Source organism: Pristis pectinata, chromosome 2 (assembly GCF_009764475.1).
Source record: "Pristis pectinata isolate sPriPec2 chromosome 2, sPriPec2.1.pri, whole genome shotgun sequence".
In the NCBI taxonomy this organism is placed as follows: domain Eukaryota; kingdom Metazoa; phylum Chordata; class Chondrichthyes; order Rhinopristiformes; family Pristidae; genus Pristis; species Pristis pectinata.
Genome location: NC_067406.1, coordinates 115260990 through 115405168, shown reverse-complemented (window position 1 = coordinate 115405168; position 144179 = coordinate 115260990). Strand labels below are relative to the sequence as shown.

The 144179-nt window shown below is 40.2% G+C and overlaps 3 protein-coding genes across 6 annotated transcripts in view; all 3 read right to left on the bottom strand.

Moving 5' to 3' along the window:
• Positions 1 to 30398, bottom strand: part of gtf2e2 (general transcription factor IIE, polypeptide 2, beta) — a 32163-nt gene extending 1765 nt beyond the window's left edge. Inside the window, exons 1-7 of one of the 2 annotated variants that reach the window (XM_052042291.1) lie at positions 30237 to 30398; positions 20613 to 20774; positions 18184 to 18269; positions 15447 to 15554; positions 12151 to 12333; positions 6823 to 6916; positions 1725 to 1840 (exon numbers count right to left, since the gene is read on the bottom strand). In XM_052042291.1, the coding sequence (XP_051898251.1) occupies positions 1725 to 1840; positions 6823 to 6916; positions 12151 to 12333; positions 15447 to 15554; positions 18184 to 18269; positions 20613 to 20772 (747 nt within the window). In that variant the 5' untranslated portion in view covers positions 20773 to 20774; positions 30237 to 30398. The remainder of the gene's footprint in view (positions 1 to 1724; positions 1841 to 6822; positions 6917 to 12150; positions 12334 to 15446; positions 15555 to 18183; positions 18270 to 20612; positions 20775 to 30236) is intronic. The other variant, XM_052042300.1, reaches the window with a different exon arrangement.
• Positions 30399 to 33137: 2739 nt separating this feature from the next.
• On the bottom strand, positions 33138 to 50969 carry dctn6 (dynactin subunit 6). The gene is made up of 7 exons (XM_052043681.1): positions 50883 to 50969; positions 47764 to 47828; positions 43542 to 43647; positions 39725 to 39813; positions 38071 to 38118; positions 35235 to 35377; positions 33138 to 33852 (listed from the first exon to the last, which is right to left on the bottom strand). The coding sequence occupies exons 1-7, from the start codon at positions 50915 to 50917 to the stop codon at positions 33754 to 33756; spliced, it is 585 nt and encodes a 194-aa protein (XP_051899641.1). The 5' UTR covers positions 50918 to 50969; the 3' UTR covers positions 33138 to 33753.
• A 3446-nt stretch (positions 50970 to 54415) lies between these two features.
• Positions 54416 to 135459, bottom strand: fhdc1 (FH2 domain containing 1). Of its 3 annotated transcripts, none has more exons than XM_052040013.1 (12): positions 135329 to 135459; positions 111046 to 111665; positions 103301 to 103362; positions 75760 to 75862; positions 68716 to 68801; positions 68522 to 68622; positions 67028 to 67098; positions 66820 to 66927; positions 66365 to 66435; positions 61439 to 61556; positions 59847 to 60011; positions 54416 to 58869 (listed from the first exon to the last, which is right to left on the bottom strand). In XM_052040013.1, exons 2-12 carry the CDS (start codon positions 111457 to 111459, stop codon positions 56476 to 56478), a joined length of 3693 nt encoding a protein of 1230 aa, XP_051895973.1. In that variant the 5' UTR covers positions 111460 to 111665; positions 135329 to 135459; the 3' UTR covers positions 54416 to 56475. The 3 variants fall into 3 exon arrangements, with proteins under 3 accessions (XP_051895973.1, XP_051895965.1, XP_051895980.1); XM_052040005.1 differs by lacking the exon at positions 135329 to 135459 and adding an exon at positions 135209 to 135298; XM_052040020.1 differs by lacking the exon at positions 135329 to 135459 and adding an exon at positions 134564 to 134692.
• Between the last annotated feature and the right edge of the window lie 8720 nt (positions 135460 to 144179).

Genomic DNA, 144179 nt, shown 5'->3' with positions numbered 1-144179 from the left:
ATGTCAGACTCTCCAAGAAAAAGTCCTTTCAAACTTCTGAGCTTACTTACAAAATCAGCAACATAAGCAACTAAACCACAGGAAGTCCTTATTCAAAACTTGAGCAGTCAAGAGATATCAATTTGTTATCAATTTTAATCCAGAACTGATACCCTTAAAGTTTCACCTCAAATGTTTCTTGGGTTTTGAATTTCCAATATGAAAGCAAATGTTGTTTGGTTTATTTAAATTAGTTTAGGGTATCTTTCCTTTCTCTGATTGGTAGTTTCCTTTTTGTTATCTTCGTCTCTTATTCCTTCATCTCTCAGTGTGTTAGGAAAATTAAAATACCAAAGAGATACTAATAGTTTTACAAATCAGTTTATGTTGGACCTGTTGATTGCTGACCTTGTTCTTCATTACTCTGCATTAGCTTTATACTAGTGCAAATATGTATTTTTATTCACAAGGATAGTCCAGTTTGTTTAAAGTAGCTTTAAAGAATTGAACAATTTTCTAATGTCAAGATGCAGAAACTAGATTGCAGAGTGCTGATGTTTTTGTTTATTCACAGTGCAAAATGGTATAGGTGGACGCCAATACAAAATGCAAAGGAAGTTCTACTAAAGTTTAGTTAAAGGAAGAGATAAACCAATTGAGCATTTCTGCCTAACATTAATGTTAAAATAATTAGAGGCCAAAGAACTAATTAGGCTTCAAATGCAAGCACAGTGCCAAGGGTCACTGATAAACATTTTGGGACCCCAAGGAATGAAGTTGCCAAAACTCTATCAATTATTTTGCACTGCTCTATTGAATCTTGATACCCTGGAGATTAGTCAATATTGTACACGTTTTAACAAAAATCTACAGTTTCTCCAGTTAGCCACAGGTCAGTAGAATTAACTTTGATGGGAGAACAATTTATATAATTCAGGATTAAATTATCAATATATAGATAAAAAGAAAAATGGTTAGAACTCGCAAGCACAGGAATGATGGTGCTTGACTTATTTCACGGAATTCCTTAAAAAGGAAACCTAAATGATAGATGGGGAAAATAAAGTGGATTTGATGCCTTAAAGGAAATTACTAGAAAAGATTAGGGGAACTGGAATTAAGGCAAACATAATAAAGTGCAACAGTTCAGGGGTGAAGGGCAGTCTTTCCAAGGTGAAAGGAAACAAACTGTGCTGTCCCAAAGAAAACATTTTGGGACATATCCTTTTGTAATGATTTTTTATATCCATGCAAAAACAATGGTGTAGAAATGTGCAGATGATACATATAGTCCAAGGCCCTTGCCATTATATTGATACAAGATGCGAGGCAATGGTGCAAAAATTTATAAGAGAAACTCTTTCAAAAAAACTGAGTTCCAAAACAACGGAATTCCCATTTGGAGTTAATGAATCAGGTAGATATTACATCAATGATGGAAAAGAAATGGAAAATAGGTTTGGCAACTGATTGGGCAAATGACACTATGGTGGGGGCTGGGTCAGGGAAGAAGTGATGATGCAGTATACAGCACTTAAGCCTGGTTGAATTGAATGCATTATTTAGGAGTCGCATAATATGAATTTTAGAGCCATATTACTAAAAGAAATCATTACATCCATGCTTTTTTTTTACTCTTCATCTCTAGATATGGAGGATCAGATGACAGCACACATGACGTTAAAAGTTGTGTGGGGTTATTTGTGCTGTCTCAAGCGAGATACCCAAAATGGAAAGGAACATACCACCTTCTTTGGTCCTGTCTCCTGCATTGAAGAAATGCCCTGTCTTTTCAAATACTCTTCAATCTTCTCTTCATCCATAGAATCCACTGGAATGCTTCTCCACAACTTCTGAAATTCTACATCAAAATAAAGGCTTGATTGTTATTATCATCATTGAGTTTTTATTCCTAGTTGTTAATGAAAAGAATGGATTGAATGGTCAGAATCAACCAACTGACGTTGCTGCTGACTTCAGTTAAAAATAAGCTTTTGTTCAAAATTCTCCCAGCAGGCGTTTGTGGAAACCTTGGAAGGATTCTGCATTATGCAGCCCTGCACACATAAGAGTATGACAGCATAAAAGGGACAAAACATAAAAAGAAATTATAAGTAACTCAAAAATAAAACTGAAACAATTTTAAAATAGTTAACAAGCCAATAGAGATTCAAAATAAATTCTTGGAAAGATTTAAAAATTTGGTAAAACTAATAACCCACCTAGAAGTACCTTTAGATTAACAAACTCTACGACAGTCCCTTGTAGCCATCCCTTTCTTTTAAAATCAGCAGAAGAATATCCCTTGTGCCTCCTTAAGACCCAATGCAAATTTTAAATGACAAGTTCATAAGGAAAGTGTTAGGCAATTAGCCGAAGCTCCTGCTCCCTCATGGAACTCCATGAGTTGTTCAGCATTCAAGCACAGCTAAATGGTTTGTGGGAACTCACTGACAACACTTGCACAAGGTTGCCTGAAAATTCTGATATTGCTGGCAGGTTCACACTGTTTAATGGCAATGAAACCATCCAGATACATTACATGCAAAGCACAATAAAGTACCAACATTTCTGCAGCTGGGAGGGTACATGCACTCTGCTGCTCTGTTCTATAGGCCTCAACAAAGCAGCAAGTTGGGTGTGACAGTAAATGAATGCCAGAATGCAAGTAAGTTCAACCATTGTAATTGGTAGCTTTAGGACTGGATGATATTTATCAAATAAATACTCAGAATCAGTATCAAAGATTCACAAACAGCATAAAAGAAAGAACTCACAGAGTGTGTCTTATCCTATAACACCACTCCATTCTTCTTTATGACTGAATAGCAACTGCATTTTGATAATCAAGTTAGTTTTTATACCTCTGTCACAGAGTTCAGAAAAATGGTACTGGTGACCTAGTAATAGAACATAGAACAGTACAGCACTGAACAGGCCACGTGGCCCACTATGTTGTGCTGATCTTGATGCCAATTTAAACTAAATGTCCTCCTTCTGTGTATCATGCACATCCCTCCATTACCTTTATATTCATGTGTCTATCCAAAAGCCTCTTAAACTCCACCAAACTGCCTGCTTCCACTACTACCCCTGGTAACCCATTCCAGGCACTTACCACTCTCTGCGTAAAAAACTTGCCCCTCACGTCGCATTAACCATAAAAGCATGTCCTCAGGTGTTTGACATTTCTACCCTGGGGAAAAGATTCTGACTGTCTACCCTATCTATGCCTCTCATAACTTTAAAAACCTCTACCAGATCTCCCCTCAGCTTCTGTTGCTCTCAGGAGAACAACCCAAGTTTGTCCAACCTTTCCTTATAACTCATACCCTCTAATCCTGCAGCATCCTGGTAAACCCCTTCTGCACCCTCTCCACATCCTTCTTATAATGGGGTGACCCATTATAATGGTGCAATTTAGTCTTCTTAGATCCTCAAGGAAATGGAAGCCAAAATCAAATGTATTATACTTGGAAGATCATCATTTTAAATCTGTGATAGCAACTTTCCTGCAAATATGTCACCTGTCTCAAATCAAAAAAGACAAGTCTTTACTCATTTATTTATTCGACTCAACTAATTTTAAGTCACTGCATGCATTTAGCAGGACATCAGCATTTAATACAGAGCTTAACTGTAGATAAGAATTTGTGAATTTTAACTTATGTTCACTAAACTATTCCATCGAACGTGATGGCGACTGTGCCCATAACTTTGATCCTTAGATTGTCCGAGTGGCTAATTTGCTAATATACTCGTTGTGGTGTATTTGAATTTGAAATCCAGAAAAATTTGGAGTTTTAGCAATGGTATAGCCACCTTCCTAACAAAGAGATACATTGCCAATCTCACTGTTGCAGTAAAATATGGTCCAAAATACTTCCTGTCAGTAACTCTGCTTTGCTCACTAACAACTTTTAGCATTAATAAAAGGAAATACTACCAGGTACAGCAGTGCAACATCTTGAATTTCTAAATCCGCCACCTTCATTATCTCACTGGTAAACTGGGATGCAAGGAAGCCTCCGTCCTTCAGAGTTGTCAGTTGTCTTCAGCTGTTTAAATCCATTTCCTCCAGTACAATGGCTAAAATCTCTATAAGGTCAGTCCTTGATCTCTTCACAACTCTGTTTAGTTTCCACCAATGATAGCTAAACATATGAGAATGTTGGTGAAGAAAGTCTTGTTACAATTGTATTGGGTTTTAGTAATTCCCCTTCTGGAGTGTTGTGCAAAGTTTTAGTCTCATCAGCAGATTACCACAATCTTTAAAAAGCACACAGCGCCAGCACACATCTCAAAAGACGATTAGGAAAATAAGAGGTAAGTATTACTTTCCACCTCATTTGGCTACCTGCTATCACCATTCATCCTTAACCTCATTGATCTTGAGAATTACCTTCCCACTCCAAACTCCCTGATTATGAGGTCACATGAGAAGTCCATGCCCATTGGTTCCTCAACTTAACATATGCATCTCTTCAGGTTTAGCTTATAGTGATGTTCCTGGGTGTGAACATCACCAACAGCCTGTCCTGGTCAAATCACATAGATGCCACGGCCAAGAAAGCTCACCAGCGCCTCTACTTCCTCAGGAGGCTAAAGAAATTTGGTTTGTCCCCTTTGATTCTCACCAACTTTTACCGATGCACCACAGAAAGCATCCTATCTGTTTGTACCACGGCTTGGTACAGCAACTGCTCTGCCCAGGACCGCAAGAAGCTGCAGAGGGTTGTGGACACAGCCCAGCGCATCACGGACACCAGCCTCCCCTCCTTGGACTCTGTCTTTACCTCTTGTTGTCTTGGTGTAGCAGCCAGCATAATCAAAGACCCCACCCGGGACATTCTCTCTTCTCTCCTCTTCCATCGGATAGAAGATACAGGAGCCTGAGGGCACGTACCACCAGACTTAAGGACAGCTTCTACCCCACTGTGATAAGACTATTGAACAGTTCTCTTGTACAATGAGATGGACTATGACCTCACGATCTACCTTGTTGTGACCTTGCACCTTATTGAACTGCACTTTCTCTGTAGCTGTGACACTTTACTCTGTACTATTACTGTTTTTACCCGTACTACATCAATGCACTTTGTACTAACTCAATGTAACTGCACTGTGTAATGAATTGACCTGTACGATCGGTTTGTAAGACAATCTTTTCACTGTACCTCGGTACAAGTGACAATAATAAACCAATACTGTGAAATAGCCTTGAAAAGGTCTTTATCCAAGCCACGTCACCACTGTGATAACTATGATCAACCATGCGTCCCCAGTCTTCTCAATTTTTCTGCAGCCCATTACACAATTGACCACTTAATTTCCTTCCAGATCTCTAGTCTAATACCCTACTGAATTGTACCCTTTAGCACATTTCCATTCTTATTTCATTAAAACACAGCCAGAGTCCACTGCAGTGGTTCCCCTTTCCAATCCTGCACTATTACCTCTCCCATTTTCAAAGATCCCTCACTGACTCTTCTATTTCTACCTCTCAGCAACGTTATTTGACTGTATTACAGCTTGTGCTCAAATACCTCCTTAGACCACTCCACTGCCTCAAATTTGTCACACCATTTAGCTGACACCTGACATAAGCTAAGCAGATATTTTGTGCAATTAAACATAGAGAAGACTGAAGCCATTGTCATAGAGAGATACAGCACAGAAACAGACCCTTCAGCCCACCAAGTCTGTGCTGACCATCAACCACCTATTTACAAAATCCTACATTAATCCCATTTTTTATTCTCCCCACATTCTCGTCAAATCCCCCCAGATTCTACCACTTACCTACACACTAGGGGCAATTTACAGTGGCCAATTACCTACCAATCTGCACACCTTTGGGATGTAAGAAAAACAAAGGTATACCAGAGGAAATCCACTCAGTCACAGGGACAATGTGCGAAATCCACACAAACAGCACCCAAGGTCAGGATCGAACCCAGGTCTCTGGTCCTGTGAGACGGAGGATCTACTAGCCATACCACTGTACCACACATTGTTTTTGATCTGGGCCACAAATTCAACCACCTGGCCAATATCCCACTATTTTGTCCAAAACTGAGCCAGAGTATTCACAACCTTCGTGCTGGAGTTTGATGCAAAACTAAATTTTTGTTCACATTTTTGTTCTATTACTAAAATTACCTAATTCTATAACAATTCCCTCTCCATGTTTGTGTCAGCTTATCAGCTGCTGACAGCCTCAACCATACCCTTGTTCTCTCTAGACTTGCCTATTCTGATTACTGGCCAGCCATCTATCTTCTACTTGTGCTCAGCTAAAACCATGCTTCTCCGCTCTTACCTTGGTTCAATTACTCCTGCTTGCCGATTTACATTTGTTGCCAACCCTACAATTCAATTTAATTTTTTTTTATTCATGTTGAATCAATAGTCTCACCCCAACTCGCCCCTTATCTCTAGAAACTTTCCCAGTTTTACAAGCTTTCTATATCACTGTACCCCTCAATTCAGGCCCCTTGCAAACTCCTGAATTTAACTATGCCACCACTGCCAATCACTCGTCCCAAACTCTGAAAAACCCTCCCTAAGCTCTACACTTCTTTAATGTCTTGTCCTCTAATTCTTCCACACATTCCCTTCTGTGATTTGGTATCAATTTTTTGTTTAATCGTACTCCTATTAAATAACTTGGTACTTTAGGTTAGAGATTCTATATTTGCAAACTGTTGTAAAATTTTAATCTTCACTCAACCAAATTAAAGGTAGCTTTATATTGCAATGCACTAGTAGGTTCTGTATGAATAGGTACTGAAATAAAGCTGACCGAATGACTGAAAAGTACATTAGTTAAAAACATCTTACCTTCATCCATCGTGAACTGGCAACTTTTGTCATTATAGAAGAGAATCTTCTTTTTATCAGGACGTGTTACAAAAACAATTTGGTCTCCCAATACCTATAAGAGGTACAAATATACACGTTTTCAAAATTCATTAATTTAAATAAAACAAGTAAAAACATATGCTAATTGAGTTGTTTGTTTTGATTGTTCATAAAGCACCTGTTCTTAAAAGACATTCAATTGTCTAGATATGCTGAAAGGAATATGAAGAAACAAGCAGTATATTACCATGCTGAACTACTGTTAAATTTGCTGTGCACTATGGGTTCAGGAAAGGTTCCATTTGATTGGAAAATAGCAAATCTAACTCCTATTTTCAAAAAGGGAGGGAGACTGAAAGTAAATAAACTACAGGCCAGTTAATTTAAGATCTGTGAGAGGGAATTGCTAAAAATGTATTAAAGACATAGCACAGCACATAGACGAATTTAAAAGAATTAGGCAACACAGTTTTGAAAGTATTTAATACGTTGGCATATCAATGATTTCTGCTGAAAATAAAAAGTTCATGGAGAGGAGATTGGCTGGCTAACAGAAAGCTGAGTATAAATGGGTATTTTTCTGGTTGGCCATAGAGATTGACAGGGGGACCACAAGTTTTTACTTAATATAAATGATAGATAAATGCACTAAAGATATGGTTGTTACATTTGCTGATGACACAAAGGTAAGTAAACAGGGTAAATTGTGACAAGGATGCAAGGAGGCTACAGAGAGATACAGATAGGTTAAGTGAGTGGGCAAAGACCTAACAAATGGAGTACAATGTGGGAAAATGTGAAATTGTCCATCTTGATAGAAAGAAAGAAAGCATATTATCTAAATGATGAGAGACTGCAAAAGCCTTAAGACACAGAGGAATATGCATGCCCTAGTTTGTGATTCACAAAAGGCTGGTGTGCAGCTAAGTAATTAGAAAAGCTAACAGAATGTTACTGTTTATTGCTACGGAAATTGAATTAAAAAAAAGAATGAGGTTAAGCTAAAGTTAAGTGGGGTATTGGTAAGACCATAAGTGGAATACTGCATTGGTCTCTTTACTTAAGCAAGAATATTAATGCATTGGAAGCAGTTCAGAGACAGTTTACTGTACCAATAGGTGGAATGGGATGAGTTGTGTTATGAGGAAAGGTTAGACAGGCTAGGCTTGTATCCACTGGAGTTCTAAACTTCTAAAAAGAGGGGACTTGATTGAAATATACAAGATCCTAAAGGGTCTCGACCTGTTGGACCTGGAGAGGATGTTTCCTTTTGTGCGCGAATCTAAAACCAAGGATCACCGCATAAAAGCGAGTCACCCATTTAAGGCACAGATGAGGAAAAATATTTCCTTTCAGTGTCATGAGCTTTTGGAACCCACTTCCTCAAAGAGCAGTGAAAGCAGAGTTGCTTAATATTCTTAAGAAAGAATAAACAGATACTTGATTAGCAAGGGAGATGAAATGTTACTATGGGAAGACAGGAATGCAAAATTGAGATTACAATCAGATCTTATTACACAGCAATCAACAAGTAACAGAGAGTAGGCAGAAATGGGATATTTTCTAGTTGGCAAGATACAACTAGCAGTGAATCATGCCACACTTTACCAGATATGAAAAAGAATAGACAAGTTAAACAACAATGAAGGTTAAGAGTACCAAATACAAACTGAGAAAAGTCAGGACTACTGTTAAAACAAGTATTTAGAAAGAATGGTTTATCTGGGAACTTTCATGGAAGTTAAAACTCTACAACCTTTCCAGAGGGAATAAGACCCTATAATTATTTGGTTATAACAGTATTCATTACTTGTCACTTTTGTAATCAGTCTTATTTTTTCCTTAAGGTGTACTTGCAGTTGATAATTATCTTATATCTTCCGATGTCCTTTGGAGAGGTAAATGTATGTTTACAATCCTTTCTGCACCCAGCAGAAGCTTGGTATGAAGTTTGCACACCAAATCTATCCTTACTCCTGTTTATTTTCCTTAAGTATGTGTGGTTGGTTTCTACAGACGGTATCACTGAATATTAATAGCCTTGATTAACCTTTTGAAAAACTGGAACATTAACCCTCTTTGTGGAATATAAGGCAGAAATTGGCTTCCTTTATGAAAGATAGTCTTCTCCTGACATTGAGCAGGTCTCTTTTTGTCTACTCCGTGCAGACCAACATTGACTACCAATTATGTCGCCAACAGCTTGATCAGGTTTGCAGATGACACGAAATTAGGAAGTGTTGTTGATGGTGAAGACCATAGATTACAGGGGGATCTTGATCAGTTAGAGAAGTGGGCCGAGGAGTGGCAAATCGATTTCAATACAGATAAGTGTGAAGTGATGCATTTTGGAAAGTCAAACCAGTGTAGGACTTGTACCATGAATGGTAGGGCTCCAGGGACTGTAATGGAACAGTGGGACCTAGGAGTACAAGTGCATAGCTCATTGAAAGCGGCATCACAGGTAGACAGGGTGGTGAAAAAGGCGTTTAGCACGCTGGCCTTCTTCAGTCAGGGCATTGAGTATGGAGTTGGGACATTATGTTGCAGTTGTACAAGTCATTGTGAAGCCGCACTTGGAGTACTGTGTACAGTTTTGGTCACCCTGTTATAGGAAAGATGTGGTTAAACTGGAAAGAATGCAGAAAAGATTTATGAGGATGTTGCCAAGACTAGAGGGCCTGGGTTATAGGGAGAAGTTGGCCAGGATAGGTCTTTATTCCTGAGAACATAGGAGAATGAGGGGGAACCTTATAGAATTTTTTAAATTATGAGAGGCATAGATAAGTGGATGGTAACAGTCTTTTACTCAGGGTAGGGGAGTCCAAAACTAGGGGGCACAGATTTAGGATGAGGGGGAAGATTTAAAAGGGTCCTGAGGGGCACTTTTTCACGCAGAGGGTGGTGAGTATATGGAATGAGCTGCCAGAGAAAGTGGTTGAGGCAGGTACAATAGCATCACTTAAAAAGCACTTAAATAGGTACATGCAGAGCAGGGCTTAGAGGGATGTGGGCCGAAGGCAGGAATTTGGGTCTAGCTGGGTGGGCACCGTGGTTGGCATGGACTGGTTGGGCCGAAGGGCCTGTATCCATGATGTATTGCTCTATGAATTGCAACATTTTAGTTTATTTACACAGCAATGATGTTTCATCTGAGATGTAGAGCATTCCTATAACTATCAATAATATACAACATGAATGTGGGGTTTATCCCCCTCACTTTTACAAGCCTAAACAATATTATAAGTGAGATATTTCAATGGGCCAGATTAGGGTGATAGCTAGGTGCTGATTCCATAGAGAACCACCAACTAGCTGCATATGCACATCAGCACATTCTGGGACTTCCATGCTTGTGTACTGCAGATGAGAATGTGCTGTAGGGGTGAGAATTGACTCCACGGGTGGTCCATAATATCCTGAGCCAAGGTGCCTGATCCACTTCCGAGCTGACCCACCGGCTTTACACTAGTAATTGCTCATCCATCCAGCACAGCCCCAATCACTCCTGTGAACTTACCAGGTTTGTTTTACTTCAAGCAAATAAAAAAAAATAGGTAATTAAAAACAATGATATTAATTTAATTTTAAATTATAAATGTGATTTCCATTGCTTCTAATTATCTTTGATCATAAGAATTATTTAGAAACAGTGGGAAGGATTTTAGTTTCTGTTGCTAGTGATCCATGGCCTGCTCCACTTTGCAGAACAATCGAAGCCACAATGTAAGGAGAATGATAGGAGTCACCATGCTTCAAAAGGCAAGCACAAAATGGGGCTCGTGCAGTGGAATGAATGGAAAGCACCAGCTGGGTTCATCGAGACCTAGCCCAATACGTTCTCAAATTAAAGATGAACATGATTTCTAGTACTAAATCCTTTAATTCATAAATGATCATTACTCAAATATAACTATCTTGTGTATAAAGGGCCACAAATTCTATAATATAGTACAACAATTTTGTGTGCTATTGGATTGATTTCCCATTTTATCATGTACAACGTGCCAACACCTCCAAGCTGCATGTTTTGGCAATCTATATCCAATTCTCCTTATCAACCTTCCCACTGAAATTGTATCACATTTGGCCAATTAGGAAACAGTGCTGGCAAACCTTGAGCTATATGCTTTTAATGGATAATCAACCACCTTACTATTGTTAAGGGATCAGATGTAATTGACTTGAGGCTGCAAGGCCCACAGGACTGGTTTACATGGCTAGAAAATCAAGAGGCAGAGAGTACTAAAACATTTCTCCAGTGACTATCTATTTGCCATGGATCCTTCAATGGAAGTCTCCATGGGTCTGCAACGCAAGTAGGGGCTACACAAGAGGGGTTAAAAGCAAGGTAAATTTTACACAGGACTTCAAGTGAGTAGTGGAAGATGGGCTCACTTCAACCGACAACACCCCACCTTCACACAGAGCCAACCCAAAAGTATTCAGGTAGCAACACTCCTACTTCAATATATCTGTATGTTAAGGTTATTAAAAAGAGTGGTGACAGGGATCTGTCACCTTCTCTAGGCAGAGCTTCAGGTGGACACCATGTCCAGAGTGCTCTGCATGAAGAGCTATTATACATCCATATCAATCCAGGAAGCAGTGACTGGTTCACGTAATACTTAATGGTTTGCAGTTCAGTGCGACTTTACCCACATCACTGATTCTCTCTGCTCAAGGATAGGAGACTTCATCTCCTCAGCAGAGACTGGTAGGCATCATGGGCACACTGATTGCTAGGGACTGCTTGCTTTCCAAAGGTTTAGTGAGTGATAGACAGCACTCACAATGTGCTCCAAGCACCTTTTAGAAACCAATCACATGGTTCACAAGAGCTATTGTTGCCTAAATATGCAAGCAGGAATTTCAATTTCTCATGGTCAATGCCATTTCTACAGAGCGTATACATTTCTCTTTCATTCTCAGGCAGTCCATGGTGGGCAGATAATAGCTGCCATATTGCATAGAATACTAGTTTTTTTGGAGGGGTGGGGGCAAAAATTCCTTCCTTACTTCCCCAATCCTCTCCAGGCTCCTGGTTGTACAGCAGAGCAGGAATAAGGAGGAGTAACATGTTTCTTGGGCATACAAGATGCTAATAGATGGGCTTCAACAAAAGCAGTTGTCAAGAGAAAGCAATTCTTTACCAAAGCAGCAGCCAGTAGATCAGTGGCTCAATCCCCCTCTCCAGAGGCTTGAATACAAAAATAAAGTCTGACTTAACCCCTGCTCAGGACAGAGGGTAAGGTAATGATTTAGGAAATGTAGCAGCTCATTAGTCTGAGTAAAGTGTTCAGATACCTTTATAGCTTTCTGTGCATTTGGTAGTCCTTCCTCTATGTCTTCTAAGAGGATCCCTCCCAAACCCCGCTGATCATGCTTGTCCAAAAGCCTTAAAAGAGCTTTTTTATCTCTCAAGTTGTACTTGGGTTTAAAGGCATATTTTCCATCTGCGGCATCAATTTTTGGATTGCTTAGTAGTGCCTGTGAAGAAGCAAAGAGATGTTACAGAAAAAACTTCAGGAAATACATCTATTATACCAACATAGCTATTTCCATGGAAGATAGCACAAAGTAAATGTTTCTCAGGGCATTAGTAATACTACTTATGATAATTATGGAGATTTGGAGCTCTGAGCTCTACCAGGTAGGAAAAGAGTTTGCATCAGACTAATGACACTCAAATTAGTAATATATGAAATTAATAGCTTTATATATTGATGCAATAGTAGATACTCTGTGACAATGCTGGCCCAGCACCAAGCTTAGATGTATGGGATGGTTTTCCTCTGTTGGATCTTCATTCTCCATCACAGCTACTCATGTATATAAAACTATCCCAGCTACAAAATTGCAAATTATCACAGAAACCCATCAGATTCACTAGTTTCTTTGAGAAAAGGAACTAGCCAAATAGCCAGTTGTTGTACCAAACTCTTAGTATAAAAACCAGAGTAAGAATAAAATTAGATGGACATCTAGCATATACTAGGCACTAGATTAGGACATAACAAATGTATATCGAACACAGTTAACCCTGTACTCCACCTCATTAAAAGTCTGGCAGGCATGTCCTCCAGGATTCATCCAGCTCAGTCACTGTTGGGGTACCAGTGGTGATGGACATTGAAGTAACAAGGGATGTTTAATACTGATTCATCAACAGATGGACACAAGTGGGTGGTAATCTACAGGTGGTATTCTTATTCTTGCTTAATGTGATGCTACAAGGCTTCATGCAGGTTGAGGACCCAATGCTACTCACTCCTAACTGTGTAAACTGTACCATCACCTCTGTGAGTCCTCCCCATCATGCAGACAGGACATATCTAGGTATTATGATGGATGGATGTGGAACTAGGGTTAAAATGTACAATCCTGTGAGTAAATTGCTGGCTAATTTAGGAGGACATCTTACAATTTTAAGCATACCTCTGCCGTTCAGATTCTGCTTCTGGCTCACTTGTAGTGCAACCCCAAAAACTGAATAGCAAGCTGTTCTATTGACCAAATCAAAAGACACCATCATCAATAGCAATAAGTTTTATGCTCGCAGTGCCATTGAATTACCAGCACATTCTAATGTGCCTCTTGGGTGCCTTATCACAACAGTTACAAGAAGCAATGACAAATTGCTTGGTCAAACAGGCAAGTTTCAAGGAGGAAAGAGATGATGAATTCAGACTAAATCTTATTGCCTTGACAGCTGAATGCCAGAATTGAAGCAACTGAGATATCTTGGAGAGTTGCATGAATAGAAGTGATTACATGGATTGACCATGGGGAATTTAAAAAACTTTAAAAAATTCTCCTACATCAAAAACATGTTCCACCCTACCATTTAAACCTTTTCTCTATCACAATCAAAGAATCACCACTGCAAAGTCCATTCTCATCTATTCTTTCTTAATCTGCCCTTCACAAAATGTGTCAACCCACATTCACGATCAAAATCTTGCCATTGAACATTGTCCATACTCCCACTGTGCCAAGCACAGGTCAGGCCAATACCCTTGAATATCTCAGTTTCCAATCCACATTTTTTTTCTGCCACTGGGGACAAAAAACTTCCCACAAATTACTTCAACATTTTAAAATTCTTATCTCCCTGGACTCTGGACTCCATTCTCATGCCATTTCTGCAGCTTCCAATCTGCCCAATCACAAATTGGCCTTCGCTTCTGATACTCTAATCCCCATTAAAACCAGAGTTTCCCATTATCACCCTCATAATTCTTGCTTAAATGCTGCCATTCCATGACATTTTCCAAAACTTCATCATTTTAGTATGCATGCTTCATGACACCCTAACTCACCATCACCTAAATCAACACTTGCTGTTGCTTATCTAACAAATAGTAATTGCTGAGCAAACATTTCCTCTAATGGTATGGATTCTAAAGCCTTTATGGTCCCAGTCTAACCTCTCCATCTGTTTGAGGAGTTAAGAAGGTCCTTAAAATCTACTTTTTTGAACTCCCTATATTGCTCAATGCCAAACTTTATTCAGTAATGCCAATGTCAAAGCCCTCATGATTTCTCAGTACAGAAATCATGAAAAGAAAATTAAAAGGAAACAAAAATTGAAAAGGCCCTTATCTCAAGAGGTTTGGAAAAAATAGAGTGAGAGTTATGTTGCAGCAATGTTAAACTCCATTTGTTAGATTCCACTCAGAGTAAAGTGTTCAGTTCTGTGTACTACAACTCAGGAAGAATACACTACTTTGGATGGTTGCAGTTCAGATTTAATAAAAGGATAACAAAGCTAAATAAGTTTATTTCTGAGGATGGTTTGCAGAGACTAATTTTATATTTCCTGAGTCTAGAAGATTGGGGGGTAATTTAACTGAGATGCTCAAGACATTTAAAAGACTTGATAGCTTAGACTATTTTCACTTCACTCTTCACCAGTAGGTGATCCCAGAAAAAAGTGGTGCAAGCTTAAAATTATGAGTTGAGTCATTCAAATATGATATTATGAAAAACATCATTCAAAAAATAGCTGCTTTGGAAACTATAATTAACACATCTGTTAGGGTGTGGAAGATTGCTAAGAAACAGAACAGCCACAAGCTAATTAAATGGCAAACTAGGTGTGAAAAATTGAAGTTTCTATACCTGCCTGTTCCTGAGTTTATCCCTTCCTCACAGACTTGAGGCAAGATGTCTTTTGGAATAAACAAACTCCATCTGCTCTCTCAAGTGGATGAAAAAGATTTCAAAACACCAAAGCAAGATTGTTCTGTTTATCATCTGGCCAATGTTTATCTTTCAAACAAAATAAGGTTATCTGGTTGTTTCTCATTACTCATGGTCCCCTCTGAGAGCAAATTGGCTGCTGTTTCACTCCAATATTGACTACATTTTAATTAGCACAATTAATTATAAACTGCTTTTATATATCTAAATGTTATGAAAAGTACTTTATAAATTTAGGCAATTTTGTCTTCTATTTCATTTGCAATGTTCAATGATACAGTTAGGTAGATTGGTAAAAATTGCAATCCCCTGCTACAAACCTTTCTTCTTTCTATTCTGAAGAATACTAAAGTTACTTGTTGGATGCCTGTCAAGTAACAGTTGTACAAATGCCTCACCTCAGTCATTAACCATTGTTTCTGCCTCATGCCGATATCCAAGAGTTTAGTCTCATCCAGAATTTCATCCAAAGTCAATGGATGGGTATCTCCGCGTTGGTGGCGAGTCTGCATATAAAAGAGTAAATTTAATTAACAAAAAATGCATTTATCTAATACCCTTTTCACACCAAAATATCATCAGTCCCATCTCAGGAGCGCCGCCAAAAGAATACATAAGGAGATATTAGTGCAGACGATAGAAGACTTGGCTATAAGGTGGAATTTAAAGAACAACTTAATGGAGGAAAAAGACAGAAAGACGAAGGTGTAGGGAGGAAATTTCAGAATCTATGGCCTCTACGGCTGAATCATGGTTGCCAATGATGGAGTGTTTAAATTTGGGAATGGACAAGTGATTAAACTTGGAGTGCTGGTACCCCAGAGGGCTGTAGGACTGGAATATATTCATTAACAGGGAGGGCAAGACGACAGGGGGATTTGAAAATCAGGATAAGAATTTTAAAATGGAGCCATTGTATAAATGCAGTGCTACTAAGTGTTTAGTTTATCCAGAAACAGCTCAGCTGGCCCACAACGCAGTTGTCAGTGTTTAGACTTCAAGTGAAAAAAGTAATCCAAAACAAAATCTGTCCCATATCAACTGTCTGTGATGAATTCAGAAATAACTTCTTAATGATAAAAACCTGTAATTCACTGGAGTATTTGTGACAATTAACATAACTGTATTTAAGAAAAGCTAGATAAATACATGAAGGCAGTGAAAAGAGTATGTTGAAATTAATGTGTAAAGACAAAAATATGTAAAAGTGATAAACTTTTGTGGCATACCAGAGGCAGCAAAATTACATTCAATGGTATAATGAATGTATCTTGTCCACCCAGACGCTACTTCATTATGACTGTATTAATGCACAGACATTAAATGTTCTTTCTTCTCCCTTCACCATCAGGGGTTTAGATAATGACATACATTTTTAAACTTAATTCAGGTTTTTTTCTTAAAAAGTTAATTCTTCTGAAAAAAACATCTAATCAAGCTAATGATAACTTACATATTACATAATGCCATTCTCATTGAAAAACAAAGTTCCAAGATGCCAAACAGATTCAGGAACACAAATGGATGTAGAGATAAAAAAGGATATTAAGAAATATGGCCAAAGATTTTGTCCAAGAATATTAAGGAGACAATAGGGAGGCAGAGAGACACAGTCACTTAAGTAGTGGAACTCTAACCTACGAGCAAGGATAACTTAAGACAATGTCACGAATGGTAGACTGCAGTGAAGGGGGCATGCACAAGTAAACAGACCCAAAACTCAAAGGATGGGTTGTAGAGGCTGCAAAGATTGGGAGAAATAATGGTAAGTGGAGGTGGCGTGGTAGTGCTGGGGAATATCTGATGAAAGGACATTGACTGGAAAAATCAACTGTTTCTCTCTCAACAACTGCTGTTTGAACTATTATGCCCGAAGTTTTTCCATTTTTGGTTTAGATCTTAGGCATTCACAGTACTTTACTTTTGTTTATCTGTAGAAAAAGACACGAGAAAAATAAAAAGCAGTGGACAAAATAGAAAAGGCACTGGAGTAGATAAAGGTCGTCCTCGGATTACAAACGCCCGGCTTATGGGCACCCCATACAAATGTTTCCATAAATATCATTAAATTCAAAGGAGAATCAGTCTTGAAAAAAATAACTGTATACTTGTAATCTCCCCACAGTAATCAAATGCCATTGTCTCTTAAGAAAGTTGCTTTGGAAACTGACAATCACCTCAATTGATACTTATGCAACGATACTCTATTAAACAATGTAACATGCACTGATACTTCAAGCTCATCAAAACTAGCCACTGAGCAAAGGTCATCCCGAATCTGTAATATTGTAACTAGATAGAGGAAGACAATCAATAAATGTTCATGTTAATTGGCCTTCATCAACACTATTCATTACAATACTGTGGAGGTATGGTTGTATCGAGTGATTTTGTTTATTTTCCGACTTATGAACAAATCAACTTATGGACGCCTGCAAAAACAAAAACTATTTGTAACTGGTGGACAGCCTGTAGTGTAATCATATCAAGTGAAAAAAAGCACAAGGAGGGAGAATACATCACAGTGAGAGCCACACAAAATATTTTCTAACATTGTTTCAGTCCCATGGCATGATCTGAAATCGGAATTGATTTGTCTGAAAGATTGCCAGAAATTTGGGAGGCAACAACATTCAAAAAGGTTGAAGTAGTAAAGGAGGTTTGAGATAAGAATATTACTTGTAAGAAGAGACAATCAAGACTTAATTTTTAAGAAATGGGTCAATGGTGTGCTGTTTAAAAGAAAAAAATCAATATCTAATGAAAAAAAACTAATATATAATTAATATACAGCATGGAACATTAGATAGGAGAAAATAAGCTGAAATACTTGATAATATTTTTGCAATCTTAGATAAGTCCAAGAATATTTATCATCCACTGAGAGTAAGAGTGGAGGGAGAGAATGTAGAGTGGAGGGAGAGAATGTAGATACAAGTAGCATGGAGAAGTATTTCACCATACACCACTGCCCCACACCGTGGGATATACACAGAAACTTGACTACTGCAGGCTGGATTTGCTGACATTGCTTCTATAAAAATGTGGAACCTTATAGATATTCATTGTCTATTTTAATCTAAAATTAAGAATGCTAACTATTAACCCCAAGAGTAATATATGAAAGTAAATTACCTTCATGTAGTTAACTATTTTAGCAAGAACTCCAAATTTGTACCCAGTGCTCCCTGGAAGTGCCCTGTATGAGAAAGATCCATTTTCTGTAAAAAAAAATATAATACCTTTATATAAAAAGGAAGCATACAAAATAAGCAATCTCATATTGCTACTTTATAAACCTATGTACAAAATTACTTTTGAGCTGCCACTTTTTGTTGTTTGGGAGTTCTATTTACTTAGGATAGCTTCAATAAATCTGTAAACACTGCAATCAGTATTGAAGCGATCAAGAAGGAAATCTCAGCTTATATTAACAAAAGAACAGATTTTCAAAGCACTTCTTGCATTTAAGAGCCTTCCATTTCAAAAACAAATTTACTTGGAATCAAAGGGTCTTACAGCACAGAAATAGGCTCTTTGGTCCACCACATCCATGCCAACCATCAAGTATCCATCTACACTAATTTCATTTACCAGCACTTGGTCTATGGCTTTCTATGCCTTGGCAATTCACGTGCTCATACAGATAATGTTTAAATGTTGTAAGGGTATCTTCCTCCACCATCTTCACAGGCAGTGCCTTCCGGTGCTCTGAGAGAAAATATTTTTCCTTAGACTCCCTCTAACTCTTATCCCTCACCTTAAGTCTATACCCTCTGGTTTTGGGCATAACCATTAGGAGAAGAAGTTTCTCACTATCCACATTATCTATGCCCCCCATAATCCTATATACCCTTATATGGTTTCACCCACCTCCTAGTAAATATCCTCTGCATACTCTCCAGTACTTTCATGTCCTTCCTAGAGTGTAGCGCCCAGAATTGCATCCAATACTCCAGCTGTGGTCTAACCAAGGTTTTATAAAGTTGTACCATAACTGCAATGCTTTTACATCCTATAACACAGCATCCCATATACTTCTTCACCACCTTATCTACTTGTGCAGCCACCTTTAAGAATCTCTGGACTGGTACACCAAGGTCCCTCTGTTTCTCAATACTCCCGGGGCCTTACCGTTCATGGTGCATGTCCTACCCTTATTAGATCTTCCAAAACAAAAATGCATGTAAATGTATTACTTATAAAGTCAACACTTATTGAACAGCAAGTTCCAACACTGCTGAATGAAATAATTGAAGCAAATTTACAAAATTATTGCCAGTGATAGTAGCAAATAAGGGCACCTATGCTCCAAGCATAATCTTGCTATTTTCTTTCCACAAGGAAGATAAAAATATTGAGTCTGGACAGGATTTTTTTTTAAGTGTGGACAGTCCCTCCATGTTAAGAATACTGTGTCCATCCTGGAAAGAATTTCACCATTCTTCCTCCATAATTATCCAAAAAACACATTTCAAAATTCATCCAAAGGCCTAGAATGTACAACTATGCAATCCAGATATAAAGGGTCTATGCCTTAAACTTGTTTGACTATATTTCAGAACTGATAAAATATGCTGGTAAATGTTTAACACCAATATCATCTTCCTCCAATTCACCTTTAAAGGAGGACTTTGGATGAGGTATCACTCCAAAGTAGTTCATCTTGCAGATGCTTTTATTAGAACCAGCTCAAATGACCTTCTCAATTTCTTCTTAGAACCCATATTAAGCAAATATTAGCACATGGTGAAAAATTACACACATTGCACACATTCAAATTGTTTCTTTTCAGTTCATAGATCTGAGGATCACAGTACAACCTAGGACTTCTGAGAGATACTTAATTTTCAAATGAATATACACAAGGGATATCACCCTGAATCCTGCAGAGTGATGTCAGTACAATCACCAGTGTTTGCTTCACTTCCCAGCCATGTTGATAGCAGCTCTGAGATTTCAGCATGTGTTCCAACTTGGAAATTCAAAAGTTGCTGTCAGCGATCTAACACTAACCTGAAGGCTGCCCTCAACACAGAGTTCTAAAAAGGAATAATAATTTTTTGCTAAATGCGTAGCATAGAAAACCTGTGAGAGGTCATTAGAGGGACAGAGAACTTACTTAAAACTATATTTAATCGAAGGGAATCACTGTGGGAGAGTCAGTAAAATGTTAATTTAAAGACTTCCAGAAGTGATATCAGTTTAACAATATACTCTTTAATCTTCTCAAGCAATTGTTAACATTTCTTATGGATTGTTAACTTAGATTTTGCTGAAAAGTGTTTCAAGGTTTACTTTTTGTTAAAACACTAAGGATATTTATTTTTAAATAAAGATTTTAGAAGGTTTTTGAATGTTTGGGCCAAGACTGGAGGCACGACTTAGCCGACTGTCAGAATTATTTTATTTCATGCACAGCACTCTGTGTGGTGACTCCTTTGCAACTTCAGACCCACAAAATTCTTAAGGCCTTGCCAAAAGGAATCCTCCCAGCATTTTCCCCAAGCTGCAGGTTGGAACATCACTTGAGGAAGGATCATTTAGTACATGCAGCAGATTACCTGAATTTGGTTTTGAGGCACCTCCCTGATCTGGCTTTGGTTTCTTCTTTTTGGAACTAGAGGAACCTGAAGAGCTGGGCACTTTACGTTTCTCAACGGCAGGAGTGGAAAGGGCACGCTTCTTGAACAGCTCCCTTTCTTTCAATAATGCTGGATCCATTTCTACAACAGCAAGAATTAAATGTGATTTTTAATAGCCTTTTACAAAAATGTGAAATCAAAACATTGCAATTCAAAGAAAACATGCAAAGATTGCTGATGCAAGACTATATTGTAGCAGCAAATGGGTCCAAATAGGTCAGGTTCCCACTTTGTTCAATTAAGGGATCTCAATGGTCACCGCAAACACACTTGACCTTTAGCCAAACTTCTGCTGAAAATCTCAAAAAATGCCCCACACAGTTTCAGCAGCTTTCTCGGAACCAAGGTTATCACATGAATAATGGTGTCTTAGGCAAGGCACCAGATGACCAGAATGCTTGTAACACAACGAAAGAAACTGGCAAAAGAAAAAGACAAAGAAGGAAAATACTCACATTCCATAACTACAAGATTTTACTTTAGTTTGTTCCGAGTTAAGGACTAGCAGCATTGTTGTTACTTTACAAGTACTGAATTTAAAGTACCCCTTCATGTCTCAACGAACAAATATATTCCCAGAAATAAACTCTCAACAAAAAACAGATATACAACAATATTTACAAGAAACAGTTATTCAAGTCCAGATGAATGGAAAAGCAATAAAACCTTAACTAATTTGAAACCATGGATATTTATAAAAATCTGCCGAAACAGAACAAGATAAGATTTCTGTATTAGTCACATGTACATCAAATCACACAGTGAAATACATCTTTTTGCGCAGAGTGTTCTGGGGGCAGCCCACAAGTGTCGCCATGCTTCCGGCTCAAACACACCTATCAATCCCCTGTCCCACCCTGATAAACTCTAACCCCCAGCCCCTCCAAATCCCACTACAGTACATCATCCAAAGCTTTCTGTGGAAGAGATTTTACAGCATGTCATGTCAATGGTATGGCTTATCTTATTCAAAACCTCCCCATTAGCAGAAAATGCTTCTCTCTTTCTATGCTATCAATTTCTTTAAGCATTCAAAAATCTAACAACCTTCTGTAAAGGAAATCTACCGTCCTTCTCCATTCTGATTTATGTGACTCCTGACCCAATGTGGTTGACTTTTAACACCTCCTCAGATGAGGGGAAATCAGGGATAGACAAGTGCTAACATTGCCAGCGAAGTCCAAATCCAGTGAATGAACAAACTGAAAGAAAAACAATCAACTCACATATTCCAGGCCAGGAATAGAAGCACTGAAATATGGAAGATCTGACTGTGTGCATGTAATCTCTTGCACTGGAACTTCCTGGTGAATCTAAGGCACAACTTGGAAGGATCACTAAATTATAGCAGAATAAAGTAATTAAAAAATGAATAATTTGTTGGCCTTTCCTAAGTGTGCCTGACTGCCGAGTATCTAATTATTCTAAATGGGTAAAAAATTTGTCTTCAATTTTAATTTTAGTAAACAGCTACTTACGTGGCTATTGTATCTAGAGGACTGGAATAACATTCAAAAACCTTCTCAAACCTTTACTTAAAAATAAATATCTTTAATGTTTTTAAAAAAGTAAACCTTGAAACACTTTTCGACAAAATCTAAATTAACAATCCATAAGAAATGTTAAAAATTGCTTGAAAAGATTAAAAAATATACTGTTGAACCGATATCACTTCCAGAAGTCTCTAAATTAACAAACTATGGTGCAGAACCCAGTTATTCTAGTCTTCTAGTGGGTTCATGAACTATTCTCTTTCAACACAGAACAAGTGAACTTACACTAATGCATTGATATCTGTCTGCCACAATTTTGCCTATTCAATAAATCAATCATACTCACTCTATAGCTTTTTTCCCCCTCTAAATCCCCAAATGCATCTCCCTCTAATTGCACTCCCCCAGGCAGATCAGCAAGTTGGATAGAGAAGCCCCTTAAATGTTGAAATGGTGTATCAGTCTCAGGGGGCTACATAAGTGGCATGGTGCTATGGTTTTAAAAAATGACTTAACACTACTGAATGTATTGACCACGAATATAAAAGTTTTACACTGTTTCTTCTTTTGTGTATTTTTCTGTTATGAATAAAGTTTAATTTTGAAATATAAAAAGATGGCAATAAAAGCAAATGTGTCACCTAGACAATCTACCCAGTCACAGACATTCTCTTTATTCTCTCCATACATCCTCCTGTCTGCAACTTAAAACACTCTTGTCACTTTGCTGATTCAGATTATAGGCTATTGATCTGAAATATTAACTCTACTTCTCTCCTCACAGATGCTGCCTATAACGCTGAGTAATTATTCTCTCAAAAAGGCCAATGATTCACCTTCATTTTAATATTAGCTAACAGTTTCACACAAAATATTATTGACTGCCTTCTAGGAGTTCAAACAAACCAAGTTCAAATCACTACCGTCTCCTACTTTGATAATTTTCTCAAACCGTTCAATTGTATTGTTGGGTGTGACTTATTCTTCATGAGTTCCCATTTGCACTCTCTAATCTGCTCAAACTTTTCTTATTTCATCCACTATTTTGCCATTAATTACATACCCATCAAGTCCTATAATTATTTCTAACATTTTGTTTTTATTCATTGGAAGCTCATGGCCATAAAATGAAAATTTTAAAGAGATCGTGCCAGTCAGTGTCTTAGTTCAAGGCGCTTAGAAGGGGCGGAATTTGTTAAGTGCATCCAAAAAAGTTTTTTTGAGACAATATATAGACAGCCTGCTACAGACAGGGCAGGACTCGAACCGATCTTAGAAAATGAAACTGGGCAGGTGGAGAAGTGTCAGTGCGAGAACACTTTGGGAACAGTGACCATATTTCTGAAAGTTTCAAGGTCATTATGGAAAGGGATAAAATTAATCCTCAAGTTAAGAGCTTGACTTGGGGTGGGGGGGGGGGGCACGGGGGTGGAGGGGAAGGTGAGGGAGGCTGATTTGAGTAGAGGGAGAAAGGACCTGGTGGTAGTAGATTGGGAGCAGATGCTTGTAGGTCAAGTGACAACTGACAAAGTGGAAGTCTTTCAAAAGAGAGTTAGTGATAGTCCAGGGCCAGCATGTTCCAAAGATGCCAAGATTAGGGAACATTGAAAGTCAGAGGATACTGAAGGATTGATCAGGAAAAAAAATGGCAGATATCAGCAACTGGGATGGAAGGAGTCTCTTGAGGAATATAGTGTGGAGAGAAATTAAAGAAAGAAATTAGGAAGGCAAAAAGGGGCCTTGAAATATCTTCAGCAAGTAAGATTAAGGAATACCCCAACACATCCTATGTGTATCAGGAGCAAGAGGACAGTCAGGGAAAGGAGTAGGTCCCCTTAGGGACAAAATGGGTAATACAGTAGCATGCAAAAGTTTGGGCACCCCTGGTCAAAATTTCTGTTACTGTGAATAGCTAAGCGAGTAAAAGGTGACCTGATTTCCAAAAAGGCATAAAGTTAAAGATGACACATTTCTTTAATATTTTAAGCAAGATTACCTTTTTATTTCCATCTTTTACAGTTTCAAAACAACAAAAAAGGAAGAGGGCCCGAAGCAAAAGTTTGGGCACCCTGCATGGTCGGTACTTAGTAACACCCCCTTTGGCAAGCATCACAGCTTGTAAACGCTTTCTGTAGCCAGCTAAGAGTCTTTCAATTCTTGTTTGGGCAATTTTCACCCATTCTTCCTTGCAAGAGGCTTCTAGTTCTGTGAGATTCTTGGGCTGTCTTGCATGCACTGCTCTTTTGAAGTCTATCCACAGATTTTCGATGATGTTTAGGTCGGGGGACTGTGAGGGCCTTGGCAAAACCTTCAGCTTGTGCCTCTGTAATCCATTGTGGATTTCGAGGTGTGTTTAGGATCGTTATCCTGTTGTAGAAACCATCCTCTTTTCACCTTCAGCTTTTTTAACAGATGGTGTGATGTTTGCTTCCAGAATTTGCTGGTATTTAATAGAATTCATTCTTTCCTCTACCACTGAAATGTTCCCTGTGCCACTGGCTGCAATACAAGCCCAAAGCATGATCCATCCACCCCCCTGCTATTGGAGCAGTTGGAGAGGTGTTCTTTTCATGAAATTCTGCACCCTTTTTTCTCCAAACATACCTTTGCTCATTGCAGCCAAAAAGTTCTATTTTAACTTCATCAGTCCACAGGACTTGTTTCCAAAATGCATCAGGCTTGTTTGGGTGTTGCTTTGCAGAATTCTGACGCTGAATTTTGTGGTGAGGACGCAGGAAAGGTTTTCTTCTGATGACTCTTCCATGAAGGTCATATTTGTGCAGGTGTCGCTGCACAGTAGAACAGTGCACCACCACTCCAGAGTCTGCTAAATCTTCCTGAAGGTCTTTTGCAGTCAAACGGGGGTTTTGATTTGCCTCTCTAGCAATCCTATGAGCAGTTCTCTCGGCAAATTTTCTTGGTCTTCCAGACCTCAACTTGACCTCCACCGTTCCTGTTAACTGCGATTTCTTAATTACATTACGAACTGAGGAAACAGCTACCCGAAAACGCCTTGCTATCTTCTTATAGCCTTCTCCTGCTTTGTGGGCATCATTTATTTTAATTTTCAGAGTGCTAGGCAGCTGCTTAGAGGAGCCCATGGCTGCTGATTGTTGGGACAAGGTTTGAGGAGTCAGGGTATTCATAAAGCTTTGAAATTTGCATCACCTGGCCTTTCCTAATGATGACTGTGAACAAGCCATCGTTCTGGCAAGCTAATGAAGGTCTGAGACCTTGGCAAAAGTTATCTGAGAGCTCAAATCTCCTGGGGTGCCCAAACTTTTGCATGGTGCTCCTTTCCTTTTTTCACTCTAAAATTGTACAAAACAAAAATATTACACTAATCTTGCTTAAAATGTTGAAAAGAATGTTTCATCTTTAACTTTATGACTTTTGGAGATCAGTTCATCTTCTACTCACTTAACTATTCACAGTAACAGAAAGTTTGACCAGGGGTGCCCAAACTTTTGTATGCCACTGTGTGTGTGTGGAAACAGGTGATGTGGGTGAGGTCATATATGAAGATAAGATATTTATTTATTAGTCACATGTACATCGAAACACGCAGTGAAATGCATCTTTTTGCATTACTGAGAATGTACCAGAGGCAGCCCGCAAGTGTCGCCACTCTTCCAGCACCAACATAGCATGCCCACAGCTCCTAACCTGCACGTCTTTGGAATGTGGGAGAAAACCAGAGGACCTGGAGGAAACCCATGAAGACACGGGGAGAACATACGAACTCCTTACAGACAGCGGAGGGAATTGAACCCAGGTTGCTGGCGCTGTAATAGCTTTACGCTAACCGCTACACTACTGTGCCGCCTCCTTATCTCGATTTACCAAGAAGGAAGACATGGAAGATGGTACGTTCAGGGAGGTTTACTTGGATAATCTGGAGCAGGTCAGTATTAAGGAGGAGGTGGTGTTAGATGTTAAGGGATGCATAGGGCTTAATGAGATCTATCCCATGTTCTGTGCAAACCAAGGGAAGAGATAGCTAGGCCACGACAGAGATTTTTGCATCTTCATTAGCCACAGGTGAGGTGCCAGAAGACTGGAGGATAGGTAATGTTGTTTCTTTATTTAAGAAGGGCAGCAGAGAAAAGCCAGGTAACTAAGGTCAGTGAGCTTTACATCAATGGTTGGGAAATTACTGGAGAAAAATTCCAAGGGATAGGATTTATGTACATTTGGAAAGGCAGGAGCTGATCAGGGATAGTTAGCATGGCTTTTTGCAGGGGCAAGCCTGCCTCACTAATTTGATTTGGGTTTTTGAGGAGGGAACCAAGAAGATTGATGAAGGCAGGACAGTAGACAAGGTCTATATGCACTTTAGTAAGGCATTTGGCAAAGTCCCACATGCAAGGCTGGTCCAGAAGGTTAAAGCACATGGGCTTGGTGATTGGAGGCAAAGGGAAGTGGGGAAGACTGTGACCTTTAGTGTACCGAAGGGATCAGTGCTGGGGCCCTTGTTGTTTGTGATATATATTAATGACTTGCATGTGAATGTAGGAGATATGATTAGTAAGTCTGCAGATGACACCATCGTTGGTGACGTTGTGGATAGAGAGGAAGGTTGTCTATTGCTATAGCAGTATACATATGAGATGGGAAGTTGGGCAGAGCATTGGCAGATGGAATTTAATTGTGACAAGTAAACTAAGAAACATTGACACACAGAGGGACCTTGAGGCTCAAGACTGTAGCTCCCTGAAAGTGGTAACACAGGTGGATAGGGTGATGAAGAAGGCATTTGGCATGCTTGCCTTCATTGATCAGGGTATAGAATATAAAAGTTGGGAAATTATGTTGCAACTTTATAAACCACTGGTTCTGGAGTATTGTGTGCAGTTCTGGTTGCCACACTATAGGAGGGATGTGGTTGTGCTGGAGAGAGTGCAGTGGAGGTTCACCAGGATGTTGCCTGGATTGAAGGACTTTAATTACGTGGAGAGATTGAATAGACTGGGTTGCTTCCCTGGGGTGAAAGAGGATGAGGGGTGGCCTGATAGAGATATATAAAACTAAGAGGCAGAGATAGGGTATATTGTCAGAATATTTCTCCCATGGTAAGGGTATTAAAAACAAAAGGGCATAGGTTTAAGGTGAGAGAAAGGAGTTTTAAAGGGGATCTCAGGGGATTTTTCTTTAAAAGACAGAGAGTGTTTGATAACTGGAATTCACCACCAGAGGAAGTGGTGGAGTCAGATACAATCACTACGTTTAAGAAACATTTATTCAGGCACTTAAATAGGCAAGGCAATAGAAGGACACGAGCCTGATGCTGGCAAATGGGATTAGTGTAAATGGGCAAAAAGGTTACCATAGAACCATAGTACAATACAGCACAATACAGGCCCTTCGGCCCATCATGTTGTGCCGACCTTCAAACCACTCCTAAGACTATCTAACCCCTTCCTCCCACATATACCTCTGTCTTAAGTTCCTCCCTAAGCTTATCTAACAATCTCTTGAACTTGACCAACGTATCAGCCTCCACCACCACCCCAGGCAGTGCATTCCATGCACCAACCACTCTCTGGGTGAAAAACCTCCCTCTGACGTCTCCCTTGAACTTCCTTAAAGCCATGCCCTCTTGTATTGAACATTGGTGCCCTGGGAATCCGAACCCAACCTCAGCAACAGAACTGGCATGGATATGGTAGCCAAAGGGCCGATTTCCGTGCTGTACACCTCAATGACTCTCTAAGACAGTGAAAGGTGATTTAAAAAAAGAGTATAGGTGCATGTGATGCAAGTTAGGGGAATCAATGAGTTACAGGCAATCGTGTGTGGGGTCTGTTGCCTGGTGTTAATGAAAAGTGTACGTAAGGTAGGATGGGGAGACAGTGCTAACACTGAGGTGCAGTGTACTGGTGGAGCAATCCTGGTTGCTTCCTCCCATCCTAAAATTTTGAATTAACCAGGGATCTTCTTATTTGGTAAGATGATATACTTGCTTAACCTACCCAGCCAAGCAAATCACACATTAATATATTTTAAAATCTAAATAAACTTGTCTAATAAAAAGTCATTATGCCAATTTTCTGCTGTTGCTAGAGTACTTTTTAGCAGGAATATCAATTCCTTGACACTTCTTTTAGGTGCATTTCCTTTTCATAAAGCATTATCTGAAAAGATCTAAAAGTAAAACTCCAATAATCTGCAATCCAGTTGTACGGAAATCCCAATGATTCAGCATCTGCCTCATCAGGTGCTGATTCCAGGGCTCCCTCTAACATAGTGGGGCCCCAGTTCCCACATTCCCTTGAAACTCACCTGTTTCTGCTTCCTGAGCTCCCTTGAGTGTTACTGGGTACACTGGAAATTTTATGTTACTGTACTGTATAACATCTAATAAGAGTGAATTAAAGGTGCAGAGTATAGATAGAAAAGCATCCAATAGTCTGGAAAATCTGCCAGTTACAGCACTAAAGTCCCAAGAACGCCAGATTAATGGAGTTTTACTGTAATTAATATTAGTCAGATTGTCACTACCTCATCTCTCTTTGGCTGCAATTTACAAAGATCGAGTTGTAGTCCTGGATCAAATGACTGTGGGAGACCATTTATACTGTAGTCCCAAGCTCCACAGACACTTCTCTCCAGATCCTACCCAGAGGCAGGAGTGCACGTGTACAGAGCAGGATGAGAGGGAAGAGAGTGCCAGACAGGAGGAAGGGGAGAAGGGTGCCAGGTTTAGCTGGCTATCAAAAACTTTGATTATACATGGTATTCAAAAAAAACCCAGAAACATTTGAAAACTATTAAAGATATCAAAAACTATGACCCCCCCCCCCCCCCACCACATGCAGAAATCCCAAAGCTGCTCCCTTCTAACTCAAGGTGCATCCATTACAAATTCTACACATTTGTCAACGAACCATTTTCCCATATCCAAATCCTCTTGTCTCCAGAGTAGAAGATTGTGGGTTCAAGTGGGTACCAAGCTTTAAGTGTAAAAATTTAGGCTGTGCAACGCTCCTCTATTACAGCTATTGAACAGTTCCCTTATACGATGAGATGGACTCTTGATCTCACAATCTACCTTGTTTGACCTTGCACCTTATTGTCTACCTGCAATGCACTTCCCTGTAGCTGTGACACGTTACTCTGTATTCTGTAATTGTTGTTACCCTGTACTACCTCAATGCAATGTGAAATGAATTGATCTGTACGAACAGTATGCAAGACAAATTTTTCACTGTACCTCAGTACAAGTGACAATAATAAATCAATACCAATACTACTGCCATTTTTGGATGAGACAGTAAACAGAAACCCCATCTGCAGTCTCAGACAGAGGTAAAGGATTTGACAATGCTCTGAATCAATATTATCAAAAGCATCTTAAACTTGTACGAAAGAGAGATAATTTATAAACTCAAAAGAGGGTCCAATCAGAAGGAACAAAGCTATTTTGGTGGTCCTACATCTCACAACATTTCTAAATAATTGTCCAAATAAAATATAAACCAAGAAAGAAAGAACAGGGAAATTAAAGTGATAAAAGTGAAGCAGGAAAGTTAATTCTCTTACATGGATTTCAACAGCTCGGAGGGCATGAATTTTTTGAAACAATTATTGCTGTTGTTGATCCTAACATCTATTTGTCATGAAAATGAGGTGACACATTAGCTAGTGAAACCAGTACAGTAATAAAGTAATATTAGTTACAGAAGTTTGCGTAAAAAGGTTGCCTGCATTCTTTCCTCACGTTTCTCCCCGGACTGACCGTGTGCTGAAGAGGGATGCCACATTATCCATCCTCCCGACCCCTCGCCCCATGTACCACCCAGTCTGTCCGGGTCCCTGCTTCCTACTTCCTCCAAAAGCTGATCGTTTCGTCCCTCTCCGATTTAATACCATATAAATGAAATAACGTTTTTTTTTGTGCTGCCGGGGCCAATACAATACACGACGCCAGCCGGAGAGACGGCCGCCGGCCAGTGCGTGGGCCTGCGGCCATCCCACTCACGATACACGGCGGGACCCACAGGCAGCGCCAACACCCGGCGACTGAGGAGCCCCGGCCCGGCACACGTACCTGAACACCGGCCCGCCGCTACCAACAACCGGGACCTCGTCTCCGCGGCAACCCTCTGATCACCAATCACATCAACCAATCCCACTCCGGGCTCCTTGACGGCTCAAATCATCGCACTTCCGCCTCCCGGGAGCAGCTCCTCCTGTCTTCATGAACGGTGGGAGGTCAAGGAACAGCCCCACCTGTCGGTTATGGGTGCTGGGAGGACCGGGAGTAGCTCCCCCTCTCGGTGATGGGCGCTGGGAGGACCGGGAGTAGCTCCCCCTCTCGGTGATGGGCGCTGGGAGGAGCGGGAGTAGCTCCCCCTCTCGGTGATGGGCGCTGGGAGGAGCGGGAGTAGCTCCCCCTCTCGGTGATGGGCGCTGGGAGGAGCGGGAGTAGCTCCCCCTCTCGGTGATGGGCGCTGGGAGGAGCGGGAGTAGCTCCCCCTCTCGGTTATGGGCGCTGGGAGGACTGTGTAGCTCTCCATCCTGAGTAATAGAGCTGTTCTCCCTGTTGGTCATGGGCAATACAATGTGAAACCTTGTCCTAATCACAGAGTCGTACAGCACAGACACAGACCTCTTGGCCCGACTTGACCACACTGACTGAGATGCTTATTTACGCTAATCCCATTTTACAGCATTTGGCCAATATCCTTCTATACCTTTCCTATCCATGTACCTGTCCAAATGCTTTTAAACACCGTGATTGGACCAGCCTCTACCACCTCTTCTGGCAGCTTGTTCCATATACCCACCACCCTCTGTGTGAAAAACATGCTCTTTGAATCTCCATTATTTCCCCTTTTCATTTTAAACCTATGTCCTGTAGTTTTAGACACCCACCTTTGGGGGAAAAAAACTGATTATCTACCCCATCTATGCCACTTAAAAAGTCACTGCACAAGATAGGAGACCTTGGGGTTGTATTGGCAGAAAATGGAGAGGATAAATAGGTTCCATTTTTGGATGGAAATCAGTAACTAGTGGGGTACCACAGGAATTAGTCATGGGGCCTCAACTAATTGCAATTTGTTATAATGGCTTGGATGAAGAGACTGAGTGTGCTGTAGCCAAACTTGCTGTTGATACGAAGAGTTGGGTTAGCAATTTATGAATAGGACACAAAGAGTCTGCAAAGGGATATAGCTAGGTTAAATGAGTGGGCAACAAAATGTCAGGTAGAGCATAAGGGAAAGTGTGAGGTTATCTATTTCAAAATAAAGAAAAAGAAAATTATTTAAATAGAGTATAAAATGCTGTGACAGGGACCCAACCAGTCTTTCTAGGGGCAGCAGCGATTCACTTGCACTTCTTCCATTCTGATGTACTGCATTCAGTGTTCACAATTGGGCCTCCTCTACATTGGAGAAACCAAATGTAGATTTGATGAGCGCTTTATGGAGCACCTATGCCCAGTCCACAATAATAACCCTAAGATTCCTTTTGCTTGCCACTTTAATTCATCATCCCACTCTGATCTCTGCCTGTGGACTCCTGCATTATCACATGAAGACCCAAAACAAGCTTGAGGAACAACATGCAGGGCTTTGGGCCAAACGCAGGAAATTAGGAATAGCTGGGTGGGCATCGTGGTCGCCATGGACTAGTTGGGCTGAAGGGCCTGTATCCATGCTGTATTGCTCTGTGACTCTATAACACCACCACACCTTCCCTCTGTGCACATTGCAATATTGAATTCTCCAAGCTTCTTTCTTCCTGCCTGCAAAAGAACCAATTTTGCCTGCCATTCTTCCTTTTCATCTCTGTGTAGTCTGGCTTGCTAGGCATGTCCCAGTAGGCCAGAACCACAGTAGCAACAAATTAAACAGCCATATTAACTTAATGTGATCCTACCTGTCATATGAATTCACCAGATCAGAGAAATTCCCTTTATTACACCCATGGCCCTTAAGGGCCCTTTGCTGCTATCTAGCCTCTTGTTTTTCTTAGGTCTGAAGGGTCCCTCATCAGAAACATTAACTGTTTCTTTCCACAAATGCTACCAGACTTGCTGAGTTTTTCCAGCATTTTCTATTTTCAAACCATGTTGCCTCAGTTTTTCTTTTTATATTCTTCTATGCTGGTCTATTGGGCAGATTCCACAACCTTGCCATTAACAACACATTCTCTCTTGCTGAAAATTAAATGTTTTTTTTCTCTTTCCCAGTTCTGATGAAGGGTTGCAGACCCAAAATGCTGACCATTTCTCTTTCCACAGACGTTGCCTGACTCAGGTTTTTCCAGCATTTTTGTTTTATTTCAGATTTCCAGCATCTGTAGCTTTTTTTGACTTTCATTCACCATCTCCATCAATCTTGCCAACATTCCATAACAAACTTCTCCAGTGCTCTCAATTTTTCAGCAAAGTGACACACAACTGCTTCTTGAATGGCACTGGGCCCAACCACACCCACAGGCCAGATTGTCTGGAGAGGGACATACCAGCAATCACAGATCATTGCCAGCAGCAGATTGGAGACCATGGAAGATAATATTCAGCTAATTATTTCCCCTCCGCTTCACAGCTCTTGTTCCACCATCATTATTCAATCTCTCCTGGACTGCAGGAGAGAGATGACTTAACAATGGCCGTCTAACAGATCTCCTCCCCTCAGCATACTCATATTGTTCTTTCCTCCTCCTTTCTGACACTCAAGACCTCTCAGCTGTCGAGCTGAAATACTGGCAGGTACCCTCAGAGTGTAGGGGCTGGACGTGACACCAAAGCAATTATAGTAAAAAAAAATCCAGTTCATTGTTAAACTACACAGAAATCTCAACCATGAAGTAGAAAGTCTTTAAATTATGACTGCCATCAAAATATTGATTACCACAGGTATTACAATCAATATCTAAATGTTTTCAGTGATAAATCACACACATCAGGCTTTTCATGATCTCAAGATATTCAATGAAATACTTTCAAAGTTCATTTATTATTGTAAAGTAGGTAAACTTACATTATAACTAACTGCTTTCTTCACAATCAGTGTGGATACCTTAAGTTACAGATAAACATTTTTTGCTTCATCAAATTTACACCAAAATCAACAGAGGTTGAAAACTCTTGTTGAAAATGGAATCAAGGGGCTAATATTAAATATATTTACTGAACTGTGGCATGTTTAGTTTGTTTCTTCATAAATATGTAATGATGGGGAGGGGGGAGAAGAGCTACTAATTTTATGCAAAATAAGCTGATGACCAACAAGTTTTGTAATGTCCTTTGACTTTAAACTTTTTTTTGTCCATAATAAGATTGCTCTAGTATCCACATTATTACTTTAAAAGAATAAGATTAACTAAATTGTGAAAAAACAAACTGACCAAGGTAATTGAAACCAAAATATATTTAACATTGGTTATGACTTAAATCATTATTTCATTTAATTGTGAAGGACACATTACATACTTCAGGATAAAGTTCTACATGCAATTGTTTCTCCTACTTCAGCACAGGCTGCTGCTTTTAGGAGATTATGCTTGTACTAAAATAAATTAACTCCTCTGCAGAACTCAGATTCTGGTCTTCTTCAGCTTTTTATTGGAGTGGAGCATCCCTTCACTGTTTTCTTCAGGTGATGATAATTAGGCAAGATCTTCATCAGGAAATCAAGCTGCAGAGTTTGTGGCTATAAATAAAAAGGTTAGTCACTAATTAAACATATCCATACATGGGATAACAAGCTTCAAGTTTCAGGATATAAGTAGCCAACAGCCAAATTACATTTCAAAGAAAAATAAAATCCATTAAATTGTTACTGGATGTGACTAATCATTATTTTTTGGTGATGGTGGAAGTGAGTAATGGGAACATTTCACTTCATGTCACAATCCAGATGCTATTCATGTGTACTGCAGGATAGAGTTAACCTGAAAAGCAAAACCTGCATATGCTGGAAATCTGATTTTTTTTAAAAAAGCAGAAAACATTGGTAATGCTCAGCAGATCAGGCAGCAACTATGAAGAGAGGGGCATAATTAACATTTCATTTTACTGACTATTCATCAGAACGCAAAAAGGCTAGAAATCAAACATATTTAAGTTGCAGAGAATGGTTGGAGAGAACAAAAGGAACGTCTGGGATGGGATGGCCACCAAGAGAGACCGAGTGAAACAAACAGTGCTGCCAGCTGAGACAGGGTGCTGCTAATCCAGCCTATTCGGAGAAGATGTACATTGACAGAGATGAATGAGATCAGAGGGTGAAAAATGGTGGAACTCCAGCACAAAAATACCTGCAGTTGCTGAAAATCAAAAACAAGAGAGAATGCTGGTGATAGCCAGCAGGTCAGGCAGCGTCTCTGGAGAAAAAACTGAGTTAATATTACAAACTTGTTATCACTTCTTTTGAAAATCTCAACTCCCAGATATACCACGACTCAGACAGATAAACCTAATCCTTTCTGCCTGCACATGGTCCACACACCCCCTATTTTCTGCATATTCATGTGCCTACCCAAGAACTTCTTGAACACCTCTTTCATATTTGCCTCCACCACCATCCCTGGCAATGCATTCCAGGCACCCACCACTCTCTGTGTAAAAAAAACCTGACCCACACATCTCCTTTGAACTTACCCCTCTCACCTTAAAGGCATGACCTCTAGTATTAGACATTTTGACCCTGGGAAAAGGATACCGGCTGTTTATTCTACTTAAGCCTCTCATAAATTTTATAAACTTCAATCAGGTCTCCCCTCAGCCTCTGTTGCTCCAGAGAAAACAACACTAGTTTGTCCAACTTCTCCTTATGGCACATACCCTTGAATCCACGCAGCATCCTTGTAAACCTCTTCTGTACTCTCTCCATAGCCTCCACATCCTTCCTACAATGGGGCGGCCAGAATTGAATGCAATACTCCAGATGCGGCCTAAGCAGAGTTTTATAAAACTTATATATTACAAAACTTGCATATTACAAAACTTTTTAATAGATTGCTGTTCCTTGATATACAGGAATACAACCAAGTTTCTTCCTGGAAAAAGAATTTGAAATTGTCCAGTTCTTACCTGAGGGCGTTCTGACTGTACTCTTCGCATACAGTCTACCCCATAGATAACTGTATTTTCTGGAATAACTTCACAGGAATTTACATGACAGCAGGCTCCAATAATACAGCCACTGGTCAGGATCACATTTCTACCTATATATGCTGAGACAAAAAAAATAGACAAAGCTATAGGTATTTGAAACATAATAAGTAGCAGCTTAAGAAAAATCCTAATGAGAATTACAAAGTACACAGTTTAAACAGAATCTTCAGAAAGAATATATTCTGGCCACAACAGTTCCGAAATTGTTAGAATTAAAATATAAAGATTAACTATACCCAAGGTATAGAAATGATCAATCCAATTTCTCAACCAAAAAAAAGAAACAACTACTAAAAAAAAAGCTAAAAACCATGAACATGGACCACCAATCACATAAATGTATCAAAAAAATACGTAGAAACATGCAACGGTCAACAAAAGGGAAACAAACGTAGTCACTTTGCATACTTCAAAAATATGCAGGTTGTTCACTGCAAGTCAGTCCTGGATATAAGGTGCATAGCATAAGAGATTCATTAAGAAAAGTTTATTTGGTTGTCTTAATGTTTGAAATAAAGTGCTTTATAATGGGGCCCCTATTGTTCCTGAGAAGCCTGGCGCTTCCATGCTGTGACTGAACAGATTCAAGGGGAGAATTACTTTTACTATCTATTCCACTAGTTTTTAAATTAGTGAACATTGATGCCCAAATTGTTTTGTTCCACCATTGCTTGCAGTCTTTCACTACCAATAAAATCCTCAGATTGTCTCTTCAAGGATTCACTTCCACTTTAAATAACATCCACCAGTTTTCCTTCTCCAAGCCCCTTTATGAATTCTTTATCCATCTATATGACAAACTGTATAGCCTAACCTTGTTATCCGCAGATCCAGATAACTATAGATATATGGTGCATAAGGGAAAGAAATATAACAAAAAGGTAAGAATGAAAAGAAAGTGATAAATAGGTATGGTGACTACACCCCTGTGAAATACCACCTGTTTTGCCCCACTAGAGAACATTCTCTTTATGCTTACCCAGACTCCTATTTGTCAGTCAACTATCAGCCTACGGCAACAATCTATTGGAAGAACTCAATGGGTCGAGCAGCATCTGTGGGAGGAAAGGCATTGTCAACGTTTCAGGTCGAAACCCTGCATTGAGCCGAAATGTTGACAATTCGTTTCCTCCCACAGGTGCTGCTCGACCTGCTGAGTTCTTCCAGAAGATTGTTCGTTGCTCCAGATTCCAGCAGCTGTAGTCCCTTGTCTCCATCAGCCTATGGCATACGGTTACCTCCAATGCAATACAGTTTAAATGAATCACAGATTCATTAACCAATTACCCACCCTCTCACTCTTTCCCCAGAAACATGAAATCTTTTCCTGTTCAAGTACATACTCAATTTCCTTTCAAAAGTTAATATCTAAACTGTTTTTCAACACTTTGTTTCAGACAATGTTCTCATACATTTTAAACATCCCCGTTATCTCCTCGTATCTTTTTCTGCTCCAGTTTTTCCACACTCTCTACAGAATGAATTTCTCATCTTTGGAACCACTCTAGTGATAACTTCCTTCCTAACATATAATGCTCCAGCTGACACCTGACAGATGAATGAAAGATTTAACTATGATTTCCTTACTTAGATAGTTTATGCCACTGTGTAAAAAGTCAAGGACCCTGCAATGCAATTCCCAATTTTCTACTCTTAGATACAATTTCAGCATCTGGGAATTCCTTACAAAATTATATTAATGATATCAACAATTTTTTCCACTTTTTTAAAAAAAACACCTTGGAATGGCAACCATCAGGACCTGAAACTTTGTCCACTATCTTCTCTAAAGTTTTTTTTAAAGTAATAAATTCAAATCAGTTCCTCCTCTTTACAATTTTGATTACTTTGTGCCTCTTGTTTCCGAATATCCCATCTTCTTCTTCTACTGTAATAATGTATGAAAGAATTAGGTAAACAAATCTGTCACTTCCTTATTATGCATTATATTCATATGGGTACACATTAACCCTTAAAAGTATTGCTATCAACTTTGCAAATTCTCTGAGCTTTTTCTGAACCACTTCATTTTCAAAGTCCCCTATTGTTGTTTTTGTAGTTCTCCCAATTCACTGATTTTCCATGATTCTTTGGAACTGTGATGTCTTTCTAATGATCTAGTTTTGGAATATTAAACTTCCAATCATGCTATGAGCTCATATCCCTCTAATTTAATTTGTGCTACTCACATGTTATGCTGCATGGAATCATTAACTTTTTTATGATGACATTGCCACCCAGCTCCTATGTCCTGCGGACACATTTTTTCGGACTTTTGAATCTCACATCTTATCCACATTTTTTTAGATTTTGTACAATTTTCAGTATTTTGTTATTATGGAGATTTTTGTTTTGCTTCAATGTCTTAGATCATCTGGATTCAGTTTAACTACTGAGTTCAGAAAAATTTCATTGAATTGTCAGAAATGAGAGCATATAGCCTTCAGCACTTGCCCCATTAATCCTCACAGATATGCATATGTGTATGGTGTGCTAAAGGTCAGATCAGTAGATTAAATAGTTGAAAAATATTAGTCAATTTTGACAGTAGAATGACCTTATCGTTGACTTGGCTGGTCACACATTTCTCTGCAAAAATCTTACCGATAATTGGAAATAGCAGATATTCAAACGTCCACAATTCACTGGTAGTATAAGTCAACTAGACACAAGTACCAATAAATCTTATTTCAAACCTTTTGATCAAACTGTTTCATCATGATTAGATTTTTCTTTCCCAAATGCAACTTACCTTTAGATTCAATTACATTGTTATCTCCAATCTTCAGAGCTTCAAAATCTGATTTAGATAGTTAAAGAAAACTAACATTACCATTTCTTTTCTGATCACTTTGATCTTTCTCTTCCACAGATGATGCATCATCCTGAGAGCAACCTAAAATATTACTCATTACTCAACTTGGGAACGTAGCCTCAAGATTCAGGGGAATAGATTTAAGATAGAGAAACTGCTTTTCCCAGAGAGCAGTGAATCTGTGGAATTCTCTGCCCAGGGAAGCAGTAGAGGCTACGTCATTAAAGCAAAATTATAATTACCACAATAGCCACTTTTCTGTACAGTAATCACTGTATGTATTCACACTTGCATTTTAAATGAAGACTAATTAATCTCATCTCCATTGCCCGACAATAATTTGTTCTACTGGAATTATTGCTGGTATCGGAATTGGAAAAATCTACAAAGCATTTGGACAGAAAATTCATAAGCCCAAAAATGTAGTTAGAAGCAAGCCAATGGTGCTCACTGCTAACCTGTACAATACTAAGTTCTTATCTTGCATGGTACCTCTCATGAGAATTTGCTGCAAAGTACCAACTTTAACAAAACAATGTTCGATATACAGGAAGTCCCCGGGTTACAAACGCCCGACTTACGAACGCCCGTACTTACGAACGGTGGGAAGGTGGTGCAGAATTGGGCGCAGAACGGTTTGCCTGTCAAGTGTTGACTTTTTCCAGGTGATGGAGGTGGTGAACGGCCGGATCGTGGATTTCATGTGTTACAGTCTGTACCGCTATTTCGGGGCAGGGATGTTCGAGGAGTTCCTAATGACGAGGGACGCCACGAATGGTCACCAGTCCCCTCTCCCGCAGACCCCACCCACCATATCTATCTATCTATCTATCCAGCACTCGCTCTCCCCCGTCAGGTCGTCCCTGGGTAATGACCGAGGTCCATTTCTACAGATGTCCTTAAGTTGATTTTGTCCGTCAGTCGTAAAATACACAAAATTCACTCGATGTGGTAACTGTACCTCCACAGTACTGTTCCGACTTACATACAAATTCACCTTACGAACAGACTCAAAAACGGAACTCGTTTGTAATCCGGGGACTTCCTGTAGTTCACTATGACTCTTGAATCAGTTATTTACATAAAATATAGGCAAAGATCCAGCCACTAAATTATTGATCATGATTGGATATAAAATCCAGCAAAAACACTTAGTGGCAGCTCTCTTGACAGCATTCATCTATGATCATGCTTTCCACAGTACAAGTGTTTTGTTTGATGCTTGGACATAACAAATTTGAAAGGAATTTGTCTCAGTTACAAATGTTCTGGAGTACATCAAGTAATGAAGAATCTTGATTGCGAGAGATTTAATGAGTTACTGAACTGAAAATACTAAAAAGAAATATTCTGATAAAGCTGCTGTGGATAGCATTCATCTTTTGACCAGATTACAATATCAGATATCTTTAAGCTAACTCAATTACAGTTCAGATGGAAACAGACATATCAAAACAATTCCTGATTTTACCTTTGGCACTGGAAACATCATCATCTTAGGAAACTGAATTCTTAGAACTCACCTGAAGGTTATTACTCATAATAATCTAAAAGCAAATCCCATTGATAAATTATTTACAAGAAAGGATACGACACCCAACTTCAAATACATTGTTTGTTCCAATAGTCATAAGTTTAGGTTCAACATCTTCCTTCTGAGGCGCAAGATTTTCTGGATAGCTGGAAGAAAGCAGCAATTTTTATTAAAACTAGAAAACAAGATCTTGTCTTTTTCTCAAAGAAAAACTGCATTTTTTTACTGTTGCGCCTTTAGCATAGAAATTGCCCTTGGGTAATTTGTAGGGGTTAAAGAAGAAAGAAAAATGAGAGCAGGCACTGAGGCATTTTGTATAATGTTTGAAAGTAGGGTCTGAAAGGTATATTTAAACTCCCAGGTTTAAGGAAGTTTTCAAATTTGGAAAGAGAAATGCTTTGGGATGAGTTTTGTGGAGTCAGTAATAGCAAAACAGCTACAGTAAGACACTGATAATTCAACACCCTTTGGATTTTGATAGTGCCAGGCTAGCAAGGTTTTCCAGACAACTGGATGTTACTCCTATCAATGCCTGAACATACTTTTACTTCAATTTTTTTTTACATATTGCACAATAATATAAACTTTCAAGTAAATTCAGTCAGTTTAAAAGGAGGTGAAAATGTACATGCACTCTGGACCCTGGCTCCGATTGCATACCTCCCCAAGTTACTGACCCCTGGTGTTCTCAACATCACTCCTGGCTCCGGCTACACACTCAGTCCACAATTCAGACCCTGGCCCCAACAACACTTTACCCTTTCCAGCTCTGGCTGCACACCCCACTTGCACTCTAGACATCCTGCTCACGTTTCGTACTTTTGAGTCAGCCAGATGCCAGACTGTCAGGATTCCTGCACGATCAGATGGCAGGTTAACAGAGATTTACTGTACATGGACAAAGTTTAGAATTTTAAGATGTAAAGCAGGAATTACGTTTGAAGAAAGATGCAAAGGCAGTGTTACTGCAAAATTATGTAAAGACATGGAAACACACAGCATGATATAAAAAATGTGTGGGTTATGGGGACAATCCTGTTTATATCAAAGATGGTGAGACTGTGTGTGTGCATGCAGTTAATGATGATGGACTAGGTAGAAACGAAAAGGAGAAAAAACTGCAAGGGTAAAATTTGTTGGCTTTGGCAATCCTGGACCCTGACAGAATTAGAAAGCAGCTGAGCACTTAAGGTGTTGAGTTTTCCCAAATGCAGTTCCTATGAAGCCAGATTACTGTGTGGCTCTGAACTGCTTAGAAGCTGTTTTGTATCAGAATATTCAGAAGCCTGTTGCAGATTAAAGTATTCACCAGTATTTTGGTGAATATGCCCATTAACAGTGTGCCCAGATGTTTATGTAGTACTTATGGTTCTTCTATTATTTTATTATTGTACAGTTGAAGCCTCCTGTTCAAAAGTTGAAAAGACATGCTTTGAACAAAATACTTTGACATCAAAACATTTTGATGAGAACTTTAACATTAAGGCACACAAAGTAATGAGAACTGTGTCCAGTTCTGGTCGCCTCATTATAGGAAGGATGTGGAGGCATTGGAAAGGGTGCAGAGGAGATTTACCAGGATGCTGCCTGGATTAGAGAGTATGGATTATGAGGAGAGACTAAAGGAGCTAGGGCTTTACTCATTGGAGAGAAGAAGGATGAGGGGAGACATGATAGAGGTATACAAGATATTAAGAGGAATAGATAGAGTGGACAGCCAGCGCCTCTTTCCCAGGGCACCAATGCTCAAAACAAGAGGACATGGCTTTAAGGTAATGGGTGGGAAGTTCAAGGGAGATGTCAGAGGGAGGTTTTCCACCCAGAGAGTGGTTGGTGCATGGAATGCGCTGCCTGGGGTGGTGGTGGAGGCTGATACGTTGGTCAAGTTCAAGAGATTGTTAGATAAGCATATGGAGGAATTTAAGATAGAGGGATATGTGGGAGGAAGGGGTTAGATAGTCTTAGGTGTGGTTTGAAGGGCAGCACAACATGGTGGGCCAAAGGGCCTGTATTGTGCTGTATTGTTCTATGGTTCTATGGTATTCTGAACAGTAATCTTCTACCCTGCTCATTCTTCCCACTTACAAATGCCAAAATAAGCAATTCCACAAACAACATTATGCATTCAATAATGTGAGCTATAGTTAAGGTTTGAAGTTAGTAAAAGCATTCGACTATGTTGGAATTTGTTAGAACACCAAAAATGTACAATGGGAGTGGGCAAAATCCTCAATGCCAATGCCATATCCTTAGACTCAAGTGATGCATCCTTTAAGGGAGATGGCATCAACTGGTTTTGTTATTCACTTCTAGATCTGGCTGGGGTACATGTGGGGTATTACTGGGTCCTGTTCTCAATGTGAAAAGCTGTCATTATTCCAGGAACATACTGGAATGCAACTATAACACCTGGCTTTTATTTTCTGGTGTAATCGGTCTTAAATATTTCTCACTTTTCTTCCATGTTCATGATCACTATTAAGTGGAAGGAGCTTCACTAAGATTCCAGGGCCCTTGACACTTCACTATCTTCCCTAGAGCAATGGACCAACCTTCCGATAAGTGACTCCCTATCCTTGGTCTGAACTTGATTCTTAGTTTCTCACTTCATGCCCACTAAGTTCATCTAACCCCTTCAACTGCAAGCCACCCAACTTCTCTTAATGACACTTGTGTTAGTCATTACTGTTAGTATGTCTCATCCTCAAGTACTGTCCCACTCCCCTACAACCATGCTGTGACAACCACTTACATAATATCCCCAACCTCCTTTTACTCCATTGCTGTCTCCCAATTCCATGCCAATCTTTCCAAAGAACATCTCTCTAATAAACAGCTCTTCAGTCATATATATACAATTTATGACTAATAAAGGTGGAAATTCCCTCCTCATCCATTTCAACCCAAAACAAATATCCTTCTTCAATGTCTCTCCATTGTCTTCCAAATGCATGAAACTCCACTCACCAATCTCATCCTTTTTAATCAAGGAACTACCAGTAATGGCTTCCCTGTCTGTGTGGAATTGCACCCTCCTCCTCTCATTCCCATTTATTCAGTGTATTGCTAGTAATTGTTTCACTTTTCCTTTCTGGTGTCTGTCAAGGATCCATGTTTCAGGCTGTATTCTATTTCTTATCTATGTAGTGCCTTTTGGCAATGTTATCCCAAAATAAACACCAGTTTCCACATGAACATTCAAGTACTCAACTCATCTCACCTCATCATCACCACCGTCTTTAAATTATCACAGTACTCAACCATCATCCAACACCGGAAGGAGAAATTTCAACCAACTAAATACTGGGAAGACCAAAGTCATTGTTTTATGTCCCAGTCACAAATCCTATTCCTACCTGATTGCATTCTTTTCTGTAGCACCTGTCTAAAACTGAACCATACTGTAGGCAATCCATGTTATATCTGCTCAGAGATTAGTTTTGCTCTAGATAGCTCCCCATCCCCAAGTTAACTTTTACCTCTGTGACAATGCTCAATTCCAGCCCTATAATAGGTTATATAGTGGACAAACCTTTGGTACCATGTACTTGACTGTTCATGTTTATACTCTCCACTGGCTCCTTATTTATTATTCTCCATAAGCTTAAAAGCTCTGGTGCTCATCACCTAATATATACCATGTCCCATTCACTCAAGAGCTCTTTGCTGGGGTTGTACATTCTCTGCTAGTTAAGCAATAATTCTTTCTTCAAAATTGTCATCCTTCTTTTCAGATCCTTGCACATCTGTTCTTCCTTGTTCTTCCCAATATGGGAGGAAATATTTACAGAACAACATGAGCGAAATAATTTTCTGTTACATCCCTGGAATCTTTATTTGTGAATACCCATTTAGCATTTAGTCTCACACATACCTGTTAATAATAAGTGCTTGTTCTTCAATCAAATTCCCCTCCCCAATGACGATTGGTCCTGCTTCTGCGATAATGCGAGCCTTAGGATGAACTACTGTCCTCGGACCTTAAAAAGGAAACTGTTTTTTTTACCTTCACTCTACACCTTACAGAGAAAGCAATAGTTTTATTCTGTGAACTGGATTTATATTCTGACAGATGTATCTAACTATAAGACTTATAGAAATACAAAATTAATTTTGTAATTAAAGGTGCCCATCTAAGGGAATTGACTTGCTGTGTCTTCAAAAGGTTAAAGTACATAAAAACATAACATGTTGAGATTTTAATTGCCAATTTAAGAAAAGAAATCAAGTAAATTCAAAGGGAAACAACATTTTAGCTGCTGTCGGGCATCTTAATTGTTTTGGGCAATTTTAGTCTTTGATTCAAATTCCTAGTTTTTTTTTGGTATTTTGTTAAGTTGTTTGTGTATTGAAACTTTGATCGGAAAGCTTTATTTTGTTTCCTTGTATAGATTTTTGATCAGACATTGAAATTGCTCTGGGATATAGCCACATTGCTCTTGGATACGTCTTGTGAGGAATTCCTAAGCTATGACGAATGTGGCAGTCCTGAAATCCATTAGATATTAGTAAACACATGGAATTGGAAAATAAACTTTTGAGTAGGCAAGTGTGAGATAATACATTCTGGTTAAAATTGGCATTGCAGATGGGTTCCAAAATGACTAACGAGTTGAATCCTAGAACGACAAATCAAACCAATGATGGTTACAGGCATTTTGTTGCAGATCAGCTACCCGCTGGTAGGTGGTTCATTTCCCTTCCTTTTTCTCTCTCTTTTTAGCTTCTTAGGGAGAGTACTCCTCCTTGAAATAGGCAAATGAAGTTGATAGATGGCTTCTCACTTCCAGCTTGTGATATCCACGTGTTTTCATGGGATATATTTCTAATGGGTCTATACAGAGATTCCTCTGAGCTCAAAAGGATCTCTGACTGTGGCACAGAGGATTTGAGTCAAGAATCTTGCATCTGCACCCAATGTCCAGTTCAGTAAAGTTGATGCATGAGGACGATTGCCTCAATGCTGAAATCGTTAGCAGTAGTGAGTTTGTGAGCATTAGTGCAGTGATTTTCCCAGAGGATTATCTGGTAGTAGGTCATCCAGATTTCAAAGACTGTATTAGGACATGAATCCTGTTGCCTTTCCATTGGTCATAGTCACTGATATCATGGTGGAAATTCTCACAGTCAACATTATCTCTTGAGAGATGGCCAGAAATAGTGCTTAACTGTCCTCATAGTCGAACAAGATCCTGAACAAAGCAGCCTACTTGAGTGGCATTCCATCTATTGATGGGCAGCATAACTGCAGCACAAAGTCGCTGGAGCAACTGCCAAGGTTGCTTTAACAGCACCTCCCAAAATCATGACTTCTGCTGCCTAGTACAACATGGGAAAACCACCACCATGCCCCTCCAGGTCATACACCATCTTGACATGGAAACATCTCTGATCCTATGGCTTTGCTGGGTAACTCTCTACCCAATGGCATTCTGGAATCACCTTCAAAACATTCCCCTCACTGGTTCAAGACAGCAGCTTATCAGCATCTTCTCAAGGGCTATTATTGACTCTGCCAGCAAAGCCCACATTCTCGGAAAGAACCCTTGACTAATGCTTTCTCATTCATTCGTCCATTGGATGTGAGCTTCACTGGCAAGAGCAGCACTGACTGTCCATGCAAAATTGCTCTTAAAATGCTTACTGTCCTCTCAAAAAAAACTAGCAAAGTAAGAATCAACTACAGTTGGTCTGGAGTCTCACACAGGACAGACTAGCTAAGGACACAAGTTAACTAGATAGGTTTTTGCAACAATTCGTTAATTTCAAGGTTACCATTAATGAAACATACTTCTCCTTCCAAATGTTTAAAATGTTAATTAATCGGCTTTTTTTAAAATTCTTCAAATGCCATGCTGGGAATTAAACTCTTGTTCACAAATCATTTGTCAGGTCTCTGAATTACTAGTCCAGTTACATAAGCAGTTAAGCTACCATAATTCTACAAATTCCTTGAAATGGAGCAAGAAGTGCAGAATATTCTTGACAGGAGACACACGAGTAAAAGTGATTTTGTTAAATTTATAAGACCATAAAAGGTCGAAACAAAAAGCACTGTTCACTTGCAGCAGGACAGAAGTAAAAAAAGTGAAGTGATTTTTAAAGTGCAAAGAAACTTGGTTAGACCAACTTTTATGCAGTTTTGGTATTCACAACAGAGCAGGTCTTGCTGGGCTGAGCAAAAACTAGTGAATAGCATATCATTCTTGCCTTAGCACGTAAGTTAGATGTGAAAGCTAATGGAGTGAAAGTCTAGAACACCAGAAATGGCACAGGATGATCTACAGAATGTAGAGGTAAGGGTTGGGAAAAGAAGTTAGTACTTGTATAAAAAAAATTAATATTCTTTTAAATTACTGAGGAAATTAATGAGATTAAAAGGTGATAAAGCTGATGATTCTAATGGTCAATGTCCTAGGGTTCCAAAAGAGGTAGCTGCAGAGTGATGGATTGTTTTTGACATTCTGATGTTTCCTAGATTGGAAACTGGATGATAATAAACATAAACCCATTATTAGAGAAAGGAAGGAGGGGAAAAATACATAACTGTGGCCACTGTGGCCAGTTGGGAAAACTTTACAGTAAGAATATGACACTCCATGGTAATTAGGGATGGACTTGCCAGTGATGCCCAAATTCTGTAAATAAAAAAGCAAAACCATGACCAAGTTTAAAATCAATATAGATTCACAAAACCAGAAGTGTTATATCAGTTTCAGAGGTTTAACCAGCAGAGTAAATAAGAGGGAACTTGTGGATATTGGCTATTTTGTTTTTCAAACAAAAATTCTTCAAGAGGTTATTGTGTAAAATTAATGATTGCTTCTGAGTACTGAAATTACTAAAAGATCACGTTTACTCTGATCTGGACCCAACCTCACTTTCCCCCTTCTTCCCAATAACTCTTGATCCCCCTAGAGTCAAAAAAAATCTTTTACTCAGCCTCCACGTCTCCCTGGGATAGGGAAATCCAAAGATTTACAATCCCGAGAACAAATTTCTCATCTCAACATAAATGTGCAACCACTTATTCTGAAATTATGCCTCAATTCTATGTTTCCCACAAGGGGAAACATCCCCTAGCCAAGCCCGATCAGAATCTAATGTTTCAACAAAATCACCTTTCTTTTTTTTAAAACACCAATGACTATAAGCCCAACATGATCAACCTTTCCTTATAAAAAAAAACCTCTTTAACCCAGTGAACGTTCCCTGAACTGCACCAAAGGCAAGTAAATCCCATCTTAAAACAAGACCAAAATTGTAGGCAGTATGCCAAGTGTAGTTTCACTAAAACGTTGTACAGTTGTCTCAAGATTTTCCTACTTTTATACTCCACTCCCCTTGCACTGAAGGACAACAGTCCATTTGATTTCCTAATTATTTGCTGTACCTGCATGCTGATTTCTTGTGCTTCACATATAATAGCAATGTACAGCAATGCTCTGTAGTTTCTCTCCTCTAAAAAAAAACTGTGGATAGGCAACTGAATTGCCAATCACTGAAGTGTCAGTAACACACAGCTGAGTCTGAATTGTCAGAATATGCAATTCAACGTCAAATTGGGTATAAAATGAGAAAGAGGGAAAAAATAAAGATTAAATGGAAAGAGACAGAAGGAAAAAGTGAAAAGCAAAGTTATTTAAATCTCTAGTAATTAAAATATGAAGTCTGTCACACTTATTAATTTTTGATGCCAAGAAAGATTGTTCAGCAGCTTAAAAACAAACACATCAACTATCAGATGTACAACTTCTGGAAAGAGCGACACAGATTGGATAGCAGCTTACGGATTTACACATTTAACTGCACACATCAGGTTGTTAAAAAATGCAGTCTGGATTAAACCTAATCAATGAGCACCATCAGCCTATTTTGATATTTTAGCAGCAAATGCAACGCATAGTATCAAAAAGGACTGTTAAAGATAAATTAGATATTGTGTAATCAGTGTTATTTTGTTGTCCTTTGTATCAGTATGCTTGAATCAGTTGATGTATATGCCAGCTACATAACGTTACTGGTTAAATTGAAACTTACCAGAATCAACCATTAATTTATTCTAAAAATAAACAACATAATTAAACATTACTTACCAATAGTTACATCTCCCTTGATTTCACTTTCAACACACACAACAGCTCCAGCTGCAATTTTAACACTGCAGAGAATGTATTTTGTTAGTGAAGAATACATTGTATATTAAATATAGCTTCCACATCAGACAGGTAATTAGTGAATTACACCTATTACAGAATTGCTAAGTTGCAGGCTATTAAGCTTTTTCTATCAGACAGAAACTGTTTTTTTACCTAGGAGAAACTTCTGGTATAATTTATTAGCTTATTAATGTGTGGAGATGCAAGAGAAGGAAGTTCCCTACTTCTTCTCAACATCCTGGTCTAACTTGAAACAGACAATTTCTACAAACAAATTGATGACACCATGCAACATATATGCAGAAAATTATGTTTGAATGCAAAGAATAACTTTGATCCATTTGTAAAAGTTAAGTGATCTGTGGCAGTGACAACTGTGGGAATGGAATTGGTGATGGGAATGCAGCTAACAGCTTTAACAATTATATGGCACAGCACCTTGTAATAAATGTTTAAAATATTTCAAAGGCAGTTTTGTGGGGTGGAAGGCAAGGACCAGGGGGTCTTTGATCTTGCTCTGTCCAGGAGGAAAAGGTGTGAGATCAGATGTGCGGGAAATAAATGAGGTGTGGTCAAGGGCTTTGTTCACAATGGAAGAGAGGAAGTCACAGTTAATGAAGAATGAATCAATTCTATCTCTCTGGAATTTGTATCAGAATGGGCCATTAATGCCCGCCATCTCTCTCTTTCCTTTCATTTTATATTCTTGTATGCTGAGCCAGACTATACAACATTAGCCACACACTGTAGGTGCAGCTAGAGCTGCTGCCTCACAGCACCATTGACCCAGGTTCATTCCTGACCTTGGGTCGTGTCTGTGAGGAGTTTGAAATTCTCCATGACCACATGGGTTTCTTCTGGGTGGTCCGGTTTCCTCCTACAACCCAAAAAGGTGTGGATTGGTAAGTTAATTGGCCACTGTAAAATTGCCCCCAGTGTGTAGGTGAGTGGTAGAACCAGGGGAGAGCTGTGGAGAATAATTGATATGCAAGAGCACATAAATATGCAGAGAATGGAGGGATATGAACGTTGTGTAGGCAGAAGGGATTAGCTTAATAGAACACTACAGCACAGTATAGGCCCTTCAGCCCAGAATGTTGTGCCAACATTTTAACCTGCTCTAAGATCTATCTAACTCTTCCCTCCCACATAGCCCTCCATTTCTCTATCATTCATGTGGCTATCTAAGAGTCTCTTAAATGTCCCTAACGTATCTACCCCCACAACCTCTGCCAGCAGTGCATTCCACGCACCCACCACTCTCTGTGTAAAAAAGCTTACCCCTGGCATCCCCCTTATACCTACCTCCAATCACCTTAAAATTATGGCCCCTCATGTTAGCCATTGTTGCCCTGGGAAAAAGGCTCTGACTGTCCACTGGATCTATGCCTCTTATCATCTTGTATACCTCTATCAAGTCACCTCTCATCCTTCTCTCCAAAGTGAAAAGTCCTAGCTCAATCAACCTATCCCTCATAAGACATGCTCTCCAACCCAGGCAACATCCTGGTAAATCTCCTCTACACCCTCTCTAAAGCTTCCACATCCTTTCTATAATGGGGCGACCAGAACTGAACACAATACTCCAAGTGTGGTCTAACCAGAGTTCTACAGAGCTGCAACATTACCTCATGGCTCTTGAACTCAATACCCCGACTAATGAAGCTCAACACACCATATGCCGTCTTAACAACCCTATCGACCTGCACAGCAACCTTGAGGGATCTATGGACGTGGACCCCAAGTTCCCTCTGTTCTACCACACTGCTAAGAGTCCTGCCATTAACCTTGTATTCTGCCTTCAAATTCGATCAAGTGCACACTTTTCCGGGTTGAACTCCATCTGCCACTTCTCAGCCCAGCTCTGCATTCTATCAATATCCTGTTGTACTCTACAGCTACCTTCTACACTATCCACAACACCACCAACCTTTGTATCATCAGCAAAATTACTAACCCACCCTTCCACATCCTCATCCAAGTCATTTATAAAAATCACAAAGAGCAGGGGTCCCAGAACAGATCCCTGTGGAACACCACAGGTCACCGACCTCCAGGCAGAATACGCTCCATCTACCACCACCCTCCGTCTTCTATGAGCGAGCCAATTCTGAATCCACACTGCCAAGTTTCCCTGGATCCCATGCCTCCCGACTTTCTGACTGAGCCTTCCATGAGGAACCTTATCAAATGCCTTATTAAAATCCATGTACACCACATCCACTGCTCTACCTTCATTTGCATTTGCCACCCTCCAATCATCTGGCACTACTCCTATGGCCAGTGAGGACGCAAAGATCATCGCCAAAGGCGCAGAAATCTCTTCCCTCGCTTTCTGTAGTAACCTTGGATATATCCCATCCAGCCCCAGTGACTTATCTATCCTAATGTTTTTCAACGTTTTAGTTAGGCATTTAATTACTAGTTCAATTAGCTCTGTCCAACATCATGGGTCAAAGGGCCTGTCTTGTACTGTTCAATGTTCTATAAAAAAAGATTAATGCAGGCTTAGTATAAATAGGTGGTGAAAGGTCGGCATGGACTTGGTAGGCCTCCATGACATTACACAGGAAAAAGAGCTTAACGGCTCCTTAATAGCTACATTTTTCACCCTATCAGAGAAACGAACAGCCGACATTTCCAGTTGAGACCCTTCATCAGGACTCATTTCCCTCCACAGATGCTGCCTGACCTGCTGAGCTCCTCCAGCGTCTTGTGTGTGCTGACTGCTGCAGGTGACTGTATTTCAGATTCATCAACTGCCCGTGAAGCTGAGGTCATCTTGAGAACGGGCAAAGTACTAGAGGACATTTCCCTAGTCTGAGCCCTCTCCACCCACCTTCCCCACAAGCTGGTCAGCAGGATCGGGCGCGCCCACTTCTTCAGCTCCTCTTCGCCACTGACGGCTCCTCGAACACAACAAAAACTCTCCAGCCTCCCCCCCCCAAATCTAAACCCACCGATGATGCAGGTTCCCAACCTTCCCTCCCATACGATTTTAGTTCAATTAACATGTTTCTAACCAAATTCAAACGTGGGCCCCCGTTTTTATTTACCTTTTCTGTATTAACCTCCCCGACCCAGTCTCCATCTTGCTGCTCCTCGCTGTCAGCACGCATGCGCGCCGCCCTGACAGGGCTGGGAGGGTTAGTACGCATGCGCAGTGCCAAGCTGTTGTCCGGCCGGAGGAGCTTGGTGATTGGATGTTGGCGCAAAGGTTGCAGAGTGATAATGCATCGGGAAAGCAATTTAAACTTATTCCAAAGTTGAAGTCCCACAAGATTCTGCAACCGTACCACTTTAGATGAAGCAGAAAGAAAACACGCAGATTCTGGGACGGAACTGATGGAGGTTTATTGAGCTGAAACGTTGGCCCTCCATCTCCCTCCCAGGACGTTACCTGCACTACTGGGTAATTCCTGCAATCTCTGTCCTCACGTTGCAGGCTTCACTTGTTTACAAAACGAACTGGCCAGTCGACAGATTAATGGCAGATTTTTTTTAACGTATGTAACTTTACAGATTGAGAGAGTCAAGATAAAGAGGCACAAGAAACTCTACAACTTTGGGCGAAGAACAATCGCAACAGTGATGGATCCTGGAGTTTTCAACAAGACATATAGGATATCTTTATTAGACACATGTACATTGAAACATACAGTGAAATGCATCTTTTGCGTAGAGTGTTCTGGGGGCAGCCCGCAAGTGTCGCCACACTTCCAGCGTTAACATAGCATGCCCACAACTTCCTGACCCGTACATCTTTGGAATGTGGGAGGAACCCGGAGGAAACCCACACAGACACAGGGAGAACATACAAAGTCCTTACAGACAGCAGCCGGAATTGAACCCAGGTCACTGGCACTGTAAAGCATTACACTAACCGCTACACTACCATGCCTGCCCACTATTATTAAAGATGAACAAGATCTGACCAACTACAATGGCCAATACAACAATGTATCAATAGTCATATCACTTGGTTCCTGAAAGGTATATGCACACTCAATATATACATCTAAGAGGCAAAGCAAAACATACTCATGTCATCTTCCTTGTCAAGCCCCCTCAGTACCGTGTATGTTTCAATAAGATCACCTCTCTTCTGAGCAATGTACCTTGCCCCAACCTGACCATCATTTCCTCATAAAACAACACTTTCATCCCATGAATCAATCAAGTGAACCTTCTCTGAATTACCTTTAAGGCAAATATATTCCCCCTTAAATAAAGAGACCAAAACTGTACAAGAAAATTTTTAAAAAACTTGCAGAAACTAAAGCAATGCTGGAAAAACTCAGCAAGTCAGACAGCATGTGTGGATAGAGAAATAGTCCAAGTTTCGGGTTTACAAACCTTTGTGAAAACTGGGAAAGAGAGAGAAATGCAAGTTAGTTTTTGAGTGGAGACCTCAGGGGTCAGTAATGGAGCCACTGCTCTTCCCAGGATACATTAATGACAATGGGAAGCTAACTTGCATCTCTCTTTTACCCAGTTATGATAAAGAATCACAGACCCAAAATATTGACTGTTTGCCTTTCCACAGATTCCTTGCTAATATGAAAATGGCTTACCTAGTTCTCTGTCCATTCTAATGCCATTAACAATGCCATTAACTTTCACCATGTGCAATTGATTGCTTTAGGAAAATGTCAACACACTTTAATGTTAAAAATGATAACTAATAGTGCACACCAGAACAAAGTGTATTAAATCATTTACATTCTTGTTATGTTGTAAATACCCAAAGATTTTTCATGTTCCTTAACCCATAAATAAAGTTCCTTTAATCCTGCACGCTCAGAACTTGGTGGTGCAGAATTAGCAATTTTCTGGATGATTGGATTTATTTTTATTAATTCTCCCAACACTTTCTTTAGATGTTACATGATAGAATAATACATTTTCCAATGAACCTGGTAAGTTTAAAGGGAGCACAGAAACAAGGCCTAAGTTTCAAGGGAGCGTGGAAAAAAAACTGAGTAGATATCCAGGGAGCGCAGGAATAAGGGCTCAGGTGAATTTACAGGAAGTGATGGAACTGAGTCCCCAGTAAATTTAGATGGAGTGTTGGAGCTGAAGCCTTGGTGTGTGGAAGGGAGTGCACAACCTGTGGCCCCTTTATGTGAAAGGGAATGTAGGAACAGGGATCCTGATGTATAAAACAGCCTGGACCCAAACCCCAGTGAGATGGATGCTGAACTGTCATGATTTTTGAATACTGGGATAGCAGATTACATAAAGGTTTTCCTGAGAACTATCCATAACCGTATTTTTCCGTAAGTCAAACATTGGTGTTCTATAGCTACTCATGTCGTATCACTCTGCAAACACCTCCTATGATTCGTTCCATCAAATTTCTTCTAAATTCACCTTAACACTACCCATGATTAAACTAATGGAACATGTACTGCATCCAGTTGCTATTAATACGTTAAAATATTTTATTATTACTACTAAAGAATTTTTCAAGCTAAAAATCTGGAGAATTTGTGTAAACTCAGATTTCCATGTCAGGTGTTCCATATGCGGGGAGCCCCTGTATTGGGGTTTTACCACATTGTGCCATATAGAAGACATTGCCATAACTTCCTCCTTTATCCCAGGTCCCATTCACACTGGATGCAATTTTCCAAGGCAACAGGTCTCCTTATCCCAGATCCCAATATACTTCTAATGAAGGAAGTTCAGAGAAGGTTCACCAGGTGTTGCCTTAGGAGGAAAGATTGAGCAGGATGAACTTATACTCATTGGTGTTTAGAATGGGAGGTGATCTTACTGAAACTTGTAAGAGTCTGGGCTTAAATGGGTGAATGCTGAGAGGATGTTTACATGCAGAGGGAATCCAGAATGAGGGAGAACTGTTTTGGATTAAGGAGTCCACCTTTTAAGGTAGAGATGAGGAGTAACTTCTTTTCACAGAGAATTTGGAATTTTCTACCCCAGGTCATCGTGGAGACTGAGTCATTGGATAAACTCAAGGTTCAGATAAACAGATGTTTTGACTACTTGGAAGTCAGGAATTACAGGCAAGTGGAGTTGAAGCCAAGATCAGATTAGCCAATGATCTTTTGAATGGCACATCATGTTCTAGGGGTTATGTCCTATTATGCTATTTGTTATGTGCCCATGCCTAACTGCCTACTGCTCCCCATCTGACAGTCATTTGCTCAGTTCTCCATCTTCCAACTCCCGGTGCAATCCATCAATGAATTTTTGGACAATGTGAGGAAAAAAAGACTTTTCCGAGATGGAATATTGCTGTCATAAATCTCTCTTTGGTATCCTCTGATGTCAAACTTCAGTATTATAGCAATTAGTGTGATTTTGCAAAGAAGCTATCCTTGCTACTGAGGGGACAAAATTCAATGTCTATTATTCACACAATGGAACTGAATATTGGGGAGGGCATATCACCTTCCCAATTTTGCACATCCCTAGGCCCAATTTAGATCCCACAGTCTCTAACAGTTAATCTTTTTGAAGCTTCACCAGGAAAGGATAATGCAATAAGAAGACAACACAATCACAATTTAATGAGACAGAACTGACTTTTAATACTTGACTGAAAAGAAGTTATGTGGAACGTGCAAATACTACAACACTTCATTTCAATTTACAGAATTACATCACTTTTGTTTACAAATTTAAGGTAATCTTAAAATTTGAAATGGCTATTGAGCCATTACAATTTAATACATGATGAGGGCAGATGCTAATAGAAAGGTAAAGGAAAGCAGCTTTCATAGATTTGTTACACAAATATGAGGGCGCAACAGGCAAGGGGCGGATTGTACAATGAAACTAATTTCACATCCTCTAATCCAAATGAGGCAAAAACACGTCAGTTATGAAGACAAAAAAATGACACTGTTAAATTGACCTGTGTGAGCTCTTCAGGATGAAAATCAGTTTTGTCATATTAGACTAACTCTACCACTATTGTGGATGGATAGTAACATCCCATGCTAATTCAAATACAAACAAAGGTAGACTGGAATTCCTTAATCTGCCAATAAAAAAAAAATTCATCTCGAGCAAATGGGGGTAGCTTCAGAAACCAGAAACCTGCCCACATTCAGTCTAGTCCATTTCACAGGCAGTAAGTGTGTCTGTTAAGAGATATAATGATCTCAGATCTAACAAAAATATATAAATATTTAGGTTAAAGTAGCTCCTGAAGAGAAATCAGGGTATAATATAGCCCCATAAAAAACACTACAGAATGAGAACAGGAAACGTCCTATACGCCATTGCTAGGACAGGCACAGGCCTAACAAAGCAGTTGCAGACAAATGAGCAGCTTTCATATTTAATTAGATCAGTAAAAAGACAACTGCCGAAGAAACAGTGCAACATCCCCATACACATATTAGCACATATAAGGACATCATTAAGTACAAAGTGTGGTGTTGTTTCATGGCACTGTTTGTGCTCAAAATTCACCAGCAACATTCGACATTGAATGGATTATTATTGTGTTTGAAAGTAAGAACTCTACAAAGTTCAGTGTTTTGCACTCAGGGAACTCCTGCAACATAGAAACTCATTTCAACTATTGTAAGAAGTTTAAGAATTTTATAGCCACGTTAGCTGTAAGAAAACAGAACAGGGCCACAAACAGTAGTCCCTCCAAATCTCAAATTCCAATCTCTTCCTATCCCTATAACTGTAATGAGCCCTTGGTGAAAGTGACTGAACATAGGAGTGGTAACCCCATCCATGGAGTTTAGCTAATGTATATCAATACTGTACAGATTATGCTATGCACTTTGTATTATACACCTTATTCATTTCACAATACAAAAAATAAATTATTGTGCTGCAACTATGTAATCAAGTGGAAGCTTCAGCCCACTCATTCGTTCACTAGTTTCTCTATACATTTCTATTCCTTAGCACCAGTACTTTCTTCCCTTAAAAAGAAAGTAGCAGCCCACCATAACTATAAATATCCATCTTCTAAAAATTTGAAGATTTAATATTGACATTTTAAAAAGATACATTCACCAACTGCAACAAGATATAAAGCTAGCTTAGCTTTTGACATTTTTACGTAATGGATCAAAATCCATTACAGAGAAGCAGCACTCAAACTCAATCCTGAAAATACCATGGATCGGTACTTCTTCCTGAGGAATTAGCAATTATGTTGCCACAAACCACATGCTGCTTGCTGAATGTGAGTATCGTTTTTAATTTTGTTTATCATTACCCCACTGGATTTTCAACCTCTGCCTCCTGGTGTCATGCAAAAAAGGGTAAGGCCAACAGATTTCTGTGCACATCAATTAACTCATGACTGAATGGCAGGAGGAACACTTCTAAAAGGCAGAGCTGGTCCTGGCAGTTTTCTGCTCCACTTCCTGGTGCCACAAAGGATGGTTCACAAAAGGTGGCTGATTACAGTTCGTTCACACGAGTGAAACTCAAGCATTAGTCAATGCTGGAATTCAGACTCTGGCCCCTCTGGCTAGGAGTCTAACATTCCAACAGGCAAGACCTATCAGGTTTTGACCCAATGCAGAACAGCAATGTATACCAATGAAAGGTTGAACTGCAGGCACACAAGGGGAGAACTTCCATTCAGGAAGGTCTATAAAGCTTTTAACTTGCTACTGCCCTAATCTACACATCAAAAAATGCATTTCACTTCCACTTCAATGCCCTTTCTGGAGTTTTCTTGCTTCTAATGGAATCTGTGGTTGGAAGATGTTTCTTTTCGGTTGATTTTAGCAAAGTGTTGTTGCCTGTGTAAGTGGACTGTGATTTGTATGTTGGTGCCTTACCCTCCTCTTCAGTCTTGCTCCCCAGTTTTTGGGTACTTGCCCTTCTCATATTAGGATTTTCACTGCTCTTTGTTTGATTTATTCCAGTGTACTTGGCCACAGTTTGTCTTTGTGAAACTGCTCTGGTGAGATTTGTTGCCTTGGCAGTCTGCTGAGGTGTGCTGGGAATTGGTCTGGAGTCTGTCCTCTGGCGTCGAGAGGAAGAGGCCACAGTATTTCTGGCAAAGCTGGGGATAGAAGTTGGCATGGCTAAACTATTTCCCTCCATGGTTTCTGTTGCTCCACCTGTGTTTGTGCTGGGCTTAGGGAGACCTCTTGTAACTGAGCGACAGATCTTACTGCTTTCATCAGGCTTTGGCTTGGAGATATTTCGGACTGGCATAGCACTAGGTTTTCTGAAGGAGTCTTTCCGCTTTGGGATACTATTACCCAAAGCAACAATCTCTTTTGTTGGCTTTTGTTCTGTCACTGGATAGCTGGACCTGCGAGAAGTCTTTGACCAGTTATCTCGCCAATTTGAACCTAAGGCCTTTTGAGAGTGTTTTGGTTCATCACTGCTTAATGCTTTTGCTTCTAGTCTTTTGACACTATTTGATCTTCTGCTTGACTTTGATATCGGCAAGACCCTTTTTATTTCCTCGTTATTAGGGCGGTTTGTTGTCCTTGAAGATTTAGGAGGATCTGCACTGTTTAAACATTGCAAAGTTGTTTTTGGAGTGGGCAAGGCTTTTCCTTTAACTGTACTGGGCTGCTTTAAACTGGAAATCTGCTTTGCTTCCTTTGGTAAGTTTATTTTCTCAGAGGCTGCCTCAAGAGCAGTATCATTGTTAATGTTTGTACTTTTTGTGATAGGAATGGGGGCAATGTCCCTTTTCACGACTGCCAAATTGTTAGAAACTTCTGTCTGATCTCTGCTAGGACCTTCAAATTTCTCTTGTGATTCTTCTTCGATTTCCTGGCAGTCAGCTTTTACTTCACATTTCTCTGAGGCTTCAGAACAATCTCCTCCATCACTTGTGTATCCCAAAACAAAAAACACGGTTCTGCTCTCCTTATTTGAAACAGAATCATCAGGTGTTGTTATTGCATCTGAACTCTGGATGGATATTTCAGTGCTTTTTTCATTCTTTACTTTCTGTGGTGAATGCAGAGAACCTGTAATGCAGTAAAATCCACCATCATCACAACTAAGTTTCTTTGAGACTAGACTCGAAGAAAATACACTAGAATCAGAGACGGTAGAAGTCTGAATGCCTAAACTAGTACCAAACATCAGGGGGCTCACGTCTGTATCAGAAGTCTGCAAACTCACATCTGTACCAGGAGTTTGCACACTCACATCTGTACTAGGAGTCTGCACACCCACATCTGTACTTGGCGTCTGCACCCCCACATCTGTACTTGGCGTCTGTACACTCACATCAGTACTAGGCGTCTGCAAACCCACATCTGTTGAAGGAGTCTGCAAACTCAAGTCTTCGGTGTACTCCAGGTCTGTTAGTGTAACCTCATCAGAAGTCGTCATTTGGCTACAGTCAGCTACTTTAAAATTGGAGTAATTGAAAGTCTGTAAACCTTCTAGATGCTCAAGTTGCTGTTTAGAGGCAATCATCTGGTTTAAGTTTGTGGTGTCTCTGTACTCTGTGTGACCCCTATCCTTTACTATATTCTCATTGTTATTGTAGGCATCTTGTCCATTCTGTCCTATTTCACTTGCAGTTTTTGTGATACTGAAGTTCTGTGTAGAAGCAGTCTCTGTATTCCTAGTAGTACAAGGCTCAGCCGAAGCCATGCAGAGACGGCCATCTTTTATAGCTGTGTCATGAGCAGAGCCCTGATCAGAGTCAAAGTAGGTACTATCTAAGCTTCCATCTCGAGTTTCTGACACCTCTTGCCAAGCTGCTCTCTGTCTAGAGCAACGTGCAACAGAACGAGGCATACTATTTGATTTAGCTTGTTCATCTGTACTAGCAGCCTGTAAAAATGACAATAGATGGCTGTCAATAGCAGTGCTTTCGGATAACCGTGTGCGTCTGCTTCTAGTTCTCTTTAAACCCCCAGGGCTTTGAGATCTTAGATGAGTGAAAGCTATAAGGTCATGTAGTCCATCCGTGATGAGCAGTTTCACATCATTTTCACTACTGCTCCTTCCAAAGACACTTCGTTCACCAGCAGCCCATGAATGCCGTTTCTCTTCCAATTCCTTTAGCCTCTGCTGTTGACGGAGTTCTTTAATTTCTCTGTCTCTGTTTTCCTATGGGGTACAGAGATTTAAGTTTTCAGTAATTATTTCAGTTTCATGACAATTTCCTTTTCAACCTTTAAAATAAATTAAACACAAAGTCCCACATCAACTATAAAATTAAGTAATGATACTTCCTGTATCATGTTGGCATGAATATATAAAACAAAAATCTCGTCCAATATGATTCAACTTAAACTAACATTTTGGACAAAGTCAGAAGAATCTCAGAGAACTCCTCCTATCATAAAATTGTGTATGATATTTCAGAGAAATACTGTGTGCATGAAAATGTTTGAAAACCACAAATAGAATTCAATAATTTTCTTCTTAGAATAATTTGTTCATGAGTAACGTCTCCCCCCTTCTAGGGAAGATGTTGATATTGTCTAGTGAACCCATTAATCTTGTGGTCTTTAGACATGATGGCCATTCATGGGTGTGGATTCAATGGGCTGAATGTCCTTCCTCCATGCTGTCGATAACAATTCACGATTCTGTAATCATAACTGATCTAGATTCTATCCTCATTGAATGTCTGTATATATAAATTTTAGTTTAAATCACTGATAAGCATCAGGATTGGAAAAGTTAGTTTATTTCTCTCCTCTCCACCTAGTGCTGTCCTGCTTGAGAAAACCCAGTCAATGCAGAGGAAGGTCTGTACCAGATGTTTCATAATCTGCATGGGACAGTGCATTCACCAAATGAATCATCATCCTCAATTATTTTGTAAAATAAGGCTGCTTTTCTTATTGTCTGATACTATGCTCAGCTGCATTTATAGTAATTTCAGTTGTTGCCTTATTTTGAGACATACTTCAAATTTTAGGTTTAAGAGTTATGAGAACTTTCCTTTCGTCATTCAGTGAACATAATCATCTGCACTCAGTGACAGTGAGGCTATCAGAAATCCCTCATTCCAAAACCTGAAAAATGGTCCACAAAGCTGTCATATGGCAGGTCAGTGGAGTTGTGTGCCCACTTACCTTAACAGCTTTTTTGAATCTATCACAGAAGTCTTGAAAAATTTTGAAGCATTCTTCTAATTTCATTGTTTCTTTGTCTTCACAGAAGAAGTCGATGAGAGTGTTGGCTTCCCTCTGCAATTCCATCCGCTCTTCCTCTAATCTGTCCACTTCTCTCAAAGCTTGCTGCAGTGTAAGATATGCAGTACATAAGCAAACATGGGGTAAACATCAAAGAATATTGTCCCTTTATTTTCAATCATTATTAACTGCAAAATATCTAACAAGTTATATAATAATAAACTGATCCTCAAATCTGATCATCATAACTATGATTTTTTTGAAAGCTTCTGTAAAAGTAGTTTTCTTGTTCTTCTGAACTACTGTAATTAAGATTTAAGGAGCAGATGACACTAAAAGATAGTCAGTACCTGCCTTCTACTGAGATCATTAATTTAATCGTTAAAGTAAATAATGAATCTCATCTGTCATTTGGCCTAATGTAAAACGGCACAGTACTTTCCCTAATGAATATATTCAAAGCTGAGATAGGCATTTATCTTGTCTACAGAAAAGTCAAGAATTATAGGGTACGGGGGAGGTAGTTAGAGAGGAGAGGGGAAGGGGAGAAACGGATAGGAAAAGTGAGGTCAGATCAGGGACCATAATGGCTGCTCCTACTCCTACTTATCTAATTCTATGAGAGTTCCTGTCTTAGATCACACACTCTCCATCTTCACTTTCACTATTTACAGAAAGCTGCAGAAATTCTACAAGAAAGAACCAAAACCCTCTAGTTGTTTGTAAGTTTATTACCACCTCTGTGTTTTATAAGTATTTCTTCCTTGGGCATGCATGTTTCCATCACATATTTCACTGCTGCTGGTAGAAACAGAATTCAAACACAAACTCTCTAAACGATAACTCCAAGAATAGTTGCATATTCAGAATTTGTTCCTGCATTAGCACAGATGCTAAATACCACTGATCCATTTTTACGCTGTCATTAACAAAGCTAGAATTTTCTTGCTCTGTTATTGACCTAATAAAATTGGATTTTATTGTGTTACTTAATTTTGAATAAAGTCCAATTTTTAAAATGGCAGCCAAATCTTTTTAGCATAATAATTATGTTCTTTTTGCTCTCTTTCAGAAATGCTGAACAGATATTTAATACTATAATTATGCCAGAAACAGAATACTCTTTGTTTAGGCATTGAATATGGATTTATTACACACAAGGGAAGACTGCCACAAGTCATCAATGTACACAGCAATCGTATGTTATTTGATCTCCCTAGTTGTGGGTTAAATTCTGTACTCAAGAACTAAACTTTGAGTATTCACTATATATTCAAACAAAGCCCATGAGGAACGTTGGACATTTGAGATAGGCACAATGTGAAGAGATTAAGATTACCAGTAGACCAACAGACAGACCTACATTTGTTAATCTTCCTAGTTGGGCTATCTACTGCAAGAGCTTAAAGAGTTCCATGCTCTTCTTAAATTAAATGCAGTCATCAGATATGTTCAAGACCATAATAATTAATCTCTGCTCTATGTTACTGTCATTTGGAAATGCACAAGTGGGCTTTTAGATACTGGCTCACCTGAAGGAAATCCTCCATTTGATGAAGTAGTTCAACATCTTGCTTTAAATGTACTTCCATCCATTTTGTTCTACTGACAAGTGAATGTAGGTCAGCATTAATGCTATCAACTGACAATCTGAAAGGAAAATGTTTAAAACATGTTAGAATTTCCATTAAAAATACTAGACACTGGCAATACCACTGGCTTGTCTCAGGTGAAGCCTCCATGTACAACAGATCAATAATCAAGATGCAGTATTACAAAGGAAAAGAACAACAAAGTTCATTTTGTAAACATGTCCATTGAGTAGCTATAATATTGTGTATGAATACCATTATGTAACCACAACTAGTGATAATTATGAAAATGAACACATCCATATTTAATTTCTTTGATAAACAAGGATAGAAGAATAGAAAGCCACAACAAACCAGTAACTGTAACAAATAAAGGCAAGGGGTTAACATTTCAGGGGTTGAAATTGCATCAACTGCTAACTGACCTGCTGTGTATTTTTGTTCATTTCTGTTTTCCACTTCATTATCCAAGTTATTTTATCCACTATTTTATTTTCATAATTTAAATTCTTAACTGCTGAAAATGGGAACTTAAAAACATGTAACACCATTGAGGACCTTTCTGGTTTCTTGCCCTGTTTTGAACCTTCTCTCCTTCCAACGAGTACACAGATCAATTGATCACAAATCTACTGAGGCACTTGACCCGTGGTTAAGTGCTTACACAGTTTAAAGTATACTGAACCAAATGAAGTGGTTGTCTGAGATTAATGGATACTGGAACCATTACTTGGTTGAGTTTCAAAGCAAGCTGAGATAAAGAAATATCACAATTGTGGAGAAACAAGCTGTGGGAAAAATGTCAGATTGAAAACCCCAGGATTCCATTGATCCCAGGGATATGTGCCACACTTTCTGAAACCCTCCAAGACTGAGCAGCATAGTAACTGCAAACTAATTTCCCTTTCGTAGTAAAATTGCCACACCATTATTCTGTCAGCCCCACATACCACAGGTACTTTGTATGGAATAAACAGTGAGAATGAATGCTCAGTCATCCTGATCAATGCAAGCACATATTATTTTACTAAGCTTTCCAGTGGCATACATAATCACCTTTTAGACAATAATCAAATCTCAATTTCCAATAATTTAATTCTTAATAACATTTATTCAGGAATTTTATCTTTAAACCAAAGAATATTTTTAATTTTTGGTCTATCTCACTTTTGGTCTTCCAGTTTTTTATGTTTTGGGATGTGAGTTGCCTTTTTGAATTAGTGCAATCATGCTGCGAAGGAAATCCCAAAATGCCGTTATGTAGGGAGGGCCAAGCTTTATACATAGCACTGATAAAAGACCAGTGATATATTCCCAAGTCAGGATGGCGTGCACTTTGGAGGAGAGCCTGCAGGTGGTGGTGTTCTCATACACCTACTAGTGGTAAAAGTCGCAGATTTGGGAAGGGCTGTTGAAGGAGCTGAGAAAAGTAACTGTAGTGCGTTTTGTTGTTGGCACATGCTATAGCCACAGTGCACTGAGAGTGAAGAGAATATGTGTTTAGAGTAGTGGACGGATACCAATCAAGTGAACTGCTTTGTCCTAAGTAGTTTTGGACTTCTTCAGTATTGCTGGAGCTGCATACATCCAGGCAAGTGAAGAGTATTCCATTAAGCTCCTGACTTACACCTTGTTGATGGGGTTTCAGGAGGTGGCTCATTCATCAAAGAATACACAACCTCTGACCTTCTCCTGTAGCCTCAGTATTTACGTGGCTAGCTCCAGGATGTTGATGGTGGGGGACTTGGCAATGCAAACACCATTGGACATCAAGGGTAGGTTGTTATACCCACTTGGAAATCATAATGCTTGATACACATGTGGCAGAACTATCACTTGCCACGTATCAGCCTTGTCTGAGTGTTGCCTAGCTCTTGCTGCATGCAGGCTCGCACAGATTAATTTTCTGAGGAGTTGTGAATGAAATTAAATCATTATGCAGTCATCACCAACCTCCCCACTGCTGACCTCATAATGGCAGGAATGTCATTGATGAAGCAGCTGAAGATGGTTGGGCCTAGGATACTGCTCTCCTGCAGTGAAGCCCTGTCCTGGGACCGGGATGATTAACATCCTACAACCAATCATCTTCCTTTGTGTAAGGTATGACTTCCAACACTAAAATTTTTCACCTCACTATAAGATTCAGCTCTTTGGTTCATGATGAGGACTGGAGCAGAGTTGTTCTGGTGAAACCCAAACTGGACAATTGTAAGTAGGATACTGGTGAGCAAGTGCCAATGACACCTTCCATTGCCTTGCTAATGTCTGAGAGTAGACCAATTGGCTGGTAGTTAACTGGATTGGATCTGTCCTTTTTACATACAGGATCTACCTGGCATTTTTTTCAGAATGTTGGGCAATGCTGAGTCTAAAGCCTGGCCTTCCCTAAATGGAATGTGAGATTTCCTTCACAGCATTGCAGCACCAGTTGAAGTGTACTGGAACAGCCTGACTGGAAGCACAGATGACTGTGGACAGCAAGGCCTCAGTTCTTAAGTCAAGAGCAACAAAAATCCGCTGGAGGAACTCAGTAGATCGAGCAGCATCTGTGAGGGGAAAGGAATTGTCAATGTTTTGGGTCAAAACACTGACAATTCCTTTCCCCTCAAAGATGCTGCTTTACCTGCTGAGTTCCTCCAGCATTGTTTGTTGCTCCAGATTCCAGCATCTGCAGTCTCTTGTGTCTCCTTAAATCAAGATGTTGTCTTGTCCCATTATATTTTCAGTATTCAGTAGTCTCAGCCATTTCTTGATTGCTTGATTGGCTTGAAGACTGGCTTCTATGATGGTGTCTCAAAAAGAAGCTAAGGAAGATCATTCAGTCAGCACTTCTAGTTGAATATGGTTGAAAATGCTTCGGCCTTGTCTTTTGCAATCATGTGTTGAGCCCTTTCAACAGTGAAAATGGTGATTTTCACCATTTTATGAAAATGGTGGAGCCTTCTCTTCCTGTTTGCTGATTAATTGTCTATCACCATTCACAACTTGAATGACTATAGAGCTTTGACCAGATCCATTACTAATGAGGTCACTTCACCCTACTCAGATTACTCTTGCTGTTTAACACAGATATTGTCCCACTTTGGCTTTGTCAGGTTAGGACCTCATGTTTAGATATGTCTGGTATGTTTAGGTATGTCTCTATCCCACTCCAACTCTGATCTATCTGTCTGTGGCCTCCTGCATGGTTATAATGAGGTCCAATATTAGCTTCAGGAACAGCACCTCAACTTCCATGTGGGCACATTGCAACCTCTGGACTCGGTATCAAATTCAACAACTTCAGCTAACTTGCTTTCTTTGCTTGTATCAGAACTGTCCAGTTCTGCTGTAGTTCATCTATCTGTAATACTGGCACCGCTTTTCCTTCTTCATCAGCATGACCTTACCCGCTGGGCGTTTCTGACAGCTCTGCAGCTTACCACTTTTATGTTCCTTTATTTGTGCTCTCTCTCTCACTCTCTCTCTCCCTCATTAACCTATCAACCAGATAGATTCATCAATAGTTTATTTCCACAGGAACCCTGACCTCACCATATAAGAAAATATTTCCTTTAACCTATCCATCCCTCCCCACCCTCTCTGCAGCCTAAAACTAACTCTCTTTCCCAGTTCTGACAAAAAGGTCTTCAACCTGAAACATTAACTTTGGTTCTCTTTCCTCAGATGCTACATGACCTGCTTGGTATTTCTAGCACTTTCTGCTTTTATTTAAGGTTACAGTTGTAGTGGTGTATATTTCTGCTGCTGATGGCCCACAGCACTTCGTGGATGCCCAGTTTTAAGCTGTCAGATCTGGTATGTGTCTATCCCATTTAGCATTATTACAGTGCCACACAATACAATGAAGGATGTCCTAAAGGTTGAAGATGGGTCTACAAGAACAGTGAAGTGGCCATTCCTATTAATGTTGTCATACACAGATACACTAGCAATAGGTAAATTGATGAGAACACAAACACAAGTAGGATTATCGTTTGTGTTGCTTTGCTGATTACCTGCCACAGATCCAATATGGCAGCTATGTCCTTTAGGATTTGGCCAGCACAGTTGATTCTGGATAAACATAGCAATTAGTATACAGCAGAAGGGTAGTTAAGAGTCAACCACAATGCTGTGGATCTGGAGTCAAATTATGCCAGAATGGGTAGGGATTTCTTACATTGAAGGACAGTGAACTAGATAAGTTTTAAGATGAAAGATCCTCAGCCTATAACATTAACTCAGTTTCCCTCACCACAGATGCTGGACATAAAAAATAAAAATGGAAGATTCTGAAATTATAATGCACATCTTTCGGCATCTGAAAATTGAAGTGTCCAGTTTGTTTAATCCATCCTATTCGTAACTCAATGAACAGATCAGGGATTGAATGTGCAAGCAGTTTCTTGGTAACACTTCACATAGTGCATTTGCCCACAATGCTGAGAGGTTATCCTGCGCTAAGTTGCTCAGATTTGTGCCTGCAGTTTCCAGCACGAACAGTCAGGTAATAACAAAGCTAAGCAGCACTAATGTTTAGATAGCAGACTGCAGGTACGTGATGGAAACAAAAAGGTAAGGACAAACACAAACATTTCATTAAACTCAGCTGCAGGTGGGGTTTGGTTTTGGAATATCTGGAAAGTGTATCTGAACCAAAAAGATTTAGGTGTGTCTTCCAAAATTTGTTTTCAGAAAATAACTTTTCTGAATTCTACTGAACATTTTTGGGATATATTTATAATTTGATGATCATTTCCTCATGTTGCTGCCTTATTTGTTTTCCTACAGCTGATTTCTGTATCTGTATGTGTGAGGGAATAATAGGAAGTGATAGAGTGAGAGGAGAGAAAGGAGATGAGACAAATAGAACTTCATTACCTGGCTGCCTCCTGAACATGCTTTAGCTTTTCAGGAAAAGCTGAAAGAGCAGCATCCTTTTTTTGTGCTTCCTGTTTGAAAAAAAAGTAATCATTGTTACCGGCATGTTCCCTTTTATATGAAGAATAAACATCACAACTGAAATAACATTTCACCTTCATTTGTAGTAGTCAAAGAACTTTGTTATTTGCAAATACTCATTCTAATGTGCCGAAAGAAAAATGAATTAAGATCTTCTGGAGATGGGAGTGCATCTTATCAGCCAAGAATCTTTAATAATTGCTATTTTCTAGTTTTCAACTTTTTGAAAACTAGTTGAAAGTTTTCAACTTTTCAACCAATTCCAAGAAATCATGATTCCAGGAAAACAAAAATCCATTCATTCATCTATTAAAACTAAGTGACTAAATGACAGTTAAAGCATTTACGGGAGGAAATAATATGCAAATACAAACCAGAACAACAAAGTGCAGCAAGTTCATTCCTGGCTTGTTTGCCTTTGTGTCTGCTAGTTTCAACAAAGAAGATAATTTGAAACCCACAGCATTTCCTGCATAACCTCCCTGTAGAGAAATGGGAAGAAATAATCAATGGAGAAGAATGACACACAGAAGCTTTGTGGTATCAAAATCAACAAAAGAGGAAGCAGCATAAATCACTTACAGCATTCATGATGTTGCCTGCCTGTAGAACCAAATGTAAAATTGCATGAAGTTCCTCACAGGTCATCAGTTCTGCAAAATGTTAATAAGATTTCAAAGTTTAGTTCCAAAAAGGACCATGAAAAGCATCAAGAGCCAGCGTATTTAGAACTTTTTAAGGGAATGAACTGTTATTCAACGGCTATTGATCTAAACCTTTGAATAGATACCCACTTTCATGCTTTCTTCCCTCCACTTCTTAAAGGAGTGATATCCCTGTGGAGTTTGCTTCTTGGACACTATGACCCCTTCCTTAAGTGAACATTACTTGTGTGTGACTCTAAACAGTGATTGATGTCAGTCTAAATAGTGAATATGATCAACTTAACTGAGCCTAAGAAATCCTCAAAGATGCGCGCACGTGCACACGCATGCACGCACACACACACACACACACACACACACACACACACTCTTGATTTTAGCTAGTTCCAAGGAATCATGGGCAAGAGTGAGAACTGTAGCTGTATCATTGCCCAGGTACAAAAGACTTGAGCTTGAACATAAAGGCTAATTTGGAACCAGGTCTTTATCATAAAATGGAACAAATATAATATGCCATGTAAGACCATTAGAAATAGAAGCAGAAGTACTTATACTGCCATCAATAAGATCATTACTCATGTTTTACCTCACACCACTCCCCTGCACTAATGCTATATTCCTTGATTCCCATAACATCTAAAAATCCATTGATCTCTGTCTTGAATACGTTCAATGACTAAGCCTCCATTGCTCTCTAGGATAGAGAACTTCAAAGATTCACTATTCTCTGGGTGAAAAAAATTCTTTTCATCTCAGTCCTGAATGGATAACCCTTTACTTTGAGACTGTATTCCCTGACTTCAGATAAACAAGCCCCATCTACTCTTGACAAAGCTCTGTAAGAAGGTTGTGTATTTCAATGGAATCATCCCTCAGAGAGTACAGGCCCAGTCTGCTCAACCTCTCCACTTTCAACAAACCTGTCACCCCAGGAATAAATCTGGTGAACTTTAGCTGCACTCCTCTCATTAGGAGACGAGACTGGCTCAGGATATTTCAGATGCATTATCACCAGAGCTTTATATAATTGGAGCAGAACATTTCTACTCTTATACTCAAATCCTCTTACAATAAAAGCCAAGCAAGATACCATATGACCTCCTACTTGCTGCATGTTAACTTTGTTTACGAGAATACTGAAGTCCTTCTGAACAACACCTTTCAATTTCTAACCATTTAAAAAAATATTTCACCTTTCCAATTTTTTTTAACCAAAATATGTGGCTTTACATGTTTCCAGACTGTTTTTCCAGGGCCATGTCCTTGCCAATTAACTGTACCTGTCTATATATCTCTGAAGTCCTTATGCATCCTCTTCTTAGCTCACACAGCTACCCAGCAGAAATATATAGCCATTTTTCAACCAAGTAATGGGCAAATAGTTTTGTAATTCACCAGCAATTTTAATTACCTTTTGTAGCTGTTTGCATTGCTTTCATTTCCTTGTGTAATGCGAAGCAGGCAGGAGTAAACTCTTCTTTAAGAATCATGGCTTCCATCCGAAGAGCATAGCTGCAAACCAACAAAATTGTTTAAAACAATAATCAATAATTTGTATATTTAATTATTAATTATGAAGAACTGTGCGTTATGCTGCTACCTTACCTTGGAACCTGTATCAACAGCACCATGAATGAATCTGCAAGTGACAGCTTGTTCACATCATCTTTGAAGGCTTGTAATTTCTTTACCTTTAGAGAGATATTATTTAATCAATAACAATTTTTGCCCCATTTTTGTTTAACAATTACAAAGGATGAAAAAAAATCAATAATATAATTTTTGTTACTATTAATTTAGGGTAATGATAGCAGACAAGACCAATATGAGTCTCTTGAAAACTAATAACCATGGTATTAAAATGAAGAAAATGGTGGATATGATGAATTATCATTTAGCATCTTAATTTATGATAATAGAAGCATGTCAGAACATTGCAAGGAAACTAACACTAAATTTGGTGCAGGATACACAAAAATGAATGTAAGCAAAGTTAAAGTAATCAGAATAAAGGGACTAAAAAGTGATTAATTCCCAAGACCAGTTGCTTTGCATCCCAGGGATATTAAGAGATGTGGGTGATAACAGTGACTGAGGTTACAACAGCAGATCAGTGGCCTGGTTGAACAGGCGCCCCAAGGTATTGCTATGACCATGGATCAGGAATCCACTGGCATGTGAATGCCAACATTCCTGCTCCCTCCCCCACCATTACACATGTCTACCAGCCAGCAGCCCCAGACTGCCAAAGCTCATGCTGAAACGATATAATATGATATTATTCTGAGAGATTAAACAAATTATAGCCCACTGCCCAAAACAAATTACAATCCACAGTCCTGACACAAAAGTTGATAGTGTTTTGATATTGAGGAGAAAGTCTTAGCCATGTTATGCGTTGATACGATGGACAGGAGCAATGACAGATGGAATTTAATTCTAAAATATGTGACATGATGCATTTTGGGAGGACTAGTAAGGCAAGGATATACAAATAAATGGTGGGAACCAAGGAAGTAACGAGGAACAGAGGGACCTCAGTGTATATGTCCGAGGATCCTTGAAAGCAGCAGCAGCAGTAGATAAGTTGGTTAAAAAGAAATGTGGGATACTCTCTTCATTAGCCAGAGTACAGAACATAAGAGTAGAAAGGTGTGGTATAACTAAATAAAACATTAATAAGCCACAGCCAGAATACTGTGTACATTTCTGGTTACCACACTGTAGGAAAGATGTGAATGCATTGGAGAGGGTGCAGAGGGGATTAACCAGGATATTACCTAGGATGGAGCATTTAGGACTGGAAAGACTGGGTTAGTTTTCCTTGGACTAGAGAAGGCTGATGGGGGACCTGTTAGAGGTGTACAAAATTATGAGGGGCATAGATACGGTAGGTAGTAAGACACATTTCCCATTAGCAGAGGTAGTTATAACCAGAGGGCATAGATTGAAGGAAAGATTTAGGGAAGATCTGAAGAAGAATTTTTTCACCCAGAGGGTAGTTGGAATCTGGAACACACTGACTGAGGAGGTGATGGAGGCAGGTACTTTTACAACATTAAGGAAAAATTTAGATAAGCACTTGAAACAACATAGCATAGAAGACTTTGTCAAGTGTTGGAAAAGGGGATTAGTATAGATAAGTACTTGGTGGCTGGCATGGACACACTGGGCCTTAAGACCTCACTCCATGCTCTTTGACTATGAGCCCTTTGAGTGTTCCAGAAGGACATCTGAATTTCCTCTTCAGAATATTAGCAACCATCCACTTCAAATGCTGCTGACACTTTGGCTGCATTTTGTAGAGGTTTCAGAATAGACATGAGGATACTTATGATGCCCACCAATAGCAAGCACCAGGGTGAATTGTTTAAGATTAATAACTGCTTTGGATGTGTTATGATTTCCTTGTTTTTCCTCTAATGAGTCTAGTGCTACAACTCAGGATCCTTTTTAGTGTGTTCTCCATGCGGAAGGGCTTGAACTGTGAACTTCTTAATGGTCCTCAATTCTGGAAGATAAGGTTTGGGTACACTGCTCTGAAGTACAAGTTTGGGGAGCTCCCTCTAAGGTCACCTTCAATTCAATGATCATTGTACATTTTTACCATTGTTGCGTGGAAGCAAATGCCTTACATTCCCAAGACACTGGGGCAAGTTCTGAGACAGGAAATATTCTACGGGTGGTCAAACTTCATGTGAATAGGGGCAGTCTATAATAGGGAAAGTCTACAAAGACTTTCAATAAACTTACAGGAAAGAGAGAGAAGGAATGGAAACAATGAGTGATGGAGCTGTTAAAGTGTATCTGGATGTTATGGTGTAGGATAACCTGAAAGAGAATGCTCCAAAACAAACACTAATTCAGAATCTGAGGGTGGATTGTGTAAGAATATGGCCACAAAGTGAAGTATTCATAAATCAATCTAGGAAGCAGACATGCAAGTTAAAAAGTTCCATATCTGAAAGCATAGAGTTTTAAAACAGAGTTATGGAACACCTGGCTGAAGAGAAAGGACTCGCAGAGATTTCATTCAACATGGGCAGGGTAAACATACCCACTTACAGACTCACTGAGCTGTAGAGGTAAACTGGGAGGAGTCCTTTTATAAAAGAAAAATGCGAGTAAAAATTTCTGAGCATATCAGGAGTGGCCACAAGTAGGCTGGTCTTGTGTGGGCTGAATATTGATAAAGATAAAACCCTGTAACTAGGCTAAAAGACAGATGTGAAAGGAGACTAATATAAGTATAACTGGTCTAAGGCCGCATTACTTACTGATATCAGCAATAGCAGGGCAAATATGGTAGCAAAGTGGTTAATTTCCTGGGCTTGTAATAAGAGGCCTGACCACTGACTGCTAGACATAAAAGTTACAATCTCAGCACAGTAAACGGAAATATAAATAATTAAATAAATTTGCAGTTTTAAGAATTGGTTATGCTGATTGAAATGACTGGATTGTTATAAAAGCCCATCTGCTTCTCTAATTTCCTTCAAGGACACTTGGGGAGCACTGAGGGTTTAAATCAGCTTGGTAAGTGGATAATAATTTGACAGGAGAGGCAGGAGGGTAGGAGGGAAACAAAGTTGGAAATGGAAGATTGAAATGTAGTAAGCAAAATAAATAGGCAGCAGAAACAAAGACAAGCAGAAACAGGACCAGAGTGTGGAAAAATATTAAAAGGCCAAATTTAAAGGCACTATATCTAAAAGCACACTGCATCCACAGCAAAATGGATGAATAAACACCTGATCTAATTGCCAGTACAGAAACATGGCTACAGGGTGAGCAAAGCTAGAAGCTAAATATCTCCAGGACATTCAACAATTAGGAAGGAAAGGTAAAAAGGAAAAGGAGGTGGGGTAGCACAATTAATAAAGGATGACATCAGTAGAGTAGTTAGAAAGGATATTGGCTTAGCAGGGGAGAGAAGCAATGGAAAATAACAAGTGATGCAGCTGTAAAAGTGTATCTGGATATTAAGGTACAGGATAACCTGGCAGTAATAGTTTCAAAGTAAACACTAATTAGCAAAAGTAAGGGTGTATTGTCTAAGGATATGACCACAAATTGAAATACTAGAAAATCAATTTAGCAAGCAGAAGACATGCAAGTCAAAAGTTCCACATGTGAAAGCCTAGAATTTTCTGTTATCAACTTAGAATCAATTTGGGTGGAGCTACGAAGCAACAGAGAGCAGAAAACATTGTTGGAAGTCATTTATAGGCCTCTAAATGGTGAGATGTCAGAGATGGTATAAATAAAGGAGTTAGAAATGCATATGATAGGGTTAATCATGGGGGACTTTGCATATTAACTAAACACACCTTCCTCTTCGACAGTCCTCAGGATCGAGGATGACTCACTTCCACTCTGATTTTGTGGGTGCTGAGGTGACTGCGAAGACCAATGCGGGAACCATAGACATTTCCATGAATGGGCAGGAGGTACCTGAGAAGGCTGGTAGGTGGGTCATTCGAGAGATGGTGTGGTCCTTCTGCCATTTATGTGGGGCTTCTTGTGCTTCCAATGCATGGCCTTGAAGTTCTCAATACCATTACAAATACTCCTTTTGAAGTTTGAGTACTCAATGGGGATATTGTCTATTTTCAAAGAGGATATTAATCTTTTTCTCTCTTTGCCTCTGACAGGGCTTGGAATAGGATGGCTGATTCAGGAGCATGGTGTCAGGCATGTGAAAGACATAGCCTACCCAACAAAGCTGACTAAGTGCTGGGAATATCAGTCTGGGAGAGGATGTTGACTTGGCTCGCTTATCCTTCTGGAAAAATTGGAGGATTTTGTGGAGAACATCATTGGTGGTCTGTTTCCAGTGCCTTGAGATGCTTGACATAGGTAGTACAAGTCTCCGGAGCATATAAAAGAACAGCCATCATTCCTGTCTTGCAGACCATGGGTTTTGTGTTAGGTCTGAAGTCCTGATCTTCTAGCACCCTTTTCCTCAATGAACCACAGGAAGTGCTGGTGCATTGAAAGCGATCGGGAATTGCATCATCAGTGCCTCCCTTCTCTGAACACATGAGAAAATAAGAGAAGTGGGCCACCAGGTCTCTCAAGCCTGACTCAATTATGATCGTGGCTGGTCTATGCTGACCTCAACTCTTCCTCTGTACCTATTCCCCATAACCCTCAATTCCTTGATCTTTAAGATATTTATCTATCTCCTTCTTAAATATGGAGACACAAGAGACTATAAATGCTGTAATCTGGAGCAACAAACAAGCTGGAGGAACTCAGTGAATCAGCCAGCATCTATGGAGGGAAATGGAGGAACTTGAGACCTGAAACGTAAACTGTTTATTTCCCTCCATAGATGCTGCCTGATTTGCTGAGTTCCTCCAGCATCATTTGTTGCTCCTCCTTACACATATCTAATGATCTGGATTCTACCACCCTCGGGGGCAGTGTATTGCAGAGATTCACTACTCTGAGAGAAAAAATTTCGGCGGGGTCAGTTCTGAGATACAAGCTGTGGTCACAATTTTCTGGGTCTTGCTGTGTGTCTTTACCTTCGGAGGGCAGTGTGGTGCAGCAGGGACAGCTGCTCATGGACCTTTGTCCTGCAATGTATGCTTCAGTGATTAAGTCAATGGCATTTATGACTGTAATGTGGAGAAGTTTCTTCACTCAGAGTTTGGTGAATCTTTAGATTTCTACACCTGAGGTTAGCCTCAGTTACCGACTGCATTCAAATAAGAGATTGCTAACTTTCTGCATATTAGAGGAATCAAGAGACGTGGGGATATGGGAAGAAAATAGAGTGCGGTAGAAGATCAGCTGTGATTTTGTTGAATGACAGAACAGGCCCAAGGAACTGAATGGTCAACTCCTTTTTCTTGTGTTCTTATGGACAATATATACCAGCCGCCAATGATGTCTACATCCCAAGCAAGAATAAGAACAAAAAGTGAGCAGGATGATTTGAATCAAAGCTTTTGTTGCAAAATAAGGATAATATTAATATGCTAAAGCTAAATATAGTTTTAGATAATTAGAAAATGTCATAGCAGGTCAGAATTGCCAAACACAGAATGGAGAGTTCACGGTTAGATTCATGCTGGAAACTTGAAATTTTCTAGTTGGTGATGAAGTGACAGTGGTCATTGTGAGCAAAACAAAGCCTGCCTATAATTATTCAGGAATTTCTATGGCATTGGATTTATCTTTTCCCCTTATGAATTCCTATCAGTTGTCCTCTACAGGAGATCATTAGTGTCCAGCAGCGGCGATGCCCAAGGTCAACTCTCCGAAGTGTATAACTGTGCCAGCTACTTTGGTGGGACTTCCATTTATATATTTGCATTTATATAGCACTTTCACGATCCCAGGTCAATCCAAAATGCTGTATGGTCCCTGTAATACCATGGCACTTGCACACCCCCTGGTTCCCACAATCAGCAAAGTGATAATGACCAGTTATTTTTATTAATATCTATTGTAGATAGTACAGAGGTGGATTCATCTGATAAATATATTTTGGTTATTTGTTTCTTCCTGTTTGGGTTAAAGGCCCCAGCCGAAGTGGTGCTCCCTGCAAACATTCCAGAGTGACTGCGTGGAGCTGCGATTCATATATGTACCACGTGAAAGCAAAAGATCTCTTTGACACCCCACTAATGATCCCTTGCCAGGTCTACATGCATCAGCCAGGCTCGGAGGCAGTAATTTTGTCAGAGTTCAAATATTCTTATTCACTTACTTACTACAACACAGGAGAAAGTCATTCAGCCCATGCCACCTATCACCAGAGTAATCCCATCAGTCCCATTCACTGTAACCCTAAAATTCTTTCTCACAAGCCCATCAGATCTTTGATTATTTTGCCAATTACCTCCATAATGGTGTAATTTACAGTACTCAATCAATATACCAGCACAATGGAGACACAAGACACTGCAGATGCTGGAATGCAGAGCAAAAAATGAGCTGTTGGAGGAACTCAGAGGGTCAGACAGCAACTGTGGAGGAAAACAGACAGTCGACGTTTCATGTCAAGACCCTTCATCTGGTCCAGCTGGAGAGTCTCAACTTGAAGCGTGGACTATACCACTAAATCCCTGGTAGGTGAGAGGAAACCAGAACACCTAGTGGAAATCCACCCAGTCACAGGGAGAATGTACAAACTCCATGTAGATTGTAGCCAAGGTCAGGATTGAACCTGGGTCCCTGGAATTGTGAGGCAGCAGCACTAACTGCTGTGCCACTGCTTTGAATTGTAAAGAAGTCCAGAAATCTGGGACCATTTACTCTGTCAAAAAGAAGGCACACGAAAGCAATTTTCAATAGCTCCAGATTCTGAAGCAGCTAGACAAACAATTCTCATGTGTTTGAGATCAGACAAATTTGTGGAGCTTATGACTGAAAGAGGGAAGGTGCACAGACAGTTTTACTATTACTGTAGATATTGGACACAAGGAATGTTCTATTCAGAAGGGCAGATAGTGTACAAAAAGAACTAGATAGAGATCTGAGGGATTGGGAAATGGAGACACGAGCTGGCAGCACCAGATAAATGGAATGCTTAACTTTTCCATGTCCTGAACCATCCCATATTCTGAAACCAATTAATCATCAGATCCATTCTCATTATGGGGCAGTAAAAGAGTTATTGCTGACATGTCTGACCTCTTCTGCCTCTGGTAATATTTTGAGAAGCTCGCGCAGTTTTTCAGATCCATAAGCCTCACTCTTTCCAGTCCGAATATCTTCAATGATGCACTGATTCGACCTAAAAAAAAACATAGAACAAAAAAATATATAATGCTTTGTTGAGGTATATTTACTAAAATGATTCAACAGAATAATTTCATCCCAATTTTCCAGGTTATTTGACATTTTCAAATTTTGTCCACTTTAACAGTGAAAATCATGCATCAGGATTACAAATGTTATCCTCCCAAACTTCTATCAGTTAAGTTCATCAGAACTCTGTAATACTGGAGGGAAATACGGCAAATTACAATTTTCTCATTGGCAGTAATCCTGATGGAAGCAATTTGAGGTGATAAATTGTCAAAAAACAAGCTTTATATTAATTTTTCCCTAGAATATATGTAATAAAGCATTAAATATGAACACTTTGCAACCTGCAAATATATAATTCTAACACCTACAATGTGCATCATGAAAACGGAGGTGATGAAGAGGGATCTTTTCCCACAATTTCTTCTACGGCTGGAGTTCTGTCTGTTCAAATTCTAAGAATTTCCAGTGACTTGGTTGCTATTGATGGCTGTGCATCTGACTTTCTTAAAATGGTAATGTTTCTACAAAGGCAACACATCTTAAATCATAACATGTAATTTTATGGCAAAAGACAAAAAATAAAACTTTAATTATTTAAGGAGCAAAGGTTAAATACAGACATTTAACAAAGTATTTAAATTAGATGCAATTCTAAAGCCTTTTGGAATTATTCTTCATCAATGCACTGGGTGTGATTTAATTCATGCTACCTCACTAATGGTTATATTATATCAAAAACAAGTTAAAACAGGGTTTTCTCAAATACTGTACACTTAAAACAAGAGCAGCTCCAGATTGGCAGGGGAGGGGCAAAGAGAGACAATTACTTTGAAGAATGTATTGAGGCTGGCGCCATCTGCTAGTCACAGTGCCTGAAGTGAAAGGAAATTCATCTGAAAACATCAGCTCAATAAATTATTAGTGGTAGTGTTTGAGGAATTCCTCCACATTCCAACCTCCAATCAGCAAACCCCTTGCTTGACTTTTCATTTAAAATGCATCAGAAGAATGCATCATTTTAAAAGACACTAACTTTTTCAAATTCTCCAATTCTCTTTGTTTAGAACACAGAGCAATTCCCACACTATCTAGCCTCATTGCATTAATTTCAATGGCAGCAAGTCTGTAGCTAAGCTCCATCTGTCCAATCGGGTTGCAACTTCTTAACTAGTCATCCCCCTCACCCCTATCCCACTGTATACTCAGAGGAAGAGCAGCCTGTTCTTTGGGGGTTCGGATTAGATTTCAAGCTGGTGTGTGCTCTGAAATAAGGATGGACAAAAAGATAAATAAAAACATAGATGCATACTTTCATTCAAATATATATAAGTCACAGAGATGTTTATGTTATGCTATTTTACTTGTTTTTTTCCAGTGGTTATTCTGTTTACCGTTGCTGTGGCAACTTGACCAGCAGACACAGAAATTTATAATGGGGGACGACTAGGCCATTGAAGCTCAATGCAATTACTGAAACTCCTCAACCTCACAGGCCTAGTGCTAACAGCTGAAATTAACAAGCACAAACGTTTAAAGTTGCTGGACTCAGGTTTTCTGTTTTATATCTGCAGTGAAGTATCAGCTTTTAAAGGATCAATAACTTTTTTTCCTCTCGAAATAGCATTGTCTTCCCCTATACGTCAAATTTAACACAAATTTGTTCCATCAAATTCTCTCCCTTCAAGAAAATATAAAAATCTTAGATCATTTCTGCATTTATCATCATAAGAATCAGCACTGTTATTTATCTTTAGCCTGCCTGAAAGGGAAAATCCATGTCACAGGGAGTTTTTGAAAGGATTTTTCTATTAAGTTTTCAAAACTACCTAATCAGACCAAAATCCAACAATTGTATACAGCCTCAAGAAACAACCATAAGAATGGCTAGAGTAATGTAACATACAACCCACTATTTCTCAGGAAAGTTTGCCTCACATTCAATGTACTTATGAAGAATTATTTACATCTAATCACAAATGAAATTGAGTTATTAAAGCACAATTTCCAAATGTCTTCTTTTTGTCTCCCTCGTCCTTAAAATTGAAATATCACTCCATGGATGTCAACAAATATTCTGCTGTTTTAAGTCCCAGGTTAATTCATTTGCTTAGTTTTGCTTATAAGTTAAATTTAAAAGCTACTTGAACATCTCCCCCTTGTACCTTAGGCCGAGAGCTTAACTTTGAGAGACACGGGGTGTATTGAAGGCACTGCACTTAGGTGAAAATTACACCAAGATTTTGCCAGCCTGTTTAGGTAAATCAGGCAGATGTTAAGAGATTCTGTGATATCTGAAACAAAGCATTTGTGATCCCCTGGTGACAAATTACGGAACAAGTTGCCAACCTGGTGGAACCATGGGAGTCAAGGAAGAAGGGGTCCAACCAAGGGGTAAAAGTCCTACGTCCCAGAGCAACAACATCTCCCCACATGTCAAAGAATGCCTGCATCCAGAAGTGGGTGCCTCAATCATCTGAAGACCCACCAAGCCTGATGGGCATCATCTTGATGCTGAGGGCCTACCAATGACCAAGGAGCACCACCAAAAAAGCATGAAAGGGTTTGAAGTTTTTTTGTTTGTATGATCTTGCTGTGTACAATTAACTCGTACGCTTGCTTGCTTAATACAATTTGCAGCTGAGAAGTAATTGTAATTTTTAAGACAGGAGATCATTTGCGAATGAGTTATATTTACTATTCCTTTTTTGCTTTCTGTCAAAGCTTGCTGCTGTTCTACAAATTTTTATCATAATGCACATCTTCCTGCAGATGTAAGTATCCAACAACTTCAGTAAGGCACGGCAGTTAGTGCTGCTGCCTCACAGCTTCTGGGATGTTGGCTCAATCCTCACTTTTGATGCTGTCTGCATGTGATGCACGTTCCCCCTCTGACCATGGGGGTTTCCACTGGATGCTCCATAGATATGCTGGTAGGTTAATTGGCTAATACAAGTTCCCCTTACAGGTAAGAGGCAAAAGAACCAAAGGAGAATTGATGGGCATGTGACAGAGAGTAAGTTTCAGGACCACAGAGGAACTTGAGTAAAGCGATTGCTCAGCTGGGTGCTGGCATGGATCCATTGGGCTGAATGGCCACCTTCTGTGGTGTAATGTGCAAGAGTGTAAGCATGCCTTATTTCAGTATGCATGTTAAGCTGCCAGCACTCAGCAAGAATGAGCAGAGATTTATAATGAAAGTACAACTACCATAATCGCAGTGTATCCCAGTTACTGTGTACCAGTAGAATGGGAAAAAAATAATTTGAAACAAGAATTCCCTGGAGTCTGGATTGGAACATATAATTTGCTTCCATCCTGGAAGTTCACTGCATTGTGTGTCCATGATTCACTTTGAACATAACTGCTTCTAGTGTATCATAATATCTCTGACCTTTGAAAGTTATTGTTATTAAAAAAAAACTTTCTACTCAAATTTTCATGTGAAGGCAGATAGGTAACATTGCCCATATTAGGAGCACTTGTAGAAAACATATCCCAGGTCAATAAATGTATTGGAATTTCAATGATTAATTGTTAAATTGAAAATACTCCACAGACAAATACTGCATTAATATCATAGCCAATCTGTAAAATTTACATTATAGTAACCTGGAATGGGGTCCAGAACTGAGCCCCAGATCTGACAATCATTGTTAGTTTGTCCCACTGAAATTTAGCTTCTCTGCCTCCACAGACAAGAAATTGTCCAAGCTGTGCCATTTCAGATGCAAAAATCAGCAGAGGATGAATCAAGTGCAGCGGTGTCTCGCTTCTGACTGTGAAAATGTGGTGGTTTTATAATGATCTGGTTGACTTTCAGTCATCCCAGGTGGCCATCTAAACAGAGTTCTGAGGCAACTGACATAATATAAATAAGGGTCTTCACCTTCCGCAAAACTGGATTGTGGAAAAACCTGATGTGTGGGTTCTTTGATCTGTCCGTGGATTCTTAGCAATGTGCTTAGTTGTGGCTTGGGGACATTTCCTTTCATATCAGTGATATTTTTGTGGAAGAGTTCTTCTGAGATATTTTGTCAGTGCTTCAGCTGTTTATTGTGCAAAAATGGGTGAGGAGCAAGAGTATCAGCAAGCAAGCAAGACCACAAAGAACAGTAAGAGATAAAATTGATGAGAGAAACCAGGGTGTGCAAGAATAACTTTGCACACAGATTTCCCACAAATATATTTCCAGGACTAGTATTTTGCTTCACCAGGGAGTCCATGAGTGAAATATGCCACCTGTTGTAGCAATAAGTAGAACCAGCAACATGAAGTTTAGCACTGTCTGTGGGTGGTAGTGTAATTGTGGCCCTCAGTTTCAAACCCTCTAGATCACTTGGCTACAACATATTACACCATCAATATCAATTAATTTACACTGTTCCACAAGGTAACACCAAGAGACACAATCTTCCTTATAGAGGTAGTTATGCAGTGATAAATCTAGGATTAGTCCAAATTGCTGACTTTCCAGAAGTCCAGAGAATAAATAGGTTGCCATGCATGTTAATTGAGACTCCTGCCTCCTACTGAAATAATTTAGCAAGTGTTTACAGTGCATTAAGTTTACCTTTGATTCCCAATGATAACTGAATTTCTCAGCCATTGTTTCAATGTACAAATAATGTTCCCAGGTAAGTTTGGAATGAGGCAGGAGGGATAGACAGGATTGTACAACCTTGTGCTCATGCCATGAATCATGGCCCTTTTGACATTCACAGTGGAATTGACTGACTTTATTATCTACCAGTCTTGCAGATGGGAACAGGGGTGGATTTTTTAGTTCAAGGTACAATAACAAAACTCTTTTATCAGATATATTAAAATTCCAAAATGCACTTCAGAGAAGCCTAACTAAAATTGAACAAGTAGGCACAAAGAAAAAGGAGGACAAATGGCACTCTAAATTGTGGGGTTGGAGAATATTATAGAAACTGGAAGGGGTGTTGTCATGGAGTGATTTGAAAGTAGGGATGAAAATCAGAATATTGCTTAATCAAGAGCCAGTGTAATTCAGTGACTAGAGGGTTAGAAATAAAGTGTTCTTGGGAGGGTATATGCTAGGAAGCATAACATGGGTGCAGTGGAAAAATCATGTCTGCAGCTAATAAAAGATATGGATGAAGGGTTTCAGCTGGAGGGGAAATGAGGCAGGTGCTGTATCAGATGTTTCTTTGGCGGAAAGAGGCAACCTCAGTGATGGATGGTTGGAAGCTCACCTGAAGTTCAAATGTGACAGCAAATTGCCACCACTCAATTTCAGATATTTATCAATGAGAGGGATGGGGCTGATATTATTGTGGAATGATGATATTATTATGGAATTGAGGTCACTGTGGCAACTAAAGACAATGGGCATATTTAGTTTGAGGCAGTTTCTGTTCATCTATTGCTGAATGCATGATAAGCAGATACAATAATCCTCAAAAAGCAAGGAAATAATAAGAGAAAATAAGTTTTATGGAGTATGAGGGAGAAAGGAACAAAATATGCCCCAGGTCACAGAATTCAATGCAATCTTTTGTTGCATGAAGTTCAAAATTTCATTTACTCACGTCATTGCTTTTAATGTAAAAGTAAAGAACCAATGGAGATTTGGAAATGAGAACTGATGCAGCGCATTATGAAAGCTGCAGACATACATATAGAAACAATAATACATTTTAATAGGATCTTTAATGCAGAAAAACATTTCTAGGCACAATCAAACAAAAACTGTCCCCAAGCCATTTGAAGAAAAATTATAACAAGGGAACAAAACATAGGTGCAGAGGTTTACAGTTTCAGAGGAGGAGAAAATCGGAGGGTCAGAGAGGTGAAATTGTTGTACTTTATTAAATGAGGCGTAGAGATCTAGTCTACTCAAATCTCTTCTTACAAAACAATCCTTTCACTCCAGAACTCAGTCTCTTGTTCCTTTGTTGCACTTTCTCTAAGCCAAGTGTATTTTTCCTTAGGTATGGAGACAAAAACTGTATGTAATATTTCACAAACCCATAATATTTTCCATTTAAATTAATTCAATTTTTGTTATCTATTATCAAAGTGCAAAACTGCATTTCTCCACCTTATATTACATTTACCAGACCCTTGCCCACTTAACGTGTCTGCTTCTCCTTGCAACTTCCTCACAACTTTTATTCCTAGCCAACTTTGTTTTATCAGCATACTTTACACACATTAGTCAATCCCCTCTTCCAATTCACTCATAGCTCAAGAACTGACGCTTCAAGAATCCCAATAGTTACAGCCTGCCAACCCACTATTTTCCATCAGTTAAATAGATCTCAAACCAATGATTCATAATTCTGCATAACAAACATATGGCACCATATTGAATACTCATTTTAAAAAGCTTTTAATCTACTTGCACTGGTTCTCTCTTATCTAACCAGCTAATTATAATGTTGAAAATTTCTAAACAGATACTACCCCTTTATAAATCTATGCTTACTTTGCACAGTCATATGATTTGCCAATAGCCCTAATCCTACATACATAATAATAAGTTTCAGCATTTCTCTGATGAGCCTTCAGTTTCCTGATTACTTTTCTCCTTCCTTTCTTGAACAGCAGTATTTGGTTTGCTACCTTCCAACTTGTGAAAAAATTCTAAAAATCAGGGAATTCTGAAAGATCCAAACCAATGCTTTTACTCTTTCATCTTAAAATCCTAGAATGTAGGCCACCAAGTTCTGGGACCTTGTCTGATTTTAGTGCCATTAATTTCTCTAGTACTATTCTTCATTCCTTGTGCTGTGCGGAGTTTGCAATTTCTCCCTGTGACCACCTGAGTTTCTCCCAGGTGTTCTGGTTTCCTCCCATATCCCAAAAGTGTGCTGGTTGGTATGTCAACGGTGACTTTAAATTGCCCCCAAGTATAGGCGGCTCAGATGAGCATGTGTAGATTAGGTTGAAGGGGAAATAAGTGAGGGAATGGGATTGCTCCAAAAGCCAGCAAAGTCTTGATGGGCCAAATGGTCCCCTTCAATGTCTTCAGAGACTATGAATGAATATAGGGTGGCACAGTGAAGCTGCAGATAATGCAATTGTTTCACAGCTACAGTGACCCATATTCTACCAATTGATCCTGAAGTGATCCAGGGTGTATTGCACTGGACTACTGATCTGGGAAGATGCTCCTGATTCACAGTACAGCAGTTGGGTTATTTAAATTCAGATAATTATTTTTTATTCCAAATTAATTCTAAACAGTAACAGCGACCATAAAACTACTGGACTGTTGCAAAGACCTTCTACCATTTTACCTGAACTGATGAATTTCTCCCATAAAGTATTTGTTTAATGTCTCTTCTATTTCCTCGTTCTGCATTATGTCTACTGTTTCTGGCTCCCACATCTCTGCTAAACCTCCTCCCGTTTACGTACATAATGTTATTACAATCTGCTTTTAGATAATTTACACTCAGTTTCTCCCTGTGAAGTTCCAGATAATCATTTGCCAAATCCCAAAACCCTCAAGCTAATTCCTCTTTTTGACAATGTTAGGTGCAACAACCAAGAAAACTCACCAGTGCTTCTACTTCCTCAGGAGGCTAAAGAAATTTGGCATGTCCCCTTTGAGCCTCACCAATTTTTATCAATGCACCATAGAAAGTATGGTGAAAGTATCAAAGCACCTTATTCTACATTCTGTTTTTGTTTTCCCTTGTACTATCTCAATGCACAGTTGTAAAGAAACGATCTGTATGGACAGCATGCAAAACAAGTGTTTCATTGTACCTCGGTACGTGGCAATAATAAACCAATTTACCAATTTATAAACTTGACTCCAATCCATTATCTTATTAGCCATAATTGGATATCTTTCCTTGTTGTTTTTCTCTAATGACTTAACAAAATGCACATCTGGTGTGAATTCAAAATTAATTCTTTAAATGCCTGACATTGCTTATCTATCTTAAGAATCTTTTTAAGCTACTTTCCTAATACACCTAAGCCAACTCGCCCTTCATACCCACATAGTTTTCTTTGTTCAGACTTAATTTCAGACTTGACTAACACAAAAGCAAAATGCTGCTGACTCTGGAAACTGAAATAAACTAGAAAATGCTGGAAATACTTGGGTCAGGCAGCACCTGTATAGAATTCTAACATTTCCAGTTAATGACCCAAGTTCTGATGAAAGGACTCCTCATTTTTGCTTCAGACATAACTACCTTGAACCAAACCTCTCCCATACATGTGGCTGCTTTGACCTAATTTTTGACCAAGCGAAATCACTCAAACTTAATATAAAATTCTAGGTTATGATAAGTTTCTACAGAAGTGTCTTTAAAGATTATTAATTGATTGTGCTTGTTTTAAAAGAGCCAGTCATTTTTTTTGCATTTTATGATGAATCTGTTGTAGTAAACAGTAGCAGGGGAAATCATAGCACTCCGATAATGTTTGGTATGGTCCAGATACATCCATTGTGTATTATAAATGCTGAAACCTGTCTCCTCTGGTAAAAGAGATGGGAGTCTTATCAAGGGGAATATCCCAAGGTAGGAAAGATTAAGTGTTTTAATGGAGACAAGGGCATCAAAAGTGAGGCAAGGGTATGACTGAACAGGTACTGTGATGAATAGTACACAAAAGAATAAATGAAAAGTGCATTGTTAGGGACGATTGTGGAAAGGTGATGTGAGGGTGAGGGATTTAAGTAAGAGATTGGAGATGGTCTCATCCTATAAAACTTGAGGGGAATTCTGAAATTTTTGAGCAGAATTAATAATGTTAATGTTCATGAAATGTTCAGTTTAGGACAAAAACTTCTCTTGTTGAAAAAACTTGAACTAATGGCCCTTTGAGATTAGAAGAGAAAAATAATTATTAGCTAGGGAAGTAATGAATGACAAATTAAGCCAAAAATCCTACAAGCAACTTACTTCTAGAACCATTGTATTTATAATGAAAAGGACAATGGGAAGCTCAGGGCTGTCCCCATGGGCTGAATGTAGGTGCTTCATAAAGTGGCCACCCAGACTGCATTTGTTTTCTTCAATATAGAGCATACTCGCTCCCTAACTACCCCTATTCAGTTATCTCACAGATGCAGCCTGACCTGCTGAATATTTCCAGCATTTTCTGTTTTTTTATTAAACAATTGTGGCGACTCACCGTCTAGTCGGGCGAACCGGCTCGGCAGTCGGGTCGCGCGGCGTCGGAGCGACGAGGCCCAAGATGGCGGCGGGCCTCGTCTTTCCGAGCGACAGGGAGAACCCGCGCGCGGGAAAGTCCTGATGACGTAGGATTTACGTCATTGCCGGTTGTTTTGGGCGGGAACATTCTCCCTTAAAGGGCCCGCGCAACGCGGGAAAATAAACCAGTTCTGTTTGACAATCCTCCGAGTAGTCTTGTTTTATTCCGCGGTAGCAACCGCTACATTGGTGACCCCGACGGTCCAAACGACTTTTGGACCCGCGAAATGAACGACAGCGCAGCAGCCAACGCAGTGGCCCTCAAGCTGCCCACCTTTTGGACACTTCGGCCCAGCGTCCAGTTTACACAGGCCGAAGCGCAATTCCACCTTCGGCAGATCACCTCCGACTCCACGAAGTACTACCATGTGGTTAGCTCTCTGGACCAGGAGACAGCCGCCCAGGTTGGAAACTTCATCCAGTCACCTCCGGAGGAAGATAAGTACCCGGCTTTCAAAGACCTTTTGATTCGGACCTTCGGCCTCTCCCGTCGTGAGCGCGCCGCCCGCCTGCTTCATCTGGATGGCCTGGGGGACAGATCCCCATCCGTCCTAATGAATGAGATGCTGGCATTGGCCGAGGGACACAAGCCATGCCTGATGTTCGAACAGGCCTTCCTCGAACAGCTCCCCGATGACATCCACTCGTTGTTAGCTGACGCCGACTTCAGCAACCCCCGTCAGGTGGCCGCCCGGGCAGATGTTCTGTGGAGGGCCAAGCGCGAGAGCGGTTCGTCCGTCAGTCAAATCACCAGGCCGCGAGCCCAACGCCCGCCTCGCCCGGCCCCAACAACCGAGCAACCACGCCCCAGGAACGCAGACGACGACACGGGTGACCAGCTGTGCTTCTACCATCAGAGGTGGGGTGCAGAGGCCCGTCGATGCCGCCCACCCTGCAAGTTTCAGGGAAACGCCAGGGCCAGCCGCCGCTGATGGCTACAGCGGCTGGCCACCGACGGAGCCTCCTCTTCGTTCAGGACAAGAAATCTGGACGGCGTTTCCTCGTTGATACTGGAGCGGAGGTCAGTATTTTGCCCCCGACAGGCCGCGACACTCGTGACAGGCCACCAGGTCCTCTACTCAATGCCGCCAACGGTACAACGATACGGTCTTTCGGCACCCATACGCTTCAATTACAATTTGGCGGCAGCCGTTTTACCTGGACCTTTACCCTTGCCCGACCACTCCTAGGAGCCGATTTCCTTCAGGCCCACAACCTGTTAGTCGACCTGCGAAGGAAGCGGTTAGTCCACTCTAGCACTCTCCGGACCTATCCCCTGGGAGAAATCAGCCCACCAGCCCCGCGCCTGGACTCCATTTCCCTTTCTGGCGACGATTTCGCCAATCTCCTAGCCGAATTCCCATCGATTTTGGCACCTTCGTTTACAAATTCTAGGCCCACACACGGGGTACGACACCACATCATTACCACAGGGCCACCCCTTCATGCCCGAGCACGACGATTACCTCCAGACAAGCTCCGCCTGGCAAAGGAAGAGTTCCGTCACATGGAGGAGCTGGGGATTGTTCGCACGTCAGACAGCCCCTGGGCCTCCCCCCTGCATATGGTCCCCAAAGCCACCGGAGGGTGGAGGCCCTGCGGCGACTACCGCAAGCTGATTGACGCCACCACCCCGGACCGCTATCCCATCCCTCACATCCAGGACTTCGCAGCGAACTTACACGGGGCCCGCATCTTTTCCAAAGTGGACCTCGTTAGGGTATACCACCAAATCCCGGTCCATCCGGATGACGTCCCCAAAACTGCAATTATCACCCCATTCGGCCTGTTCAAATTCCTTCGGATGCCGTTCGGCCTTAAGAACGCCGCGCAGACCTTCCAGCGGCTGATGGACGCGGTAGGCCGAGACCTGGACTTCGTGTTCATTTACTTGGACGACATACTGATCGCCAGCCGTAACCGCCAGGAACACCTTTCCCATCTCCGCCAGCTGTATTCCCGCCTCCGCGATTTCGGCCTCACGATCATCCCGTCCAAGTGCCAATTCGGACTTGACTCTATCGATTTCGTCGGCCACAAAATCACCAGCGACGGGGCAACACCCCTACCCGCCAAGGTGGATGCTATCTGCCATTTTGCCTGCCCCGACACAGTCAAAGGCCTACAGGAATTCCTTGGGATGGTCAACTTTTACCATCGTTTCATCCCTGCAGCAGCCCGTATCATGAGCCCTCTGTTCTCGCTGCTGGCTGGTAAGGGCAAGGACATCACCTGGACTGACGAGGCTGCGGCTGCTTTCGTTAAGGCCAAAGACGCCCTGGCAGGCGCCACGATGCTGGTACACCCCAGGACTGACGTCCCGACTGCCCTCACGGTAGACGCATCCAACACCGCGGTGGGTGGGGTACTGGAATAGCTACTCGAAGGCCACTGGCAACCCTTGGCATTTTTCAGCAAGCACCTTAGACCGCCCAAACTGAAGTACAGCGCTTTTGATCGGGAACTTCTAGCGCTGTATCTGGCGGTCCAGCATTTCCGATACTTTCTAGAAGGCAGGCCTTTCACCGCTTTCACCGATCATAAGCCTCTGTCCTTTGCCTTCTCCAAAGTCTCCGATCCCTGGTCAGCTCGTCAGCAGAGACATTTATCCTACATTTCCGAGTTCACAACTGACATCCAACATGTCTCCAGAAAGGATAATGTCGTTGCTGATGCACTTTCCAGACCAACCATCCACAACCTATCCTTGGGTGTCGACTACACGGCCCTAGCTGACGCACAGCAAGCCGACGACGAACTGCCCAGCTACAGAACCGCAGTCTCGGGTCTGCAGCTCCGAGATTTCTTGGTTGGTCCAGGTCAGCGGACCCTACTTTGCAACGTTGCGACTGGTCAGCCCCACCCTATAGTCCCTGCAGCCTGGCGGAGACGCGTTTTTGACTCGGTACATGGGTTGGCGCACCCGTCCATCAGATCTACTGTCCGACTGGTCGCCAGCAAGTTTGTCTGGCATGGCCTGCGCAAACAGGTCAGTGAGTGGGCCAGGACTTGTCCGCACTGCCAGACATCAAAAATCTAGTGACACACCAAGGTCCCACCACAGCAGTTCGAGCCTACCCGTAGGAGGTTCGACCACATACACGTCAACCTCGTGGGCCCTCTGCCGGTTTCAAGAGGATCCCGGTACCTCCTTACCATCGTGGACTGGTTCACGAGGTGGCCTGAGGCAACCCCCCTGACTGACATCACAACTGATTCCTGCGCCCGGGCGCTGCTCACAACTTGGGTCTCATGTTTTGGCGTTCCGGCCCACATCACTTCAGACAGAGGCACCCAATTCACTTCCAGTCTCTGGGCTGCATTAGCGAACCTGCTAGGGACGCAGCTGTACACCACCACGGCCTACCATCCTCAATCAAACTGGTTGGTGGAACGTTTTCACCGCCATCTGAAATCAGCCTTGATGGCCCGCCTGAAGGGTCCTAACTGGGTTGATGAGCTGCCTTGGGTCCTGCTCGGCATACGCACTGCCCCCAAAGAAGACCTCTGCACTTCGTCAGCTGAGCTTGTATACGGGGCGCCACTAGTTGTCCCCGGGGATTTCATACCTGCCCTTCGGGACCAAGGGGAACAACCCCCAGCAGTCCTACAAAGACTGCGCGAGAAGCTTGGCGACTTGACCCCGATTCCCACCTCACGGCACGGTCAAGCCCCATCCTGCCAGCCCAAGGAACTACGGGACTGTAAGTTTGTTTTCGTTCGCAGGGGCACACCTCGGGCGCCATTGCAACGACCATATGAGGGACCGTTCCGAGTCACACGGAATAACGGATCCACTTTTATTTTGGACATTCGAGGCAGGGAACAGGTTTTCACGGCGGACCGCCTCAAACCGGCCCATTTGGATCTGCAACAGCCTGTCGAGGTTGCCACGCCGCGACGCAGAGGCCGGCCCCCTAAGCGGCAGCTGGCACAGCCCACGGACCTTGGGGACTGTATTGCCGGTTCTGGGGGGGGTTGTGTGGTGACTCACCGTCTAGTCGGGCGAACCGGCTCGGCCGTCGGGTCGCGCGGCGTCAGAGCGACGAGGCCCAAGATGGCGGCGGGCCTCGTCTTTCCGAGCAACGGGGAGAACCCACACGCGGGAAAGTCCTCATGACGTAAGACTTACGTCATTGCCGGTTGTTTTGGGCAGGAACATTCTCCCTTAAAGGGCCCGCGCAAGGCGGGAAAATAAACCAGTTCTGTTTGGCAATCCTCCGAGTAGAGTCTTGTTTTATTCCGCGGTAGCAACCGCTACACAATGAGGATTTTAGCTCCTAAAGTTCCTCATAGATATGAGGGAAACCTGTCCAGATTATTTCTTTGTTGCAGTAGTATTGAGAATAAGGGTTGGAGGGGATGTGGGATTGAAACGAGAAATACATACCTTTCACCCAAGTCACAGGTATTCCCAGGGGTATGCGCGGTAACAACAGATGGGTACAACTTTGGTCATGCATCTTTATTGAGTTATCCAGGAAGGAATCCTGTTTGTTGAGCATAAGAGTAAGAGCCTTGGCTGTTCTCTAATCACTTGGATCAAGCAAGGTTGCATGCCAGGCATTGTGCAAAGGCACTGCCATGCAGCAGATAAAACTCCATTAAGTTTGTACACAGCAAGATCTAAAACAATGGAGCCCAAGTGGCCCCGCCCCTTCATCACTACAGGGTTGTGTCACTATGTCCCTGTTAACTTATGGTGCACATACTCACAAAACATTGCAGAACCTTCAAACACTCATTCCCCTCCTTTCTGCTATTCAGAGAAGGAAATCAGCAACATCATGGAGAATAAATGAATAAATAAATAAAATGAATGAGGGGAGAAATTTATCTCTGTGGCCAGCTCTACAGCAAGATTATAGGCTGCTGGTATGCAGGAAGTGAAAGCAATCATAGCTGATATTCGCACACACTTGGTGACCAAAGGTGAATGCTTCCCCCTTAGATTTATACCTACTATGAGTTTCTGTGTAAGGCCCTGCAAGTGAGAAGCTCTATTTACAAGCAGCTGAGGGGCAGATCCTCAACTCATAGTACAAATGAACATTCTTTGAACAGGCATTGACAATTGTTATGACCTGCTGTATTGGTGAATAGAGCTGGTTACAGTAGATCAAAATAAGGAGCATGAGCAAACAAGGAGATTTAGCACAAGTTTAGCAGCATCAGCAAGGCTGTGGTCATAAATCTCATTGACCTTCAGCATCAGTCCAGATAGTCAAACCTATGACCATCATTTCTAGATATTTTCAACCTATCAGCTCTCACAGAGAAACCACAGCAACAACAGCCCATACTGCCAGAATTAAAATGTAGATTTTTCTGTTGTCCCACCCAAGTTTGTTATGTGGTAATGTGGAGCACATAGGTACTTTTGCATTCCTCTTCTATAATATGCATGCCACCATTCATAACTGCAGAGTAACCTATGCAGAGTAGATGCACTGAAATAAAATCGAATAGGAAAGTTCATCAGTGTTTAAAAACACTCCAGGGTGGCAATCAAAAAAAGTCAGTTACTTAAGTCTTAAAAGCTTTGGGAAGATTTTTTAAAAATTCCTAATAGGTAATCAGGTGGAATAATTATCTCAAAAATTAGGTTATCTCCTGAAGATCAGCATTCCACTCCCACTGCACAACCCATAATCATCCATAACATTAACTTGCTCAAGAAGTAGCTCCGTGTTGAAGCCCAGCATACCACCTAGACCACGGGTGAGCTTCTACAAGATCAGGAACTTTTTAAGGAAATGAATTTGCAGGAATGGCACTATTCTAGTTGCAGCCAGTGATTTTGTTGCATAAGGACATCCAAGTTACAGGAAGAGGCATGTGGATCTGAGCAGAAGTCATTTGACGTTTTCCATGATGACACATCTAAGATCAAAGTCCAAGAAAGTGCATCAACAGTATGAAGAGGAATCGTGTTGCCATTTCAATTGAAAGGCAATGAGGAAATAACCCACATACATCCTTCTGAATAACACATTTAGTTGTTAAATATAACACATGCACAGAACCTGCAGATCTTTGGCCATAGAACCACAAATTCAGCCTTTTTGCACTAAATAATTAATTGCAAATGGGAGCATTTGAAAACAGAGGGAGCAGGAAATGCATAAACAGATACATATGATTGAACAAAGAACTCCAGCTTATAAGATCAAGGAGAATCAAAGGATGTAATTTGTGTCCACTGAAAATGAATACACCTGACTAAAGATCCTGATTCTACCTGTGTACAAGTTGTGTCATTTACTGGCAGCTAAGGACTTATTGGTTTTGGTAAATGATATACTGAAAGTGAGCCCCTTGGATATTTCAAAAGAAATAAGACATATTTCAGCATAGGGAACCTAGGCTAATCTGTCGATGAAAGATCTCCTGTCAAATATGCCATCAAAAATCAACCTGTCCAGAACCAACCACAGACTGCACTGTGAAGTCCAAGCTTCACTGCATAGTCTTTAAAATTACATAGCATTGAGTGTGTAAGTATTTATTAAGTATTCTGGTTTTATAAGGGGAACTCAGAATACACAAGGAAAGGAGAGGATCTATGTAAAATATGTCCCCACTGCATGATAAACAGATAGATTTTTGTATATTATAAGAGTCAAGGAATATGGGGTTAGTGCAGGATAGAAGTAAAAGATCATGACCTTACGGAATGGCAAAGCAGGTAATAGGGCTTCTGTTTCTTGTATTCTTAATTAGATTACGCCTCAATGCATTCTCTGGATGGCCAATGATTGCATATATGGTGGTTATACCCTTTCTTCAGTTACTTGCTTCCCAAATCTCAGCTGCTATACCATGGTGGCTCTCCTTCCACCCAATCTATATCACTGGTATTCATTTATCTCTTAACTTCTGGCAACTGGAATCAGCAAGCTATGCACCTACTGAAAAGTGGAGTCCATCCTGAGCAGACAACCCCACATGAATAGTTTAAGTATATAGCAATCCAGAGCTAGAATTCTGGAAGATGCTTACTTCCTTAACCAGGGCTAATTCTGGCACCACTTCACTATTCCCTTAGCCCAATTGGATATCCAGGTAATAAAAGAGCTTATGTCAATACAGTAATACATACAAAGTGCTGGAGGAACTCAGCAGGTCAGCTTGATCCTGCCTAACCTGCTGAGTTCCTCCAGCATTTTGTGTGTTTTGCTCCAGATTCTAGCATCTGCAGAACCTCTTGTGTCTCCATGTACGTCAGTACAGTGTCACTTACATCCTTAATTACCCATACTTCTTCACAACCAATAAAGAATTTTAAAACTGCAGTCAATGCAGGAATATAGGAGATGATTTCATATCATTTCATATTTCTTTATGTCATTGTACTGTTGCAACAACACAACGAAATTACGATGGCACTCCCTTGCCTAATAAAAACCAAAACAGTCAATTGATAAGAGCAATTATAACTATAAAATAAAACAAACATACTTACACAAATATAAAGTATAAAAAAAATAAAAAGGCAGTGTGCAAATGAACCGTGATAATAATAATAATGATAATCAGCAGCATATCAATATACTAAATAACACCATGATGAGTCCAGCTGGTAAAGGGGGGAAGACATAGTATGTGTATGTATGTATGTATAGGAGGTGTCAGTCCATGTTCAACAATTTAACAGCTTTGGGAAAAAAGCTGTGTTTCAGTCTTGTAGTGTGTGCATGTATTGTCCTGTATTGCCTACCAGACAGGAGTAGTTTGAAAAGGTAGTGAGCAGGGTGAGCTGGTTCTTGAATGATGTTTAAAGCCCTGCTCCGACATAGAGCCTGATAGATGTCCTCCATCGCTGGTAACTGAGTCCCAGTGATGTTTTGGGCTGTCTTTATGGCCCTCTGCAGAGCCTTCTGCTCCTTCCTAGTGCAGCTGGCATACCAAGCAGTAATGCTGTATGTCAGGATGCTCTCCTCTGCACACTGGTAGAAGTTCACCAGAATGTTCTGAGACAGTCTGACTCTCCTCAAGATGGACAAGATGGTGGCGTGCATAGACGCAGTGGCTCGGTGCTCCCTGAAATTGTTGTTGCAACAGTACAATGACAAATAAAGAAATATGAAATGATAGCAACATTCTGAACATTAAAACCCCACAAACAGCAATGAGTAAAAAGAACAGTATTCTAGTGCCGTTGACCGATTCATAAAAATGGGCAAAGGAAAATCACCTCGCACTTCTTCAAGTAATGCAAGGGGATCTATTACATCCACCTAGGCAGGCAAGTGGAGCAAAGTTTCATGTCTGACTCAAAAGATGGCACGTCCTTTGACAGTTGCACTGAAATATCAGCCATAATTGTATCAGTCTCAGTTAGGGTAACATACTTGCTCACCTCTGAATTGAAAGGTTGTCAGTTCAAATCTCACCCTGGAGATGGAATACAAAAATGTGGCTGGACACTGCAATGCAGTACAGAGGTAGTGCTGCAGGTGTTGCCTTGCAGATGAGACATTAAATTGAAGCTCCGTCTGCTCACTCAATGGCAATGAAAATCCTGTGGCATCACTCTAAGGCATCCTGAGATATGAAAGGTTATAGCAATTCCCACTTGGCAAGCAGGTAAAAAGAGTAAAAGCCCATGGGGTTCCAGTGTAGCAGGCAACTTTGATCTAAAATTAACTCAGTGGCAGAAGTAAAAGGAAAAAATAGTTAATGGGTCTTGTGACTAAAGGGTGTTTTCACTGGGGTTCCACAGAGCTCTGTCTTCAGTCTTTTGCTGTATGTAATATATTAATGATTGAGACCAAATGTAGGGGCAAAATAATAAAGTTTGCAGAAGGTTCAAAAAATTAACTGCATGGTTGACAGTGAAATGGAAAGTTTTAGACAATGGGGGAGTGTTGATGAATTGGTCTGTTAGACAGAAGAGATGCAATTCAATCCAGAGAAGTACAATGTAATGCCATTGGGAAGGAGCAATAAAGCAAGGAAATACACAATAAACAGGAGAATATTGAAAGTTGTGACAGAACAGGCAGCGCTTGATTCTATGTCCAAAGATTCTTTATGGTAGCAGAACTGGTCAATAAGGTAGCAAAAAAGTCATTTGGGATGCTTTCCTCTATTAACAGAATGTTAGAGTAGTGAGGTTATGTTAAAACAGTGTACAGCACTAGTTAAGTCTTAGCTTGAATATTGATAACAATTCCAGATACCACATTTAAAGAAAGAAGAAACTGCACTGAGGACAATGCAGAGGAGTTTATGAGAATCTTGTCAGGACTGGAATATTTTAGCAACAGATTGGATAGGCTGGGTTTTTTTGGCAGTAGAAGATGCAGGAGTGAGATTTAATCAATTTTGTAAAATTGAGGGGCCTGAATAAACCAGGAAGCAGCTATTGCCTTTATCAAGGTAATTAAAAACCAAGGGGCAGAGACTTAAAGTAATTGGTAGAAAGATTAGAGGGAAAATATTTTTACCTGGAGGGTAGTAAAGATCTAGGATGATAGAAACACTTGCATTTAAACAGTACATTCACGTGCACATGAAGAGCCATGAAGCAGGGCTGCACATCTAGTCCAGAAGGTTGGGATTGGGCTGTGGATGCTCTTTCTCACCTGACATAGACATGATGGGCAGAATGGCCTCCTTCCATATAAAGCACAAGACTTTCTCAGTTTTTGTTTCTTCTTCAAGGCTCTTGGATGGAGCTTTAATATATAATCTGAGATGGGTATATGGTCACTAAGCCAAGGTGGTATATTTCCCTCAGTGCTTGTTTACTCTAAATAGATTCCCAGGCAAGTTTGAAGTTTAAGGAATAGAGTTATGTCAGGGCCTTGTTGTACAAAAAATTTCAAAATGTCCAGGTTTTTGTTCAGGCAAAAAAGTTGGAAGTGAAACCCTTGAGTTGTTGTTGAACAGTAAGGAGGTCAGAAACTTGCACAGAAAAAGATGATAACTGTTTCAGTATGTCCCCAGTTTTACTGACTTTTTTTTGGCTGAAGTGGATTAGTAAAATAGTTCATATATTTCGGACAAATCTACTTTTGCTTCTTAATCCTTTGTTAATGAGTTTTTAAGAGAAAGATATGGCAGTCTTCCACGAGGGGAAATTAAACAGCCAGTTATAAATTAATTTATTCACTCAACTGGAATTAATTCAGCTGAACTCTTTGGTAAAGAATCTGTTTAACAGAAACTTCAGCTGCAGGTGGACAGAGGTCACTATGGTGTAAAGGCTGTACCAGAGACAAACCAACTGCCCCACAAATTATCACAGGTATTTAAAACAAACAACATGCTAAACTACCATAGAGCCTCAATCTTCAGCTCAACCATAAACTTAGTGATTCCTCATGGGAAAAACAAAGATCAGCTGGTTTCAAAGTTTAATCATTAGAAATTCAAAGGTCAATTCTAACTGTAATGTCCATAGAAATTACACAAGCAGTGAATAAAACTAATTTTACAAACTGTATGTCTGCTTATTCTGATTCAGATTTAGGAACCAGAAGTATCAGTGAAATTATGTTGCTCAACTCTATATTGTAGTTATATGGCTATTGGGTGAAAGTCACAAAATGAACACCAGTGCTTATCCCAAGGGCAGGACTTTGCTGATTGTGCTCACAGAATTCTGTTGACAACATACTCCGTTTAGAAACTGAATTAATAAGCAATTCCCTGCAGTGCCTTTAAACAAAAATGGGTAGAAAAATCCCACCTTGTGCCATAGCAGTTTTCTGTTTTGAAACCAATTTTTTTTTTTTGCAAATAGACATTGAGAAACCAGATTTCAGAAAGTACTTGAAACATGATTTTCACAAGTCAAGGTACCCACTATTTGTGGAAAACGTATCTTGTTTCCTGGAACAGGCATTTTTAAATTTTTGGACTTAGCTTTCCAATTTGTATTTAACCATCAACAATTCTCTATTCTGGAGCCAAGTGCATCACCACTGTGGTAATCAGGTTAGTAATATGATCTTTTAGTCTCTGCTGATCCACAAGAGAAGCCGAAGTGACTGAGGATGGTTTTCCCCATCAATGGCTTCTTCCAACTCCTTTCCCAAATCTCAAAGAGTTCTGGATCTCTGCATTGGGGTATTGCAGCTTCTGGTAAACCAACAAAAAAAAAGGCTTTCTGCATTTCAACTTTCTCCCCAATCTCCCTTGAATTATCACACCGTTCCAGAGATACTGGCAGCCAATAACGCATGTTGTTCATGTTGACATTCTGTGTATTCACCCAAAATGCCAAAGCCAAGCTTAATGCTGTCCCATATTTGACCCAGTTGTCACCTGACATCTAGTTCGATTGGGATGGAAGAAATAGAAAGAAGTTAGGGGGTGCTATTTCAATCCTCCATCCTCCCCACCCCTGATTCCCAACCCTTCCCTGCTTTAGAGCCTAGTTTAGCATCTCAACCGTGCTCTTCTTGAAAACAGCTGACAAAATAAAGCACATTGTCATAAGGCATATTTCGTAACATTTGAAAGAATACAGTTTGCATGATACAAGTGATGTGTACCAAAGATAAAGTGATCCAGAGAAGGGCACAGTTCATGAAGAATAAGGGGTCATAAAGTTGAGAAACCTGCCAAAGTTTCTTATCTCAGCCTACAAAGAAAAGTTGATTGTGCAAGAAAATGAAGGATAAATAGCATCACTGGGATTACCGCAAACATCTTCAACAAACAATGAGCTGGCGAAGGGAAATAAACTAGAAGCAAATGAAGTGTTTTTTTCCTCCATTTTACGACATAGTCCACTGGATTGCAGATGGAACATTTTAATTCAATGTAATACAACACAGCATACATTGCCACACCCAAGAATCTGCCTACTTGTGCTGGGAAATTAAAAACATTGATACTGTAGTCAAAGTACTGTACAGCTACTTCCAGTCTGCTGAATATAATATTAAGCAAAACACCAGCCAGTTTTTCTCCTGCTTATCTAGGAATGCTGCAGCTAACAAACGTACCAGACAGCATTGGTTAGCTGAACACAAATTGAAGGATGGGACCCAGGTATTTTCTGATCTCTGATGGTTCAATACCTTCAGAGAGAGTCCTACAAAAGCACGCACAATGTAACCATGTGCCCTTGTTCCCCAGAACAAACACACAACTGTATTTATGGGGAACAAGCAGGCCAAGAATCAAAAGATGCAGAGGACTGAAGGCTGGATATTCATACAATGCTTTCCAGTCTTTATGTCATCCTCAAGAATGGATCAAGCAATACATTGTGTAATGGATAGTTATTATTATGTAGACAACTTGATAGACAATTTGTGCTCAGCAAAGGCCCACAGTGATAAAATTCTTTTTAATCTTTAGGTGCTATTAATTGATGGATATATATTGGCTCTGACAAAGCATTCAAATAGTGCCACAGAATCTTTTAAATTTTAGGAACTGGAACTCAGTTTGCCACCCCATCTGATACACAACAATCTGATATGCAGATCTCCTGGATCATCAGCCTAAATTTCTGCGCTCAAATTTCCAGCAAGGTTTGAACCTAGAGCCTTCTAAATCAAAGGAATGAGCACTACCATTGCCACAGAAACCACAAGATTAGTGGTACAAGTGAATCACTCCATTTTTATTTGACTTCAACCCAGCTTAAACAGGTTTATACAGCAGACAGGTGGGAAAACCAGGAGTTACCATACAGAGATGAGGCTCAGAGTCAACAGTTAAGCAAGGAGACATTCTTTCCACTACTGCACAGCTGCTACACAAACTAATCAATGGAGCTGACTAATGGCAACTAATTTAACAAGTCCCATATGTGATCCCTAATAAACTGTGGTAAACTGATAAATGTTGTAAACTGGATCAATATTAAAAGACTAACAAAATTAACATGCAAGATTTACACATTTTAGTGTCCTTTTGAGTCCATATTTGCTGGTTGACAAGTGAATAATGTTCCTCAAATGTTTATTGAGGACAATGCTGGCTGAGCCTTTGCTGGATATTTGTACCTAAAATCAACATGGGAAGATATATCAACTTTTTTTTTAATTCATTTGGAAAAGATGCTCAAGTTATATTTTCCATAATTAGGTCATTGCTTCATCATTTTCTTCTCGCAACTGTGGTTCTGATAAAGTGATCCTAGAAACTAACTAGTAATACTATATAGGAGATGCAAGTCACTATCTTATTTCCTTCACCTCTATACATCTTCATTCAAAAGTATTACTACAGCAAGTTCACACTGTATACTGTTCATGGTTAAATTTTTAATTTTATAAAGAGATTTGACCTTTTAACATGCATCCATAAAATTGCAAATGTTCTGTAACAACACAGACGTTAAGGGGATTGGGAGATTTTGAATACAAGAGGATGTTTAGAAGGTAAAAGATGACTAATCACTCACCAGGAACATGACATATTTACTACCGAGAAGCCAAAACAGTCCATTACATATTTCTGTGTGGTTATTTATTGCAGTTAATTAAGCTGTGGAGTCATAAGCAGCTTGGGAAATGACTCATTAAAAATTTGCAGCACTAAAAATTGGGCCCTTGAGTCCCAGGTTTCTGCTAATAACATTAACACATAAGCCTGGATATTCGCCAGTCAGAGCAAGTTAATAATCAGTTCTTACTACCAGCTTTGCTGATATTGAGAGTTGTCCTGAAGTCTGCACTGAAGGAAGGAACATGGTGAATTCAGGAAAACCCCCTAGAACTCATAATCTACAGAAGCATGAGATAAGAATTAATAATTCAAGAAACATTGTTTATATAGCAGCAAAGTATTTTTTAAAGCCTACAAACTGCAGTGGGTGGGGGAATAAACTGGAATTACGGGTGACAAGTGCAATTAGGTGGATGTTTATTTGAAGACAAATTCCTTTTCAACTTTCATTTGGGAACTTTGGCCTAATCCTTTACTTGTTTGTTTGTCAGGATATAGGAATTGTTGGCAAGGCCAGTGCTAATTGACTATCCCTAAAAGACCTGGAAAAGTTCATGGTGAACTACCTTCTTCAGCCGCTACAGTCTTACCGTAGGATACTGTTTGGTAGCAGTTCCAGGATTTAGACCAAGGAACAATGCAGGAATGGTGATAGGTGTCCACATCAGGATGGTATGAAACTTAAAGGAAAACCTACACATTCCCATGTGCTTACTGTGCGCACTTTGGGGTGGCTGAAGTTACAAGCTTGAGAAGTACTGTTGGAGTAGCATAGGCAAGTGCAGTGTATTTGTAGGTGGCACATGATGCAGACATAGGGCACTGGTGGTGAAGAGAATGTAGATTTAGGGTGGATAATAAGGTGCCAATTAAATGATCTGCTTGGTCCTAAATTTAATGAACTGTTTGGTTCAAATGGTGTTGTTGGAGGTGGACTCCAATCAGGTAAGTGGGGAGTATTCCATCATATGCCTGACTTATGCCTTGTAAATGGTGGAAAGGATTTGGGCTATCCAGAGGAGAGACATTTTCCACAGGATACTGAGCCTCTGACCTACATGGTATGACAACAGGCATGGTAGTGTAGCCGTTAGCGTAACGCTATTACAGCGCCAGTGACCCAGGTTCAATTCTTGCCGCAGTCTGTAAGGAGTTTGTACGTTTTCCCCGTGTCTGCGTGGGTTTCCTCCGGGTGCTCCAATTTCCTCCCACATTCCAAAGATGTACGGGTTAGGAAGTTGTGGGCATGCTATGTTGGCGCCGGAAGCATGGTGACACTTGCGGGCTGCCCCCAGAACACTCTACACAAAAGATGCATTTTACTGTGTGTTTCGATGTATATGTGACTAATAAAGATATCTAAATCTTGTACCCATGATATTTATGAGGCTGGTCCAGTTGAATTTCTGATCAATAGTGATTTCCCAGAGTGTTGATCATGAGAGGACTTAGTGAAAGTAATCCAGCTTCATCTGAAGAGTTGTGAATGGAACTGAGCATTGACAATAATCACCACTTCCAACTTTATGATAATAGGAAGGTCAGTGAGAAAGCAGCTGAAGATGATTGGGCCTGAGGCACTAACCAGAAGAACTCCAGCAGTCATGCCCTATCACTAGGATGATTGATGTCCAAAAACCACAACCATCTTCCTTTGTACACAGTATGACTCCAACCATTGATCTGCTTTACCATTTATGTCCATTTCCCAGTGCTTCTTGATACCACATTTGGCTTAATGTCAAAGGTAGTCATTCTCACCTCAATTCTGGAGTACCTATTGCTAGTAGATGCAATAAATCCAAATATATAACTTTAGAAGCCATAAAAAGTTAATTGTGAGATGGGAATAAAAAAATTATACTGTCCCTGAAGGAGTAGCATCCTTCAGACCTTGCCATAAACATGATGGTGAATGCATTCGCTACAGGCTAGGAAACGTTGATAGTTACAACAATAAAATCATTTGCTACCATGACCTCTTCAAATTAAGGCAGCCAAGTTGGACACAGTCCTCCTTGCAGCTGTCAACTCTTAAGTTCTGAGATCATAATCAGGACATAAATGAAGCCTCAGGAATTGAGGGAAGATTGCAAACCCGGGAATAACTGATGGATAGGAAAGAAAATTGAAAGGATTCCTCCTTGGTCACGAGACAGACGACAAGTACCAGCAGAAAGGGAAGGTGGGAGCCAATGAACTCATAGTTTAAATCTCTTCTAAGATTCCTTGATGCTTTGACAGTTTGATTAATTAATCTCTACGCAAGTGTGTAAAGTAACATTTTAAGATACGGAATCCCAAGCAGAAAAGACATGATGGAACAGCTACGTTCAGATGCTCTGCCAGATGGTTGGACACAGAATCTTACATTCACCTTATGGCTGCAGCAGGACAAGTTTCTCCAGTTACAGCCACCGTAAATGGATCATTATTGATAATACAATGTAACTAAGATTACATAGTAGAGCTTAAACTAGCAGGCTAGATCACTGCATTGGATTTGACAAACATCAATTTTTGCAATGAGAGTTGTTGATTATTTTCAGAAAATTTGAGTAATAGGCAACTTTGAGCCATGATAAATCTTACATTTCTTGTTTGGGTCAAATCCTTTGGCTTCTTTCTTTCTTTCCCAGTTATCATTTCCTTAATTACAATGCTCAGTAGAAGTTTCAAATCCACACTCCATTGGTGCAATAAATGTGCAGAGTGCTTTAGTGACTTCTTTTGGCTGAGAGTTTTATTCCTCCTGTTTGCAGTTCTTTTGGTTAGTTTACTCCCACTCCTAGTGACCTTTACTAGAATGAAATATTCTTACTAATTGGCACAGTACCATAGATTTTTTTTCTTCTTTTATTGCTGATTAAGTCATGTGGTTGTGACAAGGGGCCTCTGGATTCCATCTGTGATGAAATATTCCAAACGGTGCCAAAAACCAATAATAATAAGGTTCAAGGGCTCTTCAAATTTGGTACTTTCCAGTACAGGAGAAATGGAGTAGGCTCTATGTGAAGTTGGGTTGATGGTTATTATTAAGCTGTCATAGTGTTCCTTTCTCATTTCTTGTAAGAAATATGAAGGTATTGCACAGGAGTTGCATCAGACACAAATTTCAGTACAAGCCATTTGAGAAAGAATGTGTTTATTTATATGCCACTTTTCACATCCTCAGGAACTCTCTGAACCCAATGAAGTGGATTTTGAAATGTCATCTCTGTGGTAAGGCAAGAAGTTCGGTAACCTGTTTGCGCTGTCTGTAGGAACTTGCTGTGCAAGTGATAACAAGATGACTTCTTTTAGCAAATGTTGCTTGAGGGGATATACATTGGCAAAGACACTATGGAAAACTTTTCTGTTCTACTTTGAAAGAGTGCCACAGGATCTTTTGCATTCATCTGAGAGAAGACAGGATCTGGGTATAATATCCCACCTGAAAGATGGCACTACCAAAAATGTGGCACACCCACCCCACTGTACTGGAAGTCTGTGCTGAGTTTCTGGACATTAGTACAAATGCAATGGCACAGCAGTTCATGCTGCTGCCACACAGCTCCAGCAACCCAGATTTAATCCTGGTCCTGGGTGCTCCTGTGTGGAGTTTGCATGTTTTCCTTTTGACTATGTGGGATTCCCCTGGGTGTTCAGATTTCCTCTCACCTCCCAGGACATTTTTGTATGTTACTGCAAATTGCCCCTAGTGTACGTGAGGGACAGGAGAACAGGGTGGAATGATAAGCATGTGAGTGAAATAAGTGGGGGAATAGGACTCTGAGAGAGATAGATATGATTGGTCAAATCGCCTCCTTCTATGCCATCTGAAGAAATATGAGATTACCTCTTTGGCCAACCATATGGAGAGTGCTGCAGAAAAAAAGAGATTTCAGGAAGGAATTCCAGAACTTGTAAAGTGCCAGTACTCAGGGAGCACAGGTCTTTGAGGACTGCAAAGTTAAAGCAGATTATAGACATAGGAAGGGGTGAGACCTTAGAGGACTTTGAACACGAGGATGAGAATTTTAACTTGGAGCCTTTGCTAAACCAGCAACCAATGTGGTTTCAAAAGCACTCGGGTGAATAGGGGTTGAGAGTTAGGGAGGGAGGGAGCGGCAAACAACATTAAAGACCAGTGTTCAAACAAGAGCACAACTCCAATGCTCTTCACACTTGTTTATCTGCTTGCTTGTTGGTGAGGAATACATGGATGACATGGGTTCATTGTAGAAGACAGACCTCTTAGGTAAAGACAAACTAGACACAATACTGAAGATGACCAGAGCTTAAGGATTGATAACTGTAGATACCTTCAGACCTCCAGGTAAGCAAAGATAACTGCAGGTGATCACTTGGCCTGGTTTAGCACTGAGACTGAATTGCCTGATATGCCTGAAAAGGATGATGTATCCAGATGCTACTGTTGTCGTAAGTCAGTGATTACAGGGAACACTTTCACAGATTTCTAGGTGGTGACTTTTAATCTTAGTTCAAGGCATTAAATATTGCTCTGGGGCATTATGTTATTAAGCTTCAACAATATTCCTCTAGTTTTGAAAGATGATCCCCCAAAACTAACATATGGTAGGTTAGTGCACGTCCAATGTGGCATCAAAATTACTGGTAAATGCAAAAGATTATTTTCTCTAATACACACCTCCGGAAGTTTAAGCAATATATACTTAGTCTGTTCTGCACCAGCAGAATAAGCAGACACAGATTCACAAGGTTCCAAGCTTTGCTAGAGTTTACTATACGGGGGGGAAAATACAACAACTTTCAGTGGTTCATAAGTGTCATACCTTTTGAATTGTTTCAGAAATATTCCAATGTTCATGCTTCTTTTTGAATCCAAAATATTGATCTGTAAAAAAAAGTATAAAACAAGTCACAACAAAAAAAAAAGAATATTTAAACATTGATGAAAAACACTATGATGCTGGAGGAACCCAGCAGGCCAGACAGCATCCGTGTATCTCCACAGATGCTGTTTGGACTGCTGAGTTCCTCCAACATCATCGTGTTATTCATCTAGATTCCAGCATCTGCAGTCCTTTGTTTCTATAACATTTAAACATTATTGTACTAGAATTCTATTTACCATTTATATACACAACCAGAGAAATGATGAGGAGAATGGCCTGGGTTCAATTAAACAATTAAGATTAGGCATTTGAACTGAATTGTGTAATGTGGTTATAACATTTAGCTGGAGCCAACTAAAACATATGTGCTGATTGTAGTGGAATATTACTCCTAAGGTATATCATGTGTGATGGCACAAAACTTCAAGTAAGGCACTGCATGGTTGAAAAAGAAACAGATTTAATTGTTTCTGACATTTGCCTTTTTTAATCTTATTTGGCATTTACCCAAATGTTGTACTTTCAGTTTATTATCCTACCCATTTTTATTTTCTTTACAGAATACCCCATATATATTTGGCAATGGTAAAAAAAATTAGGTGTAAAGACACAAAGCTTGAATGAATTTGAAATGATAGCAGTCATTTCTGCTGCAATACTGGTGGGCAGAATGCTGTCTGCACAGCATTTCTCAAGCTGAGCTGATTTCTTCACTTTGGTCCCCTACTCCCCACACAAAGTAACTCACTTAAAACAAAATACCTGCAAAAACTCCATAACTATAAACTGAAATACAGAATGATGTGTTTTTGTTGGGGGAACGATGGAAATCAGTTGGAGCATTAGTTTTAATTTGACATATTCTTTTAGTTGTACCCTGTATGGCTGGGAATAACATTTGCGATCTTGCCAATTATAACTTAGATTTAGGAGGCCATTTAAAAAAGGTTTTCGCACAGGAGAGAGGTACATATCTACCTGTTCGATGCTTCCTAGTTCTTATACAATGCAAGTGTGATATGAGAGATAGGCAACATGCAAGACAGAAGATAGCTGAACATGTATTCTTTACAAATCTAAACAGTTTGTTATATAATCACTATAAAATAGCAATTATACATCGGACTACTGAGAACCATGTTAGCACCCATGGAAAAGCAAATCACTCGTTAAACACATCTACAAATTAAATAGATTCACCATCAGTACTAATAGTAAGATTATTAATTGTCATCGAATAAGATTATTAATAATTATTGATTCCCATCATAATTCTCCATCCTCCTTTAACAACAGAATAAATGTCTACTTAAAAAAAATTGATTAACACCTCCACTAAAATGACAAGAACCAGGATGAGCATGGTAAGTATTTGCCATTAATACCAGTAGGTGATTTCCAATTCAGTATTTTTGCTGGATTGAGAAACCTTGCGATGGTTTGTGGCAAAAATTCATCAAGTCACAGGAGATGTTATAAAAATAATTCTTGAGAAAAATTTACTTCCAGTTACGACTTGTAGGACTGACCTGTGTAAACAAACTAACTACATCACAGTCTTAGATGGCCAAGTAAAAATTGACTTTGGAACCATGAGTTGGATTTCCTCTTCACAAGGTGTGGAAGAGGCTCAGGGGGCTGAATGGCCTGTTCTAGCTCCTAGTCTATTTCTAGCAGAAATACACTTCATTGCCATACATTAAATATCAGTCTGAAATCAGATGTGCTTTCACTCACTTTCCCACAGTAACTCTACAGGGAACAGGGGAGAATCCTCAGAGAAACCAACAATCAGTTTCTCTGAGGATTCTCCTCTGTTCCCTGTAAAGTTAGCTCTGTCGACAGTCTAGTGACCTTTTGCCAGAGTCATGACAGGAGACATGGAGAATTCCCTTAACTTCCCCTGTCCCACTCCAACTAATTTCAGGGCCACCAGAATAAGCAACATTTTATGTAATTAACAAGATACCAAAACACAGCAGAGATAGTTTAAGTATTTCTTCCACAAATTATTTCATCATTTAATACTTTTTCCTCATCTGCTCTTCAGTTCTATTATGTGGCATTTAATCAGTCAATATAGTGCTTTTGCACCTTCCCCACTCTTATCCCAGTCTGCAACTGTCCAACAGTTAGCTAATGGACTCTCCTCTCTTCCCAACTGAGCCACCTAATCTTAAATGATAACTTCATCCAAAAGGCACCATTCAGATGAGGACAATGTCAAATTCTCAGAGCAACGCATTTTCTATAAAATGAGTATACACTTTTGTCAAATTAAGTAGAATAGTGCTCTTAACCAACGTATTGAAAATGGCAAAGTTAAGTAAACTGATGCATTTCTTGACAATGATTGCTATTTCCTAATTAGCATCCCCTCCTAGGGCACACAGTATTGGACAACCTTGAGAACCTTAATGAGCCAACCGGGTCAAGAGTACAATGCAATAACCATTTTAACACGTCTCGCTTTATTTAACAATGTGCGTTGAGTGTGCATGCATTGCAATATAGTGAACAAGTTGCAGAGTTGAAATGAAGAATGAATATTCACAGTGTCTATTTCCTACCATTTTTGTTTAGATCCATGTTTATTCTCCAAGCCCTACCACTGGCCCACTTAATCCTTTCCCCGGCATTGTTATTCCTTGTGCAAACTACAGCTTGGCAGCTTTTCCCTCATCTGCATTCTACCCCTTTGCCATCTCTTTTCACACTCACATTTGTTTACTCCTGCTCTCCCCACTCTTGCAACTCCAGTAAACTACAGAGGATGAGTAACCAGCCACTGGGACAAGACTACCAATATTGGAAATAGCATCATGCCTGTTTAAAGCTAGCCAAGGCAGGTCATTGGTGAGAAATGTAGCTGGTGCAAGGGTGAGAAAATAAGTTTAGCATGTTTATGAGCCTACATTCAGCAATCTCTCTCCGCGCACAGCACCCCCCCCCCCCCCCCCCCCCATGCTTGTAATATGAGCTTCACTCCGAAGGTCACATTTCAACTGGTTAAAACAAATGGTGTATTAGAAACTTTTTCAAGAATAGCATTAAAAAACAATAACCTAACATAGAAAATCTGTCTGAAAAGACTTGGTTGCGAACATTTACCTCATTTTTAACATTTTCCTACCCTTCCTTAAACTCTCCACAGGAATCCCTGTTTGAAAGGACTGGCAGGAGACTTTCTCTTAAACCTCTGCCACTTTATAGTGGCCCTGGGAGTTAAGCGAGATGGTTTGCACTCCAACTTTCACATTGTCTTTCTTGTTCAGTCCCCATAAAAATTAGGAATTCAAGGCCAGCGACCTACGAGTTCACAATTAAATCACACCATTGTATACCAGAACGTAATAGCACACCTGCACTTAGCTGTAGGTAGAAGGAAACAGTTTTAATTACCTGACCGCCCCATGGTCTTTTCTCATTTTTCAACAATAAATTTTCAGAGTCTGTTCCCACAAAGAGTCTTGCCAGATGGGCAGCTGGATTGCAAATTGAGCATCTGGATGATCATACTTTATTTCCATCTCCTGATTTTAAAGTGATTAACTTTAATGACCAGGAAACCAGGAGCACCAAAAGTTAGACTAATTGTTCCCCTCCCCATCTTCCTGGTTCTCCAGCTGACCAAGTCACTCAGTAAACCAAAGTCATTTTCTTTCTAGTTAAAATGCTGGCAAGTCCAGGAAATTCTGTTTTGCTTGGGCCAATTTTTTTTCAGAATAAAACCTGCAGCTCACAAATCACAATCTTGGAACACTACCTTCATATTAATGCTATTAAAATGCCCTTAAAGTTTATTGCTATAATATCAATTCTGTAATATTTTCCTTGCACGTCTGTGCAACATCTTGTGAAGGTTTTATATTGTGGGGGGGGGGGGGGGGGTGGGGGGAGTTGTTCTATTAAAGGCACAGTTTTAATCCATTTTAAATAAAATGGTTTACAAACTTCACTTTTGCTCTACTACCAATCTTTGAAAGATACCTAGGCTTTTAAAGGTTTGAAGAGATTTTCATTTCATTTTGGGGGGGTGTTGGGGTAGGATAAGGAGGATGAGAAAAATATAACCTTGCAGATTTGTAATTATAATTCAAAAATGAATGCATTGTAAACTATGCTTATAAATAGTGTGAGTACTCCCTTATATAGTAGAGATGTGATTCATTGGATAAATGGTGCACTATTGCTATTACTGGCCAATTATTCTGACATTATCGAGAGGTTGGAGTAACGGTATTGAAGGAGGCAGGAAAGGAATGAAAAAGTGTTGGTTAGTGGTCAAGAAAAATTCCTTAAACCTTGGGATGTGAAAGTTCTGCTGAATTTATCAGCGCAACTTCTTTATCAGCTTTTGCAGTGTCTCCCACCGAGCAACCAGCCAGAATGACCAGCAGGAAAGTCTATGACATGAGTTTGCAACCAGAGGCATCAGCTATCAAGAAAGATTTCAGAGTGGAGGGACTGGGCAGCCAAACAGACAGCAGAGAAATCAGAATCAGACTTATTATCACTGACTTATATGACGTGAAATGTATTGTTTTGCAGCAGCAGTACAGTGCAAAGACATAAAAATTATTATAAATTACAAAAATAAATAAATAGTGCAAAAAAAAGGAATAACGAGGTAGTGTTCACAGGTTCATGGACCGTCCAGAATACTAGAAGGGAACAAGCTGTTTCTGAATCATTGACCCCGATGGCAGTAATGAGAAGAGGGCATGTCCCAGATGGTGAGGGTCCTTCGTGATGGATGGCACCTTCTTGAGGCACCGCCTCTTGAAGATATCCTCGATGATGGGGAGGGTTGTGCCCTTGTTGGAGCTCGCTGAGTCTGCAACCCTCTGGAGTCTCCATACCAGGCAGTGATGCAACCAGCCAGAATGCTCTCCACTGTACATCTATAGAGATTTGTAAGAGTCTTTAGTGACATACCAAATCTCCTCAAACTCCTAATGAAGTAAAGATGCTGGCGTGTCTTCTTCGTAATTGCATCGTGTTGGGCCCAGGATAGACCCTCCAAGATGTTGACACCCAGGAACTTGAGGCTTCCGCCTCTGACCCCTCAAATGAGAACAACTGATGTGTGTTCTCCCAACTTCCCCTTCCTGAAGTCCACAATCAAATCCTTGGTCTTGCTGACGTTGAGTGCAAGGCTGTTGTTGTGACACACTCAACCAACCGAATTATCTCACTCCTGTACGCCTCTTCATCACCATCTGAGATTCTACCAACAACAGCGATGTCATTGGTGAATTTATAGATAGCATTTGAGCTGTGCTCAGCCACACCGTCACAAGTGTAGAGAAAGTAGAGCAGTGGGCTAAACACACATCCTTGAGATGCACCTGTGTTGATTGTCAGCGAGGAGAATATGTTGTTACTGATCCACACTGACTGTAGTCTCCCAATAAGGAAGTCAAGGACCCAATTGCAGAGGGAGGTACAGAGGCCCAGGTTTTGAAGCTTGGTGATTAGTACTGACAGGATGATGGTGTTGAACGCCGAGCTGTAATTGATAAACAGCAGGCTGGTCATGTTTTGCAGTTGTCTAGGTGCTCAAAGCTGAGTGGAGAGCCAGTAAGGTTGCATCTTCTGTAGACCTGTTGTGGCAGTAGGCGAATTGCAGCAGGTCCAGGTCCTTGTTCAGGCAGGAGTTAATTCTAGCCATAACCAACCTCTCGGAGCACTTCATTATGATAAATGTGAGTGCTACCGGGTGATAGTTGTCGAGGCAGCTCACCCTGGTCTTGAGGACAGAATGTCTGGAATCACAGATTTAAAGGAGTCTTGAAATCAGGACAGCAAGGACAGGTCACTAGCAGGAGGTTTGCTTCAGCTGGAGGAAGGTAGTATCGTTTCTCCTGGATATGTACTTTAAAATCACTTACCTTCTGCTGACAGAGGATCTTGTCTCCATATAGCTGCTGTGTTTCCCAAGTCCTTGGAAATCCAGCCCACAGCCGTGAAACTTAAATCATGTTCTGAAATCCATAGATGTGTCAAGTGTTATGTCACAAGTGGATTCCACTAAAAACTGGATTTTTGTCTATTACCATGACTGTACCTCTCCCACTGCTCTCCTTGTGTCCATGCCAGCCTCTCAATCATCCTGGTAGTGCACTGAGCTACGGCTAATGTTCTTCTCCATATCTCCATACAGAAGTTCCATTGGTGAGGTTTCTTGCACTGCATGTCAGAATCCCACTGGAATACCAGTACCTCTGCATCATGTTCTATCCTTATCTACACAGTTTTATCAGATCCCCTCCTTACTATCCAATATTAAGCTCTTCCCCAACAGTTAGGGCAATAGTCAGCTTCTGATGAATACCTTGAGCAACCAGAATGTTTGAAAGCTAAAAGCATTAAGTAACAGTCTGACAGTATAATGGATGAAAATCATACAGCAATTTACTCTTTGATATAAAGCTGGGAAGCTCTGCCAAATCAGAATAAACGCTATCCACATTCCATTTGGTTACAGTTCAGTATTTGAGGAATTCCTACATGATTCCTTCAAGGAATTGCCATTCAAATGTTGAACTGTAAACATTTTTAAAAGCAAGTGTTAGGGTGAAAAGTATTTAGGAGGCATTGGCAGATGGAATGTGGAAACTTCATTTAGGCACCACTTCCCTGGATCATCTACTTAAATATAAGCATGTCAATGGATAAAATAACAAATGCGTATCAACTAATAACCAAATCAACCCAGTCCATTTAGATATTTCACTGAACAGTTGGTTAAGGAATATTGGCAAAAGCTTGACAGCAATCCACCTGGTCATCCAGAGAATGGTACAGCAGGAACTTAGAGGGGTAAACAGAAAATATTTGACTCTTAAAATGCTAATTCTTCTTTTCCAAAGTTGATAATTCCTCTGAATAGTTTAAACATTTGTCATTTTACAACTGTGTGCAGATTATTCAAAAAGTTCAATAATTCAAATAGACACAGTTAATGCAATTTTACTGGAGGATTAAAAATCTGAACATTGATCATTTTTAAACCTCCCTAATTTGCCAGTCACTGACTGGTTTTGGCATTCTATACAAATGCTAACATTTTATTAAATGGTGTTGAAAATAATTATAGATAAAGAAACTGGCATTTATATAAAATAGAAAATGCTGGAAACACTTAGCAGGTCAGGCAGCATCTGTACAACAAAAAAGTGAACGTTTTCAGTCAAAGACCCTTCATCACTTCTGACCTGCTGAGTGTTTCTGGCATTTTCTGTTCTTATCCCACAATGTCCCAATCTGCTTTACAGAGAGTGAGGAACATTTGTGCATTGTTACTGTTGTAATGCAGGAAAACACATGAAGTAGTTTCTGCAGAATGAAGTCCTATTAGAAAAAAATCCTATAAAAGGACAAAGCAAATTTGATAGGGAGATAAATAATGAGGATAAACACCTTACACATTCAGAATATTGCCTTAGAATCTGTTTTGCCACCCTGAGGGGGTAGCAATGCCAACAGTGTGGGATTTTCTCAATATTGCACTGGTATGGAAGGCTGAATCATGTGTTCAAGCCTCTGGGATGGACTAAAACTGACAACCTTCAGAGCCAGAATTGAAAATGTTATCACCGAGCAAAGTATAGCAACCAATTGGAAAATATCTCAAATCTTGCGATAAAACACATGAAAAATTGACATTCTGATTTTACCTCTTTGCTGCTGCTTTTAAATGAGGATCTTGAATTTGCCGTCCCAGACTTAATTTTAACGTCATCTTGCTGACCAAACAGCTCCTCAATAGTCCTGGTATCAATCCTGTAAGAGTGTTCTTTTGCACTAATTGTCCAAATATTTGTTTTTCCACGAATATGTTCCTCAGGGATGGTTTTCCAGAAGAAACTGCGAATTCGTTTTTGATGACCAGCTCGGGAACCCGATGGTGGAGGAGGGAGTCCTGGTGGTGCAGGAGGAGGAGGAGGAGGAGGAGGTGGAGGTGGAGGCGGAGGTGGAGGCCCTGGAGGTGAAGGTGATGGTGTCGGTGCCTCAGGGATTAAATCAGAGACAGATGGAGAACTTGCATTCTCTTTGTCATTTACAAATGACAGGCAACTCATCACTTGCATTGTAATCCAAGAAAAGAAAAAATAACTTTGCTTTTTCCACCCCCTTGTAAGGTCTTTAAAGGCTGGGGCTAATTCACACCCATTGTTCCAACATTTGCTGATAAGCTCCTCTCATTCACAGGTTTTTCTGCATACAATCCATTGAAGAGCGTAATGTCTCAGAACAATCATATTTTATCATGGTTCATCTATCGAGGCATCAGAACCTGTTAATAAAAAAACAAAATCCCTTCATGTTAGATAATGGAATAATCAACAGCACAGGTGTATCTCCTGCAAAAACTGATTAACTCTTTATAGTTTCCACTAAAGGGTCTTTATTTTTTGGGATGGGTGGGGATTAAATATTGGCCAGGATTCCCATACAATACATTTACCAAAAATTATCTGACTACTTGAAAAAGAAAGAAAATGCTGGAGATACTCAGCAGGTCAGGCAGTATCCGTGGAAAGAGAAACTGAGTTAATGTTTCAGGTCAAAGTCCCTTCATCAGACGCTACCTGACCTGCTGAGTGATGTCAGCATTTTCTGTTTTCATTTCAGACGTCCAACATTTGCAGTTATTTGATTTTCAAAAACTGCTTCAAGTTTTGCTGAAATTTCAATTTGCCGCACCTTTCCTAAATCAACAATAAAAAAACATAATCAACATCAAAATAGTAGTTGCAAGGTTTTCTCTCTAATTTCTTCTATGGATTTGATGCCTCCTTTAGGTACAGGCTTTTAAATATTAGAAGCACCTTCATATCTCACTGGTGGCTTTTCTCTATGAAGGAACCAGAATGGAGACTGCAATTGGGCAATTCACTTTGGGGTGCCTGGAATGCAATCCAGCTTGTGTGCCTATGTCACTTAGGCACCAAGCAGAATTAATTGGAATGCATTTAGTATTAGGCAATGGGTAATTTGCCTTAAATTGCAACATTTTCCCCTAGTTCTCATCAAGTTTACATCTCCTAACTCAGTAAAGATCATATCTGGTACATTCTATTTAATCCCAGTTTAATATCCAATCACTTGACTAAGTAGAGAGTTTGAAATTCTTTGTGTTTGAAATCCCATGAATCACACTTATCAAATACTTAAATGTTACAGAATGATAACTGTGAACAACATGTATCAAATATTTCTGACAAGATAAAGCTGTGCTTGAAGGGAATGTTAAGTTCAAAACTAAATTATATTCAAAAAAGGTATGAATTGTGCATACCTACGAGCATTCTTCTCACAAATAACTCTTAATTGCTTACATGAAAAATGATCAGTCTCTTTCAATATGAGAACAATGTTCTTTGTGGTAGGCAAGAAAAGGGCGCAAGTTCCCACATGATTTACTTAATTGACAACAAGCTATAAGCAACAGAGAAAAGGGTTTATGTACAGGGGCTATAGAAAAGACAAAGTTCAAGAGACAAAGATATTACATTACTAAAGCATTTTTTTTCAAAAAAAGACTGGCCTCTTTAGCATGGTTGTGAAATGACAAGACTTATTTACTTAAGAATTTTCACTCACAAAAAAGGATGAATTCAGATTTTTGATAAATTGTACATGAACCAGTCAAATTACATCAAGATGTTTTTTTCTTTGAGTTCACAAGAAAGTAAGAAGTATATAAATTCCTCATGCCCCCAGTTTTTCAAATTGTTTCAGCAATCTGTAGAAGCAGTACACATCCAAGCCTTGGGACAATCCACTGTTTCTCCCAACTAGCACTCATTGTTTCCTATCCTCCAATTTGTTTCCTGTTCATTCCCTGGGTTTATCTCTAAATCCCAAAGCTCAGAGTTTAATGCAGTGACCCTTCATGTGAAATTTCATAAAGAGCCTTTTGAAAGCGGAAGTTTCACAATATCAGAGGTTCCCACAGCCCACTTTGGTTGACCCTTTCTCAAATAAAATATTTGAAGTTGCTCGGGCAGGGTTTTCCCTTTCTGAAAACATAAATCGGTACTAAGTGTTATACAGATGATCTTTAAATTTACTCCTAATAATCAATCCCATTATTTTACCCACACTGTAAATTAATAATGATTTCATGACTGTTCATGCCTATCATGTTACCTCTTTGAACATAAACACTGTGTTATCTGATTTCCAATCCTCTGATCTCAAGGGTGTCCAGTGACTTTCTAAAATGAATGACATATCAACAGATACTATTTAGTCATTGAACCACATTAACCAATGACATCCTTCTCCTCAACCCCCGGATAGTCAAAACTGTTGCCTGGGAAAAGATCCAGACCAGAGCCACAAAGAGGTTTCTGAGCTTTAAGAATCTCCAACTAAGATTGACTCAGAATCTTAGTCTATTCACTTTAGAACAGTATGTATGCAGAAACAACTTGAAGGAAACCCATAAATAGTTTAGAGATCAGAAGGTATGCTCTGAGCATCTGAAATACATTGCAGCTGGATGCCTTTAAAAACAGCTGATCTGTTTCCTGACTGAGGCAGAGACTGTAACATGGAAGACAAGGATTGTACAGTTAACAATGAAATTTACAGCACAGAAGGAAGTCATCCAGCTCATTACATCTAACTGACCAGAAGAATTACTGAAGCTAATTTTATTTACCAGGGCTTGGTCTACAGCCCTGCAGATTTCAGAACTTCCAGCTGCTCATCCAGGTACATTTTGAATGTAATGAGAGGTTCTTCTGACACCACCCTTTCAGATTCAACAAATTCCAGAACCCCATCATTTTTGGTAAAAGGTTTCTTTGGTTCCTCTCCTACCAGTTGACTTTAATCACTAGCCTAGTTATTGACCTCTCTACCGAGAGTAATAGTCCATTCCTATTGGCCATGTCCAGCCTTGCAAAATGTTATATATTTCAATTAAATCTCCTCAGCCTCTTTATTTATAAAGAAAACAACTGAAGTTTGGTCATTCTCTGATTACTAAAATTCATAAATCTCCTGTGTATCTTCCAGCGCCTTCATGTCCCCTCTATACACGGTGGTCATCTCATTACAAGTAATCTAGATGTGGCCAAACTAGTGCTTTAAACAGTTTTACCATGACCTCCCTGCTCTTTATATCTAATGCTTTGGCCATAAAGGCAGATACCCTTTGATACCTTATCCACCCATCCTGTTACCTTCAGGGACATGAAATATTCACTCCAAGATCTAAACAATTCTTAGTTTCTATGTATTCCTTTTCCTAGTTTGCCTTCCCAAATAGCCTCACCTCGCACTTCCCAGATTGAATTTCATGTGATGCTCCACCAATATTCTAGTGCAGCTTACAATTTCCTTTGCAATAACTGCCAATTTTGGTATTATCCACAAGCTTCCTTAAATACAGAGTCCATGAAAAGTCCACAAGATATACCGCTGAAAGCAGGAGGCCTAGGATTAAACTCTACGAAATTCCACTGCATAAAGCCCATCGATCACTAAATTTCCCACTGATCATTACCCTTTGGCCTGGATGCCATGATCCTTTGACTGATCACATGGTGCTGTAAGTTCCTTGCTAAGATCCACATGGGCTACATCAAATACACCATCCTCAAAGGCCCTTCTTATCAACTCCTCAAATAAAATGAAACAACCAAGTTAGTCGAGTATGAATTTCCCTTAACAAACCTATGATGTCTTTGATTGTCCCTCAAGAAATGTTTCCAATCATTTGGACACCAATGATGTGAGATTAACTCTGTTTATAGATATATATTTTACATCAGGAGGCCATTCAGCTCATTTAATTTATTGATGAGAATTGCCAACAGTCCCATCTCCACACATAATTCCCTGCCCCTTATTGTCTCACACAGCCATCAACTCTCTTCCTCCCCCTACCCCCTATTCTCCAGTTACCCAGCTACACTAGAGAAATTTATAGTAGCCAATTAATCTACCAGCACTTCTTTGGGATGTGGGAGGAAACTAGAACACCAGGTGGAAACCCATGTGGTCACAGGGAGAATGTGCAAACTCCACACAGACAGCACCAGAGGTAAGGATCGAACCTGGGTCACTGGCACTGTGAGGCAGCAGCACTAATGCTGCACCCCTGGTACAACAGTACCAGCTTGGCAGTTGTCCATTCCTCTCACGATTCATCCGTGCCCAAGATGGATGGGAAAATGATGACTAGAGCCTGCTATTTCTTCCCAAGCTTCTATGGCTAACAAGAGAAGTTTAGATAGTATCAGACCAAAGGAAAGGATTATAATGTTGTTAAATAGACATAACCCTGAGGACTGGGAAAATTTCAGAATTCAGCAAAGGAGCACCAGGAAATTGATAAGGAAAGAAGAAAAAAGGTGACCTGGCAAGAAACAGACACTGACGAAGCTTCTAAAGATACGTGATAAGGAAAAGATTAATGTGGATCCATTATAGATTAAGATGAGGGAAATTATACTGGGGAAGAAGGAAATGACAAAGATATTAAATAATGATTTTGTGTCATCACAGAAGACACATAACATTTTCTGGAAATAATGGAAAGCTATAAGTCTAGCATGAATGAGGAGCTGATAGAAATTAGCATTAATTAAAAGAATGAGACAAATTAATGGGACTGAAATCCAATAAACCTGCAGGACCTGATGACCTGTATCCCAATGTTTTGAAAGAGGTAGCAATGGAGGTGGTCTATGCACTGGTTGTCATCCTCAAAAAAAAATACATGGATTCTAGAATAGTCCCCACAGATTGGAATATAAGATATCTTTATTAGTCACATGTACATCGAAACACACAGTGAAATGCATCTTCTGCATAGAGTGTTCTGGGGGCAGCCCGCGGGTGTCGCCACGCTTCCGGCGCCAACATCGCATGCCCAAAACTTCCTAACCTGTACGTCTTTTGGAATGTGGGAGGAAACCGGAGCACCCAGAGGAAACCCACGCAGACACAGGGAGAACGTACCAACTCCTTACAGACAGCAGCAGGAACTGAACCCGGGTCGCTGGCGCTGTAAAGTGTTACACTAACCGCTACACGACCATGCCTGCCCTGTAAATGCAATAAATACCTTTAGTGAAGGGAGAGAGAAAATGGAGAATGACATAAAAGCCTATCATCAGAAGTTGGGAAAATGCTGGAATCTATTAAGGAAGTGATAAAAGGGCACTTCAAAATTAAAGGACTTCAAAATTAAACGTGGATTTGTGAAAGAGAAATTGTGTTGACAAATCACACTTTTTTGATGCTGTAATTAGCAGAATACCAAAGGGACACCAGTTGAAGTGATGCATTTGGACTTTCAGAAGGTCTTCAATAAAAGGTGCCACTCAAAAGATTATTCCATGAAATTAAAGCACATGGGATATGGCATTAAGTTACTGGCATAGATTGAGGATTCATTAACAGACAGAAAACAATGAATAAATGGTCAGTTTTCTGTTGGCTACCTGTGGGTAGTGGGGTGCTGCAGAGATTAGTACTGGGGCCCCAGCTGTTCACAATCTTTATCAAATATTTGGATGTGGAGACCGAAAATATAATGCATCCAAGTCTGCTGATAATACAAAGCTGGGTGTCAGTATAGATTGCAAAGACAACAGAGAGAATATAAGGGAATCCGTGAACATGCAAGGCCATCAATATATTGTGAAAAAAATGAGAGGTCATCCTCAGAAAAAGATGGAACAGTATTTTCTTTAAATGAGAAAAGACTGAAAGGCATTGGTGTTCATATGAACTTGGATGGCCTTGTACATGACTCACTAAAAGATTCAGGAAGCAATGAGGAAGGCAAAATGTTCTCTGTGGGACCCCACTAATCACAGACTCCCAGCCTAAATATGGTCTGTTTATTCCTACTCTCTATTTTCTGTCCATTAGCCCATTCTCAATCCACGCCAATATTTTCACCTCAATCCCATATGCTCTCATTTCGTTGAATAACATTGTGTGGCAATTTACTGAAGGCCTTTTGAAAGAAGATACAAGTAGAAGAGGGGCATCTTGGTCCAATTATTTAGAACTCTAATGAGATTGCATTTGGAATAGAGTGGACAGGTTTAGTTTCCATTCAAAAGAAGGATAAACTGAGTGCTGTGAAGATGCCCCACACGATTCCTGGGATGGTGCGGGGGTTGGGGGGGGGGTGGGGTGCGCAGTGATTTGGCATGAAGGAAGGTTTGTTTTATGAGGAGAGATTTAGCAGATGGAGCCTATACTTTCTGGAGTTTGGAAGCATGATCCACATTCTCTCTGGGTTGGTTTCAATAATCTGTTTTTGTGTAGGGGTCGACCAGTAGAAAAGAAAAATCCAGATAAATTTTCCAGAGTACTTCTCACTCACCAGCTTTGATATTATCTCTGAATTTTGCCTCTCCCAGAAGTCAGTCATATAGCATGGAATCAGCCCTTGAGCCCACTGAGTCCCCACCTACTATACAGTGCCCATTTACACTAATCCTGCACAAGTTCCATTTAACACTCCCCACATTTCCATCACCCCCCCCCCCTCAGATTTTACCATACATCTGTACTCTAGGGACAATTTGCAGTGGCCAATTGACCCAGCAACCCACACACCTTGGAGATGTGGGAGGAAACCAGAGAACTCAGAGGAAACCCACATGGTCACAGGGAGAAAAGTGCAAACTCCACCGCAGATCGGGATTGAAACCTGGATCATTGGAGCTATGAGGCAGCAGCTCCACTGTTTACATGGTTGGGAACAGATGCAATTTTTAGTCATATTCCAGCCATTATAAAGACATGGGAGCAGTTTTAAAAAGCCTCTATTTAATGTCCATCTTTGTTTTTCCCTCTTCTTTGAAATCCATCCTAAAATTCTGAGAGAGCAGAGAAGTACAAATGAAATCTGTTTTGAACCCATCTTCCTTTTCCAGACCTCCATCTTATAACAAAGTCATCAATTTACCAAGGCTCCATTTTTTAAAAGAAAAGATTATCTACATCTTCCCTTGGAATACAGTCTGTATATTCAGGCAATGCAATTTGGCTTAGTTGCATGTATTGTTCATGCTGCTCTTCTGCAGCTTTGCATTTATTTCCAAGCACATCTCAACCAATCATTATGTTGGTAAGATTCTCACACAGTAGGGGTATGCAGAGCAGACCGATCATGATGTCAAGTGGTTTGCAAAGACGATTCTGAAACCAACCCTGCCAAACGACCTCGATAATGCAGCCAAACCTACGTGTCCTTAGAGGATCCTCCATTATATTTAAAGGGATCATCAAGTACATTTAAGTTTGTTGATAATTAAGTTAATAGTTAATTGTAGAGAAGTACTGTTTGATCTTAGGAAGGCCCTTCAATTTCTCAAGTCTTGTAGTGACCTCTGAACTTCTGCCAAACTCTGCTGCTCCAAGACATGGGAACTTTGGTAGCCTTTCCTCCCAATCTCATGTTTGGGAGTAAGTTTGAGGAGTTTACTCCCCCTCTCTATTCCATTCATTCCCAAGATCCCTGTCCTTTTATACCCTTTCAACGAATGGACAAAACATTTATAAAATCATCAGTTTAATTAAATCCACCAGCTAACCGTTAAGCAAGAGCAAGTATACAAGATAGACTTTTTCTTGTCTCCACCTAACCCAAGTGCCTAGTCCAAGTAACCATCCCTTCAATTATCTTTTTCTAAACACAGATATCTCACAAAGGCAGTTTATCAAGAACTTCATCAAGTTCAGCTACTCTTGGACTATGGCCTTTCTTCCATCCTCGGGGAGTTCTTAACTCTCATAAATATAAATTGAGGGTAGGCAGGACTACAGTTAGAATCAGATCAGCAATGATCTGACTAAATTGTGGAGGAAGCTTGAGAGGCAGAGTGGCCTACTCCTGTTCCTCACTCATATAATTGACATTGTCCTGTGACCATAAGAACATATGCAAACAGGAGCAGGAGAAGGACACTTGGCCCCTCAAGCCAACCACACCATTTAATATGATCGTGAACGATCTGCTCCATGCCTCATCTCCTCCTCTGTGCCAGTTCCCAATAGCCCTCAATTCCCCAGTCTCCCAAAAATATATCTACTTCCTCTTCAGATACCTCTAGTGATCTGACCTCCACAACCCACCAGGGTAGAGAAGTCCAGAGATTCACCACCCTCTGCAAGAAGTTCTTAGGCACCTCAGATTTAAATGACCAACCCTGTATCTTGTAATTGTGTTCCCTCATTTGAAATTCACCCACTAGTGGAAACATCTCAATAACTGTCCTCTTATGCTCCCTTAGGATTTTTTACGTTTCAGTAAGATCACCCCTCTTTCTGCTAAACTCTGAAGAATATATATCTAATTTCTTTAGCCACTCATGACAGGGCAACTCTCTCATCCCAGGAATTGGACCAGTCAATCTCTTTTTCACTGCTTCCAATGCCATTACATCCTTTCTTCTATAAATGACCAAAACTGTGCACAGTACTCTGGGTGTGGCTTCACCGTTACCCTGTACAATTGTAACAATACTTCCCCATTTTTAACTCCAACCATCATGCAATAAAGGGCCAATATGCCATTTGCCTTCCTAACCACTTGCTGCACCTGCCTGCTAACATTTTGCAACTTGTGCAAAAACACCTTGATCCTCTGTACTTCTACAACCTTTCTCCATGTAAATAATAATCTGCCTTTATATTCCTCTTTTCAAAGTGTATGACATCACACTTATCCATTTGCCAAATTTTTGCCCAATCACTCAACTTACAGCCTGTTGCAGAGATCAAATATCCTCATCACAAATATGCTCTCCCACCTACTTCTGTGTAATTGGCAAACTTGGATACTTTCCACTCTGCTCCCTGCTCCAGCTCATTAACATGAATAGTAACTAATTGAGGGTCAAGAACTGATCCATGGGGCAGTCCACCAATTACATCCTTCCAGCCTTAAAAAGATTCATTTATGACTTCAATGTGATAACCAATCTTCAATCCATGCTTACACATTTCCCCTAATACCATGTGCTCTTATCTTAGCACCTGCCTTTTATGTGGCACCTTGTCAAATGTCTTCTGGAAATCCAAATACAGGGAACCTCTAGATGTCCTATATCAAATCTGCCTGTCAAATTCAAAATATAGATCCAGCTTCTAAAGCCATTTATGACAAGAATGCTCTCTTATTCCAGGAATTAGCCTAGTAATAAGACATTCTGCAACCACAAGTGATTTTATTCTCAATGTCCAACTGATCTGTAATCATACAAAAGATTATTATGGTTAATACCAACATAGGGATCAATCACTTCTCTTTTCATCTCATAACAGGCCAGTCTGCTTTGCACCCTTAAATCATTAAACCAAACCAATGCATGGCTATTTAGGAACAACCTGCTACTTGACTCCACTGAGAAGCTCAAGAGAAAAAGGAGAACATTCAAACAATGAGTACCATTCTACCACCAGAAACATGATTAAACAGTGCCCGTAGCAGCACTTCTACTACCCAAACTGCTCCGAAGGTTCTTTGCCAAAGAATGCAGAACAAATCTCCAAATGTATGGAGATCTATTGTATGGTCCAGAGCAGAAGAGCAAGCAGATGGAGCAGAAGGAAGAAAGGAACCCTTTGCTGACCTGGAAGCCACAGAACAACCCATCAGACAGACATTTCAATAAACAATTTCCTTTCCACTACAGTTCCTGTCCACAGACCTGCTGTTCCCATTAGCAGAACAACATTCCAAGCTTTATTTGTATACACAAGAAAATGAACAGGCAGCCACTAATAGCTTGCCCTTATGCATTACCTTAGGTTTGTCTCTGTGTAACCTTCTGCTCATCTCAGTGCTCCCAAGTGGGTGCAGCATAGTTAGTGCAGAGTATTGACTTGCAGGGAATGATGCTGCACATGGCCTTGGAGGACAGCCTGGAAGGCTCAACTTTGCACTGCACCATTACTCCATACGTGGCAGCTCCTGTGCTGGTAAACAATAATAAAAGCATTTGGAAGGTGGAAATGGGGGAATCACAAAGGCTATTATCCTGAGGGGATAACAAATTTCTGTTCTATAGATCTACTGTCTCAGTAATTCTTATAATGTGCCGCAGAACAAATCATTACACCAGATAGCGTCATAGAGTCATATAGCACAGAAATAGGCCCTTCAGCCCTCCATATCCATGCCACCCCTTGTATCTATCTAAAATAATCCCGTTTACCTGCATTAGGTCCATAGCTTTCTATGCTTTGGTGTAGTGACCAATGTGATACTCTCAAAGCCCCTTTGAATTCTAGCTCCATAACCTTCTCAAGTGTGGGCATTCTGCATGCCCATGGAATCCTCCTCCATGTAATCAACATCAACCAGAGCCATAAAGTACAAGGCAAAGAACTGCGAGCTGGGAAGGGAGAGTAACCTGTATGACTTCATATTTGACCATCGTGAACACAATGGACTAAATGGCTTTCTTCTCTGCTGGAAATATTTTTATGATTTCATAAAAGATTCTACCCCAGCTTTATATGCAACCTTGATCACAGTGAGTGCAGTCTTGAAGTCAACTCAGGAATGTGTTAGAGGTGTGTCAGGTCTGCAATGCTCTTCAATACTCAGGTAATGTGCTGCACAACAGAAGGTATACCAAGAGATATCAGGTGGACATATACGTTTGCAGATGAACCTTGCTTTCTTATCATATACTCAGCTAAAAACCAGACTCATTACAGTCAGCCAGCAAACTGGATTGAAAATTAACCACAACAGAATCATTAATATTGCTTCACCATCACCAGTACAGATAGAGGATCACATTCTCACTCATGCAGAGACAGATGTCCTGAAACACACCAGGATGTACGAAACAGAATCAAGAAAACAACAGCATGTACAGTTACTTAAATAAAGCCTGAATTCATTGAAATGCAATACTTAAAACCAAATTTATCAGGGCTGCATATTTTGCCTCTGGTGCTGAACGCAGGAAATGAGGTGTACATTATCTCCAAATGGTCTTTGTTTCATAAAATGTGCCTCAGAAAAATCCTCCCTATCTTGTATCCCAGAACTACCTCAAATATTGACCAATTTATATGGTGCAGCCAAGGAGATACGAGCACCATCATTACCAGGAAGTGTTGAGAATACTTTAGTCATGTGGTTTGGATGAACTAAAGCAGCAATCAGATGGACAGTTGAAGGGAAACTAAAATTAGGCCACCAGAAGACAACATGGCAAAGAGCTGTGAAAGCCCTTAGCTAATAAATCTGGACAACCATTGGAATACTTGCCAAGAACATACATGGATAGAAAAGCTTCATCACTGCCCAAAATGCCAGAGGCAAAATGGACAACGGATATGTTGCAGAAGAGAATGCAGAGCTCACTCAGCGACACTCACAGCCAGTAATCTGAGTCTCTTTAAATTCAAGTCTCCAGGATTTAAATATTCATTTTCACAAAAATGTTGCTGGTGACGGCATTGTTCAAATTTCTTTTGAAGTTAAAATGAATTGAAAATTTTGAAAGCCAGATATCTCAGATTGACAACTGGGAGATTCAAAACTCCATAAGTGTAAGAGGTTGTGGTTTGCAAGGAGAAAAATACAGCAGAAAGAAAAAGAATTAACATTTAAGGACGTCCATGTTTCTCTCTCCATGGATGCTTCCTGATCTGCTATTTCCTGTTTTACTCATTGTTTGTAGTATCTTTGTTTATACCATGTATTTTCACAAAGTGGTCCACTTGTTTCCATTGCACAATATTGATTTATTTGAAGAAAAACATCAGTAAATCAGAAGTGAAGTAGCAAGGATGATACGTAATACACATGGAAGACTGCAACTAGAAAGTGTCAATGAGAAGCTAATACAAAACTAGAGAAACAATTCAGAATGATCCATAAGGAGATTCTTGACGACGAAAGAAAATGGATTATCCAATTACAAATCATTCACTATTTTGGTTTTGAGAAACCAAAATTTCTGATACTCTAAAGATATGTGATAATATAAGCTATATTTAATTTGTAGTAGTGGTTGACTGCAAGTGTCAAATTAATCATCAAGGTGTATGGGGAGTTATTGTTATTTAGATGAATGAGCAGCCATGATCATTTTTAACGGCGAACCATGACCAAGGAGTTGAATGGCCTATTCCAGACCCTATTTTCTCCTCTTCTATTATGTACCTTTATAATATTTTTTGCTAATATTTTATTTAAACAAAAACTCTGGTCTCCCCTCCCCCCCCAACCTTGCTTTTGGACATTTTTTGGGCCAGAGGCAAACAAACCCCGCAAACTGAGCAAGTGCAATCTCCACACTTGTGTACCATGCAAAAGAGAAAAAGAGATGTGGGAACTGACTGACATGAGCAATCTGATAGTGCCCCCAGGCAGATCTCCAAATTCCACGCTATTTCCTTAATGGAGTAGTCAACTACTCTCGTTGTGTAATGATATTTTCAGTTTGTGGGTCTTTGAGAACAATAAAATGAACAACAAATGACAAATACAAGTTTGGGGCATATTTTCTTGGATAGAACCCAGACAGTGTGGATTCTTTCCCAAGACTATTTCCCTGCATTGGGCGTGCTTCAGGTCCTGCCCAGCCACACGTAAAAATCACATTAGAAATCTGAGCACAATTGCAAGTGAGCACCTGTCCACAGACACCGGAGACTTCTGGCTATTGCTAAAGAACATTCAGCAGACAGTGCTTCTGAAAATAAATACCCAGTCCACTGTATAATTCTTATATAATTTTGTATAATTTATGTTTATGTTTTTCTCATGAATGCTGTGTATCTGATGCTATGTGCCTGTGATGCTGCTGCAAGTAAGTTTTTCATTGCGCCTGCGCATGTGTACTTGTGCATATGACAGTAAACTTGACTTTGAATTTGACACTTATTGCATCTTCTACCAACAATTCCCAGGACCCTGGACTGTTAGGGTCAATGAACAGGCCCTTGTATCAACATTCTTCAGGTGCCTCTCTATTAAAATCTTCAACAGTTACAGTGGCATGCAAAAGTTTGGGCACCCCTGGTCAAAATTTCTGTTACTGTGAATAGCTAAGCGAGTAAAAGATGACCTGATTTCCAAAAGGCATAAAGTTAAAGATGACACATTTCTTCAATATTTTAAGCAAGATTACTTTTTTATTTCCATCTTTTACAGTTTCAAAATAACAAAAAAAGAAAAGGGCCTGAAGCAAAAGTTTGGGCACCCTGCATGGTCAGTACTTAGTAACACCCCCTTTGGCAAGTATCACAGCTTGTAAACACTTTCTGCAGCCAGCTCAGAGTCTTTCAATTCTTGTTTGGGGGATTTTTGCCCATTCTTCCTTGCAAAAGGCTTCTAGTTTTGTGAGATTCGTGGGCCGTCCTGCATGCACTGCTCTTTTGAGGTCTATCCACAGATTTTCAATAATGTTTAGGTTGGGGGACTGTGAGGCCATGGCAAAACCTTCAGCTTGTGCCTCTTGAGGTAGTCCATCGTGGATTTTGAGGTGTGTTTAGGACTGTTATCCTGTTGTAGAAGCCATCCTCTTCATCTTCAGCTTTTTTTTTTACAGACGGTGTGATGTTTGCTTCCAGAATTTGCTGGTATTTCATTGAATTCATTCTTCCCTCTACCAGTGAAATGTTCCCCGTGTCACTGGCTGCAACACAAGCCCAAGGCATGATCGATCCACCCCCGTGCTTAACAGTTGGAGAGATGTTCTTTTCATGAAATTCTGCACCCTTTTTTCTCCAAACTTTCCTGCGTCCTCACCACAAAATTCAGCATCAGAAGTTTTCAAAGGAACATCTAAACAAGCCTGATGCACTTTGGAAACAAGTCCTGTAGATTGATGAAGTTAAAATAGAACTTCTTGGCTGCAATGAGCAAAAGTATGTTTGGAGAAAAAAGGGTGCAGAATTTCATGAAAAGAACACCTCTCCAACTGTCAAGCAGGGGGGTGGATCGATCATGCTTTGGGCTTGTGTTGCAGCCAGTGGCACGGGGAACATTTCACTGGTAGAGGGAAGAATGAATTCAATTAAATACCAGCAAATTCTGGAAGCAAACGTCACACCATCTGTAAAAAAGCTGAAGATGAAAAGAGGATGGCTTCTACAACAGGATAACGATCCTAAACACACCTCAAAATCCACAATAGACTACATCAAGAGGCACAAGCAGAAGGTTTTGCCATGGCCCTCACAGTCCCCCGATCTAAACATCATCGAAAATCTGTGGATAGACCTCAACAGAGCAGTGCATGCAAGACGACACAAGAATCTCACAGAACTAGAAGCCTTTTGCAAGGAAGAATGGGCAAAAATCCCCCAAACAAGAATTGAAAAACTCTTAGCTGGCTGCAGAAAGCATTTACAAGCTGTGACACTTGCCAAAGGGGGTGTTACTAAGTACTGACCATGCAGGGTGCCCAAACTTCTGCTTCGGACCCTTTTTCTTTTTTGTTATTTTGAAACTGTAAAAGATGGAAATAAAAAAGTAATCTTGCTTAAAATATTGAAGAAATGTGTCATCTTTAACTTTATGCCTTTTGGAAATCAGGTCATCTTTTACTCGCTTAGCTATTCACAGTAACAGAAATTTTGACCAGGGGTGCCCAAACTTTTGCATGCCACTGTATATCTGGAAGAATGTGGAAAGTTGGGAATCGTCCTTCCAACTTATTAAAATACCAATTCCTAACAGGCAGGTATACAAGCCAAGTTATGTTCAGCCTGTGGAGTTCCAGGAAATCCAAGGGCAGTCCAACAAGCACAGACCTGACTGCTCTTCATCTCCTTTTGCCTTTCTATGCACCTGGACAATAGCAGATCTCCAAATTTAGTGAGGGGAGAGGGCAAGAATAGATCTACCTTTTAGGATCATTTTTCACCAACAAAGCTGTTCTATTATTTTCAAATTGAAATGGAAACAAATTATGTGTTATGGGGAATATCATAAGCACTCCATGCAATCATGAAAAACTTTCTGGTCCTGTCAATTTCCTAATCCTTGCCAGGATGTGATTTCACAAGCTCACGTTGTTCCCCTGCATTTTCACAAAGTAGTTTTGTTTAACATGACAGTACATATTGATCTCTGCTTGCCCAATGTTGAGACCTCTAGCCTAGGTACCCTAACCTTTCACTGCCAACCCTACAGGCTGAATCAGATGATTCGGCCTAAATCAAGAAGTAAAACCTGTGTCCTTTCCCATCTGGATTGCTCTTATGCTTACTAGATAAATTTGCTTGATGATTTGCTTTGCTGATCAGCAAATACTGAAAAATAATAAATTTGATATATTTTCACCATTTGAAAAATACAAATAGGAAGCAGTTCATTGTATATAATCTGAAGGACAGATGCACACCAGCACTCCATAGGAGTTTCAACTGCATCCAGACATCAGGGTCAGGAAGAAGCCAAGAATGGAAGCCTGGTGTCATGGGAAAGGGGGTGGGTAGACGAGAGAAAACGTGTTTCAACTGAGTAATGAAGGCTGGGATAGTTTAACGATTGAGAGTTTGGAGAAAGGAGGGATCTAATGCAGGTTGCCTGAGGACACTGGTTAGTGAAACAACAGCAGGGGTCATTAAACCAGGACTATCACAAGAACACTGTTGTTAGAGGATGGAGCACTTGACCACGATTTGTAAAATTATTTGAAAGGGCAGGATAAGTATTTGAAAAGAATATAAATAACTTATGGAAATAAGATTTGAGTAGGCATCCAGTTAAGTTGCCATGGGGAGAAGTCTGATGAGGCAAACACCTGTCACTTTTCAGGACTTCACAAATGCCACTTGGGATCTTTTGTGCAATGCAAGCTAAGAGTTGTAGTGTTAAGCAAAAGTTCTCTTTCATGAGGATTAACTTCACAGGTCTAATAAGTGCAAAACGGTTTTCAGATAATGCATCTGGATCAGCACCCTGGAGACTATGGAAGATGGTTTGACATTTGTGACCCTTTACACTCTGCTGATTCAACAACTCTTAATTAAACATCATGAATTATTGCCTAATTCAGAGGATGGTTTCTGCTGAGGAAGGGATTATTTTGCCTGAGAGTTGACACTGGAGACCTGGTTTGAAAAACAGAGCTCACTAAAGCTGAGAAGCTGTCAGATTGAAAGGTGCTGTGAGGTAGATGGAACACACAAGATTCAAGAAATTACATTCAGATAAATGGTATTGCTGAAGATAAGAAATACTGATTTCAACTGTTGATCTAACTTTACTGTGATCTGAAAGATTATTAAACCTCATCTAATCTACTGTTCAGACAATCCACCAATTAGACTGAAATGCATACACAAGACATACAAATGCAAGATGACAAGTTGCTCACACTACAGATTTTGCTCCTCCAATTAAAGAGCCTGACAGCTGATTCAAGCAAAGACCAACCAAACTGAGAGCCTTCGATCCATATCTATGTTCAAGTAGCAAATCTTATTTTGGGTAATAGAAGAATCATTACAGTGAACATCATTGCAATTTTTTCTGTTAAAACCATCGAGGTTTTCACAAAAGATTGAGATCCTATGAAAGTGTGTGCAGAGTCATTAGTTGAGGACAGAATTCATGGTGAATTCATGGTGACAGAATTCATGGTGAGATATCACCACAGTCAAGTAACCCACCAAAACTTGCCAGAGACTCACATTTGAAGAGCACAACTTGAACATGACACTGAAAGGCATTCGAAGAATGGAAACAAAACAAGAAATCAACACTTTCAGTGAAAAGGAAAAATGAAATAGAAATGGTGCTCTCTACATTTTAAGTAAAATACCATTAAAACAATGGATAGGTATTATTTGTTGAATTACAGAAAGTTTATGACACAGAAGGAAGCTATGTGAGATTCACTAGCCCAATCCCACCACCCAGTAGGTCACAGCCTTTCAAGTATACATCTAAGTACTTCTTAAATATGATGATGGATTCTGCCTCTACCACACTTTCAGGTTAGATTCACACCCTGCCATCCTATTGGCGTAAAAATGTTTCCACTTCTCCTTTCTAATTCTTTCACCAATTACTCAAAATCTATGCTCCCAGATTTTTTAATTCCTTCTTATGGGACATAGGGTAAATATTATCTATTTATGCCCCTCAAATTTAATACATCTAAATTAAGTCTTCCCACGGCTTTCTTTGTTCCAAAGAAAACCAATTTTACCTGATTCAATATTTTCCTTATAACTACAAATCTCCAATCCTGGTAACATCCTCATAAATCTCTTCTGCACCTGCTCCACCACTCAAAGCAGAGGTCTACTATTCTACACAGTTCTAGCATGGGCTTTTATATTCTACAGCTCAGCAAATAAAGGAAAGCATTACGTATGCCAGTTAAACCACTTATTGACCTGTCCTGCTACCTTTCATGTGTGCAAAGCCTGCAGCAGAGCTTGGTCTCCAGTTGTCTTGGAATTCTTTGCCAAGACATTGCTTTCTCATGCCTGCATGGTAACTGGTGTGCGACAGAATCCGACATTAAAAAAATTAACCTATTGACATTTTTTTTAAATCATATCCACTACATTTAAAGACTAAATCATCAAAAGATAGTACAAAATGTAAGGGACTGAGTATTGAACTCTGTGAAGCCCCACTAGTAATAGCCTTCCAATTACAAAAACACTGTTAACTATTACTCTTTGTTTCCTGCCAATAAACCCAATTGGAAATTCTCCCTTGGATCCCGTTGGCCTTTACTTTTTTCCCCATGGTTCCCACGGGCTTTTACTGTTATGTGGGACATGGTCACATGTCAATGCCTTGGAAGAATCATTAAAAGACATCAAATGCTCCGAAATAAAAACAGAAAATGTTAGAAAAACACGTCGGGTAGCATCTGTGGAAAAAGAAACAGTTAACATTTCAAGTCCAGGACCTTTCATCTGAATCAGATTTTCTCTCTTTTTTAAAAATTAAATGCGTTGCCCTCATTGACTCCCCTTTTAACAACCCAGGGTATATTTCATACAAGCCTGGTAATTTATTTACTTTTAAAGATGCTACTCTCCTTAATACTTCCCCTTCACTTCCTTTCACACTCATCGTCCACAGGTATCATATAGACATTGTTCCCCTCTTGAGAAGACAGTATTCTTGAAGAACCTTATTCTGTCACACAAAGTTACCTTTTTGCCTAAAAGGCCCAATGCTTTCCTTCATCATCCTCTCGCTCATTCTGTTATTATGAAACACATTCAGATTTTTATTTTTGATTGGACTCACCAATTTTTTTTCCATACCCTCTTTGTTTTCCTCATTTCTGCTTTAATTTCACTCTTACACTTTCCATCTCTTTTATGTTTTCTGCTATATTATTAGTGTCTCACATATTTTACCCTCTATGCTCTTTGTTATCCAGGGGGACTCTACACTTTTATATGGGAATACACCTTTAATTCTTTGAACTTCCTTTTTAAATGTTTCCCATGGCTCACAGAGTGAGTTACCTACAAATAGTTATTTCCAGCCCACTTTATTCTAAATCACTTCTCAGTCTATTAGAACCAGCGTTACCTCAATTTAGAACCTATACTCCTATTTTGTCTTTCTCCTCTTCTGCATTACTGTACTCTCACCAATTCCCCCTCCAGATGCCCAGCTTCAAGCTCCAAAACTTTATCCAGATAGGTAAGAGCACATTGCATCCTTCTCCACCTCCAACAACAGCCACCACCCCATCCACTAATGTACAAGTGACATCAACTGTTGCCCAGATACGGAGCTCCTTCCATTAACAACACTTCCTGAACTTTAGTTCAGATATGCTGCCCAATTGCCTAGAGAAATCTTATTTCAAGCTGCTCAACCCACGTAAATGTTCAACAAAACCAGCACACTGACCACATCTAAAAAGGACACTATACTGATTCTTCCACTATCTAAGTGAAGGGGAAGAAACACAACTGAATGAATTTGACCATGTCAAAACAGTGAACCAAGCAAGGAGGTCATAAGTCTGTTATGGATGATCAAGATAATCTGCTAAAGTTTAGCTCCTTCTCTTAGGATAGAGAGAATTTTACAAACTGGTGAAGAATCTAGTTTTCTCTCCATCAAAAAGATAATTACAAGTGTTAATCACCCTGAGTAAATTCCACTAAACTTACATCCTAAAGAATACTTGATGGCTTTAAAATACTACTTTCAACTTTATCTGCCACTGATTTACTTACCTAACTCTAGTGAAAGGATAAGATGGCAGAACCAGATCATAGAGTAAAATCACAGCAGTATACTCACCTGTGCTGGGCTACAACATATACTCAACCAGACACAGGCATCCTGAACATTAAAACTTGTGGATTTTGCTGACCATAACAGCCTTTTTCAGCTTTACTCTGTCCGATGGCTTCAGATGGACCAAATCTCAGGAGCAAGAACACTAAAATACTTTATCAAAATTTAACTGTTATTTGAGGTTTAAATATATGGCTCAAACTTAAAAGGACCTGTCAATCAAACATTTATGCAAACAAAGCCCACAAGATGGTTGTAACCAAAGTGAATAGTTTGGCCCTCCCACAAATACCAGGGGAACAGTGTCTATACTCTGTGGCTATTGTAAATGTGGGTGCGGGTGAGTTTAAAGGATGAACAATGAATAGTCTATTCTACGAACAATGGCAATTGTAATAGTATTACTTGTTGCACCACAATTTCTCTCTCAAGAGTCAGCTATACCCACAGTTATTCTTCAGCACTTTAATGTTCCACCCATAGTGGTTTCATCATTTCATTTTTATTTTTAACTCATTATATGCCATGATAGTCAGTGGGAGTCAGGAGCAGGGCACATAATGCTTCATTGTGTGCATTGTACTGGGCCAGGGTGGGCAAGCAGTGTTTTCAAAGTGAAAAGCCACTTTCTGATTCTTAGGATTCCTCATTAAAAATCTTGTCAGCCCACCACACAGCACCCCATGGTCCTCACTGCCAGTTCCCAAGCACGCCAATATTCACTACCACATTTAAAAGTCTTGCCTTCATAAGTTGTATCATTTGTGTACAACTCTCAGAATATGAGTTGTCTGGAGTAAAAGTAACAGAAAACGGATATATCATTTCTGAAACTCAGCATGCTATTAACAAGATTAGCAATCTAACCATTTTTTATTTAAAACTCACAGGGGTAATGCATGAGCGGCCTATATTCCTGGTTTGGCATTTTGGCAAGAAAAAAAATCGTGATATTGCACAAAGATCTTTTATACCAAAGAGTAACCAAAAAAACCACACTACCACAGATTAAGCATTGAAAGTTTGAGTAACTATAGAGCCATTTGATTCTTAGGAAAGAAATTCCTGTAAAGTACGCAAAACCAGTAAAATTACCATGTTAAATGAAACAAGTCATTCACTATTCATCGTTATAAATTCACTCTTATTTATCATGCATGAAAGCTGCACAACTAGCAATTTTCTTTTATTTTAGAAAAACCTAATGTAATAAGCCCCTTAAAATAACAGCTGCTCTTTAACAAGGGACAAAAAGAATGTACAAGATATTGAAGATACATTTCAATCAATCTGGCCAGCGTTATAATACAATTTTGACTACCGATATCCCTCTGTTGATTTTCTTACCACAAGTCTGTCTGACTTCCTTGAAATTACTGGCACAATCAGGGCCCACTGCCTCACTGGATAGCCCCTTCTAAATATTGACCTCTCTGTGCATGAAACCATTTGATCTATCCAAATGGCTTCCCTTCGCTGAGCCTCCTCCCATGTCACTCATTATCACAGGCTATGGTAAACAGGGATGCACTGGTCAATACGCTCAAGGAACTAGAGTATCTCAATAGAATCTCTAGGCTTTCCCAGTGTAAACAAATTGTGGCCATAGCCTCTCCTGGTGACTGGACAGTTAAGGGCTATGTGGGTGGCCTATTCTGAACCTTTTGTGATGGTGAGATATCCTTCCTGTAATAGTGGCTCTCTACACAGTTCTTCCAACACGGAGAAATCACTGCGCACACAGATTCAATACCATATTCTGTAATTTGCCACATACAACTCAAAATCTACTGACCTTGTTTCTGACTGGCATGGTTGTTTTTAAAAACAATCAACAATACATACTAATTAGCTGCCTCTGTTGTAGTCTGCACATTAATGCTGATAATTAATAGTCCCAGGTTTCTTCTTTTCTGTTCCCATCACTTTGCACTCATCAACACCAAACGCCATTTGCCATTTCCTGACCCAATACTCGAGTCTATTTGGGACAGTGCTACTTACAGCAAAGAAAAAAAGTAAGTTCCCAGCACTGCTATTGAGCACCTTCCCCGCTGCTGCTTTCTACCACTCCAACACTCCTCTGTTGCACTCAATCCACTCTGTGCTTTTCTATGAACCAAAACCTCTTCAGCTGTATTTTGCCTGAAATCTGGATAAATATCATCTTTACTTGGCACTCTGCCCTCTAAAAATTTTAAGATCTATCAAGCATAATTTTTCTCCCTTATAAAACACATGATCCTCATGATCAGGTTTCTTGGGGTGTTCATTCATAATTCTTGAGGGTCAGCTGTAATACTTTATTCACAGTTATCAGATTCATCAACAAGTCATTTAAATTGAGTTCTTTTGGTTTAAAAAATGGCACAGGAAATCTACAACCCTGTCAGCTGGAAAATGGGTGGTTTAGCAGGAGGGCACCTAACTTGCACAAATCAAACAAGCAACAGTGTTACTATCAATGCACTTTCAGCAAAATCAACAATATTTTCCTGCATTTCAAAAGTTCTTTATTGGTCGAAAAGCAGTCTGCGACGTCCTTTATGTCCTGAGGTTGTTTATGGTGCTACATAAATGCCTGTTCTTTACCTCCTTTGTTCCCAATGCAGGTTTCCAGTTATTCCTGTTATTGTCTGAAGGGATCATTTGTGTTTATGGTTCGCGTACACTGTATTTGGAACGCACTTCTGCACAATTTGTCGCTCAAGTGACCTTTTTCCGTCCAAGTCCATTAACAATATTAACCCGGCACTTAAAATAGAAAAGCATACCAAGGTATTTCAAAAGAGATGTGCAACAACAGAAAAAAAAGATCCAAATCACTGTAGACGATGTTGGGGTAACCGAATACTTGGAGATAATTTCCTTATTTCTCTCAAAGTCATATTTTCTAACATTAACAGCCTTTACTCTCTATGAAAGGTGGCCAAATTCATAAGATCAATCACTTCCGAAAAGGATTGTAAACTGTTGCGGGCTCGATGCTGATCAGACTGAAGTATTATTTCATCCCAAAAGCTGCAGAAGTGGGTGGTAACTCAAAACAAAAACAACTCATTGCATTTTCCCCGAGTGGGTAACGCATTAATGCATTACTGTAACTTTAATGCTACATTTACGAACCAACACAAAATTCTGATTTTTTTTAAACGTAAATCATCGACTTTTTAAAAAGTGCTGGAGCCCCGTGGCTTCGAGGAGAGAAGACTGTCCCATGGGGACATCTATCTATCTATCTAGGACAAGTCTGGGTTCTGCTAAATTTAGTGATTTTCAGGACTGCAGCACGAAGTTATTCTTCAAATTATTTTAAACACAAACCTACTGCCTCAACCGCAGTGCGGAGCCTCAAACTTACAGTTCCGTACCCTCCTACAACCCGTTCTTATCACTTGTTCAAGCGTGCTTAGGAAGCAACATAAAAAAATAATTACACAAACACCGTCTGTTTACATTTTAAACGCAGAAGCCATGCATCTGACCTGACTAATTCCCTAGTTTGCACTTTAAAAGGGGATCTAAGGATCAAAGAGCGTGCAGCGCGCAGAGAGGCGGCAGGGCGGCAGCACTCATGCGCTGACGGCAACTTGGGTTGTGGGATGTCTGTTTAGAGCTGGGTGGGGGAAAGCACTGTTGTTGTTGCCTGTTTCTTTTAGCGATCAATGCATCTTGAATGCGAAATCTGATCTCCAAAAGAAAAAGAACACAGCAAGCGACGCCGGACTCCCTAGCAGCCGTTTCTATGCTCAGTCTGGCTGCACCCCTTCCCTTGCTGACTCCCTTCATCTGATCGTCCCTGTTTGACAGCCTAATTACCCGGGTGATCTCAGTCCCAAACAGCAGCCTTTTGTCCCCACTGAGAGATGAAAAAGAAAGTGGCACAAACAGGAGCCCGTACCCCCTCCCTCCCTCGAGCACAGCCCTCGTCGCCCTACCTGCGAGCTCGCCTTACTCCTGGTGAAAAACCTCCCCGGGCAGCCTTTCTCCAAACAGAAAAGACGAGCGAGGCAGCAGTTCCCGACAGCCGCCCAGGATCAATAAATAACCACGGGAGCTGATGTGAATGCAATGTGCCGCAGTCAACAGAAAGGACCGGCGTGGCGAGGCCCCCTTTTTCTGCAGCCAGTTACCACACGTTTCTCACGTTACTGGTACCTTGATGCTCCTTGCCAAATGATTCACAACTGAAAATATTTTAAAAATGCCTCAGAAACCGATCGGGCTACTTCGCCGGTCACTTCACTGGGTTCGTGTTTTTCCTCTCTGTGCAGATCCTGCAGCCATGGTGTTTCGCTGGCTGGAGGTGAGCGGAGGGGCGGCCCACCGGCCGGCGTGCGATCGGCGGCAAACCTACTGTTGCCGGAGCCCAGCACCCATCGGGTGGCATGCATACACGGACCAGAGAAACCCGTGTAGCCCTACACACACACACACACACACACAACTTGCCCACCACCCCACCTCGTCCCCGCTCAGAACTTAAAACATCCCTGCAGATGAACCACAAATAAAATAACAACATATTGCACAAGTGCAGTGAAAATCGGACTGGTGAAGGTCTCCGAAACTGACTGAATTACCATTGAAACAACCGGTTGCACTGCAGATCTCCACGAAGTGCATCAGCAGTAGTTCAATGATGCCGCACACCGGACTGCAACAGATCTCCCGTTCTCTCGGACACTGGAATGCATGCTTACCTTTTGCTTTCACCCCGCGCCGGCCAGGCTGGAAGACAAGGACGTCGGGAGGAGGGGGGGGGTGAAGGGACTGTATTTCCTCCCTCCCTCCCTCGATCTCTCGGTGCAGCCGCTGGTCCCGGGAAGCTCGCGCTCTCCCCTCAACCCGGCGGCGGCGGCGGCGCATGCGCGGCAGCGACCCGCCCTCCGCCAGGTGATCGCAGCGCCGACCTCTCGCTGCTCTCATCTGGCGGTGAGGCTTCTGTTGTCTTTAAAGAAAACCTCAGCAGGGTCCACTTAACACCTCGTCCCCTGAAACCTCTCCATCCCATCCTCTATAAAGTTATTACTAGATTGTTCTAAAGAGACGGAAAGGTATGTAAATTACTTACAAAATATTGTACATCGCAAGAAAATGTCAGGAAATTTTGACTACCAATTAAAATTTATACTGTCTAATAAAAGACTGTCATAATGCTGTGGCGCAGATACTCCAATATTTAGTATGTCCAGTGTTTACAATATTGTCCTTGATGCATGTACGTACAGGAACTAGGTCTGCAAAGCTAACTCATTAAGAATAGACTTCCTGATTGGAATTAAACTATGGAATATTATATCTGGCTGGTTTACTTGATAAATAATGCAAATATGATTGGAGTAATGTGGTTACAGAGCCCTTACGTCGTGGGTAGCATCCACCCAGATTACTAGGAAACGAGTAACCCTGCTTTAAATATTTTCCATCTGATTTGTTTATAAATAATATCAAGGTCGTCATTTTAAACACGAACTCTCCGGAAATCATTTAAGAAAAAGAAAATCTCCTTAAAATACACCAAATAACACCTGGAGCTATGTTTGGTGCGAGAAGGGATTGAGGTCTCCGAATAGTACGTCACCGTCTCCTGTTAGACCTCAGCACCATGTCGATGTCAACCTCACCTTTATCACTGGGTACATTTATCAAAGAAACAAGCACTGTCAGCGCTAAGCTATTTCTGCCTTCATTTATGGAGTTATTAATAAATGCTTAGGCTGGATCTTTCCTATGTATAAATCCATCGAGGCATTTCTAGTACAAAATGTCCTCATAGATTTGGGATGAATTCAATGTGTAATTGTGTCTACAATGTGTAATATGGCGCACTTAACAAATTTAACGAAGGTAAAACAGAAAATTATCGACAACCTGCAAATCATTCGTCTAAGTTCTGCAAATCAGTGTGAATGACTCAGATCTGTGTCATGTGAGGTTTGTATTTTCCATTGTGCCTTAATACAAATAAAAAATATAAGGAAAAGTAAGGCAAAATGTGACAGGACGAAAGGTGTTATTATGAATTAAAGACAGAAAATACTGGAAACACTCAGCAGGTCAGGCAGCATCTGTGGAAAGAGAGACAGTTAAAGTTTCAGGTCAAAGACCGGATGTCACAACTGGGGAACAGAGAAAACAAGCTGGTTATAAATTGCAGAGGAGGGTAAGGGATGGATAGGACTAAGGTCCACGATAGGGTAGAGGCCAGAGTTGCTATGGGGATAAGTTGTAGAGGTCATCCAGTTGATGGCTTAATGGGGGCAGTTAGAAAGTAAAACTACAAAAAAGGAGTGTAAGAAGATACAAAATACATGGATGTAGGATATCCACAGTAGTTCAGGTCCAGCCTGAAGTTCATGTAGGCTTCAGTAAGACTTTTGTCAAGGTCCCACTTGGTAGGCTCATCCAAAAGATTAAAGGTATAGGCAAATTGGCAAATTGAATCCAAAGTTGGCTTGCTAATAGGAGACAGAGGATGATGGTAGAGGGTTGCATTTGTAATTGGAAGCCTGTGACTAGTGGTGTACCCAGGCATTGGGGCTGGACTCTTGCTGTTTGTCATATATTAATAATTTGGATATGAATATCAGAGGTATGATCAGTAAATTTGCAGGTGACACGAACATTTGTGATGTTGACAGTTGAGGAGGATAGTCTTAGGCTACGGAACAATATTGATCAGCTGGTAAATTGGGCAAAGCAATGACAAATGGAATTTAATCCCAATAAGTGCATGTTGATGCATTTTGGGATATCCAATAAGGATAGGACATACACCATGAATGGTAGTGCCCTAGGAAGCATTGAGGATCAGAGGAACCTTGGTGTGCAAGTCCATAGACCCCTAAAGAAGGCAGCACATGTAGACAAGGTGGTGAAGAAGATATATGGGATGCTGGCCTTCATTAGAATATAAGATCATGGAGATCATAGTACAACCTTATAAGTGTTTTGGTGAGGCCACAGCTGGAGTAAAGTGTACAGTTCTGGATGCCACACTATAGGAAGGATGTGAATGCACTGGAGCGAGTGCAGAGGAGATTTATCAGGATATTGCCTGGGATGGAAATCTTAGGCTGGATTTGCTGGGTTTGCTTTCCTTGCTGTAAAGGAGACTGAAAGGGGACCAGATAGAGGTATATGACATTATGAGGGGCATAGATAGAGTGGGTGTGAGAAACTTTTCCCCATAATGGACATGTCTAAAACCAGTGCATAGGTTTAAGATGAGGACTAAGAGAATTAGAGGGGATCTGAGGAACTTTTTTTCACCCTGAGGATAGTTGCAATCTGGAATGCACAGCCTGAAAAAGTAGTGGAGGCAGGTACTCTCATAAATTTTAAGAAGTATTTGGATGAGCACTTGAAACGCGATGGTAGAGAAGGCCACAGACCAAGTGCAGGTAAATGGAAACAGAATAGATGGGTACTTGATGGGCAGCACCATCAACATTTATCGGTGTCACCATTGACCAGAAACTCAATGGGACCAGCCACATAAATGTGATGGTCACCAGAGCAGGTCAAATTCTGGGTATCCTTTGGCAAATGACTCACCTCCTTTCACCTTAAAACATTTCTACCATCTACAGTACAATTCAGCATCATGATGAATATTCTCCAGTTGCCTGGATGATTTCAGTCCAGCAACACTGAAGAAGTTTGACATCATTCAAGACAAAGCAGTCGGTGTGATTGGCAACCCACTCACCACTTTGAACATTCATTCCCTCCACCAACATCACACTGTGGCTGCAGTGTGTACCGACTACAAAATTCACTGCAGTTACTCCAACAGCACCCCCCAAACCTTTGTGGCCTCTAACACTAAGAAAAACAAAGCAGTAGATGCCTAGGAATACCATGTCCTGCAGGCTCCTGACAGCACACAATATCTTGGCTTGGAAATATTGTGCATTCCTTCATCATTGCTGGATTAAAATCTTGAAGCTCCCTACACAGCAGCATTATATGTGCTTTCAGTGAAAGGGCTACAGGGGTTCAAGGGCAGTTAGGGATGGCCAGTAATGCTAGTCTTTGCCACCACTAAATGAATAAATAAAAAAATGTTTCCTCGCTACTGCAGGATGATGTCTAAAATTTCTAAAACAGTCTGTGAGGAAAGTCAGGCTCAGAAGCTGATGAATCAATGATTAAACTTTACAATGTTTGCATTAATATAAAAAGGGTTAGAATAAATCATGGTGTCAGTTGGATTTTGGCATTATGATGCATGTTAATCTGCATTTGTTTGTGCACCGGTAGCCTGAGCAGATGGCAGGCAACCTTGTAAAGTAAAACTGCTATGATTTCCACCTGTGCTAAGCACAATGGCAAAATGTCACTCCATATGATTTGAGAAACATGGAATCAGACGGCTGCAGATGATCGCCAGAAGTGCCTCACCAGCCTATATCTCCAGTGGCTCACTTTCTAAATGTATTATGTGTGGAAGCCATTAAAATTAGAAAGTTTCCAAGATTGCCTAGTAATCTGAGCTAAGGTATCAGATTTTGGCCAAGGTGCTGGTAGAAAGCAATGGTCATGGTGATCATGGATATATTCTCAGCTGATATCCTCACAGAAACTTCCTCGTGACATTACTGCTGGTATTTGAAACAGTAATTCATGGAGGATAGTCCTTATTCTACCAAACAATCTAACACCATGTTTTGTACAACTGAGATCAAGTAAACCAGGACTGAATATTGGAAATGTCCCAATTTATATAACTCATTACTAAGTAGGAGGCAGGAAAAGTGGGAGGAAAGAAAGAAAGGGATAGGCTGAAAGGCAGGCGTAATTACTTAATAGAAAGGATGATGATGCAATGTAAGTGTGGTCTTAATGGAAAAGAAGAGAAACAAAAGACATTGAAAATCAAAAAAATGTAGATGCTGGAAGTCTGAAATAAGAACAGGGAATGCTGGAAGCACCCAGCAGATCAGACAAGAAATATGGAATGAGAAACAGAGGTAATGTTTCCGATCAAAGATCCTTGATCAGAACAAAAGATGTTATTGAGGAGCTGTGAATGGGTAATCATAGAATCTTTATCAGACCTTGCTTTATGAAAAATATGGGTTTATTTTGATGATCTGAAACTGCGGTTGAGTCCTGAAGATTGTAAAATTTCAAATCAAAAGATGAGGTGTTCCTGGAAGTTTATAGATTCATAGAATTGGTTGCTTATGGAATACCCCAAAAGGGTGATAACTCCTTTCTTCTTTCTTAACAATAACCAACTGAATTCTGCATTGGATCTCTCAACCACATCTTCTTTCTTTCATTTTCAAGTTCTGCCACCCAACTCCCTTGTTCTCTTTCCGTATCTTTTCTGAACACCTTGCATTCTGGAATCTTAATTGCCCAGTTCTGTACCTTATTGAGCCGTGTTTCAATTATCGCCACTACATCATGACCCCATCTTACAATTTCTGTATTTACTTACATGCATTCTAAACCCATTTTTGTGTTTCTGGTAGTCTCTCTCTTACTCTGCTGCTTCCTTCTCTATTACTATTTAATCCACCCACTCCTTTGTGTATGTTATCCTCTTTTCTATTACTATATATTGCTGCCCATTCCCTGCCGATTGAGGTTAAACCATCCCTGAACACAAGTGACCCTCCCTGCTGTGACATTAGTTCCAGTTCTATTGAATTCTTTTGAACACCTTGGACTAAAAATTGCATTAGAACCTTCCAATAGCAATGTTGTCAGTTACCATAATGGTGTTTTAAAGCTGTATAAAGTGCAAAAACTTCAATTGTGTGGTTCACAGAACAGAATTGATGGGATCCCTGTGCAATACTGCACAGAAACTGACATTCCTTAATGATGAGTAAGATTTTTGCAGTTGTCTATGCGTGGGCCAATAGGTGTGATCTTTGCAGCCAGCTCTCAACAGGACATACTACAATACAAGCAACATTCTGCCATCCACAGAGGAATGAATGGGTGTCACAGTGATGGGAAGGTGCTGCAGGTGGGGTGTTGTGATATGGATGGTAGAGTGCTGCCAAGACGTTAGAACAAGCTGTTCTTGTGGACAAGCTGTTGAAGATAAGTGCTTGCAGGAGCCAAGTTCTTTATGCAGTGGTGGTGGTGGGGGAGTGGGGTTGGGGGGTGGGCTACACGTTGAATCTCCAGCAATAGAGCTGAGAGTTCCCGGCACAAACATCTATAAAAGGATATGTGCAGTTGAGGAATGCCTGCACCTGTTTCATTAGATCATGGTAAGAAGCTGTTTGGCCCATTGAGTCCATGTCAGCTCTCAAGGCGCATGATTCCTACTCCCCAACCCATTTCCCTGTAACCTATTCTCCCTCATATGCCAATCAACTCCTCTTGATTCTCCTACACTCACCTTCACTACGGGTAATTTACATCAGCAAATTAACCTACCAACCAGCACACCTTTGAGAAGTGGGAGGAACATGAGCACTGGAGGAAACCCATACGGCCACAGGGACAATGTACAATCTCCATACAGAGAGCACTGGAGTTCAAGATCAAATTTAAGTTGCTGGAGCCTTGAGTCTGTGCCACCCAAATAACTTCTCCAACTGCCCTGGTGGGTTTTAAACCCACATTTTCAGATTGCCTCTGCATTATTAGCTCAGTAACACAACCACTATACCACAGCTCATTGCCTTTAGGAAAGCTGCAGTGATGATAAATCCCACACGCACAGCAGTCCTGCCACACGTGCAAGGCTGTATTTGAATCATAGGAGGTCACTGGTCTCAGTGAGAAGAAAAAGCACAGTTTGAATGTCACCCATTTAACTAGCCAAGTTTCAGTGTTAGTAAAACCGGAATAAATCCCTGTGTCACTGAGGCACATGGCACATTGCACGATGGTTGGCGTCAAGTGGAGGAGTTTGATGCTGGAGAAACATGCTGATACAAATGAAAATCCTGCTCAAAGTCTGGTAATTTCTTACAGCTTACAACAGTGGTAGTGTGAATGAAATTTTAAGTTCTTTTTATTTGATGCATGACAAACATACATATGGAACAATCTCAGTCCATAGCCATTACTCCTGTTTTTAGACAGCAGCCATTGGTAATGATGACACTGTTTCTTCTACCTCATTCCACCTTTCGCTCATTCCTACTTTTCCTTCTCCCATTTCCCTGCCTATACACTCCCTTAAAACCACCTGAATTGACATTCTGATAAAATTCATCAGCCTGAATCATTAACTTGGTTTCTCTTTTCACACGTTTCATGTGGCCAGTACCTCTGGCAATTTCTGTTCATGTGTTCATTTCTGAGTAGTTTTTAGATACTTGGTTAAAAATAAAACACTGTTGTGTTCCTGTAATGTGTGGCAATTCAGAGCTGGATATATAGCAACAGAATGTTTAGGAAAAAGAATCAGAGTCAGATTAGGAACCAGCACTTTACTTGTTTTGTAAATATAATTATAAGGATCTGTACAGTTTCAGAATTAGATATTTTTAAAATATCGCATTGAATGACATAAAGCTGTATTGTATTTTTGACTCCCGATTATTTCATCTAACAGCAATGTGGAAATTACAATTTGATGTGTACCAAAGTGATGTCATGGAGATGTATGTTGCAAGAATCACCGCAACAGTTATATGTTATCTGCCTAACACTACATAGAGTGTTTTCTTTTTATTATACTTAAAGGTGATGTATTTTCACATAAGGCAAGCGCAGGGTATGTTTACACTGCACTGCAACTCTCGAGTGGAGTGGGCCAGGAGATTAGTTGAATGTTGATTCATGTATCATTTCCCCGTACAATCAACTCCTGTTTCACACAGGATAGCAGGGAAGTTATTTAGTGATGTCACAACAACTTATCACATTTATATAGTGCCTTTATTTTTTTTAAAAAAGGCTGCATATGTATTTGGAAGTGATTGGGTAATTCTCCTTCTGATCACTCCTGAGGGAATTGCAATTGAATTTACTCAGGTAATTTGTGTTATGTAACAATCCACCACTCACACTACATGTTACTGGAACAGTAATCTTTGTTTTTATTACTGTAGCTTTGATGATGAGTTCTGCTCTTCTTCATAGATAGATACTGTTTACTGACTATTTGCTGCAAATCCTGTCCTGCTTCAGACTCATTGGTTGAGACAATATTGCTTATTTCACAAATGGTGGCAAGGTGTTTCTCTAATTGGAGTGAGGGAGTTCACTCTCATCCACCTTACACAAAAAAATCCTTAAAAAATCTTATGGCCTAATGGCCCACAGATAAAGAGGCACAGGACAAAACTAAATGCAGAATGTGAAGGAATGCTAAATATAGAAGAGTGGACTATAAAACGTAAAATTGGTTGGTGGCAGTTAAAAAATTATACTATGACCAATTGCTCTGTATGTTGAGAATACATTGTTTTAGTGTAGATGTTGCCAGGAAGTCTGTCTGGTTCTGTAGAAGCTTCCAGAAGTTGTCTGTCTCTCAAAACAAAGCCACTGTAAGAAATGCTGTTTTGCACAGTGTGATTTTTCCTTGAAAGTAGAGACTCAGGTAGACAGGGTGGTCAGAATATTGAGCACAAGAGTTGGGACTTCACGTTACAGCCATACAAGATGTTGGTAAGGCCACATTTGGAGTACTGTGTGCAGTTCTGGTCAACCTGATATAGGAGATGTCATTAAACTGGAGAGGCATCAAAAACAAAAGATTTATGAGGATGTTACCAGGACTTGGAAGACTTGAGTTATAACGAGAGACTGGATAGGCTCGGACTTTTTTTCCTGGAGCATAGGATACTGAGGGGTGACCTTATAGAGGTTTATAAAATCATGAGGGGCATAGGTGAGGTGAATGCCAGTCTTCTCTCCAGGGTGGGGGAGTCCAAAATTAGAGGGCGTAGGTTTAAAGTGAGAGGGGAAAGATATAAAGGAGATCTGAGGGGCAAGTTTTTCCACACAGATGGTGGTGGGTACATGGAATGAGCTGCCAGAGGAAGTGATACAATTATGACATTTAAAAGGCATTTAGACAGTTACATGGATGGGAAAGGTTTAGAGGGATATGGGCCAAATGCAGGCAAATGGGACTAGCTTGGTTAGTCAACTTGGTCAGCATAGATGAGTTGGGCTGACTGACCTGTTTCTGTACTGTATAGCTCTATGACTCTAATTAACTTTGTATTGTTAGTTTAAATTATTGGCTGTTCTCCATGATCTTAGACAGAGGTATTGAGACATAGTATCAAAAGTACTGGTTGATGAACTATGAAATTTACATTTCGTGCCTGAATCTGAATGTCAAATGCTGGGCATGATCTTTTCCTTGTTCCTTGTTGTGACCTTGCACCTTATTTCACTGCACTTTCTCTGTAGCTGTGACACTTTACTCAGTACTGTTATTGTTTTTTTACCTGTACTACATCAATGCACTCTGTACTAACTTAATGTAACTGCACTGTGTAATGAATTGACCTGTAAGATCGGTTTGTAAGACAAGTTTTTCACTGTACCTCGGTACAAGTGACAATAATAAACCAATACCAATACCAATAAACCAATACTATGGAAGTGCACCAA

Bases quoted from the DNA above. Each gene is read 5' to 3' on its own strand.
- fhdc1 (XM_052040013.1), bottom strand. From the start codon at position 111,459: ATGCAAGTGATGAGTTGCCTGTCATTTGTAAATGACAAAGAGAATGCA. The intron at 68,623-68,715 runs GTAAGGTAGCAG...GTTGGTTTGCAG, and splicing joins CTGTTGATACAGGTTCCAAG to CTATGCTCTTCGGATGGAAG. The intron at 61,557-66,364 runs GTAATGAAGTTC...TTTTCCTTTCAG, and splicing joins CATGTTCAGGAGGCAGCCAG to ATTGTCAGTTGATAGCATTA.
- dctn6 (XM_052043681.1), bottom strand. From the start codon at position 50,917: ATGGAGACTGGGTCGGGGAGGTTAATACAGAAAAG. The intron at 43,648-47,763 runs GTAAGTAATGTT...TTCCTTTTTAAG, and splicing joins CAAGGGAGATGTAACTATTG to GTCCGAGGACAGTAGTTCAT. The intron at 38,119-39,724 runs GTATCCTTTCTT...TATCTAAATCAG, and splicing joins TGTATTTGAAGTTGGGTGTC to ATTTTGAAGCTCTGAAGATT.